General features: G+C 46.1%; 2 protein-coding genes across 2 annotated transcripts in view; both read left to right on the top strand.

The window, feature by feature from the left end:
* Positions 1 to 53602: 53602 nt before the first annotated feature.
* LOC311236989 (integrator complex subunit 5-like) lies at positions 53603 to 96161 on the top strand (the record flags this gene model as incomplete). The annotated part of the gene is made up of 5 exons (XM_084324798.1): positions 53603 to 53755; positions 55262 to 55492; positions 77211 to 78212; positions 92328 to 93104; positions 95505 to 96161. The coding sequence occupies 5 exons, from the start codon at positions 53603 to 53605 to the stop codon at positions 96159 to 96161; spliced, it is 2820 nt and encodes a 939-aa protein (XP_084180924.1).
* A 45816-nt stretch (positions 96162 to 141977) lies between these two features.
* The window catches only part of jmy (junction mediating and regulatory protein, p53 cofactor), a 74866-nt gene continuing 72664 nt past the window's right edge, over positions 141978 to 144179 (top strand). Inside the window, exon 1 of the mRNA XM_084325289.1 lies at positions 141978 to 143376. Coding sequence (XP_084181415.1) covers positions 142393 to 143376 — 984 coding nt within the window. The 5' untranslated portion in view covers positions 141978 to 142392. The remainder of the gene's footprint in view (positions 143377 to 144179) is intronic.

Genomic DNA, 144179 nt, shown 5'->3' with positions numbered 1-144179 from the left:
CAATCTCTCACTCCTCCACAACCATCAGCCGAGACACACCGACACCAGAGCGCCTAAATTTCCTCTCTTATTGCATGCAGTCAACAAGGTACGTTTGGGGCCGTAATGTGCTTGTAGGTTAAGTTCAGTGGGTTAAACAACCACCCTGGTGACCATTACATGAAGGATCCGGAAAACATCTATCGGCCCCCGATTTGACCCGCCCCCCCGCTGTCTCCATGACTGAACCCCAAACCCTCAGCTCTTAACGGTGGTTCCCAGGTCTGCTGTCCTGTTTTGTATCGGTTTATTTGACTCAGGAACAGATCATAGGGATGCCTCGATCACGTTTTTTGCCACCGATACCGATCACCGATCGTCTATGCGCCATATCGACCGATACCGATACCAATAGTTTTTGGTTTTATAAAAAATAAAAAATAAATTAAATATATACTTTATTTTTTATTTTTTATAAAATATATATATATTATATAATTATACTTGTAGTTGTATTATCTGCGAGACACCACGCAACAAGTCAAAATGCTTGCTATCTACAAACAGCTCCACTGTCTGTGTGTATACTCTGCTTTGGTCAAATCACATTCAGCATGCCCTCAGCAGGGTATATCTGCGGCTCAGCAGATATATCCTACTCCCTCAGCTAGCCCCTTTCGTGACTGCGATGCAAGCCAGGGGCTCGAATACGCATTGAATCAATGTTATAAGACATTGATATCAGGAGCTATCTGTAGCTACTGCTAGCCGGCTAGATAACGTTAAGACAACGCCTCAGTGAACTATTTAGTTTACTGGGACATTTAGTTTTGAACAGTGAGCTAACGTGAGCTAACGTGAGCTACCTAACTAACGGAGGTATCATCCACTACTAGACTATTGCTGGAGCATTTGTTGATATCAGGAGCTATCAGTAGCTCGCCAGCTAGATACCGTTAGACAATGCCTCATGTATTAAACTAAAAGTGAATAGTTGACTGGGTCATTTAGTTTAAACAGTAACGATAGCTAGGTAGATAACGTTAGCTCACAGAGGTTCCATGCACCAGACTAGAGCAGACTGCCGGAGGCAATAGGAGCCTCTGTGTTGACACGGGTGCGGGAGGGGCAGGAGGAGGAGGAGGGGCCGTGCGCTGCAGCTCTGTGTGCTTGAGAGAGAAGTCAGCGAGTGAGATCTCCGCTAAGAATTGGATCATGTTTTTCGATCGGTTTTCACGATCGGCGAAAATAAAGCATTATCGGAATTCACCGATCTCATATTTATACTGAATATCGGCCGATACTGATCGCTGGCCGATCGATCGATGCATACTACACTATGAGCTACCACACTGGTTGAGAGGCTGGGGAAGTGCGTGCCGCCCAGGGTTGTCTAACGGCAGCGTCTGTGTCCCCAGGTCCAACCCCAGCCGTCCTGCGCAGCCCAAGGAGACGCCTTCTCTAGTAAAAGATATGCAGCGCTTCTTTTCGGTTTGTACCAGATGTCTACATTTTAATTTTTCAGATTATTCCAGATTGCTAAAGTACAGAATCTAAGCTTTCAAATGATGTGTCATATGTTGAAATCTGAGAATTTTTTGAACACGATGTGCTCAATTATAACTTGTAAAACTGTCTGTGGTCTAGAATACTTAAGAGGTGAAAAGGCCTCTTAAAGGAAGGCCACTTTTACAGTATGTATGCGTGTGATTGTCTTCCACCCCGCAGCGGTCATCTGGTGACATTCTTCATAGCATTAACACATTTATTGACCCACAAAATGTATAGTTTGACACCAAAATGTATCTTCTATGTTCAACATTCTAACAACAAACCCTAACCCAACATTCACATTTTTGGCAGTTGTTAGAATGTTCGACACATTTGTACCACATGCACAAACCTGCTTGATTATTGCCCCAAATAGCATGCAAGTTGGACAAAGTGGGTATGTCTGGAAAGAAGAGGTTTGTGGGTACCTATAAAACCAATGTTCACTCTGATATATTCATGTGAACAGCCAAGGGACCTTTTGGAAGATAAGCATGGCAGTTTTTTCTAGGCGAAAATTTTACATCATTTTGAATCATTGCCTATTAAAACCCCCTTCCCAACAGTTGGGCTTAATGAAAATGGTACCAATGGAAAGCTTAGCTTCTCTAGTTTACAGGGATACCAATACTTTTGTGTTCGCTCAAATATTGAGCGCGCTATGGACCAAGATATTTATTAATGGGCAGAACCTTGATTTTACATGGCAGCCATCTTGAAATCCATCATGATGATGTGGCCCCCTACCCCAAAATGAAAGCTATGGTGATGGGGAACACGTGGAAAAAATTTTGTGCTTTTGTCCGGCGCGTCCAAATTTTTTTGCTAAGCCACCGCACTATACTGATACATCCCTATTGGCAAACTTTATATTTAAAAAAATATTACCCAGGGGAGCTCCAGTAGCTCACCACGTACCGCGAGTGCTATTTCAGCGCCGTGGACAACCGTGCTCGTCACGGATCTGGGGCTGAGCGAGTTCGAATCCCGGACTGCAGCCGTGCCTTTCCCAGAGTGTCTTCCCCCCCATCTGAACCCTTTCAGCCTGCTTCTGTCGGTCGAACTTGACCAAGTATAAATGCGATAAACGTATAAAAGAGCCAGGGAAATGGCCAAAGTTTAAAAAAATTAAAATTACCCAAAAAAAAATGAATTATTTCTATTAATCTTTTTTGGTTCATTATAAAACTGTGGCGGGACCAATTAGACTGTGGCGGCCCTGATTCTGTTGACTTCTAGTCTACTTGTACATGGTAGATATAACGTCCAGGATCAACAGCAAGCAGGACCTCATCGGCATCATGAAGCTTGCCATGCAGTGGCGGCTCGCCACTGGTGGCGCTATGGGCGCCGACCCACCTGTTAAATGAGAGAATAAGAAAAAAAAAAACTTTTTTGTTTTTTGTTTTATAGCCCTATAAATAATATAAACATGTTTAAAATGAATAATATTTACTCGTTTTAAGTATGTTTGTATTTCCAATGCACAATATAACGTTATTATCTAAATAAAAAAAACAGCGTTTTCATGGGCAGGAAGTGAAGTTTTTTTTTATTTTTTCGTATTTCTCGCCCGGGCAATAAGCGATAGCGCTCTGACTGCGCGTCACAGTTTGATCGCTGTCTCCGTCACAGCCAATCAGTGCATACGGCGTTGTGCGTTGAAATATGACTATTATGTTGGAATCCGAGCGCTATTTGAAGCGGTCTAGGCAGCAAAAGTGAACTTCCGTGAAGAATTTCCATAGCCGCATTTCGCGGAGACGCTCTCTGATTGGCCGACGCGATGCCAGTTTTTTTCCATAGCCGCATTTCTCGCGCCAGGAGGAGGTATCTTATCACAGCAAGTCAGCAAGTTCAGTCTACTCGTCAACAACAGCAACTACACTACTACAGTTCACAATAGAGAAAAAGAAAAGACGCCTTCGGTTTATTCAAGGACTGAGTATTTTCATTTCGATTTATAGTTAGCTAAAGCTACCACCATGGAATTGGATAATTCTGTTAAATCCATCAAATCAACACCGTTTGAAAGACGGACAATGCAAGAAAAAAAAGACTTGAAACTACTTGGACCACACCAACCTGAGATCCGGATGGACATCAACACAGGCTGGATGGACAATGCCATGGAGTGGATATACTTTATCAACAAGCCAACAACAAGGTAGATTAGCGATCTTAACTCTAGTTTAATACATGATACGTTGTCTACTGATGCCGCCTAACGTTACAGCTACTGCTAGCTGTTAGCTCCGTTAGCTTAGCTGGCCACTTAGAAGTGCATGGAACGGAGTAACGTTAACGTTTAAACGTTATGTCGAGGTCATACAATACTACAGTCGACATAAGGTTAATGTTACCCCGTTTCCATGAAGTGTAAGTGTTTAAATAGCAGCAATCTTGTTGAAAATGTAACTACTAAAATGCTCTCTGATGCTGCTGATGCATAATGAATGAATGGTGAGTTGTTTAAAATGACAACATACATGTGTTAATTATTTGATTTGATTGATCCGAGAGACAGAGAGATCGTCTATGTTTGAATGAATGAGAACTTTATTAACAGATTGCAGAATGGGTACAATACAGTACGGCTCAATACACACAATTGTTAAGGGGATGCAGACCAGAGAAAGACGTTTGTCTTGTTTACATCAGGGTCCCAGATTTTCGATTCATATCGATAGTTTAATAGCTAGCCTTGGCTCGTTTAACAATATGCAAAATATGTGTACAGCCCTGTACTCATACTGAAGTTATTCTTGGTATATAATAGGTCTGATTGTGTAACGAATCGATTCCACGTCGCGCTGTGTGTGAGAGAGAGAAGGAGAGAGGGAGAGATCTGCCTGTGTTTGTAGACGGGCGAGTTTTGTTTCTAACTTTTCTATTTATATATTGTGTTTCAAGTTGTGAATTAGAGTCTAGACTATACTTTATTTGACTGGTTGTGTGTTGTTGTAGTAACAGCTGAGCGACTCGTTCATAAGAGCCGATTCATTGCCGTGAGCGTGAGTCGAATCACAAGTGTTGCGTGGTACTGTACTGTACTGTACAAAATATTTGGTATAGCGCCCCTAGTGGCGAAAACCGACCGGCCGCCACTGTTGCCATGAAGTATGCAATCAAACTGAATCTCCACATTTATGGCTTTGAAATACAGCTAGATGTATTGCTACAGTATCTGATAAACAAATTTAATAAAATAAAAAGTATAAAATAACAAAGGCAAAAAAAATAAAGCATTATAAAAACCAAAATGCTGTCCTGCCCTGTTTTCACTAATTATACAGTACCACACACTTCCGATTATTTATTTATGGTATACCATGGTATTGTATGTTATTGCATTGTAACATGGTATGGGCTACTATACCAAGCTTAAGGTAGGGGTAGTAAGTCTGAATGAGGTCCCAGGATGTAGACAAGCAGTCACATATATGAAAATGTGATTTTGGCGGAAACTGTCAGAAATCCGCAAAAAATGCAATTTTTCAATCGAAAAACGGGGTAGGTAAATAAAGTCAAACCCACTTTTTTGCTTTCGATTATGCTTTATTATATCATAACACAACTTGAAACCATAGGGCCACCTCTCATTTCTCAAATTTTCATTTCTTGACACACCCTACTGTACATCATCAGTATGTATGCGTGTGATTGTCTCCCCCCGTCCTTGTCCCTTTTTGGCAGAAGGTTCACTTCCCAGTGTGACTAATGATGAAAAGCTTTTGACTGTTAACTGTGTGATGTATCGCCATAGGAAAAAGAAGAGGCGAAGAAACGGAGGCCTTTGCTGGAGATGGATGTGGGTCGCAAGGATCCCGCTATCCGGTAATTACCGGTTTTTGACCGGCAAAATCTGTTGAAGTCCGACATATTTAAATCTCTCCGGTCATAATGTCCGGTGAAAATAATTCCCTCTAAGCACAATTTGAATTGTATTAAAATAGTTACATTTGTTTCATTGTTGCTTCACCAAGCAGGTCTAATAATGACAACGATGTGTGTTCTATTATGATATGTGTGTAGTGTTCTGATAACGACTATTGGTGAAGCGATGTCGAGATTCATTTGGGTTTGGCAGCGGGAGCTAGATTTGCGAGAAGCATGCAACTGCAGAGCCGCAGAGCTGACAGTTGTGCCCGCACAGTGCAATACTCCAATTCAGCCATTGGCAATTCAGCTGTTGGGTGGGGGGCGCTGCTGAGCGGTCCCCAGACCGGACCTGAAAGCACCGCTGGCTCTGCGGCTCTGCAGCTGCACGCTCTCGCAAATCCAGCACCAAGTCGTTGGGAGGCGGAGTCACGCAAACCCATGATAATGTTGCCGTCTCTCTCTGCCAAATTTCTCAGTTCTTCGCTTGATATAATTAATACAAATGTCCAATATAACGGAATTCGTTAGCTCATAAAAATGTGATTATAACAGACTGCTGTTTATTAATGTCGGGCCGACTGCCCACCGACACCTATTTGATTTCAAGTCGGCAGCAGCACGAAGTCTCGAGGGACTTATTTTATTTGGAATATATTAATGATTGTATATACACAAAAGTAGCCTAGTTTTAAGTTAAAATATTATAAATCTACATGCCTTGAGGATGTCATTCTTTATAAAAATAGCCTGCCTATCAATTGTTTTTAAGCTCAATAAACTCTGACCGGAATTGATCCCATTTATCCGGTAGATTGAAATCTTGCAAGACACTGAGACCGGCAAAAAAGATTTCTAACGGAAACCCTGGTGCCGACTGATTGATTGATTGATTGAAAACTTTATTAACATATTGCAGAATGGGTACAATACAGTACAGCTCAATACACACAATTGTTAAGGGGATGCAGACCAGAGAAAGACTTTCGTCTTGTTTACATCAGGGTCCCCCATTTTCAATTCATCAGGACATATATGACATACATGACATACAGATAGACAGTACTGCTACATCTATACATTTATGACATACCAGATTTGCAAATACAGTACTGTTTGTGATACAAAAAGAGTCCAGAAAAGGGAGTATATACATTTGACGTAAAAACTGTACATTGGAGGAGGTTGGGTGGGGTTGTGTGGGGGGGGTTGGGTAGGGAGGGGTTGGGGGGGGAAACACTGTACAACTGTACAAGCAAAACTGTACATTGGGATATTGACAACCATACTAGGTAATTTACGTTGGGGGGGGGGGGGGGCACTGTACAAACAAGCAAAACTGTACATTGGAATATTGACAACCATACTAGGTACATTACTGTACATTGGAGGGGGTTGGGTTAGGACATTTACAGGGGCCAGTTTCGAATTGCAGTCTCCCGTAGGTGTTCCTTGAGAGTGGTTTTGAAAGTGGGTAGTGATTCACATTTCTTTACAGCTTTGGGTAGGGCGTTCCACATTGATGTGGCATAATTGCGAAACGTGTTTAGTCCCTTGTTTGAGCCGAATCTGGGTTGCACATGATTTGTGGAGCTCCCTCTGGTGTTGTGATCGTGGTATTCACTGACCTTTGGGAAGTATTTTGACATGTACATGGGTACCTTGGTCGTGTAGTGTATCTTGTAGACCAAGCCTATTGCAAGTTGCTGTACTCTGTCGTCTACTCTAAGCCATCCTAGGTTGTCAACAACGTAAGATGAAAGACCCCGTTGGACAGCAGCGCCTCGGAATCACTGGACTCCTTACGGGAATCGCCCCCCAAACCTCACCCTGTTACTCTTCCAACACTCCCACTATCTTGAGTACTGACAGCAGGGTGGGAGATTAACACCAGCCAGTTGTTGGTAAATCTAGTCTGTGGCTGGTATGTTTGTCTACTAGAGACGTTGGCAGGGAAACAACCAGACTCCCTTCTAAAATGGAATTAATGTTCTGCTCTGACTGGCAACACCGATCACTCGGTCGTTTGTGACCATCGTGCAAGCCAGCCGCCGTGTTTAAGTGGGTTGAGTGCGCCCCGGGGGACGCAGCGCGTTCTCAGCTTCCCGCATCGCCTCCTGCCATCTTTCCTTGCACGTATTGAACTTCCGTTCAATCTTTGCCGTTTGCTCATCCTTCAGTTCTTGAGCCACGGCCGTCAACTTGCGCTCTCTGGGCTTGTCTTGGCCCTCTGCCGCGGCTGTTGGCTCCTCCTCCACCATAGTCTTGGAATGGCTGCCACTATCAGACATCTTGATGTAATGCCAGGATGTTCGATGTTCTAGAATGTTCCGCTATGACTTCCTCCAGAACGTTCCAGAATGTTGTGGCAGCGGTAATGTTCTAGACTCAATGTAGTGCTGCTACTGAAGAGCCATCGGGGTGCAGCCAGTTTTACTGTCTACGCCAGTACGTGGGGGGAGGCGCCAAGAAAGCCATGTTGCGTGAGGCTGCCATGCCTCAGATCAAAGGTCTTGAAATACTTAATGATTGCCACGAGAACCAGAAAATACTCTCTAAACTCCCAGACGGAGTGACGGCAAGATGGAATAGGAAAGTCGTAGACATGGACGACGAAACTCACACGTTCCCGAGCTTCAGCCAGTTTGTCAAGTTCCTCACACGTGAAGCCAAAATAGCTTGCAACCCAGTAACATCGCTTCATGCCCTGAACCCACGGGAAGGTATGAGGGACCTGGGCGCAAGACGCAGGGACCTGGGAGCAAGGGTCTTAGCAACCAGTGCCCATGAGACAGCCGGCGCCACACACTGTGTCCTTTGTGCTACGACCGGCCATAGTCTACAAAGGTGTCGCAAGTTTATGCAGAAGACCATGTTTGAACGAAACAAGTTTGTTCGCGAAAATCAGTTGTGCTTTGGTTGTCTGAAGTCGGGCCATCGCTGTAGGGACTGTAGAGATAGAACCAACTGCGAGATCTGTGATAGAAGACATATGACTCGCCTCCATGATGATCACACCACGGAAGAAAGGATGACTCCAAGGTCAGATGCAAGGAACCGTGCTAAGTACCTACACAACGGTACAAATACTCCGCCACACGACCAGGCAACGTCGTTTAGAGTCATCCAGAATGATGGGGACACGCATACCTCCACAATAGTTCCAGTGTGGGTGTCATCTACAGGGGAGCCAAGCCGGGAAGTCCTGGTGTATGCACTCCTCGATACACAAAGTGACACCACCTTTATCCTCGAGAAGACCGCAAAGGCTCTCAAAACCAAGGGTGAAGCAGTGCAGCTACAGCTCTCGACACTGGCTTCCAGAAACACAGTCGTGCCCAGTTGGAAACTAACTGGCCTACAAGTAAGAGGATTCTATTCAACCAAGCTAATCCCGCTGCCAGTGACCTACTCAAGAGAGTTTATCCCGGCAAACAGAGACCATATTCCCACACCAGGGACAGCGAAGGCATGGCCTCATCTGGCACATACTGTATAGCAGAGGATATCGCGCCGGAGCAACGCTGTGATGTTGGCCTGTTAATTGGCTACAACTGTGCTCAAGCCCTCCGGCCACTAGTCACGGTGGCTGGTGAGCACCACCAGCCGTTTGCAGTGCAAACAAACTTAGGCTGGAGTGTGGTGGGATGTGGTAACACGGGTCGCAACCATGGAGATACAATCGGTATCAGTAACCATGTCCTTGTGAAGCAAGTGCTGCCAGATCTACCGTCCTCTTTAGACCTCACAAGTGAAGGGCACGATGTCGGTAGAACACAGATCACAGAAGTTGTGATACCTACAGATGGCATAAAGATGCTGGAGTCGGACGTGGCTGCCGCAAGAGCGGCAGAGGCCAGCCCCAGCGCTCAGGAGGAGCTAAGGTTCCAGTCGAACTTGGAACGCAGCAAACAAAGCACAGAGTCTACAAATTGGAGGTATGTGGTTCCGGAAGAGAAGCCAGCCAGCCAGTAACTGATATCCTCTAACGGGCTCACAGGCCCAGACTTGCTTTGGCAGAACGAGCTACAAAGTGGAGAAGAAGTCAAGGTGGGAGGGAGCGGGGTGTCTCTGGCTACCGTAAAGAAGGCTCTAGCTCTCATCCAGGTCAGGATCAAGGGTACCGGAGCCTCTGGCTCTTTCAAGATCACCAAGGCTGAGGTTAAAGCCAAAAGGCCCGCAAGGAAAGCCGTTCCGAAAGCCACGAAGCCAGCAGCCAAGAACCCTGTCATGGCCAACGGGCCCACGAAGGCGGCAACGAAGAAGCCTGCTGCTTTCTGGGAAGGACAAATACGCACCATCAGAAGTGTCTGGACGTGGCTTGTCTTGACCATCAGAAGTGTCTTGACAGTCATAGCGCTTGGAACCAGCAGACCTCCGACCACGGATTGTCTCAATGATTCATCTAGTCCAGAGCCCCTGACACCAAACCACATCCTGACCATGAAGTCCACAATCCTCGCTCCACCGCCCGGAAGGCTCGTCAAGGAAGATCTGTACCTCCGCAAAAGATGGCGGCGAGTGCAACTCTTAGCCAACCACTTCTGGACAAGATGGAAGAAGGAGTACCTCACGACACTCCAACCGAGACAGAAGTGGACCAAGGATCGTAGGAACGCAAGGGTCGACAACATTGTACTTCTACAGCATGAGTCCACACCACGTAACCAGTGGAGGATGGCGAAGGTTATCGAGGTGTACCCAGGGAGAGATGGGAGAGTGCGAAGACTTAAGTTGCTTATCAGCGACCCCAACCTGGATAAGAAAGGAAAGCGCATCTCCACACCAGTCCACCTGGAGAGGCCCATCCATAAGACGGTGACGCTGGTGGAAGCAGAATGAAGTCTCTTGCGCCCTCTATCTTTCTCTATATCTCTATCCGTCTATCTTTCTATCTTTCCCTCTCCCTCCAGGCGCAGGCTGAAGTGATTCGTCCTGTGGAGGCCAAGGACCATAGTTATTGTAGTTATTGCTTTACGTTTTAGGCAGTATGTGGGCAGTTATTGTCTCTAAGTTATAGTAAGAATCATATACAATGCTTATATATGTTTGGTGGGAGTGTAACTGCAGCTGTGTCATAGTGTAATTCAAGTTAAACTTCAGTGTGATGTCATAGTAAAACCGGTTAGAACAGGCTAGAACGTTCTGGAACGGTGTGATGTCATAGCAGAACCTTCCAGAACTGCGCCCTACACTGTATAAATAGAGAGAAGTTACAAGGGTCAATCTCTCACTCCTCCACAACCATCAGCCGAGACACACCGACACCAGAGCGCCTAAATTTCCTCTCTTATTGCATGCAGTCAACAAGGTACGTTTGGGGCCGTAATGTGCTTGTAGGTTAAGTTCAGTGGGTTAAACAACCACCCTGGTGACCATTACATGAAGGATCCGGAAAACATCTATCGGCCCCCGATTTGACCCGCCCCCCCGCTGTCTCCATGACTGAACCCCAAACCCTCAGCTCTTAACGGTGGTTCCCAGGTCTGCTGTCCTGTTTTGTATCGGTTTATTTGACTCAGGAACAGATCATAGGGATGCCTCGATCACGTTTTTTGCCACCGATACCGATCACCGATCGTCTATGCGCCATATCGACCGATACCGATACCAATAGTTTTTGGTTTTATAAAAAATAAAAAATAAATTAAATATATACTTTATTTTTTATTTTTTATAAAATATATATATATTATATAATTATACTTGTAGTTGTATTATCTGCGAGACACCACGCAACAAGTCAAAATGCTTGCTATCTACAAACAGCTCCACTGTCTGTGTGTATACTCTGCTTTGGTCAAATCACATTCAGCATGCCCTCAGCAGGGTATATCTGCGGCTCAGCAGATATATCCTACTCCCTCAGCTAGCCCCTTTCGTGACTGCGATGCAAGCCAGGGGCTCGAATACGCATTGAATCAATGTTATAAGACATTGATATCAGGAGCTATCTGTAGCTACTGCTAGCCGGCTAGATAACGTTAAGACAACGCCTCAGTGAACTATTTAGTTTACTGGGACATTTAGTTTTGAACAGTGAGCTAACGTGAGCTAACGTGAGCTACCTAACTAACGGAGGTATCATCCACTACTAGACTATTGCTGGAGCATTTGTTGATATCAGGAGCTATCAGTAGCTCGCCAGCTAGATACCGTTAGACAATGCCTCATGTATTAAACTAAAAGTGAATAGTTGACTGGGTCATTTAGTTTAAACAGTAACGATAGCTAGGTAGATAACGTTAGCTCACAGAGGTTCCATGCACCAGACTAGAGCAGACTGCCGGAGGCAATAGGAGCCTCTGTGTTGACACGGGTGCGGGAGGGGCAGGAGGAGGAGGAGGGGCCGTGCGCTGCAGCTCTGTGTGCTTGAGAGAGAAGTCAGCGAGTGAGATCTCCGCTAAGAATTGGATCATGTTTTTCGATCGGTTTTCACGATCGGCGAAAATAAAGCATTATCGGAATTCACCGATCTCATATTTATACTGAATATCGGCCGATACTGATCGCTGGCCGATCGATCGATGCATACTACACTATGAGCTACCACACTGGTTGAGAGGCTGGGGAAGTGCGTGCCGCCCAGGGTTGTCTAACGGCAGCGTCTGTGTCCCCAGGTCCAACCCCAGCCGTCCTGCGCAGCCCAAGGAGACGCCTTCTCTAGTAAAAGATATGCAGCGCTTCTTTTCGGTTTGTACCAGATGTCTACATTTTAATTTTTCAGATTATTCCAGATTGCTAAAGTACAGAATCTAAGCTTTCAAATGATGTGTCATATGTTGAAATCTGAGAATTTTTTGAACACGATGTGCTCAATTATAACTTGTAAAACTGTCTGTGGTCTAGAATACTTAAGAGGTGAAAAGGCCTCTTAAAGGAAGGCCACTTTTACAGTATGTATGCGTGTGATTGTCTTCCACCCCGCAGCGGTCATCTGGTGACATTCTTCATAGCATTAACACATTTATTGACCCACAAAATGTATAGTTTGACACCAAAATGTATCTTCTATGTTCAACATTCTAACAACAAACCCTAACCCAACATTCACATTTTTGGCAGTTGTTAGAATGTTCGACACATTTGTACCACATGCACAAACCTGCTTGATTATTGCCCCAAATAGCATGCAAGTTGGACAAAGTGGGTATGTCTGGAAAGAAGAGGTTTGTGGGTACCTATAAAACCAATGTTCACTCTGATATATTCATGTGAACAGCCAAGGGACCTTTTGGAAGATAAGCATGGCAGTTTTTTCTAGGCGAAAATTTTACATCATTTTGAATCATTGCCTATTAAAACCCCCTTCCCAACAGTTGGGCTTAATGAAAATGGTACCAATGGAAAGCTTAGCTTCTCTAGTTTACAGGGATACCAATACTTTTGTGTTCGCTCAAATATTGAGCGCGCTATGGACCAAGATATTTATTAATGGGCAGAACCTTGATTTTACATGGCAGCCATCTTGAAATCCATCATGATGATGTGGCCCCCTACCCCAAAATGAAAGCTATGGTGATGGGGAACACGTGGAAAAAATTTTGTGCTTTTGTCCGGCGCGTCCAAATTTTTTTGCTAAGCCACCGCACTATACTGATACATCCCTATTGGCAAACTTTATATTTAAAAAAATATTACCCAGGGGAGCTCCAGTAGCTCACCACGTACCGCGAGTGCTATTTCAGCGCCGTGGACAACCGTGCTCGTCACGGATCTGGGGCTGAGCGAGTTCGAATCCCGGACTGCAGCCGTGCCTTTCCCAGAGTGTCTTCCCCCCCATCTGAACCCTTTCAGCCTGCTTCTGTCGGTCGAACTTGACCAAGTATAAATGCGATAAACGTATAAAAGAGCCAGGGAAATGGCCAAAGTTTAAAAAAATTAAAATTACCCAAAAAAAAATGAATTATTTCTATTAATCTTTTTTGGTTCATTATAAAACTGTGGCGGGACCAATTAGACTGTGGCGGCCCTGATTCTGTTGACTTCTAGTCTACTTGTACATGGTAGATATAACGTCCAGGATCAACAGCAAGCAGGACCTCATCGGCATCATGAAGCTTGCCATGCAGTGGCGGCTCGCCACTGGTGGCGCTATGGGCGCCGACCCACCTGTTAAATGAGAGAATAAGAAAAAAAAAAACTTTTTTGTTTTTTGTTTTATAGCCCTATAAATAATATAAACATGTTTAAAATGAATAATATTTACTCGTTTTAAGTATGTTTGTATTTCCAATGCACAATATAACGTTATTATCTAAATAAAAAAAACAGCGTTTTCATGGGCAGGAAGTGAAGTTTTTTTTTATTTTTTCGTATTTCTCGCCCGGGCAATAAGCGATAGCGCTCTGACTGCGCGTCACAGTTTGATCGCTGTCTCCGTCACAGCCAATCAGTGCATACGGCGTTGTGCGTTGAAATATGACTATTATGTTGGAATCCGAGCGCTATTTGAAGCGGTCTAGGCAGCAAAAGTGAACTTCCGTGAAGAATTTCCATAGCCGCATTTCGCGGAGACGCTCTCTGATTGGCCGACGCGATGCCAGTTTTTTTCCATAGCCGCATTTCTCGCGCCAGGAGGAGGTATCTTATCACAGCAAGTCAGCAAGTTCAGTCTACTCGTCAACAACAGCAACTACACTACTACAGTTCACAATAGAGAAAAAGAAAAGACGCCTTCGGTTTATTCAAGGACTGAGTATTTTCATTTCGATTTATAGTTAGCTAAAGCTACCACCATGGAATTGGATAATTCTGTTAAATCCATCAAATCAACACCGTTTGAAAGACGGACAATGCAAGAAAAAAAAGACTTGAAACTACTTGGACCACACCAACCTGAGATCCGGATGGACATCAACACAGGCTGGATGGACAATGCCATGGAGTGGATATACTTTATCAACAAGCCAACAACAAGGTAGATTAGCGATCTTAACTCTAGTTTAATACATGATACGTTGTCTACTGATGCCGCCTAACGTTACAGCTACTGCTAGCTGTTAGCTCCGTTAGCTTAGCTGGCCACTTAGAAGTGCATGGAACGGAGTAACGTTAACGTTTAAACGTTATGTCGAGGTCATACAATACTACAGTCGACATAAGGTTAATGTTACCCCGTTTCCATGAAGTGTAAGTGTTTAAATAGCAGCAATCTTGTTGAAAATGTAACTACTAAAATGCTCTCTGATGCTGCTGATGCATAATGAATGAATGGTGAGTTGTTTAAAATGACAACATACATGTGTTAATTATTTGATTTGATTGATCCGAGAGACAGAGAGATCGTCTATGTTTGAATGAATGAGAACTTTATTAACAGATTGCAGAATGGGTACAATACAGTACGGCTCAATACACACAATTGTTAAGGGGATGCAGACCAGAGAAAGACGTTTGTCTTGTTTACATCAGGGTCCCAGATTTTCGATTCATATCGATAGTTTAATAGCTAGCCTTGGCTCGTTTAACAATATGCAAAATATGTGTACAGCCCTGTACTCATACTGAAGTTATTCTTGGTATATAATAGGTCTGATTGTGTAACGAATCGATTCCACGTCGCGCTGTGTGTGAGAGAGAGAAGGAGAGAGGGAGAGATCTGCCTGTGTTTGTAGACGGGCGAGTTTTGTTTCTAACTTTTCTATTTATATATTGTGTTTCAAGTTGTGAATTAGAGTCTAGACTATACTTTATTTGACTGGTTGTGTGTTGTTGTAGTAACAGCTGAGCGACTCGTTCATAAGAGCCGATTCATTGCCGTGAGCGTGAGTCGAATCACAAGTGTTGCGTGGTACTGTACTGTACTGTACAAAATATTTGGTATAGCGCCCCTAGTGGCGAAAACCGACCGGCCGCCACTGTTGCCATGAAGTATGCAATCAAACTGAATCTCCACATTTATGGCTTTGAAATACAGCTAGATGTATTGCTACAGTATCTGATAAACAAATTTAATAAAATAAAAAGTATAAAATAACAAAGGCAAAAAAAATAAAGCATTATAAAAACCAAAATGCTGTCCTGCCCTGTTTTCACTAATTATACAGTACCACACACTTCCGATTATTTATTTATGGTATACCATGGTATTGTATGTTATTGCATTGTAACATGGTATGGGCTACTATACCAAGCTTAAGGTAGGGGTAGTAAGTCTGAATGAGGTCCCAGGATGTAGACAAGCAGTCACATATATGAAAATGTGATTTTGGCGGAAACGGTCAGAAATCCGCAAAAAATGCAATTTTTCAATCGAAAAACGGGGTAGGTAAATAAAGTCAAACCCACTTTTTTGCTTTCGATTATGCTTTATTATATCATAACACAACTTGAAACCATAGGGCCACCTCTCATTTCTCAAATTTTCATTTCTTGACACACCCTACTGTACATCATCAGTATGTATGCGTGTGATTGTCTCCCCCCGTCCTTGTCCCTTTTTGGCAGAAGGTTCACTTCCCAGTGTGACTAATGATGAAAAGCTTTTGACTGTTAACTGTGTGATGTATCGCCATAGGAAAAAGAAGAGGCGAAGAAACGGAGGCCTTTGCTGGAGATGGATGTGGGTCGCAAGGATCCCGCTATCCGGTAATTACCGGTTTTTGACCGGCAAAATCTGTTGAAGTCCGACATATTTAAATCTCTCCGGTCATAATGTCCGGTGAAAATAATTCCCTCTAAGCACAATTTGAATTGTATTAAAATAGTTACATTTGTTTCATTGTTGCTTCACCAAGCAGGTCTAATAATGACAACGATGTGTGTTCTATTATGATATGTGTGTAGTGTTCTGATAACGACTATTGGTGAAGCGATGTCGAGATTCATTTGGGTTTGGCAGCGGGAGCTAGATTTGCGAGAAGCATGCAACTGCAGAGCCGCAGAGCTGACAGTTGTGCCCGCACAGTGCAATACTCCAATTCAGCCATTGGCAATTCAGCTGTTGGGTGGGGGGCGCTGCTGAGCGGTCCCCAGACCGGACCTGAAAGCACCGCTGGCTCTGCGGCTCTGCAGCTGCACGCTCTCGCAAATCCAGCACCAAGTCGTTGGGAGGCGGAGTCACGCAAACCCATGATAATGTTGCCGTCTCTCTCTGCCAAATTTCTCAGTTCTTCGCTTGATATAATTAATACAAATGTCCAATATAACGGAATTCGTTAGCTCATAAAAATGTGATTATAACAGACTGCTGTTTATTAATGTCGGGCCGACTGCCCACCGACACCTATTTGATTTCAAGTCGGCAGCAGCACGAAGTCTCGAGGGACTTATTTTATTTGGAATATATTAATGATTGTATATACACAAAAGTAGCCTAGTTTTAAGTTAAAATATTATAAATCTACATGCCTTGAGGATGTCATTCTTTATAAAAATAGCCTGCCTATCAATTGTTTTTAAGCTCAATAAACTCTGACCGGAATTGATCCCATTTATCCGGTAGATTGAAATCTTGCAAGACACTGAGACCGGCAAAAAAGATTTCTAACGGAAACCCTGGTGCCGACTGATTGATTGATTGATTGAAAACTTTATTAACATATTGCAGAATGGGTACAATACAGTACAGCTCAATACACACAATTGTTAAGGGGATGCAGACCAGAGAAAGACTTTCGTCTTGTTTACATCAGGGTCCCCCATTTTCAATTCATCAGGACATATATGACATACATGACATACAGATAGACAGTACTGCTACATCTATACATTTATGACATACCAGATTTGCAAATACAGTACTGTTTGTGATACAAAAAGAGTCCAGAAAAGGGAGTATATACATTTGACGTAAAAACTGTACATTGGAGGAGGTTGGGTGGGGTTGTGTGGGGGGGGTTGGGTAGGGAGGGGTTGGGGGGGGAAACACTGTACAACTGTACAAGCAAAACTGTACATTGGGATATTGACAACCATACTAGGTAATTTACGTTGGGGGGGGGGGGGGCACTGTACAAACAAGCAAAACTGTACATTGGAATATTGACAACCATACTAGGTACATTACTGTACATTGGAGGGGGTTGGGTTAGGACATTTACAGGGGCCAGTTTCGAATTGCAGTCTCCCGTAGGTGTTCCTTGAGAGTGGTTTTGAAAGTGGGTAGTGATTCACATTTCTTTACAGCTTTGGGTAGGGCGTTCCACATTGATGTGGCATAATTGCGAAACGTGTTTAGTCCCTTGTTTGAGCCGAATCTGGGTTGCACATGATTTGTGGAGCTCCCTCTGGTGTTGTGATCGTGGTATTCACTGACCTTTGGGAAGTATTTTGACATGTACATGGGTACCTTGGTCGTGTAGTGTATCTTGTAGACCAAGCCTATTGCAAGTTGCTGTACTCTGTCGTCTACTCTAAGCCATCCTAGGTTGTCAACAACGTAAGATGAAAGACCCCGTTGGACAGCAGCGCCTCGGAATCACTGGACTCCTTACGGGAATCGCCCCCCAAACCTCACCCTGTTACTCTTCCAACACTCCCACTATCTTGAGTACTGACAGCAGGGTGGGAGATTAACACCAGCCAGTTGTTGGTAAATCTAGTCTGTGGCTGGTATGTTTGTCTACTAGAGACGTTGGCAGGGAAACAACCAGACTCCCTTCTAAAATGGAATTAATGTTCTGCTCTGACTGGCAACACCGATCACTCGGTCGTTTGTGACCATCGTGCAAGCCAGCCGCCGTGTTTAAGTGGGTTGAGTGCGCCCCGGGGGACGCAGCGCGTTCTCAGCTTCCCGCATCGCCTCCTGCCATCTTTCCTTGCACGTATTGAACTTCCGTTCAATCTTTGCCGTTTGCTCATCCTTCAGTTCTTGAGCCACGGCCGTCAACTTGCGCTCTCTGGGCTTGTCTTGGCCCTCTGCCGCGGCTGTTGGCTCCTCCTCCACCATAGTCTTGGAATGGCTGCCACTATCAGACATCTTGATGTAATGCCAGGATGTTCGATGTTCTAGAATGTTCCGCTATGACTTCCTCCAGAACGTTCCAGAATGTTGTGGCAGCGGTAATGTTCTAGACTCAATGTAGTGCTGCTACTGAAGAGCCATCGGGGTGCAGCCAGTTTTACTGTCTACGCCAGTACGTGGGGGGAGGCGCCAAGAAAGCCATGTTGCGTGAGGCTGCCATGCCTCAGATCAAAGGTCTTGAAATACTTAATGATTGCCACGAGAACCAGAAAATACTCTCTAAACTCCCAGACGGAGTGACGGCAAGATGGAATAGGAAAGTCGTAGACATGGACGACGAAACTCACACGTTCCCGAGCTTCAGCCAGTTTGTCAAGTTCCTCACACGTGAAGCCAAAATAGCTTGCAACCCAGTAACATCGCTTCATGCCCTGAACCCACGGGAAGGTATGAGGGACCTGGGCGCAAGACGCAGGGACCTGGGAGCAAGGGTCTTAGCAACCAGTGCCCATGAGACAGCCGGCGCCACACACTGTGTCCTTTGTGCTACGACCGGCCATAGTCTACAAAGGTGTCGCAAGTTTATGCAGAAGACCATGTTTGAACGAAACAAGTTTGTTCGCGAAAATCAGTTGTGCTTTGGTTGTCTGAAGTCGGGCCATCGCTGTAGGGACTGTAGAGATAGAACCAACTGCGAGATCTGTGATAGAAGACATATGACTCGCCTCCATGATGATCACACCACGGAAGAAAGGATGACTCCAAGGTCAGATGCAAGGAACCGTGCTAAGTACCTACACAACGGTACAAATACTCCGCCACACGACCAGGCAACGTCGTTTAGAGTCATCCAGAATGATGGGGACACGCATACCTCCACAATAGTTCCAGTGTGGGTGTCATCTACAGGGGAGCCAAGCCGGGAAGTCCTGGTGTATGCACTCCTCGATACACAAAGTGACACCACCTTTATCCTCGAGAAGACCGCAAAGGCTCTCAAAACCAAGGGTGAAGCAGTGCAGCTACAGCTCTCGACACTGGCTTCCAGAAACACAGTCGTGCCCAGTTGGAAACTAACTGGCCTACAAGTAAGAGGATTCTATTCAACCAAGCTAATCCCGCTGCCAGTGACCTACTCAAGAGAGTTTATCCCGGCAAACAGAGACCATATTCCCACACCAGGGACAGCGAAGGCATGGCCTCATCTGGCACATACTGTATAGCAGAGGATATCGCGCCGGAGCAACGCTGTGATGTTGGCCTGTTAATTGGCTACAACTGTGCTCAAGCCCTCCGGCCACTAGTCACGGTGGCTGGTGAGCACCACCAGCCGTTTGCAGTGCAAACAAACTTAGGCTGGAGTGTGGTGGGATGTGGTAACACGGGTCGCAACCATGGAGATACAATCGGTATCAGTAACCATGTCCTTGTGAAGCAAGTGCTGCCAGATCTACCGTCCTCTTTAGACCTCACAAGTGAAGGGCACGATGTCGGTAGAACACAGATCACAGAAGTTGTGATACCTACAGATGGCATAAAGATGCTGGAGTCGGACGTGGCTGCCGCAAGAGCGGCAGAGGCCAGCCCCAGCGCTCAGGAGGAGCTAAGGTTCCAGTCGAACTTGGAACGCAGCAAACAAAGCACAGAGTCTACAAATTGGAGGTATGTGGTTCCGGAAGAGAAGCCAGCCAGCCAGTAACTGATATCCTCTAACGGGCTCACAGGCCCAGACTTGCTTTGGCAGAACGAGCTACAAAGTGGAGAAGAAGTCAAGGTGGGAGGGAGCGGGGTGTCTCTGGCTACCGTAAAGAAGGCTCTAGCTCTCATCCAGGTCAGGATCAAGGGTACCGGAGCCTCTGGCTCTTTCAAGATCACCAAGGCTGAGGTTAAAGCCAAAAGGCCCGCAAGGAAAGCCGTTCCGAAAGCCACGAAGCCAGCAGCCAAGAACCCTGTCATGGCCAACGGGCCCACGAAGGCGGCAACGAAGAAGCCTGCTGCTTTCTGGGAAGGACAAATACGCACCATCAGAAGTGTCTGGACGTGGCTTGTCTTGACCATCAGAAGTGTCTTGACAGTCATAGCGCTTGGAACCAGCAGACCTCCGACCACGGATTGTCTCAATGATTCATCTAGTCCAGAGCCCCTGACACCAAACCACATCCTGACCATGAAGTCCACAATCCTCGCTCCACCGCCCGGAAGGCTCGTCAAGGAAGATCTGTACCTCCGCAAAAGATGGCGGCGAGTGCAACTCTTAGCCAACCACTTCTGGACAAGATGGAAGAAGGAGTACCTCACGACACTCCAACCGAGACAGAAGTGGACCAAGGATCGTAGGAACGCAAGGGTCGACAACATTGTACTTCTACAGCATGAGTCCACACCACGTAACCAGTGGAGGATGGCGAAGGTTATCGAGGTGTACCCAGGGAGAGATGGGAGAGTGCGAAGACTTAAGTTGCTTATCAGCGACCCCAACCTGGATAAGAAAGGAAAGCGCATCTCCACACCAGTCCACCTGGAGAGGCCCATCCATAAGACGGTGACGCTGGTGGAAGCAGAATGAAGTCTCTTGCGCCCTCTATCTTTCTCTATATCTCTATCCGTCTATCTTTCTATCTTTCCCTCTCCCTCCAGGCGCAGGCTGAAGTGATTCGTCCTGTGGAGGCCAAGGACCATAGTTATTGTAGTTATTGCTTTACGTTTTAGGCAGTATGTGGGCAGTTATTGTCTCTAAGTTATAGTAAGAATCATATACAATGCTTATATATGTTTGGTGGGAGTGTAACTGCAGCTGTGTCATAGTGTAATTCAAGTTAAACTTCAGTGTGATGTCATAGTAAAACCGGTTAGAACAGGCTAGAACGTTCTGGAACGGTGTGATGTCATAGCAGAACCTTCCAGAACTGCGCCCTACACTGTATAAATAGAGAGAAGTTACAAGGGTCAATCTCTCACTCCTCCACAACCATCAGCCGAGACACACCGACACCAGAGCGCCTAAATTTCCTCTCTTATTGCATGCAGTCAACAAGGTACGTTTGGGGCCGTAATGTGCTTGTAGGTTAAGTTCAGTGGGTTAAACAACCACCCTGGTGACCATTACATGAAGGATCCGGAAAACATCTATCGGCCCCCGATTTGACCCGCCCCCCCGCTGTCTCCATGACTGAACCCCAAACCCTCAGCTCTTAACGGTGGTTCCCAGGTCTGCTGTCCTGTTTTGTATCGGTTTATTTGACTCAGGAACAGATCATAGGGATGCCTCGATCACGTTTTTTGCCACCGATACCGATCACCGATCGTCTATGCGCCATATCGACCGATACCGATACCAATAGTTTTTGGTTTTATAAAAAATAAAAAATAAATTAAATATATACTTTATTTTTTATTTTTTATAAAATATATATATATTATATAATTATACTTGTAGTTGTATTATCTGCGAGACACCACGCAACAAGTCAAAATGCTTGCTATCTACAAACAGCTCCACTGTCTGTGTGTATACTCTGCTTTGGTCAAATCACATTCAGCATGCCCTCAGCAGGGTATATCTGCGGCTCAGCAGATATATCCTACTCCCTCAGCTAGCCCCTTTCGTGACTGCGATGCAAGCCAGGGGCTCGAATACGCATTGAATCAATGTTATAAGACATTGATATCAGGAGCTATCTGTAGCTACTGCTAGCCGGCTAGATAACGTTAAGACAACGCCTCAGTGAACTATTTAGTTTACTGGGACATTTAGTTTTGAACAGTGAGCTAACGTGAGCTAACGTGAGCTACCTAACTAACGGAGGTATCATCCACTACTAGACTATTGCTGGAGCATTTGTTGATATCAGGAGCTATCAGTAGCTCGCCAGCTAGATACCGTTAGACAATGCCTCATGTATTAAACTAAAAGTGAATAGTTGACTGGGTCATTTAGTTTAAACAGTAACGATAGCTAGGTAGATAACGTTAGCTCACAGAGGTTCCATGCACCAGACTAGAGCAGACTGCCGGAGGCAATAGGAGCCTCTGTGTTGACACGGGTGCGGGAGGGGCAGGAGGAGGAGGAGGGGCTGTGCGCTGCAGCTCTGTGTGCTTGAGAGAGAAGTCAGCGAGTGAGATCTCCGCTAAGAATTGGATCATGTTTTTCGATCGGTTTTCACGATCGGCGAAAATAAAGCATTATCGGAATTCACCGATCTCATATTTATACTGAATATCGGCCGATACTGATCGCTGGCCGATCGATCGATGCATACTACACTATGAGCTACCACACTGGTTGAGAGGCTGGGGAAGTGCGTGCCGCCCAGGGTTGTCTAACGGCAGCGTCTGTGTCCCCAGGTCCAACCCCAGCCGTCCTGCGCAGCCCAAGGAGACGCCTTCTCTAGTAAAAGATATGCAGCGCTTCTTTTCGGTTTGTACCAGATGTCTACATTTTAATTTTTCAGATTATTCCAGATTGCTAAAGTACAGAATCTAAGCTTTCAAATGATGTGTCATATGTTGAAATCTGAGAATTTTTTGAACACGATGTGCTCAATTATAACTTGTAAAACTGTCTGTGGTCTAGAATACTTAAGAGGTGAAAAGGCCTCTTAAAGGAAGGCCACTTTTACAGTATGTATGCGTGTGATTGTCTTCCACCCCGCAGCGGTCATCTGGTGACATTCTTCATAGCATTAACACATTTATTGACCCACAAAATGTATAGTTTGACACCAAAATGTATCTTCTATGTTCAACATTCTAACAACAAACCCTAACCCAACATTCACATTTTTGGCAGTTGTTAGAATGTTCGACACATTTGTACCACATGCACAAACCTGCTTGATTATTGCCCCAAATAGCATGCAAGTTGGACAAAGTGGGTATGTCTGGAAAGAAGAGGTTTGTGGGTACCTATAAAACCAATGTTCACTCTGATATATTCATGTGAACAGCCAAGGGACCTTTTGGAAGATAAGCATGGCAGTTTTTTCTAGGCGAAAATTTTACATCATTTTGAATCATTGCCTATTAAAACCCCCTTCCCAACAGTTGGGCTTAATGAAAATGGTACCAATGGAAAGCTTAGCTTCTCTAGTTTACAGGGATACCAATACTTTTGTGTTCGCTCAAATATTGAGCGCGCTATGGACCAAGATATTTATTAATGGGCAGAACCTTGATTTTACATGGCAGCCATCTTGAAATCCATCATGATGATGTGGCCCCCTACCCCAAAATGAAAGCTATGGTGATGGGGAACACGTGGAAAAAATTTTGTGCTTTTGTCCGGCGCGTCCAAATTTTTTTGCTAAGCCACCGCACTATACTGATACATCCCTATTGGCAAACTTTATATTTAAAAAAATATTACCCAGGGGAGCTCCAGTAGCTCACCACGTACCGCGAGTGCTATTTCAGCGCCGTGGACAACCGTGCTCGTCACGGATCTGGGGCTGAGCGAGTTCGAATCCCGGACTGCAGCCGTGCCTTTCCCAGAGTGTCTTCCCCCCCATCTGAACCCTTTCAGCCTGCTTCTGTCGGTCGAACTTGACCAAGTATAAATGCGATAAACGTATAAAAGAGCCAGGGAAATGGCCAAAGTTTAAAAAAATTAAAATTACCCAAAAAAAAATGAATTATTTCTATTAATCTTTTTTGGTTCATTATAAAACTGTGGCGGGACCAATTAGACTGTGGCGGCCCTGATTCTGTTGACTTCTAGTCTACTTGTACATGGTAGATATAACGTCCAGGATCAACAGCAAGCAGGACCTCATCGGCATCATGAAGCTTGCCATGCAGTGGCGGCTCGCCACTGGTGGCGCTATGGGCGCCGACCCACCTGTTAAATGAGAGAATAAGAAAAAAAAAAACTTTTTTGTTTTTTGTTTTATAGCCCTATAAATAATATAAACATGTTTAAAATGAATAATATTTACTCGTTTTAAGTATGTTTGTATTTCCAATGCACAATATAACGTTATTATCTAAATAAAAAAAACAGCGTTTTCATGGGCAGGAAGTGACGTTTTTTTTTATTTTTTCGTATTTCTCGCCCGGGCAATAAGCGATAGCGCTCTGACTGCGCGTCACAGTTTGATCGCTGTCTCCGTCACAGCCAATCAGTGCATACGGCGTTGTGCGTTGAAATATGACTATTATGTTGGAATCCGAGCGCTATTTGAAGCGGTCTAGGCAGCAAAAGTGAACTTCCGTGAAGAATTTCCATAGCCGCATTTCGCGGAGACGCTCTCTGATTGGCCGACGCGATGCCAGTTTTTTTCCATAGCCGCATTTCTCGCGCCAGGAGGAGGTATCTTATCACAGCAAGTCAGCAAGTTCAGTCTACTCGTCAACAACAGCAACTACACTACTACAGTTCACAATAGAGAAAAAGAAAAGACGCCTTCGGTTTATTCAAGGACTGAGTATTTTCATTTCGATTTATAGTTAGCTAAAGCTACCACCATGGAATTGGATAATTCTGTTAAATCCATCAAATCAACACCGTTTGAAAGACGGACAATGCAAGAAAAAAAAGACTTGAAACTACTTGGACCACACCAACCTGAGATCCGGATGGACATCAACACAGGCTGGATGGACAATGCCATGGAGTGGATATACTTTATCAACAAGCCAACAACAAGGTAGATTAGCGATCTTAACTCTAGTTTAATACATGATACGTTGTCTACTGATGCCGCCTAACGTTACAGCTACTGCTAGCTGTTAGCTCCGTTAGCTTAGCTGGCCACTTAGAAGTGCATGGAACGGAGTAACGTTAACGTTTAAACGTTATGTCGAGGTCATACAATACTACAGTCGACATAAGGTTAATGTTACCCCGTTTCCATGAAGTGTAAGTGTTTAAATAGCAGCAATCTTGTTGAAAATGTAACTACTAAAATGCTCTCTGATGCTGCTGATGCATAATGAATGAATGGTGAGTTGTTTAAAATGACAACATACATGTGTTAATTATTTGATTTGATTGATCCGAGAGACAGAGAGATCGTCTATGTTTGAATGAATGAGAACTTTATTAACAGATTGCAGAATGGGTACAATACAGTACGGCTCAATACACACAATTGTTAAGGGGATGCAGACCAGAGAAAGACGTTTGTCTTGTTTACATCAGGGTCCCAGATTTTCGATTCATATCGATAGTTTAATAGCTAGCCTTGGCTCGTTTAACAATATGCAAAATATGTGTACAGCCCTGTACTCATACTGAAGTTATTCTTGGTATATAATAGGTCTGATTGTGTAACGAATCGATTCCACGTCGCGCTGTGTGTGAGAGAGAGAAGGAGAGAGGGAGAGATCTGCCTGTGTTTGTAGACGGGCGAGTTTTGTTTCTAACTTTTCTATTTATATATTGTGTTTCAAGTTGTGAATTAGAGTCTAGACTATACTTTATTTGACTGGTTGTGTGTTGTTGTAGTAACAGCTGAGCGACTCGTTCATAAGAGCCGATTCATTGCCGTGAGCGTGAGTCGAATCACAAGTGTTGCGTGGTACTGTACTGTACTGTACAAAATATTTGGTATAGCGCCCCTAGTGGCGAAAACCGACCGGCCGCCACTGTTGCCATGAAGTATGCAATCAAACTGAATCTCCACATTTATGGCTTTGAAATACAGCTAGATGTATTGCTACAGTATCTGATAAACAAATTTAATAAAATAAAAAGTATAAAATAACAAAGGCAAAAAAAATAAAGCATTATAAAAACCAAAATGCTGTCCTGCCCTGTTTTCACTAATTATACAGTACCACACACTTCCGATTATTTATTTATGGTATACCATGGTATTGTATGTTATTGCATTGTAACATGGTATGGGCTACTATACCAAGCTTAAGGTAGGGGTAGTAAGTCTGAATGAGGTCCCAGGATGTAGACAAGCAGTCACATATATGAAAATGTGATTTTGGCGGAAACTGTCAGAAATCCGCAAAAAATGCAATTTTTCAATCGAAAAACGGGGTAGGTAAATAAAGTCAAACCCACTTTTTTGCTTTCGATTATGCTTTATTATATCATAACACAACTTGAAACCATAGGGCCACCTCTCATTTCTCAAATTTTCATTTCTTGACACACCCTACTGTACATCATCAGTATGTATGCGTGTGATTGTCTCCCCCCGTCCTTGTCCCTTTTTGGCAGAAGGTTCACTTCCCAGTGTGACTAATGATGAAAAGCTTTTGACTGTTAACTGTGTGATGTATCGCCATAGGAAAAAGAAGAGGCGAAGAAACGGAGGCCTTTGCTGGAGATGGATGTGCGTCCCGAGGATCCCGCTATCCGGTAATTACCGGTTTTTGACCGGCAAAATCTGTTGAAGTCCGACATATTTAAATCTCTCCGGTCATAATGTCCGGTGAAAATAATTCCCTCTAAGCACAATTTGAATTGTATTAAAATAGTTACATTTGTTTCATTGTTGCTTCACCAAGCAGGTCTAATAATGACAACGATGTGTGTTCTATTATGATATGTGTGTAGTGTTCTGATAACGACTATTGGTGAAGCGATGTCGAGATTCATTTGGGTTTGGCAGCGGGAGCTAGATTTGCGAGAAGCATGCAACTGCAGAGCCGCAGGGCTGACAGTTGTGCCCGCACAGTGCAATACTCCAATTCAGCCATTGGCAATTCAGCTGTTGGGTGGGGGGCGCTGCTGAGCGGTCCCCAGACCGGACCTGAAAGCACCGCTGGCTCTGCGGCTCTGCAGCTGCACGCTCTCGCAAATCCAGCACCAAGTCGTTGGGAGGCGGAGATAGTCATCACGCAAACCCACGATAATGTTGCCGTCTCTCTCTGCCAAATTTCTCAGTTCTTCGCTTGATATAATTAATACAAATGTCCAATATAACGGAATTCGTTAGCTCATAAAAATGTGATTATAACAGACTGCTGTTTATTAATGTCGGGCCGACTGCCCACCGACACCTATTTGATTTCAAGTCGGCAGCAGCACGAAGTCTCGAGGGACTTATTTTATTTGGAATATATTAATGATTGTATATACACAAAAGTAGCCAAATCTACATGCCTTGAGGATGTCATTCTTTATAAAAATAGCCTGCCTATCAATTGTTTTTAAGCTCAATAAACTCTGACCGGAATTGATCCCATTTGTCCGGTAGATTGAAATCTTGCAAGACACTGAGACCGGCAAAAAAGATTTCTAACGGAAACCCTGGTGCCGACTGATTGATTGATTGATTGAAAACTTTATTAACAGATTGCAGAATGGGTACAATACAGTACAGCTCAATACACACAATTGTTAAGGGGATGCAGACCAGAGAAAGACTTTCGTCTTGTTTACATCAGGGTCCCCCATTTTCAATTCATCAGGACATATATGACATACATGACATACAGATAGACAGTACTGCTACATCTATACATTTATGACATACCAGATTTGCAAATACAGTACTGTTTGTGATACAAAAAGAGTCCAGAAAAGGGAGTATATACATTTGACGTAAAAACTGTACATTGGAGGAGGTTGGGTGGGGTTGTGTGGGGGGGGGGGGGTTGGGTAGGGAGGGGTTGGGGGGGGAAACACTGTACAACTGTACAAGCAAAACTGTACATTGGGATATTGACAACCATACTAGGTAATTTACGTTGGGGGGGGGACACTGTACAAACAAGCAAAACTGTACATTGGAATATTGACAACCATACTAGGTACATTACTGTACATTGGAGGGGGTTGGGTTAGGACATTTACAGGGGCCAGTTTCGAATTGCAGTCTCCCGTAGGTGTTCCTTGAGAGTGGTTTTGAAAGTGGGTAGTGATTCACATTCCTTTACAGCTTTGGGTAGGGCGTTCCACATTGATGTGGCATAATTGCGAAACGTGTTTAGTCCCTTGTTTGAGCCGAATCTGGGTTGCACATGATTTGTGGAGCTCCCTCTGGTGTTGTGATCGTGGTATTCACTGACCTTTGGGAAGTATTTTGACATGTACATGGGTACCTTGGTCGTGTAGTGTATCTTGTAGACCAGGCCCATTGCAAGTTGCTGTACTCTGTCGTCTACTCTAAGCCATCCTAGGTTGTCAACAACGTAAGATGAAAGACCCCGTTGGACAGCAGCGCCTCGGAATCACTGGACTCCTTACGGGAATCGCCCCCCAAACCTCACCCTGTTACTCTTCCAACACTCCCACTATCTTGAGTACTGACAGCAGGGTGGGAGATTAACACCAGCCAGTTGTTGGTAAATCTAGTCTGTGGCTGGTATGTTTGTCTACTAGAGACGTTGGCAGGGAAACAACCAGACTCCCTTCTAAAATGGAATTAATGTTCTGCTCTGACTGGCAACACCGATCACTCGGTCGTTTGTGACCATCGTGCAAGCCAGCCGCCGTGTTTAAGTGGGTTGAGTGCGCCCCGGGGGACGCAGCGCGTTCTCAGCTTCCCGCATCGCCTCCTGCCATCTTTCCTTGCACGTATTGAACTTCCGTTCAATCTTTGCCGTTTGCTCATCCTTCAGTTCTTGAGCCACGGCCGTCAACTTGCGCTCTCTGGGCTTGTCTTGGCCCTCTGCCGCGGCTGTTGGCTCCTCCTCCACCATAGTCTTGGAATGGCTGCCACTATCAGACATCTTGATGTAATGCCAGGATGTTCGATGTTCTAGAATGGTCCGCTATGACTTCCTCCAGAACGTTCCAGAATGTTGTGGCAGCGGTAATGTTCTAGACTCAATGTAGTGCTGCTACTGAAGAGCCATCGGGGTGCAGCCAGTTTTACTGTCTACGCCAGTACGTGGGGGGAGGCGCCAAGAAGGCCATGTTGCGTGAGGCTGCCATGCCTCAGATCAAAGGTCTTGAAATACTTAATGATTGCCACGAGAACCAGAAAATACTCTCTAAACTCCCAGACGGAGTGACGGCAAGATGGAATAGGAAAGTCGTAGACATGGACGACGAAACTCACACGTTCCCGAGCTTCAGCCAGTTTGTCAAGTTCCTCACACGTGAAGCCAAAATAGCTTGCAACCCAGTAACATCGCTTCATGCCCTGAACCCACGGGAAGGTATGAGGGACCTGGGCGCAAGACGCAGGGACCTGGGAGCAAGGGTCTTAGCAACCAGTGCCCATGAGACAGCCGGCGCCACACACTGTGTCCTTTGTGCTACGACCGGCCATAGTCTACAAAGGTGTCGCAAGTTTATGCAGAAGACCATGTTTGAACGAAACAAGTTTGTTCGCGAAAATCAGTTGTGCTTTGGTTGTCTGAAGTCGGGCCATCGCTGTAGGGACTGTAGAGATAGAACCAACTGCGAGATCTGTGATAGAAGACATATGACTCGCCTCCATGATGATCACACCACGGAAGAAAGGATGACTCCAAGGTCAGATGCAAGGAACCGTGCTAAGTACCTACACAACGGTACAAATACTCCGCCACACGACCAGGCAACGTCGTTTAGAGTCATCCAGAATGATGGGGACACGCATACCTCCACAATAGTTCCAGACAGTATTTGAGTTTGCAAGCTAACATTAAAGACAAAATAAAATACCCATCCATTTAGCATTTTTATATTATATATTAGATTTAGATTATTGGATTATTAGATTATATATTGCATATATTTAGCAATGAGATATTATATGATTTAGATATGAAATATGATGAATTGAAAATGGGGGACCCTGATGTAAACAAGACGAAAGTCTTTCTCTGGTCTGCATCCTCCAGTCCACTGTTGTTGTATTGAGCTGTACTGTATTGTACCCATGCTGCAATCTGTTAATAACGTTTTCATTCATTCAGACGGCAAACAGAATCATTTTGATTGACAGTCGAGTCTGCCAATTACGTCACACCGCTTGCACCCGCCCTGCTGTTCTTAGCACCAATCGGCAAGCGCGTATAAATTTTTTACTTCCGCCATTGGAGAGCTCAATGACAACAACAATGGTAGCGGTAGCTCCCCGCGGCCGACGTTTAGCTTTTAGCTCCGCAGGATGACTAAACGACTGGAGGCATAATGATTTTACTGCAACGGATGTTATAATAAAAGCCTTTCCATACATCTGTCTGATTGAAAACTTTATTAACAGACCGCAGAATGGGCACAACTGAGTCAGCACGGGCTGAGATATGAACGACTAATGCTTGCTATATCTAGGTCGACCTCGGACGTTGCTATGTAAATACGCTGATGTTATTGAACGTGTAACTATATAATGTTAATGCCACAAAACGAATGCCTTTGTTATCATAAGTAGTAACTTTGATGCAGTAGTGTGTGTGTGGGGTGGCGCTGTTCAAAAGTTTCAACGTGTGGACCAGATTGACGCGACACAATCCTCTTGGGCAAAACATCACGATATCCACGATACGTTTAAAAAGTGTATCGTTAATGAACTGTACCCGATATTTATATAATATCGTCATATCGCCCAGCCCTAATTCTAACAACATATTTACATAATTTTTTACTTGTTTAACAGTCAGACATGCATGAATCGAATAGACATTTTATTAGGATCACTCGTTACATTTATTATTATTATCATAACTCTTTAGCCTGTATAGGCGTATTTAACTGTTATGGAGATATTTTCGCGGGTCTTGTGCAGTGGTCTCGTGCCCGCGAAAATATCAGAATGTTTCATAAAAGGTCTCAGTGCGCGTCTCGTGACAGCTGTCGTGGACAGCGTGATAAGGGACATGTTTAAAAAGGCAAAATAAGTCAAGTGTCATTACTTTAGTTATCAAAGCTGGAATCTCTGGACATAAGCAATAGGGATGGGTACCGTTCACATTTGAACCGACACGGTACCGGTACCTGTGAATCGATACCGGTACCCAACGGTACCCTTTTTCTGTACTTTAGTCTCTAAAAATGTAATCTACCTACCTCAGTCGGAAAAAAAATATCCAAACTTCAACTAACTACACTTTCGACCGTTTTCGGCTTGCCATTGCCCCGACTGCTTTGTTGTTGAATCAAGTCAAATCCTAGGTAAGTGTATTGTAGAGGAGCCAAAGCTATATATTTAGGTTATTGTATTATATGAATGTTTATATGTTTATTTTTATAACCTTACATTGAAACGGCATTAGGAATATTGATTGGATTTAGATAAAGTCATTGAACCGTATTATTTGTCATAATAGAACCTTCTAGAACATTCGTGATGTCACAGTATGATGTCATAGTCAACCATTCTAGAACATTTGTGATGTCACAGTATGCTGTCATAATGGAACATTCTAGAGCATTTGTGATGTCACAGTATGCTGTCATAATCAAACATTCTAGAACATTTGTGTATCTATACATATTCAACAATTCTATGTAAGGGGGGGAAAGCATACAAGAGGGTGAGACGGTATCCAGGGTTGTGCCAGTCAGTAGAATATAAGAGGTTAAGGGGAGTAGCACGAAGAGTTATTAAAGATGCTAAAAAGAGTAGTTGGAGGAAGTTCTGTGAAACACTAGGCCCTGAGACTTCTGTGAGGCAGATGTGGGCAGTCGTACACAGAATGGCTGGAATATATAAAAAAAAGCTCGATTCCAGTGATTCAGAAGGGGGGGGTAGAAGCAGTAACCAATAAAGAGAAGGCAGACATGCTGGTGGAGGCATTTCAGGCAGTGCATAACTCTGGGAGTCTGGGGGAGGAGAGAGGGAGAAAGAGGACTGAACTGCTATCGCAGAATGAGTGGAAGTTGAGAAGAAGCTCAGAAAATACTAATCCGATTAATTTGTACTTTACAATGAAAGAGTTAGGGGATGCTATCCAGGCTGGTGCAAATACGACGCCTGGCAGAGATGGATTACCCTATGAATTATTTAAGAATTTGGACGAATTTGTAATGATTGAAATACTGGGTTTGTTTAATAATGTGTGGCTAGAAGGCTGCTTGCCAAAGGAGTGGAAGCATGCCGTCATCATTCCTATTTTGAAGCCAGGTAAAGTAGCGGCTGACCCAGGGTCTTACCGACCCATAGCCTTGACGTCTGTATTGTGTAAAATTATGGAAAGGATGATTACTAATAGATTAGTTTACTTTTTAGAAAGTAAGGATCTTTATGTTGGGTATCAGAATGGGTTTAGAAATGGCAGGTCTACAATGGAATCAGTAGCTGTGCTAGACCAGGACATTAGACAGGCTTTTGACAATAAGGAAGTAGTGATAAGTGTATTTTTGGATATTGAGAAGGCGTATGACTCTTTGTGGAAAGAGGGGCTGCTTTTGAAATTGTATGACCTAGGAGTTAGAGGGAGATTGTTTAATTGGATAAAGGATTTTCTATTAGACAGGACGATCCAAGTACGTGTGGGGGGGCAAACCTCAAAAACTGTAAAAATAGAAAATGGCACCCCGCAAGGAAGCGTGATTAGTCCGGTCCTCTTCGATGTGATGATTAATGACATTTTTGGGCAAATTGGAAAAGGATATGGGTTGTCTTTATTTGCGGACGATGGGGCCATATGGAAAAGAGGGAAGAATGTTGAGTATTGTTTAAAGCAGGTACAAAGAGCTCTGGGGGATGTAGAGGAATGGGGAGACAAGTGGGGTTTTAAAATATCCGCCTCTAAGTCTAATTATATGATTTTTGGTTTTAGAAAGAGGGTGCCTAGGGGAAGGCTGGTTATGTATGGATCTCCCTTAGAGAGAGTAAAGGTGTTTAAATTTTTGGGAGTTTGGTTTGACGAAAGATTGAATTGGGCTGTTCATATAGAGAAAATCCTGGCAAAGTGTGAAAGAATAGTGAATGTGCTGAGAAGTTTGGCTGGGAGTGGGTGGGGAGCGGATAGAGAGACCACGTGCATGATATACCAGGCGATGATCAGGTCAACAATTGATTATGGTTGTTATGTGTACGGCTCTGCGGCCAAGTCTAATTTGCGAAAGCTGGATGTGCTTCAGTGCAAGGCTCTGAGAATCTGCTGTGGAGCTTTTAAGACCACCCCTGCTTCAGCACTATTGGTGGAAATGGGGGAGTTGCCCCTAAACCTGAGGAGAGTAAAGTTAGGGCTACAGTACTGGGCAAAATTGAGTGGGACAAGTCTGTCCTTCCCAGCTAGGTGTTTACTTTCAGGAGATGGGGATAAGTATAAACCTTTTTTGGCCAGTATTGATCAGTGGGCCAGGAAGTTGAGATTGCATCAGGGGGGAGTGGCGGAGCACACTCGGTGGCTATCAGTGCCATTTTGGCTAGTGCCTGATCGAGTCATTGAACTTAGGTTCTTGAAGGAGGAGGATAAGGGCGAGATTGTGGAGGAAATAGAGAGGTTCCTTCTGGAATCAGGGGCTCTGGAGGTGTACACTGATGGCTCTGTGGATCCTGAAAGTGGGAGGGCAGGATTTGGGTGGTGGGTGCCTCGGTTAGGGATCGGTAAGGGACAAAGAATATCCGATGGCAGCTCAGTATTTGTGACAGAGTTGCTTGCCATCCTCTGGGCATTGTGGTGGGTGGAGGAAGTGGGACCAAGCCAGGTGATTATATGCTCTGACTCGGCTGCTGCACTGATGGCTCTGAGTGCAGGTGGGTCTAAAGCTCGCCCTGATCTCATTCAGGAAATAATGTTGGTTTTATATAGGATTGCGAAGGCAGGCTGGTCAGTGGAGTTTTGTTGGGTCCCGGGGCACGCTGGGATTGCGGGGAATGAGATGGCTGACTCCCTTGCCAAACAGAGCCTGGGAAGGGAGGAAGAGATAGGTATTTCAATGGGAAGAGTAGAACTCAGAGATAAGATAAAGAAAGGAGTTGAGGCTGAGTGGCAGGATGAGTGGGAAAGAGGGACCAAGGGAAGGCACTATTTCTCTCTGCAGCCTCGGGTCAAGATCAAGGTGGAGGGATATGGGTCAAGGAGTGATAGGGTGAAGATGTGTAGACTGAGGCTGGGACACTGTGGGTTGAACAGTAGCTTGTGCATTGTGGGCAAACATCCAGATGGGGTGTGTGAATGTGGAGAGACTGAAACTGTCGGGCATGTCTTCCTAAAATGTGAAAGGTATAGGAAAGAGAGGGAAATCTTTTATAAAAGTCTGGTAGAGCTGGGAGTCTCTTCCTTCTCTCTTAAATCATTCTTTGGCATGGATAATGAGAACCACCAGTTGATCACAGAGGCAGTGCTGACATTTCTGCATGCTTCAGAGTTGTACCAGAGGATATAGCGTTAGTGTATGTATTAGTATTGGACAGGCAAGAGGAGCAGAGAAGAAGGAGAAAGTGTGAGTTGAAGAGGCCTAAAGATGGAACACCACTAGTGTAGTATAAGAAATGAGGAGGGAAGAAATACGCCAAGAAAGAAGAAGAAGAAGAAGAAGAAGAAGAGATCATCAAAAGAAGTGCGGAGGGCAGTAATACGCCACGATGCGTCTACTCTGCCGGAAATTCAAAAAGAAGAAGAAGAAGAAGAAGAAGAAGAAGGGGGTGATAGCTGGGGTACCGGTCGAGGTTACAGTAGAGCAGCTGGTGGAAGAGCTAATGGAGAACGGGCGTAATGGCATAGTTAAGAGGGGAGCAGAGAGGGCAGTGACGGGGACGGTAGTGATTACGTTTGAGGGTGGGGTTGTTCCTAGGGAGGTGTTTGTAGGGCGTAGGATGTATAGGGTTAGGGAATTTGTTCATAATCCTCTTAGGTGCTATAGGTGCCAGGAGTTTGGCCATATAGCTACCACGTGTAGGAAGGGGCTGAGGTGCGCTATGTGTTCCGGGGAACATGAATATGGGAATTGTGGAGAGGGAGTGAAGCCGAAGTGCTGTAGTTGTGGTGGGGAGCATAGTGTAGCGTTTAGGGGGTGCGAGGTGATGATGAAGGAGGTCGCGGATCGGAGAGAGAGAAGGGAGGGTAAGTTGACGTATGCTGGGGCGGTTAGCAGGGCAGGACAGGGTAGCCAAGAAAGGGTGCAGGGGGTTGAAGGAGGGCATTTGGCAGTGAGGGTAGAGCAGGTGGAAAGAGAGAGGGGAAGGGAGGAGAAATTAGGTATTGTGGCCTTCGTGGCAGGGGTAGTTACTGGTATGGCAGAGGCTAAGGGTAGAACAGAGATGGTGAAGATGATTGTTAGGATAGCGGTTCAACATCTGGGATTGGAAGGTCTGGACTGGAAGGAGGTGTATAGTGAATTGGCTGAGGGGGCTGCGAGGGACAAGGCTGCGAGGGACAAAGCAGCCCAGGATAAGATAGCAGGGGGCAAGGAGGGTCCCGCGGAGGGGGGCTCAGGCAGGAAGTAGCAGCAGTAGCTGCACTCCAATGGACAATGTAGTTGATGACGGGGTCCAGTAGAAGAAGAAAAAGAAGGTGAAGAAGGAGAAGAAGGAGAAGAAGAAGAGCCCATAAAAAGAATTGCGGAGGGCAGTAATACGCCACGATGCGTCTACTCTGCCGGAAATTCAAATAAGAAGAAGAAGAAGAAGAGCTCATTGTGCATCTTGAAACAGTGCTGAGCAGTACTGAACAGATAGACTAAACAACATAGATTGAAGCCTGCATCTCTCAACCAAGGTGCCTTGCCGACCGTTTTGCTGTGGAAAGAGCCGGCAAGTTGATTTACGGCTTTCAGGTGAGGAGGAATTTTCATGTGTCGAGTCTGCGGTGATTTTGGAGACGGGGAAAATACAGTTTTCTAACCTTGTAGTGACGTGAATATTTAGGAAAATAGCTTTAGGATCACGTCTGTAAAGAAAGACTTCGCTGTGGAAGAGAAATAAACCATTTGGATATCTTTGTTTTACACTGGAGCGGCTGTGGACCTTATTTTTCTTTATCAACGAATGTACTACTCACGAGTAAGCAACTTTAACCAATAGAGTGGAACGTCGGCCCTGATACGTATATTGTGCGTGTGAACGTTGACATGAAAAGAAAAAAGGTTAAAAAATTTAAAAAAAAAGTGCAATTATTATTTTTTTTTTCTTTTACGGTATCACGTGAATCGATACTCGGTAGTACCGATGTGTTTCGGTAAGTACCTTTAAAAGTATCGAATTCGGTACCCATCCCTAATAAGCAATGACGTTATAGTTTAAAGCTATATGTTTTTCTCTCTTGTTAGAAGAGGGATAACTTCTTCAGTTAGATTTGATTTGATCTTTATTTATCGTTCACATTTGAACCGATACGGTACCGGTACCTGTGAATCGATACCGGTACCCAACGGTACCCTTTTTCGGTACTTTAGTCTCTAAAAATGTAATCTACCTACCTCAGTCGGAAAAAAAATATCCAAACTTCAACTAACTACACTTTCGACCGTTTTCGGCTTGCCATTGCCCCGACTGCTTTGTTGTTGAATCAAGTCAAATCCTAGGTAAGTGTATTGTAGAGGAGCCAAAGCTATATATTTAGGTTATTGTATTATATGAATGTTTATATGTTTATTTTTATAACCTTACATTGAAACGGCATTAGGAATATTGATTGGATTTAGATAAAGTCATTGAACCGTATTATTTGTCATAATAGAACCTTCTAGAACATTCGTGATGTCACAGTATGATGTCATAGTCAACCATTCTAGAACATTTGTGATGTCACAGTATGCTGTCATAATGGAACATTCTAGAGCATTCGTGATGTCCAGTATGCTGTTTCGACCGTTTTCGGCTTGCCATTGCCCCGACTGCTTTGTTGTTGAATCAAGTCAAATCCTAGGTAAGTGTATTGTAGAGGAGCCAAAGCTATATATTTAGGTTATTGTATTATATGAATGTTTATATGTTTATTTTTATAACCTTACATTGAAACGGCATTAGGAATATTGATTGGATTTAGATAAAGTCATTGAACCGTATTATTTGTCATAATAGAACCTTCTAGAACATTCGTGATGTCACAGTATGATGTCATAGTCAACCATTCTAGAACATTTGTGATGTCACAGTATGCTGTCATAATGGAACATTCTAGAGCATTCGTGATGTCCAGTATGCTGTCATAATCAAACATTCTAGAACATTTGTGTATCTATATATATTCAACAATTCTCTCTGAAGAGCTCATTGTGCATCTTGAAACAGTGCTGAGCAGTACTGAACAGATAGACTAAACAACATAGATTGAAGCCTGCATCTCTCAACCAAGGTGCCTTGCCGACCGTTTTGCTGTGGAAAGAGCCGGCAAGTTTATTTACGGCTTTCAGGTGAGGAGGAATTTTCATGTGTCGAGTCTGCGGTGATTTAGGAGACGGGGAAAATACAGTTTTCTTACCTTGTAGTGACATGAATATTTAGGAAAATAGCTTTAGGATCACTTCTGTAAAGAAAGACTTCGCTGTGGAAGAGAAATAAACCATTTGGATATCTTTGTTTTACACTGGAGCGGCTGTGGACCTTATTTTTCTTTATCAACGAACGTACTACTCACGAGTAAGCAACTTTAACCAATAGAGTGGAACGTCGGCCCTGATACGTATATTGTGCGTGTGAACGTTGACATGAAAAGAAAAAAGGTTAAAAAATATATAAAAAAAGTGCAAAAAAATATATTTTTTTTTCTTTCTTTTACGGTATCACGTGAATCGATACTCGGTAGTACCGATGTGTTTCGGTAAGTACCTTTAAAAGTATCGAATTCGGTACCCATCCCTAATAAGCAATGACGTTATAGTTTAAAGCTAAACTATATGTTTTTCTCTCTTGTTAGAAGAGGGATAACTTCTTCAGTTAGATTTGATTTGATCTTTATTTATCGTTCACATTTGAACCGATACGGTACCGGTACCTGTGAATCGATACCGGTACCCAACGGTACCCTTTTTCGGTACTTTAGTCTCTAAAAATGTAATCTACCTACCTCAGTCGGAAAAAAAATATCCAAACTTCAACTAACTACACTTTCGACCGTTTTCGGCTTGCCATTGCCCCGACTGCTTTGTTGTTGAATCAAGTCAAATCCTAGGTAAGTGTATTGTAGAGGAGCCAAAGCTATATATTTAGGTTATTGTATTATATGAATGTTTATATGTTTATTTTTATAACCTTACATTGAAACGGCATTAGGAATATTGATTGGATTTAGATAAAGTCATTGAACCGTATTATTTGTCATAATAGAACCTTCTAGAACATTCGTGATGTCACAGTATGATGTCATAGTCAACCATTCTAGAACATTTGTGATGTCACAGTATGCTGTCATAATGGAACATTCTAGAGCATTCGTGATGTCCAGTATGCTGTCATAATCAAACATTCTAGAACATTTGTGTATCTATATATATTCAACAATTCTCTCTGAAGAGCTCAGTGTGCATCTTGAAACAGTGCTGAGCAGTACTGAACAGATAGACTAAACAACATAGATTGAAGCCTGCATCTCTCAACCAAGGTGCCTTGCCGACCGTTTTGCTGTGGAAAGAGCCGGCAAGTTTATTTACGGCTTTCAGGTGAGGAGGAATTTTCATGTGTCGAGTCTGCGGTGATTTAGGAGACGGGGAAAATACAGTTTTCTTACCTTGTAGTGACATGAATATTTAGGAAAATAGCTTTAGGATCACTTCTGTAAAGAAAGACTTCGCTGTGGAAGAGAAATAAACCATTTGGATATCTTTGTTTTACACTGGAGCGGCTGTGGACCTTATTTTTCTTTATCAACGAACGTACTACTCACGAGTAAGCAACTTTAACCAATAGAGTGGAACGTCGGCCCTGATACGTATATTGTGCGTGTGAACGACATGAAAAGAAAAAAGGTTAAAAAATATATAAAAAAAGTGCAAAAAAAAAGATTTTTTTTTCTTTCTTTTACGGTATCACGTGAATCGATACTCGGTAGTACCGATGTGTTTCGGTAAGTACCTTTAAAAGTACCGAATTCGGTACCCATCCCTAATAAGCAATGACGTTATAGTTTAAAGCTAAACTATACGTTTTTCTCTCTTGTTAGAAGAGGGATAACTTCTTCAGTTAGATTTGATTTGATCTTTATTTATCGTTCACATTTGAACCGATACGGTACCGGTACCTGTGAATCGATACCGGTACCCAATGGTACCATTTTTCGGTACTTTAGTCTCTAAAAATGTAATCTACCTACCTCAGTCGGAAAAAAAAATCCAAACTTCAAATAACTACACTTTCGACCGTTTTCGACTTGCCATTGCCCCGACTGCTTTGTTGTTGAAACAAGTCAAATCCTAGGTGTTGTGAAGGATCAGATTAAACCGAATATATATATTTATTTATGGATATATATTGAATAGTATTTGTATATCGTTTGATATCCCTTGTATATTCCTTGTACATATACACAGAATATCCCTTTAGTCTACTAATAGCCCATAATAGTTCATTCTCTTATTGGACAAGGACCTGGCGCCAGGGACAAGCCCCTTGGAGCCAAGTTCAATGGTACCGACGAAACATGTCCCTACTAGCCCCGGCTCTGCGCAGGAATACGGCTACCGAAAAGAGAGTGGCACTATTTGTTCACGTGCATATAAATATGGCGCAAGAAATGTAGAAGTCCTCTTATCCCTTAGTCCTTTACCCTTCTACCCAACTAAGTAACAGAACGTGAAGCCTCACCCCACGATACCGCGTGCGGTGTAGTATGGCCTGTTTGGCCTTAGAATAGCATTGAGACCTCGTGCGAATTAATAGCTGAATTGCCAGAGTTTGGCACCGTATTTCTATTAAGTAATAATAGTCTATTATGTATGGTGCATCGTGCGGTTAGAGTTCTAAAGTGAGCAGCACCCCCATCGCTTCCTCGTGTTATCTAGAGTCTTAACCAGGTTGGGCAGACCACACGTGGTGCTTTCATCCGAGGAGTTCTAGGCGAGGACCGAGTGGACCTGTACATTGGATTACCTACCCGACGACTGCTGAGCCCTATGCGGCATGGAATATATATTTGCTTTGGTACTTTGATTTGTGGAGCGGATAATCGCCAACACCGGTGAGTGTTGGATTTACCCCGAAAGGAGTCAAGGTGAGACGGCGCTCAGACCAGACTGAGGTCGCCTCGCTTCTTCTTCACTGTGGAGCTACAGCTACAGCTACAGCCTACAAGAGAGCCAAGGTGTATTCATCTGTGGATCAAGATTCTACTGCACTGTCTTCTGTACGTGAAGTCTCCCTAGACATCGTTGACCAGACGGGATACAGCCGACGGCTCTCCTACCCCCCCTACTGGCTTACAACCGGGAGGACCCCTACAGTATATCCAGCTATAATCATTAAGTGTGCCATCGTTATAATTCCCTAAGAGCCAGGTTGTATACTTGCTTCCTGCGTAACCAGAGATTGGACATTCAGTGTTGATTTGCCTACGAGTACTCATTTGCCTTACAAGAGCATTCAAATCATAAATGTAATGGTGAATATTATATGTACCCTTTGCTATATATTAAATATTTGATTATTACCTTTGTGTGGACCTGGTTTCATGGTGGGAAAGTGTTCATCATATTTAGATATCGTGTACTGTATGGCCAGTAGTTAAAGTACATAAAGCGGTAGTGGTTTAATGATACCATACTTATCAATACAGTCAGGGAATTGTACCCCTCAGTTACAATTGGTCCTTCGAGCCGGAGGGTAATTAGTGTAATATTAATATAGTGGTATTAATATTGAAATGGCCTATGATGAACACTCCACGAAACGGTCCTCCTAAAGTAGAACGCCCGCAGCGTAGACGACAGCCACCTCAGTACTTAGAGGATTACGCTGCCAGTATACTACCTAGCCTTCTACAAACGGTAAACGCGGTAAAAGTAGAAAGTAAAATTATGTCCGACCCTATCAACCAGGATACCCCGACCACAGAGGCCCTAGTGGGTTCTAATGTAACTGACCAAGCTCACGGTGGGGACCAGGAGGGAACTGACACGACTTTACCCCCCGCCAAGACCGAAGAAGTAGTCCCCCAAGAGCTCCGGGAGGAAGACAACCCTTCAGAGATGGAACTCTGCACGGAACAAGATGAGGAGAGCGCCGAGGAGATAGAGCTCCAGGACTCCCCGCAGGGGAACGCATCCCCGACCGGTACTGCCAGGAGCGGATCACCTCAACAAGCGTTTTCCCCCAGCGAGGCGGAGAGGATGCTGTCACAGGCGTTCCTCGCCACCCTGACAGCCTCTACCGAACGCGATCGACTTCAGGGTGAACACGATCGACTTCAGGGTGAACGCGATCGACTCCAAACACAGCAACGCAGCGAAGAAGAGCACATACGTCTGGAGCTGAGACGCCTTCAGACGGAAGAGAATATGGCAAGAGACCGGGCCGACACCCAGCGCGCCACTGACGGTGCCCAAAGAGAAGCAGAGCGCGACATCGCTCTCATCCAGCGCGAAGCCGAGCGCGACAGACTACAAGCCGAGCGCGACAGACTACAAGCGCAGCTAATGGAGCAGCTGATCACCAGGGCAACACCCCCTCCCTCCACAAGGGGTTCCAGGGCCTCGTCAAGACACGGGTCAAGGGCACCCTCCCCTAACCGATTAAGCGACCCTGAGCCCGACCGCCAGAGAGAGCCCACACCCCCCTCCGAACTCCTTCCCCGACCGGTCCAAGTGAGACCCAGCTACAAGGAAGGAACAGCGGACACCGCGGAGAGGCTAAATAGACGACTACAGGATCTAGAAGACCTGGCAGAGGAAGAAGAGGGAGAAGAGGAGAGTCAAGCCCTACAGCAGCACATTACTCCACAGGACCAGGAGGTCCAGTACAGCCCAGGCTATACCCCCGCGGCTCTGCGCTACAGACCCCTGACTCGATTCACGGGTGAGCATGACGCACGACCAGTCCCGAGGAATAGCACCTGGACCAGCGGGCCATGGTACCCTGCCAGTACCAGCCCACCGAGAGGCGTAAGAGGAGACTCGCCCAGGAGGCCTCTCTTCCAACGCTCACCGATGTGCCAGCCATCCACGGCGTCATACATTGGCACACCGACGTTTCCAGACTTCACCCATGAGAACCGAGCACAGTACACGGAGCTACGGATGTGCTTAGAGACAATGATGGTGGATGTCGCTGATGAACGCCACAAGTATGCAATCCTATTGAAGCACCTGAAAGTGCCCAGAGCGCACAACATAGCGCTGGCCTATGCCACCTCTACTACCCCATACACAGCGGCTCTAGCAGCACTAGACCAAAGATATGGACGTATATGGGATTACGTAATACAAGAGATAAGGCATATTGACCGCCTACCCCCAGCAACAGACAATCGCTCACTAGACGACCTGTCTATCAAAGTACAATCCCTGGTAGGGATGCTGGGGGCGCAACGAGAAAAGGGTATGCACGAACTATACGCAAACTCGAACGTCGAGAGGATTTTAGAGAAGCTGCCGCCCGCCCGACAAGAGCGCTTCAGGCGGCAAAGAGACCACCGTGATCCTAACGGTCCCGAGCCATCCCTCCTAGACCTAGCCGACTTCCTGGCGAGAGAAGTCAGCAGCCTACGGCTGGATACGTTCGTGCGGAGCACACCCAGCTCCAGAGAGGGACCTAGGAGAGCAAACGATGGCCGAAGATCGGTGACTGTCATGCACCAATCAGAATCAGTACCGAGCAGCAAGAACCACAGTACCCCCTCGATGAAAGAGAAGTGGAAGATGGTGTGCCCGTACTGCGAGAAGGAACACTGGTTGTCACTATGTGACCAGTTCAAGAAGATGACCGCTGAAGAAGTGAGTCACTGGATAAAGTCCAACAGGCGCTGTTACCGATGTGCGCGCAGTCACATGGCAGCCGAGTGCCGCCTCAAGAAGAGGTGTAGTAGGTGTGACGGAGCCCACCTAGATGTCCTACACGACAGTAACAAAAGAAAGCCTGCACCATCCAGCAGCACAAAGGCAAGTGTTATGTATATTGACCCCGCTAGCAGCAGCGGCGCCCAGGTGCTCTTAAAGGTGGTCCGCGTAACACTGAGTTACCAAGATAAGGTCATGGACACTTACGCCGTCCTTGATGACGGGTCAGAGAAGACCCTTCTCCTCGCGTCCGCTGCGGCCCAGCTGGGGCTGCGGGGGAGCGAGAACCAGATGACGATTCGGACAATAAGAAGAGATCTAAAGACGATAAAGGGCGAGAATGTCTCCTTCACTATCGCAGCAAGCGGGCAGCCCGAGAGACGGTATAGGATTACTAATGCTTTCACCAGCCAAGAAATAGGACTATCGCAGTACACCTACCCCATCGCCAAGCTGATGGATAAATATGTGCACCTGCGTCAACTCCCTATCCCGCTCATAGACGGCGCCACCCCGACCCTGCTGATAGGCTCCGACCATGCAGACCTCATAGTCCCGATAGACCGGGTCCATACAGGACCCAGAGGTTGTCCTGCAGCAGTCGAGACCCGCCTAGGATGGACATTACAAGGCCCCCTCGCCAAGTCTCTTACCGAACAGCAGCCACTAGCTGCCTCCACTCCAGAGCGACAGAAGGAGACACCACACTCCTGCAGCATGTCGAGAGGCTATGGACACTAGAGACAATGCCCTTTAAGAGCGAAAAGAAAGACATTCGTTCTAAGGAAGATATCTACGCTATAGCCCTCCTCGAGCACGGGACAAAGAGAGTCAACGTCAACGGAGTGATGAGATACGCAACTCCACTCCTGAGGCGAGAGGGACTGCCCACCTTTCACGCCACAAAAGAGGCGACGGAGCGGTATCTATTGAACACAGAGCGGCGCCTAGCCAAAGACCCCGCTCAAGAAGCTGTGTACCGCGCTGAGATTAACAAGCTAATCACAGCGGGACACATAAAGAAAATTGACTGGCGACGTCGTGCGCTGCTCCGCGCCTCCCTGATCAAAGACGGCTTTGATCTCCGGCAGCGGGCCAGCAGCGACCCCCCAGTATTGCGCAGCCTCTCCCCCGAGGACAAGGCAGCGAGCAGCGACACCTGGATGGCGACCATCCCAGGAGAAGCCCAAGAAATGACACTAGGACTAGTCTGGCGCTTCAAAACAGACTCGCTCCATTATAGACACAAACCCCTGACCAAGGAGCAGGGAAGGTCGACGGCAATACCGACCACCAGACGGAGTGTATACAGAACACTCGCCAGACAATATGACCCGTTGGGATGTATTCTACCTTACACCACCAGGGCAAAGATGATTGTAAGAGCGCTATGGGACAAGGACCAGGGCTGGGACGATCCCATACCCGAACACCTTGCATCCACATGGAGAGAGTGGGAGACGGAACTCCGCTCACTCCCAGGTGTTAATATACGCCGCAGCTACTTCCCACCCACAGTGAGGCCAGAGACATGCAAGATCGACCTGCACGTATTCAGCGACGCCTCCGAAGTAGCCTACGGTTCGGTGGCCTACTTGCGTGCCCGAGAGGAGGGAGGAGAAATACATACTGCCTTCATCCTGGCTCGCTCAAGAATAGCCCCACGAAAGCAACAATCTATCCCGCGTCTAGAGCTCTGCGCAGCCCTAGCAGGAGCGCAGCTCGCCACGTTAATCCAACGTGAACTCACCATCCCGGTGCAAAGAACAATCTTGTGGTCAGACTCCACGACCGTACTCACATGGATCCGGTCTGATTCGTGCAGATACAAGGTCTTCGTGGGAGTCAGAGTCACCGAGATTCAAGAGTTAACAGAAGTAACCAGCTGGAGGTATGTGGACACCAAACACAACCCAGCTGACGTCATCACCCGGGGAATGTCCCTGGATGACCTCACCCGTCACAACCTCTACAGTGACGGGCCAGAGTTCCTCAAGCTCCCGGAAGAAGAGTGGCCTACACCCACCCCACGGGAGGCGAGTAAAGAGGAGGCAGAGAACAAGAAACCTATGTTCTGTGGGTTGACACACACACTCGTCCCCACAGACCCCGATATAGACGATTGCATCACCCTACAGAGTGCGCAGCTAAAGACATTTCTGTGGCACCACCCAGAGGTTCAGCCCACAACTGACATTTCAGCAGCTGACTACGAAGAAGCAGAACTTCTTCTACTACAACGAGCCCAGAGAGACTCGTTCCCCGATGAGCTAGCCTGTCTACAGGGAGCAAAGCCCGTCCCATCAGACAGCAGACTGCTCCACCTAGCCCCCGAGAGCGACGCCCATAATCTCATCAGAGTGGGTGGTCGTCTGCGGAGAGCCCCAGACTTACCGGATGACGTCAAGTACCCGATAGTCTTGAACAGCCGACACAAGGTCACAGAGCTGATCATAAAGAAATACGACGAGGATGTGCACCACGCAGGGGCAGAGAGAGTATTCGCGGAGATCAGACGTCGTTATTGGATACTGCAAGGGAGAGAAGCAGTGCGGCGCTTCCAGCGAACCTGCATAGACTGTCGTAAGTGGCGAGCCCAGCCCAGTATACCCCGGATGGCTGACCTACCTCCCTGTCGCCTCCGACTCGGCGACAAGCCCTTTCACTCCACCGGTATGGACTGTTTTGGCCCGCTGTATATAAAGAAAGGAAGAGGAACCGAGAAGCGGTGGGGTATTGTATTCAAATGCATGACCACCAGAGCGATACATATCGAACTCCTTCCAACCATGAGCACAGACTCATTCCTTATGGCCTTCCGAAGATTCACATCACGGAAAGGAAAACCGTCTACATTATTGTCTGATCACGGGACAAACTTCAAAGGCGGAGAAAGAGAGCTGAGAGAGAGCTTCCAAGCTATGGGCCCAGAACTTAAGACCCACCTCGCTCCATCCCAGATTGACTTCCAGTTTAATCCCCCGAACGCACCTCACTTCGGTGGAACCTGGGAACGAGAAGTACGTTCCATAAAGACAGCCCTGTACGCCGTGCTTGGGGCCCAGACTGTGGCGGAAGAAGTCCTAATGACAGTCCTCACGGAGATCGAGGGAGTATTGAACTCAAAGCCCCTCGGTTACGTCTCAAGTGATGTAGCAGATGTCGACCCAGTCACCCCCAACACACTCTTGATGGGGCGGCTGGACCCCGCGCTACCCCAGACAATGTACAGGCCTGAAGAAGCGAACGGCCGAAGAATGTGGAGGTACAGTCAAGTACTGGTTGACAAGTTTTGGAACAGCTTCCTACTCCACTACCTGCCGTCTCTACAGACCCGCCAGAAGTGGGTAAAAGAGAGAGACAATTTGACAGAAGGAACAGTCGTCATGATTATCGACCAGTCACTACCCCGAGCTATGTGGCCGGCTGGCCGCGTAAGCAAAGTGATCACCGGTGCCGATGGAAAGGTCCGAGCAGCTGAAGTGCTCGTCCAAGGGCGGACCTACACCCGACCCGTGGCGAGGCTAATAGAACTGCCAAGGCTCCCCGATACTATCGATGACGACCATGACCCTATGACTTTGTGAGTTGACTGACCTTACAGCGGACATTGAGTAGTGGACAGTGCGGTTAATCTGTCTCTGCTTAGCTAATTAGGTGGGACTAATTAGGGGGCGGCTGTTGTGAAGGATCAGATTAAACCGAATATATATATTTATTTATGGATATATATTGAATAGTATTTGTATATCGTTTGATATCCCTTGTATATTCCTTGTACATATACACGGAATATCCCTTTAGTCTACTAATAGCCCATAATAGTTCATTCTCTTATTGGACAAGGACCTGGCGCCAGGGACAAGCCCCTTGGAGCCAAGTTCAATGGTACCGACGAAACATGTCCCTACTAGCCCCGGCTCTGCGCAGGAATACGGCTACCGAAAAGAGAGTGGCACTATTTGTTCACCGTGCATATAAATATGGCGCAAGAAATGTAGAAGTCCTCTTATCCCTTAGTCCTTTACCCTTCTACCCAACTAAGTAACAGAACGTGAAGCCTCACCCCACGATACCGCGTGCGGTGTAGTATGGCCTGTTTGGCCTTAGAATAGCATTGAGACCTCGTGCGAATTAATAGCTGAATTGCCAGAGTTTGGCACCGTATTTCTATTAAGTAATAATAGTCTATTATGTATGGTGCATCGTGCGGTTAGAGTTCTAAAGTGAGCAGCACCCCCATCGCTTCCTCGTGTTATCTAGAGTCTTAACCAGGTTGGGCAGACCACACGTGGTGCTTTCATCCGAGGAGTTCTAGGCGAGGACCGAGTGGACCTGTACATTGGATTACCTACCCGACGACTGCTGAGCCCTATGCGGCATGGAATATATATTTGCTTTGGTACTTTGATTTGTGGAGCGGATAATCGCCAACACCGGTGAGTGTTGGATTTACCCCGAAAGGAGTCAAGGTGAGACGGCGCTCAGACCAGACTGAGGTCGCCTCGCTTCTTCTTCACTGTGGAGCTACAGCTACAGCCTACAAGAGAGCCAAGGTGTATTCATCTGTGGATCAAGATTCTACTGCACTGTCTTCTGTACGTGAAGTCTCCCTAGACATCGTTGACCAGACGGGATACAGCCGACGGCTCTCCTACCCCCCCTACTGGCTTACAACCGGGAGGACCCCTACAGTATATCCAGCTATAATCATTAAGTGTGCCATCGTTATAATTCCCTAAGAGCCAGGTTGTATACTTGCTTCCTGCGTAACCAGAGATTGGACATTCAGTGTTGATTTGCCTACGAGTACTCATTTGCCTTACAAGAGCATTCAAATCATAAATGTAATGGTGAATATTATATGTACCCTTTGCTATATATTAAATATTTGATTATTACCTTTGTGTGGACCTGGTTTCATGGTGGGAAAGTGTTCATCATATTTAGATATCGTGTACTATATGGTCAGTAGTTAAAGTACATAAAGCGGTAGTGGTTTAATGATACCATACTTATCAATACAGTCAGGGAATTGTACCCCTCAGTTACACTAGGTAAGTGTATTGTAGAGGAGCCAAAGCTATATATTTAGGTTATTGTATTATATGAATGTTTATATGTTTATTTTTATAACCTTACATTGAAACGGCATTAGGAATATTGATTGGATTTAGATAAAGTCATTGAACCGGATTATTTGTCATAATAGAACCTTCTAGAACATTCGTGATGTCACAGTATGATGTCATAGTCAACCATTCTAGAACATTTGTGATGTCACAGTATGCTGTCATAATGGAACATTCTAGAGCATTCGTGATGTCACAGTATGCTGTCATAATCAAACATTCTAGAACATTTGTGTACCTATATATATTCAACAAGTCTCAGGGCAAAGGGAAGGAGTCGGGTTGTGACAGAATGGAGTATAGTGGGGAGGAGAGTGAGAAAGAAGGGTGGGAAAGGGTGTGGAAGAAGAGGAGGGTAAGTGAGGGAAAGGGGAGGAACGACAGCGATGGGGGCGAGAATAGCCAGGGCAAGGGTAAGGGGTCGGGTGGTGACGATATGGAGAAGGAGGAGAAGAAGAGGGAGGTAAGAGAGGGGAAGGAGAGCAAGAGGAAGAAAGTGAGGGACGATAGCTCAAGTGGGTCAGAAGGCGAGGGTGGAGGAAATGATGTTGCAGAAGTGATTCATATAGTGGTTAGGCTTGAGGGGGAGAGGGGAGTGAGGAAAGTAGGTAGGCTCGAGTTGCCCAAACTCATTGTCGAGCAATTAGGTGAGGTAAAGTATGCGAGAGTTTTGTGGGATGGTAATCTGGCCGTAGGGTGTGGTAGTGAGGAGCAGGTGGAGAGGGCTAGGAAGATGAGGAGCATTGGTGGGGTGGGTATAAGTAAGGTAGCGAGAGTAGGGGAGAAGAGGGAGGGGGGATGTAAGGGGGTGATAGCTGTGTAGTTTGACATAGGGGTGGACGGTATAAACGGTATGAATTTGCGCTATGGTATGGATTTTGACTATACCTTATAACCGGTAGAGCAGCTCTAAAATAGCAATGACGTCATGTAACCACAGCCAGGGCGCGACTATTTCACTCGTATTTGCCCCTAAAAATAGATAGAATTAGTCATAATAGATGTGCGAACTGGAAAAGGTTATTTAGGAGCACAGAGGCTTCACGCAGTGTCATACGCCAGTACGTGGGGGGAGGCGCCAAGAAAGCCATGTTGCGTGAGGCTGCCATGCCTCAGATCAAAGGTCTTGAAATACTTAATGATTGCCACGAGAACCAGAAAATACTCTCTAAACTCCCAGACGGAGTGACGGCAAGATGGAATAGGAAAGTCGTAGACATGAACGACGAAACTCACACGTTCCCGAGCTTCAGCCAGTTTGTCAAGTTGCTCACACGTGAAGCCAAAATAGCTTGCAACCCAGTAACATCGATTCATGCCCTGAACCCACGGGAAGGTATGAGGGACCTGGGCGCAAGACGCAGGGACCTGGGAGCAAGGGTCTTAGCAACCAGTGTCCATGAGACAGCCGGCGCCACACGCTGTGTCCTTTGTGCTACGACCGGCCATAATCTACAAAGGTGTCGCAAGTTTATGCAGAAGACCATGTTTGAACGAAACAAGTTTGTTCGCGAAAATCAGTTGTGCTTTGGTTGTCTGAAGTCGGGCCATCGCTGTAGGGACTGTAGAGATAGAACCAACTGCGAGATCTGTGATAGAAGACATATGACTCGCCTCCATGATGATCACACCACGGAAGAAAGGATGACTCCAAGGTACAAATACTCCACCACACGACCAGGCAACGTCGTTTAGAGTCATCCAGAATGATGGGGACACGCATACCTCCACAATAGTTCCAGTGTGGGTGTCATCTACAGGGGAGCCAAGCCGGGAAGTCCTGGTGTATGCACTCCTCGATACACAAAGTGACACCACCTTTATCCTCGAGAAGACCGCAAAGGCTCTCAAAACCAAGGGTGAAGCAGTGCAGCTACAGCTCTCGACACTGGCTTCCAGAAACACAGTCGTGCCCAGTTGGAAACTAACTGGCCTACAAGTAAGAGGATTCTATTCAACCAAGCTAATCCCGCTGCCAGTGACCTACTCAAGAGAGTTTATCCCGGCAAACAGACCATATTCCCACACCAGGGACAGCGAAGGCATGGCCTCATCTGGCACATATAGCAGAGGATATCGCGCCGGAGCAACGCTGTGATGTTGGCCTGTTAATTGGCTACAACTGTGCTCAAGCCCTCCGGCCACTAGTCATGGTGGCTGGTGAGCACCACCAGCCGTTTGCAGTGCAAACAAACTTAGGCTGGAGTGTGGTGGGATGTGGTAACCCGGGTCGCAACCATGGAGATACAATCGGTATCAGTAACCATGTCCGTGTGAAGCAAGTGCTGCCAGATCTACCGTCCTCTTTAGACCTCACAAGTGAAGGGCACGATGTCGGTAGAACACAGATCACAGAAGTTGTGATACCTACAGATGGCATAAAGATGCTGGAGTCGGACGTGGCTCTTGCGGCAGAGGCCAGCCCCAGCGCTCAGGAGGAGCTAAGGTTCCAGTCGAACTTGGAACGCAGCAAACAAAGCACAGAGTCTACAAATTGGAGGTATGTGGTTCCGGAAGAGAAGCCAGCCGACCATGCCTCCAGAGGTCTCACCGCAGAGCAACTGATATCCTCTAACGGGCTCACAGGCCCAGACTTGCTTTGGCAGAACGAGCTACAAAGTGGAGAAGAAGTCAAGGTGGGAGTGAGCGGGGTGTCTCTGGCTACCGTAAAGAAGGCTCTAGCTCTCATCCAGGTCAGGATCAAGGGTACTGGAGCCTCTGGCTCTTTCAAGATCACCAAGGCTGAGGTTAAAGCCAAAAGGCCCGCAAGGAAAGCCGTTCCGAAAGTCACGAAGTCAGCAGCCAAGAACCCTGTCATGGCCAACGGGCCCACGAAGGCGGCAACGAAGAAGCCTGCTGCTTTCTGGGAAGGACAAATACGCACCATCAGAAGTGTCTGGACGTGGCTTGTCTTGACCATCAGAAGTGTCTTGACAGTCATAGCGCTTGGAACCAGCAGACCTCCGACCACGGATTGTCTCAATGATTCATCTAGTCCAGAGCCCCTGACACCAAACCACATCCTGACCATGAAGTCCACAATCCTCGCTCCGCCGCCCGGAAGGCTCGTCAAGGAAGATCTGTACCTCCGCAAAAGATGGCGGCGAGTGCAACTCTTAGCCAACCACTTCTGGACAAGATGGAAGAAGGAGTACCTCACGACACTCCAACCGAGACAGAAGTGGACCAAGGATCGTAGGAACGCAAGGGTCGACAACATTGTACTTCTACAGCATGAGTCCACACCACGTAACCAGTGGAGGATGGCAAAGGTTATCGAGGTGTACCCAGGGAGAGATGGGAGAGTGCGAAGACTTAAGTTGCTTATCAGCGACCCCAACCTGGATAAGAAAGGAAAGCGCATCTCCACACCAGTCCACCTGGAGAGGCCCATCCATAAGACGGTGACGCTGGTGGAAGCAGAATGAAGTCTCTTGCGCCCTCTATCTTTCTCTATATCTCTATCCGTCTATCTTTCTATCTTTCCCTCTCCCTCCAGGCGCAGGCTGAGGTGATTCGTCCTGTGGAGGCCAAGGACCATAGTTATTGTAGTTATTGCTTTACGTTTTAGGCAGTATGTGGGCAGTTATTGTCTCTAAGTTATAGTAAGAATCATATACAATGCTTATATATGTTTGGTGGGAGTGTAACTGCAGCCGTGTCATAGTGTAATTCAAGTTAAGCTTCAGTGTGATGTCATAGTAAAACCGGTTAGAACAGGCTAGAACGTTCTGGAACGGTGTGATGTCATAGCAGTGATGTCATAGCAGAACCTTCCAGAACTGCGCCCTACACTGTATAAATAGAGAGAAGTTACAAGGGTCAATCTCTCACTCCTCCACAACCATCAGCCGAGACACACCGACACCAGAGCGCCTAAATTTCCTCTCTTATTGCATGCAGTCAACAAGGTACGTTTGGGGCCGTAATGTGCTTGTAGGTTAAGTTCAGTGGGTTAAACAACCACCCTGGTGACCATTACATGAAGGATCCGGAAAACATCTATCGGCCCCCGATTTGACCCGCCCCCCCGCTGTCTCCATGACTGAACCCCAAACCCTCAGCTCTTAACGGTGGTTCCCAGGTCTGCTGTCCCGTTTTGTATCGGTTTATTTGACTCAGGAACAGATCATAGGGATGCCTCGATCACGTTTTTTGCCACCGATCACCGATCGTCTATGCGCCATATCGACCGATACCGATACCAATCGTTTTTGGTTTTATAAAAAATAGAAAATAAATTAAATATATACTTTATTTTTTATTTTTTATAAAATATATATATATTATATAATTATACTTGTAGTTGTATTATCTGCGAGACACCACGCAACAAGTCAAAATGCTTGCTATCTACAAACAGCTCCACTGTCTGTGTGTATACTCTGCTTTGGTCAAATCACATTCAGCATGCCCTCAGCAGGGTATATCTGCGGCTCAGCAGATATATCCTACTCCCTCAGCTAGCCCCTTTCGTGACTGCGATGCAAGCCAGGGGCTCGAATACGCATCGAATCAATGTTATAAGACATTGATATCAGGAGCTATCTGTAGCTACTGCTAGCCGGCTAGATAACGTTAAGACAACGCCTCAGTGAACTATTTAGTTTACTGGGACATTTCGTTTTGAACAGTGAGCTAACGTGAGCTACCTAACTAACGGAGGTATCATCCACTACTAGACTATTGCTGGAGCATTTGTTGATATCAGGAGCTATCAGTAGCCCGCCAGCTAGATACCGTTAGACAATGCCTCATGTATTAAACTAAAAGTGAATAGTTGACTGGGTCATTTAGTTTAAACAGTAACGATAGCTAGGTAGATAACGTTAGCTCACAAAGGTCCCATGCACCAGACTAGAGCAGACTGCCGGAGGCAATAGGAGCCTCTGTGTACCACACGCATGCTAACGTTACCACACCGTTCTGATGCCGTGTCGTATCGGATGGTGGAATTGTAACACTGTTAACGTTAGCATGCTAACTACACTCAAATCTGGTCTATTTCATTAGCATGCTAGTGGCTAGGTAGATAGCTTGGCTTTAATCGTACGCTTGTAGTCCTGACCTGCTGATAATGCAGGGGGTTCCCCCGGTACCTGGAAAACATGGAATTTATTTTTTTCATTTTCCAGGTATGGAAAAGTCATGGAAACTGAGAAAAAGTGAACACTTACATGGAAATTGAAACAGTTTTCCTGGAAAATTGTATTGGATGACGTGTGATGCAATGATCAAGGCCACAGGCATCAACTTTAACCTTAACCTAAGAGACTTGTTATAGCAATTGTACGCATCCACTTACAATGGTATTTTATAATACATAAAAGTACATGCAATACAATACAAATACATGCATACAATATACATACAATATATGTATATATATATGAGAGAGATATGATATCTTGTAAATACAGGAGGTGGAATATTGGAAATTGTCTAATGACGTCGGTCTTTCTCCAGGATGCCTCTGATGCCTCCGCTCAGCAGCCTCCCAACAGCCTGCAGGCGTCCACCTTCACCTCCAACATCACCACCAACATCACCACCACCATCTCCTCCACCTCCAACACCTCTACCTCAGCCCTTACCAACGTAAATATTTAATTTACCACAGCCGCATAAGATGCTGGAAAAGCTTGAAAATGCACCTTGAAAATTCTTGAAAAGTGCTTGAATTTTGCTTTGGAAAAGGTGTAAGAACCCTGTGTCTCAGTCTAGTGGTGAGAGCTGTGATCGGTTCGACTTGTGATCGTAGTGTTTGTTTTGGAGTTTTGCCACTACAAAACGTAAATATATTATATTTATAACTAGGGGTGTTCAATATTGGCTTTTTTACCGATATCCGATATACCGATATTGTCCAACTCTTAATCTCCGATACCGATATCAACCGATACCGATATATGCAGGGTTTCCCGCCCCCCAAAAAACAGAATAATTCCAGGTAATTAACATTACATATCTCTTTTTGATCCACTTTTTTTCTCCCATTTTTTTCTATATTTTTCTCCCATCCCAATTTCGTATCATCCAATTCAACCCTCCCCTGTCACGAACGCTGTTTCTTGCCTCCCACAAGCCGGCTGCAATGTGGACTAAGTCATACATAGCACAAGTCCCCTCCGGTACTTGAGGTAACAGCAGTCGCATCTTTTCACCTGCGCAGCTCGATCTCTCAGTGTCGAGGAGTAACGCGTGGGAGGCTCACGCTGCCCCCGACACTTCCTGATTCTACTGCGCAGGCGCACCAACCGACTTGTAGGAGTCGCTTGTTCACAACGTTCGATCCCCACCCTTCAGTTTTCCCTCCCCGTAATACGGCCAATGTGTATTACTGCGGACGACCAGCTAAACTGAAAACAATGTGGAGAGCTGGATTCGAACACGCGAATCCTAGCGTCTCCACACTGGTGGCGAGTGCCTTGCCCACTACACCACCTAGCCGCCCCCTAACATTACATATCTCTTGTCGTGGAATTAACACAACATTATCCATACTTTTGACAATAAATAAAAATAATAATTTGTTCTTACTTGCTTGCCTGGCTAAATAAAGGTTAAATAAATGTAAAAAAAAAAAAAAAAAAAAGTTTAAAAAAAAAATTGAAAACCGATACCGATATCTTCCGATATTACATTTTAATGCCAATATCGGCCGATAATATCGGACATCCCTATTTATAACATACATTAGCCTATGTGCCTTTTTTCCTGTGGTCGATTAGAACTTTATTTACATTTTCTGCTTGATATTCTGTTGCGTGGGCACACACACACTCGACCCTCTTCCTCATCTCTACCGATTCTACCTTCTCCATTTTGCCAACCTCTCTCTCTCTCACTCCCCCCCTCTCTCTCTCTTTCTCTCACTCCCCCCCTCTCTCTCTCTTTCTCTCCCCCCCTCTCTCTCCCTCTCCCTCTCCCTCTCCCTCTCCCTCTCCCTCTCCTCTCTCTCTCTCTCTCTCTCTCTCTCTCTCTCTCTCTCTCTCTCTCTCTCTCTCTCTCTCTCTCTCTCTCTCTCTCTCTCTCTCTCTCTCTCTCTCTCTCTCTCTCTCCTCCCTCTCTCCCCCCCCCTCCCTCCCTCTCTCCAGCGCCCAGGACGACATCAAGTCGTTCAACAGTGGCGTGGACGCCCAGGGCCGTAAGCTCAGCGTGCGGGAGCATGCCCGCTGTGCCGTGCGCCTCCTGCGCTCCGTGCCGGTCTACCGCACCGCTGTGCTGGAGCACCTGGCCGGCGTCTACGACGAGCACGTCAACGCCTTCCTGCACCACCTGGAGATGGAGGGGGACGCCAGCGCCGCGGTCTCCAACCTGGAGAACATCATCCAGGTGGGACGGGCTGGGCCATATGGCCAAAAAAAATTATCACGATGTATATCACAATTAGGGATGTCCCGATCGCCTTTTTTTGCTTCCGATCCGATCCCGATCATGTGATTTTAAATATCTATCGATCCGATCGTTTCCGATCCGATCTTTCACATTAGTAATACATTTTGACGCATTTTTGTCAGAAACTGGCGGAGCGAGACAAGCCCCTCTGTTGCCTATAGTCCGGGGCGCGAGCTCGGAGGCTTTTGTTATTACATTCACCCTGAGAAATGTGCTTCTGCTTCATATGAGAAATAAAAGTTTCAATATATGTTTGCACATTAGTATACATTCAGTGTTCGACTTACGTAATGGTCAATTCTGGTCTGAAACGCCGACGATAATCCTCAGTCACGTTATCCTCCAGGTGAAAAGTTAGTCTGAAAACTTCGCCTCCAGCCTGTCCTCCTTGCAAACATTGCAACTGGCTTGACTTTCTATTTTAAAATGCTTAGTTCCAAACCTCTGACATTAAGTCTAGCTGCTCAAGTCAGTGGATATTAACCGTGTTAGCTCGCGGCATGCTTCACTGAGTCTCCACAACATAGCAGAGAGTAGCGTTAGCGTTAGTGTTAGTGTTAGCTCGCGGCATGCTTCACTGAGTCTCCACAACATAGCAGAGAGTAGCGTTAGCGTTAGCTCGTGGCATGCTTCCCTGAGTCTCCACAACATAGCAGAGAGTAGCGTTAGCGTTAGTGTTAGCGTTAGCGTTAGCTCGTGGCATGCTTCCTTGAGTGTTGTTGTGATGTGGAGCGTGTAGCCAGTCTAAATTAAAGGGATGTGTTTGTTGCAGCGGTGTAAATTAAAGGGGAATGTGTTTGTTGTGGACAATTATTCTGCTCTGTGTGACAATAAATACATTAATGATGATATATTATATGTAATTTAAAACCAAAACTAAGGCCTCCGTATGAGTTTAAGACGTGGACATGGTCATGTTTGTTGAATAAAATTTTTCTTTTTTTGACTGCCGATTTTTATTATTATTTTTTCCCGATCCCCGATGCTCTGAAAAGCACGTGATCGACGCCGATCCCGATCACGTGATCGGATCGGGACATCCCTAATCACAATAACATTTTTCATATTCAGGGCTCTACAGTGCGACCATATTACTCGCATTTGCCCCTAATAATATGTGTGTGCGAACCGGAAAAATCAATTACTCGCACAGTGTGCGAGTGAAGATTACAACCTCAGTCGTGCTTTTTTCTCTCCGCTGCTAATCGTTCAAAAACTACAAGTCCCACATTGCACTCAAGCCAACGGTCCAATCACAGTAGAGTGACGTGACTGGTTTCAAGGGAAATAAAGGAAATGACCAATCGGAAGCTCATTTGCTTTTTTTACTGCCGGAAAGTCCGCCATTGCCCTAAGCGAGACTTTTCCGAGACAGTAACATTAAAGGTGACATGCATTATAAATGTCATTTTTCAGTCTCTAGCATTGTATTATAGTAATAGGAGTTAGTATCAATGTGTTTTTGTGTCTAAATACCATGTTGGCGGATTGCTCTGATTCAGCTCAGACCATTTCCTGCTAGATTTAATTAGGTCATCCTGATTTGAGCCATGTCGTGACGTCACCCGGGTGCTGGGTAGCGGACAGTGATGCGATTTGGCTCTGTGGTTTGAGCTAATGCCCGCCCACAATCTACCTCTACACAGCGAGTGGAAACCACTTCCTCATACTGCGGAGGCAGAGTGAAACCCGACACCTCTGCATGCACTCTGAGGGAGAGAGAGAGGGAGAGAGAGAGAGCGACCACTGTGCAAACACTCCGCGTGCAGGTCCCCCCCCCCCGCCCCGTGGAGAGCAGAATGAGGCAGGGGTTAGACTAGTGTTTTTGTGGCTCGTTTTTATACGTTTTTGAATACGTTTCATGTCCCTATTACACAGAAATGCGTTTTTTGGCGTTTTTTTGTGGATACGGCTGAAACGCTAAATTGTGTTTGCGTTTTGGAGAACCCCTAAAAAACGCGCCGACAACAGCCGTGTAGTCTGCACGGAGCCGTTGTTGCGAAAACGCCCATGCGCAGTAGATACCATCTGCGTGCCCTTCCGGTGACAACAGTGTGTGTGTGTGTGGGTGTGTGTGTGTTTGGGTGTGTGTTAGCTCCGTGTCCCAAATAGCTTCAGCTACCATGTGTTGTCAAGTTATTGTTATAAGTACCCCAGTCCAAGCTACAACAGTCTGCATTCCCTTAACAATTGTTTGTATTGAGCCGTATTGTATTGTACCCATATGCAATATGTTAAATAAAGTTTACATCCATTCATTCTGCTAGCATTACCGATTGCATGAGCAGCTGGCTAACGTGAGCTATCAGGATTCAGACCCTGTTAGCTCAGAGCTCCTCTTTCAACTTAACAAGCATTAAACAAAATGGCCCAGTCATCTATTCACCTTTGTTTAATACACACAGCGTTGTCTCTAATGTTATCTAACTACTGATAGCTCGCGATATCGTCAGTTTGGTGCTGGCTAAGTAGCGTGAGCTAACGTTAGCTTCTAGCCACAATGCTATACTGTTATAATGGCATACTCCATTGACGTTAGCATGCAGCTAACAATGCTACCGATCTTTTTTTAGACTAAACTATCCGCTCTTGGTGGTCACTTGTGTTGATGTTAGTTTTGTTTCATCAACAAATGACAGGCAGAACACACAGTGAATGTATCCGTTTTGTTTATTGCACTTTTATTAGGCTTTGCTGAAAAATAATTGCTGCATTGGGTAACTAGGCAAAAGATGGTGGCCGCCTTGTTGACATTTGCTTTGCAGGCACATTCAAGTTCTGATTGGTTGAAATTGCCTTCATGTTTGCCACCTACTGCCACCTACTGCTTTGGCAGTGTACTACATCAGTGTGCTCAGGTGACAAAAACGAAAGTGTGACTAGGCTGCGACGTCGCGGCGAAACGTATATGACAATTCAGTTCAGTTCAGAGTTTTTATTTGCCACATGGAATAATACAATCATAGTTTCTTCATTAAAAAATCATAAATAGCCATTCCATGGACAAAAGGAGCAGGAAGAAGAATAAATCTTATAATTATCTGCCCCTTATTCCTAAACTAACATGTATTTTCTTAATGGTCGGCGTATAACCTTATTTACACAAATAATAATTTATACCATTATAAAAGAAACACAATCCACAGTTAAACAAGAAAAATTTAAATAATAATAATAATGATAAAGAATAAAGAAGAAAAGAAAGAGAAGAGAAAAAAAAATATCTCACTATTCAGATCACATTTTGATTTTCATACTGACTAAATATTTTTTTTTTATAAATTTTTTTGAATTGATAAACACTGTTACATCCCTTAAGCTCGCTATGGAGAGAATTCCATAACTTTACACCAATAACTGAAGGACACATCTGTTTAAGTGTGGTACGTGCAAACTGATGTTTAAAATTGTATTTTCTCCTACTAAACTCACTTTCTAAATGAAAAAGATTTTGTAGTTTTTCTGGCAGTGTATTATTTCTTGCCCTAAACATAATTAACATTGTTTGAAACTTAACCATGTCTTCAAGTTTAATTATTCTAGATTTAATAAATAATATATTTGTGTGTTCTCGATAACTCACTTTATGTGTGATTCGTACAGCCCTCTTCTGTAGTATATATAATGGTTTTATATTTGTCCCATAAGTATTCCCCCATACTTCAACACAATAACTGATATAAGGTGAGATGAGTGAGCAGTAGAGTGTTCTCATTGCCTCATACTCTAACACATCCTTTACTTTATTCATAACAAAAATACTCTTGGACATCTTTTTTTTAACGTGTGCTATGTGCGATTTCCATGTTAATTTATCATCCATAATCACACCAAGAAAACGAAATTCATTAACTCTCTCTATATCAGCTCCATCTATGGTCAGTACTATATTTTCATCTAGTTTTCGATTGCCAAAAATCATAAATTTAGTTTTTTTCAGATTCAGTGATAGCTTATTTACATCAAACCATTTCTTTAGCTTTGTCATTTCATACACAATATATTCAGCTAGTTCCTTTAAATTATTTCCAGAACAAAAAAAAATTGTATCATCAGCAAACAAGACAAACTGTAATAGTTTTGAAACATCACAAATATCATTAATATATAAAAGAAAGAGTTTGGGCCCCAAAACCGAACCTTGCGGTACCCCACATTCAATCTTCATGAGCTCAGATTTGACATCTGCCAACTGCACATATTGTTGCCTATTGTGGAGATAGCTACTCAACCATTCAAGAACCATTCCTCTCACACCATATGAACGTAATTTAGAAATTAGAATAGTATGATCTAAGGTATCAAATGCCTTTTTTAAATCAATAAACACCCCTATTGTTAATTTCCTTTTATCTGTTGCTGTTGTTATTTCTTCAATAATATTCATTAAGGCAGTCGCTGTTGATCTGTTTTGCCTAAAGCCATACTGGCTTTCGCTCAGCAGTTTGTTCTTTTCCACAAAACCATCTAACTTATGCGAAAACAGTTTTTCAAGCACTTTCGAGAACTGTGAGAGCAATGACACTGGTCTATAGTTAGTGAAGCTGTGCTTATCTCCTACTTTGTAAAGTGGGATCACTTTTGCTACCTTCATCCTGTCTGGAAAAATACCTGTCTGAAAAGAAAGATTACAAATATAACAGAGAGGTTTTATTATACAATCAATTGTCTTCTTCACTATAATCATATCTATCCCATCACTGTCAATGGATGTCTTATTCTTTGACTTTAATACAATGGACATGATTTCTGCTTCACTGACATTTCCTAAAAACATAGACTGCAGTACTTTACTATCTCCTCTCCATCCTTCCTGTAATGGTTCATCGTGTTTTTGAATGGCATCTGCCAAATTTGGCCCCACATTCACAAAAAAAGAGTTAAATTCATTAACCACCTCATTCATGTTTTTTATAGTCTTACTATTACTAATGAAATGGCTAGGCATTTTTATGGACGCTGATTTATTTCCCATTACCTTATTTAGAATGTCCCATGTGTAAGTAAGTAAGTAAGTAAGTATTTATAAAGCACCTTTCATACATGTCATGTAGCTCAAAGTGCTGTACACAAATATAGGCATATATAACGATAAAAGCAATAAAGTCACAGTGATCAGTTAAGAGTGGTATGTTAATCAGCCGGTCAATGGTGGAAAAAAGTACCCTGGAGTTACCCATATTTTCTGAGATCATTTTGGAAAAATATTCCTTTCTCGCAAGTTGTATTGCCTTATTGTATGCGCCCATGGCGTCTTTGTATAAATTAAAGTGAGCTGTGAGTTTGAATTTCCTCCATTTTCGCTTGGCTATCCTACATTTTCTCTTGTTATCTTTAACATTGGTTTTATTTAACCATGGAGAGATTCTATCAGTTTTTACCTTTTTAACCTTCAGAGGGGCAACAGTATCTAACACTGTTGATAAGGTGCTGTGGAAGTTTTGCACTTTCTGATTTAAGGAGGATTCACTGCATTGGTCATATGATTTCATCATACTAGAGAATTTTGCTTCAGCTCTAGCGTCCAGAAGCCTTCTGTGAACTAGGAATTCGCTTCTGGTCTTATGTAATATTAGGCTTGTACCATAGAACATATATACGATATACGATGAATTGAAAATGGGGGACCCTGATGTAAACAAGACGAAAGTCTTTCTCTGGTCTGCATCCCCTTAACAATTGTATGTATTGAGCTGTACTGCACTGTACCCATTCTGCAATCTGTTAATAAAGTTTTCATTCATTCATTCATTCATTCATTCATTCATTCATTCATTCAACACACAATAATGGTCAGAAATTGGAATTTGTTTTACTGATACATTCTCAATGTTTAGCCCTGTTGTTATTAGTAGGTCCAGAGTGTTGCCATGTTGGTGGGTGGCCTCGTGAACATGTTGCATTAGTCCAAAACTGTCCAGTAGGTTCAGAAACTTTATATTTTTTTTATTTTCGCCTAACAATCTATTGTAATAATCTTTCTTGGCCCGTCTCATAATGAATACTAACTTATTCTTATACACTTTGTATTTAGTTTCAGCAGCCTTTTTTCTACATTTGATAAAATCTCTATACAGTTTGTTTTTCTTTTTACATGCATTCTCTAACCCCTTTGTTATCCATGGTTTTCTATTGTCATTACTTCTTTGTTTATGTTGAACCATTTGGCAGTGCCTATCGTAAAGTGTCCGATAGATATCCAAAAAAGTATTGTAAGCAGCATTGACGTCTTCTACATAGACCCCCTTCCATTCCTCATTCAAAAGATCATTCCTGAACATGTTTACAGCATCATCCCTTCTTAACCTTTTATATCTGTACCCATTCTCCTCCTTTGTTCTCTTCAATTGACAATCAAAAGTAACAAAAACAGGTTAGTGGTCACTTATATCATTTATGACTAATCCACTTATGATGTTATCCTTAAAGCTATTAATAAAAATATTATCTATTAATGTAGCAGAGGTTTCTGTTATTCTACTTGGCTTGCTGATCAGTGGATATAACCCTCTTCCATACAATAATTCAAGAAAATCTGCTGAAGCCTTGTGCTTAGAAACCTTTAGTAGGTCAATATTATAATCTCCACAAATAATAAATGTCTTATTTCCGTTTACCCTACTCAACAAATCATCCAATGTATCTGTAAATGTTTCTATCTTTGACCCAGGTCTCCTGTATATACAAGTAACAATTATATTGCTTATTTTTTCCATTTCGATTTCCACCGTTAAACATTCCATTATGTCATCAATAGCCATTGTCATATATCCAACTGGTTTACATTTAAAATCTCCATCCACAAAAAGTGCCACACCTCCTGCTTTCTTACTTGTTCTGTTTATATGATATAGTTCATACCCGTCAATGTGGAAATCAACACCCCTTTCATCATCCAACCATGTCTCCGATAAGGCTATCAGCTTAAACTTGCCTTTAAGAGTATTCAAATAGTCATTCATCTTATCAAAGTTTTTGTAGAGGCTTCTACAGTTGAAATGTATTAACGAAAATGTGTTATCTAATACTATACATTCACTAAATTGTTCCTCAGTATAATAATTACAATTGGCTTCAATGGAATTAAACACATGTCTTTCTGGGTCGATATCATATTCAAAGTCTTGTATTTTATCGTCACATAAATATTCGTCTGTTGATTCTGTCATATTTCATGGAATATATATATATATTCAACTGCTTTGCATTTCAAGTCACCGTCGACAAACACAGCTGCATTGTTGTTAAATTGTTCCTCTGTGTAGTATTCCCAGATTGGATTGATTGCATTACATAGATGATTTTCTGGGTCAACATCATATTCAAAATCATGTAATTTGTGTTCTGTGTATTCAGCTTTTGAGAGCGATTGGTACTCATCTCTATCGGTGTGCAGTCCCACTCGGTCATGTCCTTGTTCTTCCGTCATGATGGGTTTAGTCATCTGAATGGCTCCAGATCCTTCACCTCTCGAATTGTGACAACCCTGGCTTCTTCACGTGTCTTCCCGTTTAGCCGGATCATGATTTTACAATTCCTCGTCCATGTCGATTGGATCTTTTTCTCTTTTCGGAGGATGCGAGCCTGCCTTGCAATGTCCGCGTTCCTCCTGGTGAGATGCTCGTTAAGGTACACACCTGTCCCCTCCAGATTCCGCCACTCTCTCAGTAATGCCGTCTTGTCCTTTCGGGACACGAAGCGGATCACGATGGCCGGCTTAGAATGCTGGTGGTCCTTTCTGGGGAATGTGTAGCATGCTGATATGCTTTCGCTCTTGAGATCCATTTTCTTGCTTTTAAAGAATGTTATGATTTGTTGTTCCAACGTGTCGATTTCCCCTTGCGGGGCGTCGGCACCTCTGCTCTCTCCGGTCGTCACACCTGCATATGTTCGATGAGTGGTCTCCAGTCCACTTATGATCACGTCGTCCATTCTAGTGTACTGTTCCAACTCATCGATTCTTTTTTCCAGACAGTCGATTTTCTCGTATTTTTCTTTTAAGAGGTTTTTCAGTTGTTTCATTTCGCTCATTAACTCTGTAAATAGTTCCTGCTTGGACACCTTTTTGATTTCCTCAGACAGGGAGTGTAGAGACATCTTAATCTCCTCCATGTCATCCTCGAGTTTCCTTTGTTTGGCCGCCATTATTGTTATTTTGCCTTCTTATCTTCTCTGTTTCAGTAGTTTTCTAGCACTTTTGCTCAGTTATTTTTGTTAGTTTAAACAAACAAATTCACAGAGAATCCTTGCTGGTGCATGCGCCGCCATCTTGAAACGAAAGGTGTAACCGCAGCTTGATACAGAGGGAGAGAGTGAAAGAAAGAATAAAGGAAGAGAGAGGGAGGGAGACCACTGTGCAAACACTCCACGCGCAGGTCCCCCCCCCCCGCCCCGCGGAGAGCAGAATGATACAGTGAATCCTCCCTCTCTCACTCTCTCTCTCTCCCACCCCCCCTCTCTCTCTCTCTGTCTACCAGTCGCAGACTTTGTGGGCTGACTGTCACTCAAAGTGCTTATGGGCGGAGCCAGGCCATAACAGCCTGAAATCCTGAGGCTGAAAAATGATGGTTTTGAGTACTTGATTAGAAATATAAAACAATGCATCTTTTTTTGAAAAAAACCTTACAGATGTCTTCAATAGACTCACAGGAATTGTGTAAAGTTGCCCAAATAGTGCTAGGAATAGCAATGCATGTCCCCTTTAAGTTAACTTATTCTAGTCTTACCAATAGCAATAGATTTTAGAACACCTAGATTTATCGATAGTAATATAACGTTAATGCAACAAAACGAATGCCTTGCTTTGTTAATCATAACGTTGATGCAGTAGCGTATGTCGTTGTGTTGACTGTAACGGACATGAGAATAGCAACACTGTGTGTACACATTAAAATTGCGATTATAATCGATTCTAACATTTTGAAATCGATGCAGTTGAATTTTCCCCTTAGGATCGATGCATTGCGATGCATCGTTACACCCCTACACAAAAGTCACTGGCCCACTGTGTGTGTGTGTATGTGTGTGTGCCAACTTGGCTAGCGTTATCAACAGCAGAGGTGGGTGAAAGCGGTGTGACGTAATTGGCAGAATCGACTGTCAATCAATGGTCTACCTGACACGCAAACTCATAAACAATGTTTCTGTACTGGAGGTGTACAGTATTTCAATAGGCAACCCTGAAAGGATACTTTTTCTAGAAGAGCAACACTAGCCAAAACATAGGCATTGTATGCATAAAAGGGGCAAAAGCGAAGTGACTGTTACTTTTGTAGCAGTAGTTCAATGTTTGATTGATTGATTGAAAACTTTATTAACAGATTGCAGAATGGGTACAATACAGTACAGCTCAATACACACAATTGTTAAGGGCATGCAGACCAGAGAAAGACTTTCGTCTTGTTTACATCAGGGTCCCCCATTTTCAATTCATCAGGACATATATGACATACATGACATACAGATAGTCAGTACTGCTACATCTATACATTTATGACATACCAGATTTGCAAATACAGTACTGTTTGTGATACAGAAGGAGTCAAAAAAAGGGAGTATATACATTTGACGTAGAAACTGTACATTGGAGGAGGTTGGGTGGGGGGGGGGTTGGGTACATTGGGATATTGACAACCATACTGGGTAATTTACATTGGAGGTGGTTGGGGGGGGGGGGAGACACACTGTATAAACAAGCAAAACTGTACATTGAGGGGGGGGGAGGAGACACTGTACAAACAAACAAAATTGTACATTGGACTATTGACAAAACCATACTAGGTAAATTACTGTACATTGGAGGGGGTTGGGTTAGGATATTTACAGGGACCAGTTTTGAATTGCAGTCTCCCGTAGGTGTCCCTTGAGAGAGGTTTTGAAAGTGGGTAGTGATCCACATTCCTTTACAGCTTTGGGTAGGGCGTTCCACATTGATGTGGCATAATTGCGAAACGTGTTTAGTCCCTTATTTGAGCCGAATCTGGGTTTAACATGATTTGTGGAGCTCCCTCTGGTGTTGTGATCGTGGTATTCACTGACCTTTGGGAAGTATTTTGACATGTACATGGGTACCTTGGTCGTGTAGTGTATCTTGTAGACCAGGCCCATTGCAAGTTGCTGTACTCTGTCGTCTACTCCAGTGCTTCCCAATCCTCTCCTCGAAGCACCCCAGCCGTTCCATGTATTTGTTAAATTCCACCACCAGCACACCTGATTCAACTTAACTAGCCCTTTATTAGTTGAATCAGGTGTGCTGGTGGTGGAATTTAACAAATACATGGAACGGCTGGGGTGCTTCGAGGAGAGGATTGGGAACCACTGGTCTACTCTAAGCCATCCTAGGTTGTCAAAGTGGGCAGGGGTGAGGTGGGTTCTAGGAGTAAGGTCAAGCAGTAGTCTGACCAGTTTGTTTTGAGATGTTTGTAATTTTGTTTTTAGCGCCTTTGAGGTGCTTTGGTACCATGAGGTGCAAGCATAGTCGTAGTACCCCTGAATGAGTGCTCCTGCCAGAGTCTTCAGGGTATTCTTGTTTACCAGAGAGGAGATCCGGTACAAGAATCGAGTTCGTTGGTTGACTTTTTTTATTACATTGGATGCCATTTTGTCACAGGAGAGATTAGCCTCTAGGATGGAACCCAGGTAGGTAATTTCATCTTTCCTTGTGACAATATTGTCACCCACTGTAACTGAGAAGCCGTCGGTCTTGCTGAGTTTGTTATTTGAACCGAAGAGAATGGACTCTGTTTTGCCCATGTGTAATGATAGTTTGTTATCAGCGAGCCATATGCAGATTCTGCCTAGTTCCGAGCTGAGGGTTTTTTCAACCTGTAACTTGTTCTTGTCAGAGACCAGCAGGGCTGAGTCGTCCGCAAACAGGAACAAGTTGCAGTCACAAGTTGACGACATGTCATTTGCATAAATTAGGAACAGTAGCGGTCCTAGTATGCTTCCTTGTGGAACACCACAGCTCACTGTGAGGGGGGGGGATAGGGTACCGTTTACCTCCACCATCTGTTCCCTCCCCTTAAGGTAGGATTGCATCCAGCTCACTGATAGACTATCAAAACCAATTGCTTTTAGCTTGTCAATCAGAATGGAGTGATTGACCGTGTCAAAGGCCTTTTGTAGGTCCAGCATGACCATGCCGCAGTATTTGCCTGCGTCCACCTCTTGTTTGATGTGGTCATTCAAATAGAGAAGGCATGTGTCAGTGGAGTGGGATGTTCTGAAGCCAGATTGGAATTCGTAGATTCGATTTTTTTCCGCTAGGTACTTTTCGACCTGTTCATAGACTATTTTTTCCATGACTTTCGAGATGGAGGTGAGAATAGAAACAGGGCGGTAGTTGCCTGGGTCTAATTTGCTGCCCTTTTTGTGCAGAGGGGTCACCCTCGCAATTTTGAAGTCCTTGGGGACGTGTCCCTGTTTTATGGAGAGGTTTATTATGTGTGTGATGATTGGGGTGATGGCGGCTGCTGAGTCTCTGAGGAATTTGGAGGGGATGTTGTCATGGCCTTGTTAGGTTGGAGGGCGCTCAGTTTATTGAGTACCTCATCTGTTGTTACCATTTCCAGCTTGAAGTCGTCCTTGCGGACCCCTAGGTTTTTGTAGTAAGCTACTATGTGTTCTACCCCATAACGCCCTGAGTGGGAGGGTAGTTTGTTTACCAGTGTTGTGGCTATGTTTGTGAAGAAAATGTTTAAGTAATTGGCTACATCCAGCTTGTCTGTGATGAGCGTGTTGTCCGTTTTTATGTTTATGTTTGAGAATCTCGTTTTGAGTTTTTTACTGCATCCTAGTTGATTATTGAGTAATTTCCAAAGTTCACGTGGTTTGTTTTTGTTTTCCTCAGTTTTGTCATTGATGAAATTCTTTTTTGCAGTTTTGATCATGGAGTTTACGTCGTTTCTTAGTCTGTTTCTTTCTAGTTTGAGTTCAGTCACGTGGGCTTGGAGTTCACTGCTCGTGCTTTTAGTAAGCTTTGACTGACTTTTACGAAACTCAGAGCATTTTTTGTCTCTGGTTTTCATAGTGGCCAGTATTTCGGAGTGCATCCACGGCTCAGCGCGATTTTTTACCCTGGTGGTTCTTAGGGGGGCCATGTCGTTTAGTATTGTTGAGAATTTGGTTTTGAAGCCAAGCCATGTTTCTTCAACCAGTGTCCCATTGAATTCATTTGACCAGTCCAGACTCTCCAGTTCAAGGTTGAAGGCCTCGCTAGAGTAGGTTTTGAGGTCTCTAGATGTGACTGTTTTGTGGCAGCCAGCCTTTGGTTTTGTTTTTTGCGGGTACAGAATATCATATAATGATCATGCCTTTTTTATTAGGCCTAGTTGTTGGCTACAACTTTTCCACAGTAGGCATTAATCACTTAATAGTTCAAATGTCTGTGTCCCATTCCCGTTTGCACACGCAGATACACACACACAGTGGGCCAGTGACTTTGGTGGTATGTGCTATTGCACAGATGTGTGTCCCGTTTGTACACAGTACAAATATACATTTATAAAAAACTCTGTTACTTGAAATATTTTCACTGTGCTCCTAAATATTTTTGTGTGCTCCTAAATTTCTGCACCTGAGGAAGCGATAGCGAAACGCGTTGTGCAACAATAAAAAAGCAAAAACCAGTCCTGTGGAGTGTGCGGTCCCTTCTTTCCCTTGAAGGTATTCTCCTTTTAGTTTATATATATATATATATATATATATATATATATATATATATATATATATATATATATATATATATGTATGCACTGGTATCGGATCAGTATCGGTATCGGCCGATACCCAAAGCTTAGGTATCGGAATCGGATCGGGAAGGAAAAAATGGTATCGGAACATCTCTAGCATTAATCTAAATAAATCTACCAGAGGATATAGGTGCATTAATCTAAATAAATCCACCAGAGGATATAGGTGCATTAATCTAAATAAATCCACCAGAGGATATAGGTGCATTAATCTAAATAAATCTACCAGAGGATATAGGTGCATTAATCTAAATAAATCTACCAGAGGATATAGGTGCATTAATCTAAATAAATCTACCAGAGGATATAGGCGCATTAATCTAAATAAATCTACCAGAGGATATAGGTGCATTAATCTAAATAAATTTACCAGAGGATATAGGTGCATTAATCTAAATCTACCAGAGGATATAGGTGCATTAATCTAAATAAATCTACCAGAGGATATAGGTGCATTAATCTAAATAAATCTACCAGAGGATATAGGTGCATTAATCTAAAGCGTGAGTTGAAGCGGCTCATTCCAAGGAGCAGATTATAATAAAAGACTGACTTTTCCAGTCTGGTCTGTCTGCAGGGAACCTCTAGTGTAGCCAGTCATTTGAGCGTCAAATAGGGTTCATATTTCCATATGTCCATATTTGTCATATGTGGATGCTTTCAAGAAGGGCCTCAAAACTCATCTTTTTAATAGAGCCTTCTTTTGATTTTTATCAAATTTTTTGCTCCACACATTTTATGTTCTTTTACCAATTTTATTTATTCTATGTTTCTCTTACTCTGCTACTAGTTTTAGTGTTCTTTTGACTCCTTGCTAGCTTTAGTCCTGCCTATTCTTTTTTTATTCTTTCTTCCTTTACTCTTGCTAGTTTTTATGTTCTTTTAAAATGTAGCGCTTTGAGATTTGCTCCACAATTATAAAGCGCATTACAAATCTAATATATTATTATTATTATTATCCGTCATTCCCAGAGAGCGCTCCCCCCACTGGGGGGCGCTACGATGGAACCACGGTGTAGAACAGGAGGATGCGGTCCCAATCCAAACTCTCATTCTGCTGTACGTTGCTACAACTAAACAGTGTAAACAATTATACTTAACTCTGAATATAAAAATGTGAGAAAAATAAATAGTGTAAACAAAAGTGCAGATGAGGGTCTGTATATGATACATTACAATAAATATAGGCAATAAAGAATTTGAGTCTGAATATATATAAATACTATGAGTAAACGGCATACACAAGGTACCCGAACTGGCACGATAGTAGGGATGTGCATGACTGACCAAAATCATTTTCGAATAGACTACTGTTCTTAAGACAGAAAATGTTTCTCTGAAATGTAATTGAGTAAAAGTACAAGTATACAAACCTAATAATACTCGACTAAAGTACAAATCCCCAAAAACAGTACTTAAGTATTGTAACAAAGTACAATTACTCAAGTACTTATGTTTCTGGCAATAGAAAATGAATTACCATCAGGGTTTCCCATTAATTAATTACCCGGGCCGCCACAGTCTAATTAGTCCCGCCACAGTTGTATAATGAACTAAAAATAATTTTTATTAATTTTTTTTTCTTTTTTTTTACTTTTTTTTTTTAAATATAAAATTTGCCAATAGGGATGTATCAGTAGTATTGGCAGTGGTAGTAGTCGTAATAGTAATCCACTATATTTTTTTATTTTCTAAAAAATAAACCAGTTCAACACAGGTAACCACTTTTGCTTAATTTCTTTGATGGCTCAAATGTATGCTCTAGTCCAGTGGTTCCCAAAGTCGGGGTCGCGACCCAAAGGTGGGCCGTGAGCAGCCACGGGAGGGCTGCGAGATGATAAAAAAAAAATAAAAAATCTTTTTTTTTGTGTCAGGCCACTGAACTTAGAAGCAGGCCAGGACAGTGTTTCTAGTTGTATTCTAAAATTCTATTCTATTGTATTCTAAAATGTGACTATATGGTTTTATATTAACTTAATAAATAAACAAAAACGAAAAATCGACTTATTTCAACAAACATTTCAAACTAAATAACAGATTATGCACATAAAACGCTGAAAACAACCGAAGCAACAATAGTATTTTAATGAGGCTATTATTATTATCATTATTATTTTGCAACAAGTTAGCCCTCTCATAAATAGCACATATAAATGAATAACTAACTTGAACTAACTTAATAGGATTGAAGTGATATTTGGCTTAAAAAATCGGTCGCCTGAAAAAAGAAAAAAAAAGCCTGACGATGTGCATTGGGCCGCGGCTCTCTGACGCCTTATTTTCTGGGTCCCGGCCTGAAAAGTTTGGGAACCCCTAGTCTAGGGGTTCCCAATCCTCTCCTTGAGACACCCCAGCCGTTCCATGTATTTGTTAAATTCCACCACCAGCACACCTTGATTCAACTAATAAAGGGCTAGTTAAGTTGAATCATGTGTGCTGTTGGTGGAATTTAACAAATACATTGAACGGCTGGGGTGCTTCGACGAGAGGATTGGGAAGCTCTAGTCGAGTTTGTGGTTTGAGCACAAAGATCATCATAGATCTAGCCTCTTTATTTTGCTCTCAACGTGCACCAGATTGATGCATTTAACTTTAAAATGTACAACAACAAAAAAGTTCTCTGAAAATCCTGTGGGAAACACTGTTACCCAGGCGTGCGTTCCTGAAATCAACTGGGGTTGCACGCACCTAATGGCGCCACGTGCACGCGTGCTCCCGCGAATGCGCATAAATGTCCCCTCGCTTGAGCACAGACTACAGACAGTGCCTACTTGCCTCTACGAATGGAATGTAACACTTATCATTCACAACAAGTTAGGTGTGAATGTATCTGAGAACGTATTTAACACACCTGACGACCGGCGCTATTGATATGCAAAGTAGCCCAGGTGGGTAGGCTACTTATAGCGAGTACTTATCTTACCCTGGGCCTGCACGGAGTGCAACCCCGTCCCATGACGAACGCATGCCTGCTGTTACCATGCAACATTCAAAAAAAATCATGGCTAGACAGAGTGTTTATAATTTTAGAGGGACATTAGCTTTAAAGCAACCTACGGTACATACAACTCTTAAAAGTATGTGCATTGCAGTTTGTGGGGTATCACTGGAATGGTCTGGAGGTGAGTATAAAATTAAGCAAAAATATCAATAAATTTAAAGGCAGCTATAAACAAGCACTTATGGACACATATAAGCGAGAGGAGCTTGAGCAGTAATGTGGATAATTGGATATATAAAAAAACTGTACTTTTATTTTATTTTTCATTGTTATATTATTTTTATTAAATTATAATGTCAAATATTGTAAGGAAGGGGCAGGGCTTGATACGTATTTTTTTTTTTACCTCCCCCAGTTCCTTCTCGAAAACTTATTGTATGGAAATAGTCTTTGACTATTTACCTTTTTTGTTTTTTAAACTTGTTTTATGTTTCTATGTTCGAGACAAATAAAAATCAAATCAAATCAAATACTTTTCTTTTTTGATCAAATAATTTTTTTCAAATTCTTTTTTTATGACCGAACACAAATAACATCGACATTGACATCATCAACAATAATAACAATAATAATAATAATAATAATAATAATAATAATAATAATAATAATAATAATAATAATAATAATAATAATAATAATAATAATAATAATAATAATAATAATAATAATAATAATAATAATAATAATAATGACAAGATATAACTTTTAAAGAAGTATTAAAAAAAATCCCAACAGACTTAAAATGAGTGATAATTATAAAAGCAAAACAGAAAGTTATTAAGTTGTTCATCTATTACAGGGCTATTCAACTGGCGGCCCGCGGGCCAGATCCGGCCGGCGGGATGATTCTGACCGGCCCGCCAAAGATTACATGATAATAATTTTTCTTTTTTTTAACTTTTTAACTTTTCATGTCAACGTTAACACGCACAATTGAGCCAAAAGTCACTCAATTAATGACAGATTTCATTGATAAATTGAGGGAAAACTTTGCAAGTCGATTTGATGAATTTGACATGTCCAGAGAATTGATGCATTTTGTGAGCAACCCATTTGCCAATGTAGCTGCTATTTCCACAAAAGGACAAGAGTTCCTTGCATCACTTCACATTGATGAAGGTCTCCTGCAACTTGAAATAATTGACATGCAAGCATCATCTGCTCTGAAGCAGGCACTTGAGAATGAATCCACCACAACATTTTGGATAAAGTGTATTCATGTCAAGACATTCCCCAAAATAAAAACGCTGGCAATATCTGTGCTAACAATGTTTGGCTCAACATACACCTGTGAATCCAGTTTCTCTCACATAAATGCCATTAAAACAAGCAACCGTGCCTCCTTGACAAATGAGCATTTGCATCACTGTTTGCGGGTAGCCCTCACTTCCTATGAACCCTCTTTCTCTGCCATTGCCCAGTCAAAGAAGTGCAATCGCTCTCATTAGATGTGTGTATGTAGGCTAGGCCTGTCTGCCCCCCACCCCCCTGATGTTTGAGAGTTAAGAGTGGACAATAAGTGCTAATAAGATGCTGTGATTTGCTGTTGTTGCACAGACATGAAGCACTTTTTCATAAGCTCAGCTGCACTATAAATGTGTTTTTTTGTTCAAGTGTTGATGTTAGAATGTTCAGATGCACATCATGCACTTGTTTGTTTTTTATTTTATTTTTATATTGAAATGTTGAAGAGGAGATGTTGCAGTTGTTGCAGTCATAAATGAAGCACTTTTTGCAGGAGATGTTGCAGATGTGGCACATAAATGAAGCACTTTTTTTGAAAAGTATACTACTTTTGCAATGTAGTTAAATTAAATAAAAGTTGTGAAAATGTGGTTGCGTGTTGTGTCAAGTGTACATATATTCATAGCACGGGGAGGCGCCGTGGCAGTCCGGCCCCTGGCCCCTTGGGTTTCTGACAATGTGGCCCCCTGAACAATTTAGTTGAATAGCCCTGATCTATTAGTTCAGTCTATAGGTAGAAGTTCTGTAACATAGTGGCTCCGCTCGGCGTCACTCATGCACTATCCTCGCATATGTGCACGCGCACTGAATAAAATTCCACAATGTACCTTTATCCCAGTATTCGTCTGACCACACCCCCTCGTTAGCTTACCTTCATAAGCAGGTGTGTGGTCACCTGCTCTCCTCCTTCTCGCTTTCACCACAAGGAAGTGCCTTCGGTAGATCCCACTTGACGTGATGTGATAGTAGGAGAAGAGTTGGAAAACAAGAGATACGTTGACATCATATCTTTATTTTCTCTCTCACTATTTTCGAGAAAATACGGCGATATTGTCTTCGTCACTGGAGTGTCTGGAAGATGGTGATCATTCTAAAAATTCTCCACCGGTTTTCGTATTGGGAGCACGCCGCTACATGCCTCCCAACTGCAGTCTTCCTTGCTGTGGCTGGTTGCGGTAAAACCTTTCAGCGACACAGCTGGACTGTAGGACGCACCGCTGTTGTGAGAAGCGGTGGGTTCCAGGTTGGTGAGTAGTGTTTTGCTTGCGAGCTCCACTTGTCTGTTAGTGCTATGGGGGCTAGTTGACAATGTTTGCGGAAACCGGCCCCAGATTAGGGTCCCTTGTTCAGCCTCTAGGCGACGACGGAGGACCTTGGTTTGAAGCCCATTATAGCAACTAGTGGGCCACGGCCAGTAAAACTGGTGATCCCAGGATCTCTGGACGCGTGGGTACTTCTCTGTCACCGTATAGGCCCTGTCTCATATGCAAATGAGAGTTTACCCTAAATGAGGAAATGTGAGCATGGTTGTTCGTTATCGGAAAATCCATGTTCAAGTCAGCTACAGCCCAGATGGGAATTGTGCTGGCTCCGCCGGATGTTGGTAAAATCACTGTTGTAAAACTGTGTTAAACATCTCGTTTCTCTTTTCTCTTAAAAGGTGAGGAGGGTTTCAGAACGGCGGCCTGTCTGAGTGTGACTTGTTGTATCGTTGTGTACGAGTTCAGGTGGTGGCTGCTTAGCTTGCGTGCTAGTTGTGGCCTACTGTGTTAGCCAGTCAGCTGTTAGCTGCGGCACTAGCTCGCTGTGTTTGCCAAGCCTGTTGTGTCACTAGGCTAGGTAACGTTAGCTTGCTGCTATCGGCCGAGAGCGGCCGTTAGCTTAATGCTACACTGTTGAACGTGCTGTGACGATAACATGTTTTTAACACTCTTGACTACGACGTCATCTTTGACAGAGGATGTTCGTCGAACCTGCCCTGAGCCAGGCCGGCGAGGACTGCGTCAACAAGGAGCACCGTAGCGGCGGGTTGGAGCAGCGAGCTGCCCGTGTCGTCAAACACAGGAGGCTGTGTTTACTTCGGTGCCATGTTAGAGACTGCAAATCGCTTGATCTGCGCTCCTGGTAGGCAAGGTCCTGACCAGACCTTGAACACTTCTTCTTGCTTTCCCTTCTAAATGTTTTGTACTGTAAATAACGATCGACTGGGATACATACTGTTGGTGCTTCCTTCTTTTCTATTGAGAAGAGTTGGAGTTAGGGAGCATCACACCCCTCTTGTCGTTCCCCTGGGCGCCTTGGGGATTCAATGACAGGTCTAAATAGCCTGTTCATTGATATGGTTGTGTCCCGACGCACGTATAGTGCTAGCTCGGGGTGTTCTGTAATCAGGCGACTGACTGGCACGCCTTGGTTGCTTGAGGTTAAAACGGCGTTTTTATAAAGCAACTGGGATGGAGGTTTTCCTCTTCCGACGACCTGTTTTGGTTGTCGACGGATTCTCGTTCATATCTGGGGGATGATGACGGAATGGATCTGAACATATGTAGAGGGGTCTCACGCCCTGGGGGTGGGCCACCGGGCGCGGTTCGCACCGAACGTCTGGGTGGCGCCTTCTTTTCATGTTTAAGATCAACACGTATATCTGCCCCTTCTCCTGGAGTAGGCATGTCGGCGTGGTTAGGGCACGGGACTGGTTCTGGTCACGCTGGTCCGGATCAGTTAAACCCGTTGTCCGCCGGGGATGCAGATCTGCTGTTCTGGTACCCTGAGGGACTTGGGCTTTTTCAGGGGGAAAAATGCCAGGTCGGTCCGGGTGTCACAGGGTTAAGCGCTATGGAGACCCTGGTTGGGTACATTTTGTACTCTGCACTGTCGTAATGGCTTACGGCCATGCCAACCTGTACACGCTCGATCTCGTCAGATCTCGGCCGCTACGCAGGTTGGTCCTGGTTAGTACTTGGTTGGGAGACCGCCTGGGAATACCAAGTACGGTGTGCTTGGGGCTGGTTCTCCATTCTTTTCGCTCCTCTCTCACACATGGCGAAGAGGGGCCTGTTGGGGTGGTCTTTGACCTCCTCTGGTGACCCTGTGCTTCCCGTATCGCCGGGCCCGGTCCGAAGTAATGTTTCGTCGACCCGTAGGCCTGGGTTAACCCTTTTTTGAAAACTGAAACACTTGTACTGCGGTATAGCCGGTGTGTACCCGCAGGTGTGTTTTGGAGTTTTTTCTTGAGGGGTTATAGGAACAGCCACCGCATTGGGTAACACCAAGGTGGTTGATTCCCTGGTGTGTTGGAGCAGTCAACTCCCGGGTTACCCGGTTGAGGGTGCCCCTGCACGTTCATGACGTCTGCCAATCGTGTCAGCCTTCTCTGCCTCAACCCCTCTGGGTGGGTTTTTTTTAAATGGAGGCTTGGTCATGCAACAACGCCAGCATACGCCCCTTCCGCCGGGGCGGCTGTTTTCAGCTGACTCCTTTGGCGCCTGTCTCGTCCGCAGTGCTCCAGGCTCAGGTTACAGCCTGTTGCCTGGTTTTTCCCCGGTGCGCTGCCTGCTTCCGTTGGTTAACCTTTTTTGTGTGCTTACGGCCATGCCGACTGCCTGTTCTGCAGGGTCAGTGTGCCAGGCGGTGTACTATTGGGGGGACAGGGCCCGCTCGGCTGAGGGGCCTTTGTCCGAATACGCTGGCGATGTGGGGGGCGGGGTCACTAAGTGCCCACCTGGTGGGGTCTTGATGCTGGCATCATGGACTTCTCCGGGCCCCCGTTCCAGGGGGTCCAGTCCCTTTGGTGGGTCTGGGCCTTCCTTCGCGCTCCGCTGCTACGGCCTTGCCACGGGGTTGGGTTTGCCCTTGACCCCGTGATTCTGGGGGCAGTAACGAGGTTGTTCCCTCCGTTCGTTCCCGGGTGGCATGCGGGTTGTGCGTGTGTGTAGTCGTGGGGTCAGGCCACGGTCTGCTCACCCTGTGCGTTGAGTTGCTTGAGTGCCTCTTCGCACGGTCGAGTCCGTCGCCCTCCCGGGAAACCTCCAATAGGGGGGGTGCCCTCCATTAGGGGGGGTCGGGGGGGCTCGGCCCTCCCTGTTCTGATGGTTGTGGGGGGCCTTCAGCGGGGTGTATTTGTCGGCCGGTGGCTCCCGCTCGGCCTCCCTTGTGCATGAGTGACGCCGAGCGGAGCCACTATGTTACAGAACGTTAGGTTATAACTATAACCAAGTTCTGTTAATAGTGGTGACGCTCGGCGTCCGACGCCGCTGCAACCCTTGATCTCACCTTGTGGTGAAAGCTTGGGAAGGAGGAGAGCAGGTGACCACACACCTGCTTATGAAGGTAAGCTAACGAGGGGTGTGGTCAGACGAATACTGGGATAAAGGTACATTGTGGAATTTTATTCAGTGCGCGTGCACATATGCGAGGATAGTGCATGAGTGACGCCGAGCGTCACCACTATTAACAGAACTTGGTTATAGTTATAACCTAACGTTCTCACTACCTTGTAGGTAGCGTCGGAGCTTGTTATCAATAGCTTGCTATTGATCATTTGAGGTCAATTATTGTGAAAAAAGGGGATAAACAAAGTTGTGTGACATTTTGTTTAAAGCGATTGTTTAAACTTTAAAGTGATTGCTGCGTGTGTGTGTGTGTGTGTGTTCCGCAGGAGGTGCACAGGGTGCTCTTGGAGTTCATCGCCTTCAAGCCACGCCCCTGGGCCCCCCTGTTGTCCGCCTGGGCCGTGGACCTGCTGGGCCAGCTGAGCAGCAAGCACGCCAGCCGCCGCATCGCGCCCCACTCCTCCAGCCTCAACGAGCTGCTGGACCTGTGGATGTCCTGCGCCGCCACGCGCTCCCTCATGGAGGTCTACTCCCAGTGCCTAGCGGCCATGCTGGCCTCATGCCCCGACGCCTGCGTGGACGACCTGCTGGACACCTCCGTGCGCCACGCGCCCCACTTCGACTGGGTGGTGGCGCACATCGGCTCCGCCTTCCCGGACACCATCATCAGCCTCGTGCTGGCGTGCGGCCTGAAGGACTTCCACACGCACGGCTCCAAGGAGGGCGGGGGGGGCACGGACGCGGGCAGCCGCATGCCGAAGATCGGCTCGGTGGTCGGCATCCTGGGCCACCTGTTGGCGCACCACTCGGACAGCATCCGCCGGGAGCTGCTGTGCATGTTCCAGAAGAGCCTGAGCCCCCCCGCCGGGCCGCTGTCCCCCTCCCTCTCCTCCTCCTCCTCGTCCTCCTGGGAGAACTCCCCCCAGCTGCGTCAGGCCGCCGTGCCCTTCCTCCTCCAGCTGGCGGCGCTGTCCCCCGCCCTGCTGGGCGACGTGTCGGCGAAGCTGGTGGAGCTCCTGCAGCCGCCCGCGCTCCTCCTGCTGCAGGCATCGCTGCAGGGCCTGTCCCAGGACGAGCTGGACAACATGCTGGGCCTGGCCGTGCACCTCATCAGCCAGAGCCCGGCGGGCGGTGCCCGGGTCCTCTGCTTCCTGGCCGACACGGCCACGCCTGCGTCCGTCATCACCTCGGGCCCCGCGCCCTCCTCCCCCCACGAGGGCGTGCGCCAGGCCTGCGACCGCCTGCTGCAGACGCTGCTGCTGCACCTCCACCAGCTGGTGTACAGCCGCTCGGACGGGGAGAGCACCCCCCACCACACCTCCTCCCAGGTAGGGATGCCCCCCCGAAACAACCCGGTACTAAACCGGTTATCGGTTACGGCTATCGGTAGTCTAGGAGCGGATTAGCTACGGAGCTAACGGAGTACCGTCCGTCTGCGACGCAACGGTGGCAGCAACACTGGACACGGAGTAACGTTAGCGTTATGTAGTACCGTCCGTCTGCGACGCAACGGTGGCAGCAACACTGGACACGGAGTAACGTTAGCGTTATGTCGAGTTCATACTACACTACGCGTATGAACTCGACATAACGTTAACATTACTCCGTTTCCATGAAGTGTTTAATTAGCAGCAATCTGTTGTTGATAATGTAACGTGAAACCGGAAACGCGAGGACAGGAAGCCATCATGAAATCGTTGTAGTCATATTGTAGTCTTTTAGTCTTTAGGGGGGAAAAATGTTAACTTAAGTTTTTATTTTCATTTTTTCAACAACATACATAGACAATACATTTCCACATACAAAATTATAAAGACTTATCAACAAGAAAAAAAAAAAAAACAGTGTGGCATGGGTCCTTCGGTCCATTCTATATTTGCATCCTTTATTTACATTTTTCATCATTTCCTTGTATCCTTTTCAATCCCCTGTGATGTCGTTCCTTCCCCTCCTATATTCTTCCCACTTTTCCCATTTCAATTCAAACTTCTCTTCTTGCAGCCTCAGCAGATGTGTGATTCTCTCAATTTCCTGTATCCCCTCTACTATCTCTATCCATTGGTCCTTCGTCAGCGCTTCTACCCTGTACCACAGTTTAGTTAAAGCTTTTTTGGCTGCCACTATTCCTTCCTGTGATAGGCTCCTCAGATACAACACTTGGCCTGCCTGGGGTATTTCGTATCCTATTATTTCATTTATTATCTCTCCTATCTCTTCCCAGTAGTGCCTTATTTTCTGACATCTCCAGAATATGTGTGGTTCGCTATTTCTTGTCCACACTCCCTCCAACATAGTCTCTTTGCTGGTGTGTAATTGCCCTGTATTTCTGGTGTTATAAAGAATCTAATTATGTTTTTCCACCCAAACTCCCTCCATATCCTTGATCCTGTGGTTGATTGTTGTGTCTTACATGTGTTATACCATTCCTCCTCTGTTATCTCTATTTCTAACTCTTTCTCCCACTTTTCTTTTATATACAATGTTGTATTTCCCTTACTGTCCATTATTGCCTGATATAGTGCTGATATAACCCTTCCCTTCCTTCGTATGATTTTACCATTATCTTAATTACCCCATTCTGTTCTTTGTCTCTGTCTTGCTTTATTTCCTTGTTATAGTAGTCTCTAATCTGTAAATATCTAAAGTGGTCTCTATTCTCTAGTCCGAATCTTTCTTTAAATTTTTGTAGAGTCTGCATCTCCCCTCCTTCTATCATTGTACATATTGCTGTTATCCCCCCCCCCCCGTTCCCATCTTTTGAACCCATGGTCGTCTATCCCTGGTTTGAATTTGTTGTTGTGTGTTATCCATCTCAGTATCTTGGATTATTTTTCTAGCTTGTATTTCTTTACTATTGTATATAATATTTTTATTTTTTTATATGAAACTACTGTATATTTGTATGTCTCTAAATGTTTTGATGAATTGAAAATGGAGGACCCTTATGTAAAAAAGCCAAAAGTCTTTTTCTGGTCTTCATCCTCCAGTCCACTGAGCTGTACTGTATTGTACCCATTCTGCAATCTGTTAATAAAGTTTTCAATCAATCAGACATATGTATAGAAAAGCTTTTATTATAACCATATAACAAAAAATTATATTATTGTTTATGAAAATGTTTTAGCCCTATGCTTGACTATTATTTTAGGCATGACAACAAATAAAATAATAATAATAAAATGAATAAATAAAATATTAAATAAATAAATAGGCTACACGTCTCTCTTTTTGTGTTACAAATTTAACCTAACAGACTAACTTGTCTTGCTCAAGACTTGTTTATGAGTTTTAATAAGAGAGCACTATCTCTCTCTCAACCAAAGCACCATTTTGATTGACAGTCGATTCTGCCAATTACGTCACACCGCTTACACCCGCCTCTGCTGTTCTTACCACCAATCTGCAAGCGCTTATTCGTTTTTTACTTCCGGGAAGTCCGCCATTGATTTACATGAGATCAACAACAAACCTAGCGGAGCTAATAACTTTAGCTCCTCGCCGGCCACGAGTAGGCTACCAGCGCTCCGCAGGATGACCAAACGAGGCATAATGATTTTACTGCAACGAATGTTATAATAAAAGCTTTTCTATACATTTGTCTGATTGAAAACTTTATTAACAGATTGCAGAATGGGTACAATTCAGTACGGGCTCTCTGAGCAAAGGAAGGAACTGAAATATGAATGACCAACAATGCTATCTGGTCGGGTAAATAATATGCTGATGTTGTTGAACATGTAACTATATAACGTTAATGCCACAAAACGAATGCCTTTGTTAATCATAAGTAACTTTGATGCAGTAGCGTGTGTGTGTGGGGGCGGCGTTGTGCAGGTTGCTTGACTAAAACTTTTTTCAAAGTTTTTAACGTGTGGACCAGATTCACGTGACACAAATTGAGGGATATTTATCGGCCACTGCCATCGGCAAATTTGAGCTTATCGGCCAACAGGCCGATGGCAGTCAACAAGGCACTTATCGGCCGATACCCAACCGATATATCGGTGCACCCCTAGTAGAGACTGAAATAGGTATAGTAACCTTGGTAATATGTTCATCTTAATGATTTCGATCCTTGAGCTGAAATCTAGGGGCATTACTGTCCATCTTTCTAGGTCTCTCTTAATTTTCTGATTGATCTCTGTATAGTTTACATCGTATAACCCCTCCATCCCTCTTGTAATGTTCACCCCTAGGTACTTGATCCTGTCCATGTCCCATTTAATTTTGTATTTTTCTTTGATCTCTATCGTTGGCGTGTAGTTCAGTGCTAAAGTCTGTATCTTCGTCACGTTGAGTCTATATCCTGAGTAGTATCCATATTCTGTCAGTAAATCCATCAGTGTCGGAAAGCTTGTGTCTGGTTGCCTCATACACTATCACGTCATCTGCGAACAGTCCCAATTTATGTTCTGTTCCCCTTATCTCCACCCCTTTGATGTCTTTGGTCTGTCTAATTAGTTGAGCCAGTGGTTCGATGAATACATCGAAGAGCGTCGGCGAAAGACAACAACCCTGTCTGGTAGCTCTCTCTAGTTTAATCCGGTCCGTCAAACTACCATTTACCTTAATCCTAGCCGTCGGTTCTTGATATAATGCCCTAATTGTTTTCATAGAGTTTTTGTCTAATCCAAATTTTTCCAATACTTTATCAGGGCTGTACGCTAAGCTTTTTCACTAGGGGCACACTTGCCCCTAAATGAGAAATTTATGGGCAAAAAATATTTTTTAGGGGCACATTTTTAAATAACAATTTTACCATTATTTATATCAATTGTTTTTGATTAAAAAAAATAAAAAATTTATTTTATATAATTTTTTTTTTTTATAAAATATATATATTATATAATCATACTTGTAGTTGTATTATCTGCGAGACATCGCCACCACGCAACAAGTCTAAATGCTCGCTATATGCAACCAGCTCCACTGTCTGTGTGTACTGAGTAGCCTCCAGCTACGGCCAGGATTCTCCGGAGCTGCAGCTGGGCCCTATACTGTAGCCTCCAGCTACGGCCAGGATTCTCCGGCGCTGCAGCTGGTCCCTATTGACTATATTCAGCGTGCCCTCAGCTCGAATACGCATCGACTCAGTGTTATAAGACATTGATATCAGGACGGAGCTATCTGAACTATTTAGTTTAATGGGACGTTTCGTTTTGAACAGTAAGCTAACGCAAGCTATCATGCACTACTAGACTTACTGGAGCATTTGTTGATAGCTATCAGTAGCTAGCCGGCTGGCAGGCTCACCGAGGTCCCAGTGTTTACAACAGCCACGGGTGCGAGAGGGCTGGAGGAGGAGCAGACGCCGCAGCTCGCTGATCATACCTGCTGAGTGCTCACTGCTCAGCTCGCGTGAGTGACGTCATCGCGTCATCACACGCCTTGGATAATTTAGGAGTGAAATGCGAATCCAAGGCTTGAAAGCACTACTCGCAAGCCCGCCCCCAGATAATATTTACCAATCGCAACGGCCAATTAAAGGGGCAATTCGCGACGATATCATCGCACTGTACAGCCCTGTTTATATAGAAATATCCAGCTTACACTGTCGAAAGCTTTTTCTGCATCTCTAGGTTAACTAATAATACTGCACTTCCTGTTTCCTTTTGTATCTCATCTACCACCTGCACTGTCTTCCTTATGTTATCCTGTGTCTGTCTTCCTTTAATGAATCCGGTCTGGTCTTTGTCTATTATATCTGTCATAAATGTCTCAAATCTTTTGGATATTATTAATGTATATGGATTGGACACAGGTCTGAAACTGCTACACAGTTCTCTATCTTTCACTTCTTTTGGAATTGTAGTAATTATGGCCTTTTTCCATGAAGGTGGCATTGTGCCTTTTTCCATTGTGTGTCTGAATGCTGCTTCTAATATGGGGCTCAGTTCCTGTCTAAATGTTTTGTAGAATTCCGAGGGGAACCCGTCGCTACCCGGTGACTTACTACTCTTTGCTTTACTGATCGCATTCCATACTTCCTGTTCTGTGATCTCTGCATTTAATATTTTGTTCTGTTCCTTCCCTATCGATGGTAGATCAAATTTTTCAAAATAATTCTCTCTCCTCTTCTCCTGCCGCTATCGGTTGTGTGTATAGTTTCTTATAATATTCTTCAAATGTCTTCTCTATTTCAACTGGTTCTCTCAGTATTTTGTTTGTGTTCGTGTCCCTTATTTTGTGTATTGTGTTCAGTTTTTGTTGTGTCCTGATTCGTCTAGCTAAAGGTCTGGTCGCTCTCGGTCCCCCTTCATAGTATGTCTGCTTCATGTATCTAGCTTTCTTCTCTATTTCTGTCAGCAGCTCTTTGTTTATCTTTCCTCTAACTTCCTTTACCTCCCTAAGTGTCTTTTGGTTCTTTGAGCTTTGGTGTTCTTTCTCTAATTCTTTCAGTTTCTTTATCAAGTTCTGGTATGTCTCTATTCTAGCCCTCTTGAGTAATGCCGTCTTTGCTATCAATTTTACCCGTATTACTACCTTTAGTGCATCCCATAAAATGTTTGAGTCTACCTCTCCGTTATCATTTTCTTCTGTGTCTAATTATGTCTTCCTTTACTTTATTAACCAAACCTTTGTTATTTAATAATCCTACATTCAGTCTCCAAACTGTATTTCTCCATCTACTTTTAAGATTCACTATTGAAGATATAATGTTTGTTTGCAAGGTTTGCTGGAGCCACTTCATCCAGAACGGCACACCCCGGTCAGAGAGCGGACGCAGACACAGAGAACAGTCCTTTCATATTTTATTAAGGATTCTGTTGAGTGATATCTCAAGAGTGCTTCCATCCAGGTCGTAGGGCTGGATGGAGCAATCAAAGATTGAGTGAGTGGTATTCTGCAACATATAAGCAGAACACAATAATTAACAGAGGTACATACTTATTAATCATAACCTGAACACACACAGCAAAAGATGCTATCTAGCATATTAGCATTGGCCGCATGGGCCAAACATAATGCACACAACTGAAAAGATGCTATCTAGCATATTAGCATCGGCCGCATGGACCAAACATAACAAGTAATCGGCAGAATGCACACAACTGAAAAGATGCCATCTAGCATATTAGCATTGGCCGCATGGACCAAACATAATGCACACAACTGAAAAGATGCTATCTAGCATATTAGCATCGGCCGCATGGACCAAACATAACAAGTAAATGGCAGAATGCAATGGCATCCAGACACAACTGAAGAGATGCTATAGCATTATTGGCATTAGCATAGCTCAATTAGCAGCATGAATTAACACAACGTAGCAAACCAAATCATAGTCACACATGCATGTCACAGCATCTCAACACATAAGGCAGGCTACATATGACATGTATCTATCATTACCATAGGCACTATATTTGTAGGCTATTGTTGACTTACTTAGTTCATGAACGCACTCTCTCACTGGGAAAGCAGACAGCAATGGAACACATGGGCGGCAAGATGGCCGCTGTATTTAAACCCATTAGGACCCCTGGGCTGTCCAGAGAGATGCCAGACTATAAATAATAGGACCCCTGGGCCATCAAAGAAGTGCCTGACTGGAAATAACAATACACAGCATAACAAATAATGGGGAATTTACAACATTCACTGTCAGATATATTGCGCTGTGGTCTGATATGTCACCCCTATCCTGCATTCTTCTACCCTGTATCTGTCCCCTGTTGTCATGAGAAAATAGTCTATCCTTGAATATGTTGTGTGTGGATGTGAATAATGTGTGTACTCTATCTAGTGTGTGCATTGCTCTCCATATGTCCATGATTCCTAATTCTGCCATTTGTATATTCATATATTTGCTAATGTTTGTCCTCCATTTCTTTGTGCTTGTCGTGTCTATGTCATAGTTCAGTAAGCGTCTTTGAGCACCTGGAAAAGCGCTATATAAAATAGATGTATTATTATTATTATTATTACATTGAAATCACCTGTACAGATCAGGACCCCCTCCCCTTCCAACGCTATGATATCAAAGATCGTTTCAAATAGATATTTCTCACTGTCTGGTGGAGGAGCATATACATTCACTAGTGTTACCATTTGACCTTCTATTTTCCCCTTGACCATTACATACCTCCCCTCTTTATACCTTATTTCCCTGATCATTTCAAACTTCACTGTGTTCTTAATTAGTATAGCTACTCTTTTTTTTTTGTACTTTTTTTTTTGTACTCTTTTTTTAAACAAACACATAAACAAACATGACAACATAAAATTAGATATACAAGCATTAATTAACAGTGCACATCCAATGAAATCACCATTTAGATAAATGTCTTATACAAGATATACACCTAACACCTGCTATCTAATACCCTACATACATATGCTCCTGCTCGCTACCCCCCCCCCCCCCCCCCCCCCCCCCCCGGACCTCCCATTGGAAATTCCACCCATTATCATTCGCTCCTAACCAGGCATTACCATTATATGCTAGTTTTTATTCTCTCCACCACTTCTAACCACATTGTCATTTTGGATTCATTGAGACCCAAAATTCTTGCTGTAGATATTTCTAGATAAATCACATCGAGATATGTAAGAATCCAGACCTTCCGGCACATTTTTTCCGGTTGAAACCATCGTGATGCTATCAGCTTTTTAGCCACTGTGATACCAGATAAAGCCAATCTCTTTAGCTGTATGGGTACTGCACACTCAAAAACATCATTCAGCAGTAATACAGAGGGGTGTACAGGTATATTCAGAGTTAAGAGATTTGATAATTGCTGGGTCACTTCTTTCCAGAATATCTTAACTGGTGGGCAGTCCCAGTACATGTCCCAGTCCCAGTACAATAAATGTCCCCATTTGTACATAAGGAGCATTTGGAGTCTTGTTTAAGACCCATTCTGTTCAGTCTTATAGGGGTCAAGTATGTCCTATGAATATAGTTAAGATTGATTTGTTGATGGTCCGGGTTCCTTGATGCAAGTCAAACATTTGCCCAGGCTTCTTGCCAATCAAAATCTATCTCCAGGTCTGGTATATCCCTCCTCCAGACTGATTCTAGGTGGAGGATTTCATACGAGGACGTTAGTAATTGAGAATTTGTGGTATCTGTGGTGTACAATTGGTATCCTTAATGGAACACCGTGAGCCTTCAAACATAACAATAACTGTGCGTAAAAATAATATGTAGAACCGGTGAGCTACTCCTCTTCTAAGGTTCTGTTTAAAAGAACTATAGAACAGATTTTCATACCCGAATCTCTTCAGCTTTTCATGTTCTTGTGATATTAGATGTGTTTCTTGTAAGAAGATGACCTGCGCCTCCTCTTTCTTAAGTTTCGTCATCACCTTAGTCCTCTTGATCGGATTATTCATACCATTCACATTTAACGACATCATTTTTATACCCTTAACTTGTGTAATTTCTTTTCCAATTGTTTTCCCGTTCTACCCATGTCACATAAAATAATACTTGTGGTTGTAGCCTCTGCTATCTCCGTCTGATTTACATACATATAACCATAATAAACATTAACATCCACATTTACACTTGGAACTTCCATGGCAGTTGAGGGTCTCATTCGTACCCCTCCTTCCCCCGCTGGTGGGTGGGGAGTAGTGGCTCTCCTAGTGAGAGGGCTCCCCCTAGTGGCTAAAAAAAGCGCACTATATATGTCTAACTCTTTCTGTGTGCGACCTCCGAGCTCCTGGTCATAAGCTCTGTATTAGTCACTTTCATGTTCCTGTTTAATTGTGTTATGCGACATGTGTACTCCTGTGTTCCTTTAATGTCTGTCTCAATATATCTCTTGAATCCACATGTCCTTTTTTATCACTTTCGGTATAATTATCTCGCATGTGCTTTATCATCTTCCTCCTGCATAAGTATTTTTCATGTTTTCACTTTCTTGTATTGTGTGCGTCATATGTATATCAGTCTAATGTGTCTTGAATCTCCATGCCCTTCTTTCTAATTTTTGGTTTAATTATCTCGTATGTACTTTACCATCTTCTCATTGCATCAGTCCTTCTCATGTATACATTAACCTGTATTGTGCGTGTATTGTACTTATCCTCCCTTGGATCACCGTGTCCCCTCTCGTCTCCTCTCTGCCCCCCTTCTCCGTGTCTTTGCGTCCTCCTTCTCAGTTGATCTGCTTTGAATCGATTCAGATCCCCTTCACCTTCCCATTCTCCTCGCCTCCTCCTCGTCCCCCGCCGACCCTGTTCCATCTCCTCGCCCTCTCCAGCCTCTGTAACAGCGTCGGCCCCTTCTCTTCTCCTCCCGGCACCTTCCATCCTCTCCGGTTCATGTCCCTCGCCGCCTCCCGCACGTCGTTGTACACCTTTGCGCCTTCATTCCAATGGACCTTCAGCGTGGTCATTGGCGATTGAAATCTGATTCCTCCTTCCTTCAGAGTTTTTTCTATCTGAACGTAGCTCTGTTGCATAATCATGGTCGAAGGTTACTCTTTCCCTCCACCTCCATCCTCTTCTGCCAGGCTGCTCTAAGAATGTTCTCCTTGACCTCGAATTCCAAGAAGTTGACTATAACTGCTCTCGGTGGCTTGTCCAACCGCGGCTTCGGCGCCAGTGTCCTGTGTGCTCTTTGAATCCCTGTCTTGTCGAGGGCTGTCATCTTCAATTCTCTTCGAATTAGGCTGTCCACAAATTTGATCATCGAGTCTCCTTCCATCCCCTCTTTCTGTCCCCATATTCGTATGTTGTTTCTCCTCGACCTCCCCTCCAAGTCCATTAACTTTTCTCTCAACATGTTCTGTTGTTCGAGCGTCGCCTTTAGAATATCATGCATTTCTGTATTCTATTCTTCCGTTTCAGCCGTCCTTTCTTCCAACATCTTTATGTCTTTCTCTTGTTCCTGTATTTTTCCATCCATTGCCTCGAGTCCTTTATCCATTTCCCCTCTGAGCTCGTCCTGTCCCCTCTTCAACTCTTCCCTTAATCCATCGATGTTGCTTTGGATATTCTGCGTGCTCGCCTGGTTAGCCATTGCGTTAGCTTCAGTGTTAATTTTGTTGACTAAATTGATGACGAAAGATGTTCGTCAACGAAGGTTTTTTTCATGACGACAACGTGACGTCACTTTATTGAAGACCATGTCACGCTAACGAGACTAAATAGTTTATTAAATATCGTTGACCACAACTGACGACACAAAAATGTAATTTTATAAAAACCAGGATGAAAATTTCTCTTCATGTATATTGATATTATTGACTAAAACAAGACGAGACAAAATAATTATAACTTTTCTTAATGCCATCGTCCCGAGTAGAGCAGTGTGACGGGGAGCTATGTTATTAGCATTAGCTGGAGCTATTTGAAAAGCTAGTTTTAGCTTAACCTTACCTTGGCTAAAGTTGGGACTATTCATAATCCAGCTGCAGACCTGCAAGCAAAGTACAGCAAGTTGGCAAAGGAGTATTCCAAGGTAAATCACTTTTTCACCACTAACATTACATTGTTTGTATTTCCATCTAGCTCGCGTTAGCTAGTGGCTAAGCTAGCTCACGCTAACATAACGATCGACCTCTCGCACACAATTAATGACATAATGCAGACAGCCATACCCGTGACAATGTTTAGCTTTTAGTGCCAAATGATAAGAGTCTGAGGCGGAGTCTCAAAAGAGAATGTTGAATATTTATTTTGCATTAAAAATCACAACAGAGCCTCTGCTACTAGCCAACCTAAACGGAGCCTTCTGGATAGGAAGTGCGCAACAACGTGTAACGTCCGTGCGGAACCAATGTACCAACAACCATTCCGTGGGTGAACTCATTGAGCTTAGTTGTGAATTAATTATTAGTGCTGTCAGGCGATTAAAAAAATTAATCTAATAAATTACAGGATTTGTAATTAATTAATCTAATTAATCGCATTTTAATTGCATAACCATTTTATGCCTGATATTCTATATTCTATAATCATATTTCAAATTGCATGTGTCCGGATGGCAGAATTCAGTACTGTATCTACAAAACCTTCTGTTTAATCATCTTCCATCTATTAATTTGCTTAGATTTTTCAGGTCTGGTCAATTTGAGCATGGTGTTATTCACAGTCAAAGATAAAAAAAAATGTATTGATATTCTCATTTGGTTCATTACAATTTACTCAAAATAAAAATGTCATTCAATCAATCACCGCGCAGATTGACACCAAGAACATGAAATTGGACCATATTAAAAAAAAAATCTGTAAATGTGTATTCTACATTATTATGGAATGAATGAGATAAAAAAAACTTTTCTTTTTTTTTCTTTTTTTTTGTAATAAATTTTCATAACGCAATAATTTGCTGTGTAATTAATTAATCAAATTAACGAGATAAACTGACAGCCCTATTAATTATACTAATACTAATCTATACAATCACCTGTTGTTGAATAAATACCATTACTTTCTAGTTATTACTAAAAAAACAGTATATATAAAACAGTAGCTGTAAAAAAAGAAAAGAAAGAAAAGTTTTATAATTTACATAATATAATTTTTTTTTATGTATGCACTGGTATCGGATCAGTATAACCAGACCTAGACCACCTCTAACTCTAACCCCTAACCAGACCTAGACCACCTCTAACTTGAACCCCTAAGTTAGGGTTGTGACTTAGAGGTGGTCTAGGTCCGGATAGGGGTTAAGAGTTGGTCTAGCCCTTTACATCCATCTATCTAAATAATAATAATAAATTATAATGAATGCTTAACTACCCCTAAGTTACCCTAACCAGACCTAGACCACCTCTAACCACTAACCAGACCTATTCCATGTGGCACTTTAACACTGACCTCAGAATGTGATTTTATATAATGTTTTTATGCAAGCAGATTGCAATCAGTGTGTACTACTACTAGTACTACTGTGTGTTCTGTTTACTTAGTTTACAGTATCCTGTTATAGAATAAACCGCTGCCAGACACAGCAGAGAGAGAGAGGACAGACATGACAGAGAGGAAGGACACAGCAGAGAGAGGACAGACATGGCAGAGAGAAAGGAAAGACACAGCAAACAGAAGACAGACAGAGTTCAACGTTGTCTTTCTGGTCAGAAACAACGTCACCACATCCGTAATGCTCTCTTTGATGCATACATTGGACCATGTCTACACCAACATATACTGTAGGAGCAACAATATATTGGACCATGTCTACACCAACATATAATGTAGGAGCAACAATACATTGGACCATGTCTACACCAACATATAATGTAGGAGCAACAATACATTGGACCATGTCTACACCAACATATACTGTAGGAGCAACAATACATTGGACCATGTCTACACCAATATATACTGTAGGAGCAACAATACATTGGACCATGTCTACACCAACATATACTGTAGGAGCAACAATACATTGGACCATGTCTACACCAACATATACTGTAGGAGCAACAATACATTGGACCATGTCTACACCATCATATACTGTAGGAGCAACAATACATTGGACCATGTCTACACCAACATATATACTTCCTGTGTATCACTTGTGCCGCCGACTCAGATTCCCCTAGGTTAAAAAAAAAATACGCAATTTAAATCAGAAAATGTTCCATGTTGACTATTTCTGACAAGTTTTTTTCCATTAACTAAAATAGACAAAAATGTCATCTGTTTTCGTCGACTAAAAATCTAGACTAAAACAAAAAAGCCAAAATTGAGACAAAAACTGACTAAGACTAAAATGCTCAGACCTTTAGTTGACTAAAACTGACTAAACGAAAAATAAATGAAGATGACTAAATATTAGGGATGCACCGAAATTTCGGTGGCCGAAAACTTTCGGCCGAAAATGGCCAAAGATGGCCTTTCGGCTTTCGGCCGAAAGAGTTTTTTCACCGAAAATATGTCACAGAAACAGAAACAACCTGTAACCTAACGCGTGTTGTTGTGATGATGTCGCGCTGTCGGGAGTCGCGCTGTTTCTATGTAAACTCTGCGCGCAACGCGTCCAATAAATACGTCTTTAACATGCTTTTATATCCTTATTTACTATATGCCCGTCGCGGTTAATCACTGAGTGATCTAATATGCATATTATTCAGAGCGAGAGGGGGGGGGGGATTGTGTTTCTCACATTGACGCTGTCTGTCTGTCGCGCGTCTACTGTGCCAAGTCAAGCGAGCACATTCAGCTGGGGACTAGAAAGGTGCGCTCAGTAGAGCACAGATGTCCGCTGCGGCAGCCAGAGAAAAGATGGAATTAATGTACTGTATGCATTCAGAAGTGCTGAATAAATGTTTTATGGACCCATAATAGTGATTATTTATTATTTAAGTTAAGTTTTGCCATAATCATATATTTTTCCATAATCATAATGTTCCACAACATTGGTAAAAAAAATCTATTCTATGAATCATTTTCGGCCTTTCGGCTTTCGGTTTTCGGCCAACTGTTTTCTATTTTCAGTATCGGTTTCGGCCAAGAATTTCCCATTCGGTGCATCCCTACTAAATATGATAAAAACGAAAAAGGAGCACTTGACACGTGACTAAGACTAAAACTAAAATGAAAATAGCTGCCAAAATTAACACTGGTTAGCTTGTATGCTATTTTTTAGCTCTTGATTAGCTGTCGCGTTAGCCTGTTGGTTAGTCAACGTGCCAGCTTGTATGTTCTGCGTGTTGGTTTGTATGCTATTTTGTATAGCTTGGATAGCTTTTGCGTTAGCCTGTATGTCAGCCCGTAGTTCTTGTACGCTGGCTATCATGGTCGCTTGTATCTTCGCTACCCAGGCGGGCTCCACGTTCTCCACGCCTCTTGTCTACCTGAGTCACACTCGCCTGAGTTATCTCTGCCGCCATTTCCTCGTGTCGAGATATTTCCTCCGTGTTTGTACGTCCTCCGGGGTCCTCTTTCTCTCGCTCTTTCTCGTGGTCATCCTTCCTTTTCTCTTATATCTTTGAGTTATCACTTTTTATTTTGTTTTAGACAGTTTTAGACTGTTTTACTTGATTCTTTCGATGTTGTTTGACCGGGAGCTCTTTCAATGGTCGACTACCCACACATCTCCAAACCGGAAGTCTCCGTCTTTTAGTCTTATTAACTAAAAGATTTTAACAAAATAAAAAGCAGCAGCACTATTGGATAACGTGAGTCATGTTTGCTATGTATTTCTTTCTTTAGGGGAGTAGGACATTTTGTTTCACATGATGTCGCATGATGTTTTATAGATGGCTAGGTTAAACACAGGTCTTTGTTTTTAAGAGAGGGGGATTTGATTTGATTTGATTGAAGTTTATTTCAAATATGCAACACAACAAACAAACATCAAGTACAGATATAGCCTTAAGCCGTTCAAATAATAAATGTATACATATTTTTTTTAAATAATAATAATCTAAAAGAACCGATAAGAGTATCGATAAAGTACCGAACCGTTAAGCAGTATTGATAAAGAGTAGTAGTGTCGATAAGATCCTAACGATGCCCACCCCTCCTCCCAGGCGCAGCACGTGGTGCCCTTCCTGGGGGAGCTGCAGGGCCACGTGGGGGAGCTGTGCGCCGAGACGCTGCGGCTGGAGAGGAAGAGCCACCTCTGGTTCCACCAGCTGCTCTGCCTGCTGTCGGTGTACGGGGGCCCCAGCGTGGCCACGGAGGCCCTCTGCCAGCTGCTGACGCAGGCCCGCAACCCGGAGGAGCTGGCGCTGGCCTGGCAGCTCCACACCCCGTTGTCCGCCAGCCTGCCGGACCTGGTGCCGGACGCCATAATGCGCATCGTGGCCCAGATCAAAGCGTACAACACGGCGCCACGCACGCTGCTGCTCAACCTGGCGGCAACCGTGCAGAGCCGCGACGAGGAGCAGGGGGCCGGCGGCGCCCAGTCCTCCATGGCGCTGCAGGTGGGCGCGGCCGTATCGGTGCACCTCCACGACTTCTGCCCGCTCCTGATGCACGGCGACGCGGCCGTGTCGCACGCCGCCGCCCGCCTCCTCTCCTGCAGCCCGCTGCCGCGCAACCTCTCCGCCCCGCACCTCCTGCTGCTCGCCCACACGGCCGTCGCCCACTTCTTCCTGTCGCTGCGGCGGCGGGGGAAGGGGGGGGGCAGCCAGCAGGCGAGCGAGGCGGTGAGCTGCTCGGTGCTGCTGCTGTCGCACCTGGCCGCCTGCTCCTCAATCGGCCTGAACATGGTGCTGGAGCAGCTGGTGGAGTGCGCGCTGCACCAGGGCAACGCCCACCTGTTCGGGGGCCAGCTGGCCGACATGGAGGAGGAGATTACCCAGGTGAGGATTATTACACCCAGCAGGGGAGGATTATTACACCCAGCAGGGGAGGATTATTACACCCAGCAGGAGTTATCCAGGGGAGGATTATTACACCCAGCAGGGGAGGATTATTACACCCAGCAGGAGTTATCCAGGGGAGGATTATTACACCCAGCAGGGGAGGATTATTACACCCAGCAGGAGTTATCCAGGGGAGGATTATTACACCCAGCAGGGGAGGATTATTACACCCAGCAGGGGTTATCCAGGGGAGGATTATTACACCCAGCAGGGTAGGATTATTACACCCAGCAGGAGTTATCCAGGGGAGGATTATTACACCCAGCAGGGTAGGATTATTACACCCAGCAGGAGTTATCCAGGGGAGGATTATTACACCCAGCAGGAGTTATCCAGGGGAGGATTATTACACCCAGCAGGAGTTATCCAGGTGAGGATTATTACACCCAGCAGGAGTTATCCAGGGGAGGATTATTACACCCAGCAGGAGTTATCCAGGGGAGGATTATTACACCCAGCAGGAGTTATCCAGGTGAGGATTATTACACCCAGCAGGAGTTATCCAGGGGAGCATTATTACACCCAGCAGGAGTTATCCAGGGGAGGATTATTACACCCAGCAGGAGTTATCCAGGGGAGCATTATTACACCCAGCAGGAGTTATCCAGGTGAGGATTATTACACCCAGCAGGAGTTATCCAGGGGAGGATTATTACACCCAGCAGGAGTTATCCAGGTGAGGATTATTACACCCAGCAGGAGTTATCCAGGGGAGCATTATTACACCCAGCAGGAGTTATCCAGGTGAGGATTATTACACCCAGCAGGAGTTATCCAGGGGAGGATTATTACACCCAGCAGGAGTTATCCAGGTGAGGATTATTACACCCAGCAGGAGTTATCCAGGGGAGCATTATTACACCCAGCAGGAGTTATCCAGGGGAGCATTATTACACCCAGCAGGAGTTATCCAGGTGAGGATTATTACACCCAGCAGGAGTTATCCAGGGGAGCATTATTACACCCAGCAGGAGTTATCCAGGGGAGGATTAAGGATCTGCACATCGCTGTCCGAGGTGCTGAAACGGAACTTGGGGATTCACCACTGACAGTCACCTTGCTCACAACCCCCGGCTGGTTCCAAATTAGACCCATCCAGTGTTTCCCCTAATTAGGACCGCCGCTGCTATGAACTAGACTATTAAAAAAATATATAAAAAAAAAAATACAAATAATTTTTATTTTTTATTTTTTATCATTTTCATTTTGGCTGTGGGGGTGCTTAATGTAAAATACTGACCTGAGGAAAAGGCTGCAGGGAGAAAGCACTGCAGTCTAGTCGATTTTGTGTTTTGAGCACAAAGTTCATCATAGCCTCTTTATTTTGCTCTCAAAGTGCACCAGATTGATGCATTTAACTTTAAAATGTAAAAATAAAAAAAAATAAAAAGTTAAATGTAGACGTGTGTTCTGTAGGTGATAGACTGAGCTCCTTACAGACTAACTCTAGACACAGCAGGTGTTCTGTAGGTGATAAAGACTGAGCTCCTTACAGACTAACTCTAGACACAGCAGGCCAGGTATGCAAGTTCTTAATTATATTTGCTGCATTTCTTGTCTGTAAAACATCTTTGGAGTAAAAACGATTCACGATGAGTTGAGAAAGTTCCAATGAGTTTATTTTTCATTTAGAAATCACTCTTTTAAAAAGTCTTACATTCATAATTCTCAATTGAAGGCCTTAAAAGGTATTAAAAAGGCATAGAATTTTATTTGCATAAGGTATAAAGTTTTGTCGGGATATTAAATAATATTGAATATATGAAATGTTTGCGGGGCTACCGCGTCTGCCGAGCGGCGAGCGCTTGTCTGGAACGCCTGATCATTTAAACTGCCAACGTGCAGCCGCCAGGTCAGTGTTTTTGTTGTTGCTACTTGCTACTAGTATGGTCGTGAAATTGGTATTAAACTTTGCTCTTAGTGGTATTAAAAAAAGGTCTTAAAAAGTCAATAATTGAACTTGTTGAAACCGGCAAAAAGGTTTTTGAGTAAACCAGACCAGTAGACCTATTATTTCAATATAGTAAACCTATATTCAGATTCATGATTTCTCTTCAGGAATGTGTGTAAATAAATACACCTAATAACTAATATGGTCTTCATCATGTCTCTCTGTTTCCCCCCCCCCCCCACCTCTCTCTCTCCCTCTGTCTGTCTATCTCTCTACCTCCCCCCTTTCTCTACTTCTCTCTACCCCCCTCTTTCTCTCTCTCTCTCTCTTTTTCTCTCCTCTCGCTCTCTCTGTCTCTTCTCTCTCCCCCCTCTCATCTCTCTCGTTCTCTCCTCTCCTTTCTCTCTGTTTCTCTCCCCCCCCCCCCCCCCCCCCCCCCCTCTCAGAACGTCCAGACTCTCATGGCCGTGATGGTCCAGTGCTGCAGCACCACCTCTGAGGCGGCCCAGGTGGTGGCGATGGCGCTGCTGGAGAACATCTGCCCCGAGGTGGCCAACAGGGAGCTGCCGTGGCCGCCGGTGAGCCATGCACGCACCACGGTGGAGCGCGACCTCTGCGTCCGCCGCTGCTTCGAGGACCACCCGAAGCTGATCTTCCCGCTGCTGCAGGTGGTGGCCGCCGGGCGCCCGGCCCTCTGCTGCTGCTCCGCGCTGCTGCGGGCGCTGCTGGCCACGCTGCTGGCCCACTGGGAGGCCTCGCGGGAGGCCTCGGCCCTGGACTCGCCCTGGGACCTGCAGGCCTCCTGCCTCCTGGTGTCCTGCATGGGCGAGGGCCAGCTGCTGCCGCCGGTGCTGGCCAACGTGCACGAGATCTTCCCCCACATCGAGCCCTACGAGGTGCGCCTGCTGCTGCTGGCCGTCTGGGAGTACGTGCAAGACAACGGCCCCATGCCCGAGAAGTTCGTGTTGTGCGCCGAGACGGGCGTGTTCTGCCGGGACTTCTCGCGGGAAGGGGACGTGGCGCGCTACGTGGATCTCATCCACCGCATCCTAACCAATCACATAGGCGAACTGTGGCACATGTTCGAGCGCTTCAAGCGCTGAGGGGGGGGGGACGGGGGGGGGGACGCGTTGCTTTTCATTGTGTGGACGTCAGAGGTGTTTTCACTGTTGTTCACTTCTATATCCCAAGTACGGCTCTGTCTACGTTTTGTACCATATTTTTATACTTGATTATTTTCTAACTAGTTGTTTCAAGTGACTTTGAGTACAAAAATAAACGAGACAGGAGTATTAAAATGTTTGATTACACCATGTGGCCTCTGCTTCCTGTTTCCCTTCCTCTGCTTCCTGTTTCCCTTCCTCTGATACATTTGTGACTTAAACGGTATTCAAATATACTCTTGTCAGGATCTAGGGGTAACAGTACTGTATATTTGAATACCGTTTAAGTCACAAATGTATCAGAGGAAGGGAAACAGGAAGCAGAGGAAGGGAAACGCGTTGCTTTTCATTGTGTGGACGTCAGAGGTGTTTTCACTGTTGTTCACTTCTATATCCCAAGTACGGCTCTGTCTACGTTTTGTACCATATTTTTAGACTTGATTATTTTCTAACTAGTTGTTTCAAGTGACTTTGAGTACAAAAATAAACGAGACAGGAGTATTAAAATGTTTGATTACACCATGTGGCCTCTGCTTCCTGTTTCCCTTCCTCTGCTTCCTGTTTCCCTTCCTCTGATACATTTGTGACTTAAACGGTATTCAAATATACTCTTGTCAGGATCTAGGGGTAACAGTACTGTATATTTGAATACCGTTTAAGTCACAAATGTATCAGAGGAAGGGAAACAGGAAGCAGAGGAAGGGAAACGCGTTGCTTTTCATTGTGTGGACGTCAGAGGTGTTTTCACTGTTGTTCACTTCTATATCCCAAGTACGGCTCTGTCTACGTTTTGTACCATATTTTTAGACTTGATTATTTTCTAACTAGTTGTTTCAAGTGACTTTGAGTACAAAAATAAACGAGACAGGAGTATTAAAATGTTTGATTACACCATGTGGCCTCTGCTTCCTGTTTCCCTTCCTCTGCTTCCTGTTTCCCTTCCTCTGATACATTTGTGACTTAAACGGTATTCAAATATACAGTACTGTTACCCCTAGATCCTGACAAGAGTATATACATATGATGGGGAGGGGACTGTACATTAGGAGGGGGTGGGTGGGTGGGAGAGAAATATACATACGGCGGGGAGGGAATATATACATGCGGTGGGGAGGAGACTGTCTATTAGGAGGTGGTGGGGGTTTTGGGCATTTACGGTGGCCAGTTTCGAATTGCAGCCTCCCGTAGGTGCTCTTTAAGAGCGGTTTTGAATGTGGGTAGGGATTCACATTCCTTTACAGCTTTGGGTAGGGTGTTCCACATTGATGTGGCATAATTGCTAAACGTGTTTAGTCCCTTGTTTGAGCCAATTCTGGGTTTAACATGATTTGTTGAGCTTCCTCTGGTGTAGTGGTTGTGGTATTCACTGACCTTTGGGAAGTATTTTGACATGTACATGGATACCTTAGTCGTATAGTGTATCTTGTAGACCAGGCCCATTGCAAGTTGCTGTACTCTGTCGTCTACTCTAAGCCATCCTAGGTTGTCAAAGTGGGCAGGGGTGAGGTGGGTTCTGGGGGTAAGGTCAAGTAGTAGTCTGACCAATTTGTTTTGTGATGTTTGTAATTTTGTTTTTAGTGCCTTTGAGGTGCTTTGGTACCATGAGGTGCAACCGTGCAAGCATAGTCGTAGTACCCTTGAATGAGTGCTCCTGCCAGAGTCTTCAGGGTATTCTTGTTTACCAGTGAGGAGATCCGGTACAAGAATCGAGTTCGTTGGTTGACTTTTTTTATTACATTGGATGCCATTTTGTCACAGGAAAGATTTGCCTCTAGGATGGAACCCAGGTAGGTAATATATTCTTTCCTTGTGACAATATTGTCACCCACTGTAACTGAGAAGCCGTCGGTCTTGCTGAGTTTGTTATTTGAACCGAAGAGAATGGACTCTGTTTTGCCCATGTGTAATGATAGTTTGTTATCAGCGAGCCATATGCAGATTTTGCCTAGTTCTGAGCTGAGGGTTTTTTCAACCTGTAACTTGTTCTTGTCAGAGACCAGCAGGGCTGAGTCGTCCGCAAACAGGAACAAGTTGCAGTCACAAGCTGACGACATGTCATTTGCATAAATTAGGAACAGTAGCGGACCTAGTATGCTTCCTTGTGGAACACCTCACAGCTTACTGTGAGGGGGGGAAGATAGGGTACCGTTTACCTCCACCATCTGCTTGCTCCCCTCCAGGTAGGATTGCATCCAGCTCACTGATAGACCAATAGATCAAAACCAATTGCTTTTAGCTTGTCAATCAGAATGGTGTGATTGACAGTGTCGAAGGCCTTTTGTAGGTCCAGCATGACCATGCCGCAGTATTTGCCCGCGTCCACCTCTTGTTTGATGTGGTCGTTTAAATAGAGAAGGCATGTGTCAGTGGAGTGGGATGTTCTGAAGCCAGATTGGAATTCGTAGATTAGATTTTTTTTCCACGAGGTATTTTTCGACCTGTTCGTATACAATTTTTTCCATGACTTTCGAGATGGAGGTAAGGATAGAAACAGGGCGGTAGTTGCCTGGGTCTAATTTACTGCCTTTTTTGTGCAGAGGGGTCACTCTCGCAATTTTGAAGTCCTTGGGGACGTGTCCCTGTTTTATGGAGAGGTTTATTATGTGTGTGATGACTGGGGTGATGGCGGCTGCTGAGTCTCTGAGGAATTTGGAGGGGATGTTGTCATGGCCAGTGGCCTTGTTAGGTTGGAGGGCGCTCAGTTTTTTGAGTACCTCATCTGTTGTTACCATTTCCAGTTTGAAGTCGTCTTTGTGGACCCCTAGGTTCTTGTAGTATGCTACTATGTGTTCTACCCCATAATGCCCTGAGTGGGAGGGTAGTTTGTTTACCAGTGTTGTGGCTATGTTTGTGAAGAAACTATTTAAGTAATTGGCTACATCCAGCTTTTCTGTGATGAGCGTGTTGTCCGTCTTTATGTTTATGTTTGAGAATCTGGTTTTAAGTTTTTTACTGCAGCCTAGTTGGTTATTGAGTAATTTCCAAAGTTCACGTGTTTTTTTTTTGTTTTCCTCGGTTTTGTCATTGATGATTTTTTTTTTGCTGTTTTGATCATGGAGTTTACATCATTTCTTAGTCTGTTTCTTTCCAGTTTGAGTTCAGTCACGTGGGCTTGGAGTTCACTGCTCGTGCTTATGGTAAGCTTTGACTGACTTTTATGAAACTCAGAGCATTTTTTGTCTCTGGTTTTCATAGCGGTCAGTATTTCAGCGTGCATCCACGGCTCCGCGCGATTTTTTACCCTGGTGGTTCTTAGGGGGGCCATGTTGTTTAGTATCGTTGAAAATTTGGTTTTGAAGCCAAGCCATGTTTCTTCCACCAGTGTACCATTGAGCTCATCTGACCAGTCCAGACCCTCCAGTTCAAGGTTAAAGGCCTCGCTAGAGTAGGTTTTGAGGTCTCTAGATGTGACTGTTTTGTGACAGCCAGCCTTTTGTTTTAGCTTTTTGCGGGTACAGAATATCATATAATGATCACTTAACCCGCATGCTATAACCCCTTTATTGGCGATCTTGGACTTGTCAGAGGTCAGGATGAGGTCAATGGTAGTCTGTGTTGTCTCACATACACGTGTGGGTTGTGTGATTAGCTGGCTGAGGCCGTGCAGATCACAAAACCTATTGTAGGATTTGAAGACGGGTGCATCTTTTTGTTGCATATCCGTGTTCCAATCCCCAATAAGAATAATTTCTGCATCCTCAGTTCCAGCTAAGCACGCATCCAACACATCATAAAAGCCATTTTGGTCTGGCGGTCTGTAAATTGTGCCGACTAGAACAGATTTAGCCCTTTCAAATAGAATTTCTACAAAAACAGTTTCAATAGCCTCATGATCTAGGTCTGTACGGTTAATAAAGTTGGTGTCTTTATGGATGTACATACAGACACCTCCTCCATGCCTGTTCCTGTCATTGCGGACTAAAGAGTAAAGTAAAGTAAAGTAAAGAAGTAGCTCTGACTGTAGGGTTTTACAGTTCAAACATACACTGCAGATACACCCTACTCGATTTTACGAGGGCCGCCGACCGAACGATAGAGTAGGGTAAAACTGCAGTGTCGCAGCCCCATACACAGGAGGGGCCTGTACTGTGCGTTGGGGGCCTGTACTGTGCGTTGGGGGCCTGTTGTACTGTGCGGTGGTGCACTACTGCGCATGCGAGAAACAAAGTAACATATAATATAGGACACTAGAAACATAAAGTAACATACGGAACATAAAGTAACATACGGAAAATAGGACCTAATGTCCAAAATATGTTTGTCTTAAACTGAATATCAATTGGATTAGGAGTAACGAAATAAAGCATTCAATGCAACCAATTGTCTATAGACTAGAATTTGTATCTTAAACTGAATATCAATTGGATTACCAGCCCTGACTGTTACTCCTCGAAGCTTAACCTCTTCTGGATGAGGGCCTAAATTTAACCCTTAGACTAGATTAGAATTAGTTTCTCGCATGCGCAGTAGTGCACCGCACAGTACAGGCAGTGGCGGACTGGGACACAAATTCAGCCCGGGACATTCAGACGCACCAGCCCACACACCGGCCCACGCACCGGCCCCGAAACCGGCCCACACAACGGGCGTTATGAAACACTTTAAACAACCCAAGGCTGTGGCTAAGGAGTCAACATCAGGGAGACCAAATCTACACACCGCCCCTAGATGTGCACTCATGCACAGTGCACAGTGCACACACACAGACACACACATACATATACCGTTACTTCCCGTCATTGGCATATGTTTTTTTTTTACTAACATCTTAGTGCCTCATTAGCCTAGGGATTAAGGATACATGAAGTATTAACTACACCATAATAATATTGAGGTTTTGATCCATAGAAAGTAGGGATGTCCGATATTATCGGCCTACCGATATTATCGGCCGATATCGGCATTAAAATGTGATATCGAAAAATATCGGTATCGGTTTTAAAGAAATAATATTTTATTTACATTTCTATAACCTTTATTTACCCAGGCAAGCAAGTAAGAACCAATTCTGCTTTTATTTATTGTCAAAAGTATGCATAATGTTGTGTTAATTCCACAACAAGAGATATGTAATGTTAATTACCTGAAATTATTCCATTTCTTGGGGCGGGAAACCCTGCATATATCGGTATCGGTTGATATCGGTTGATATCGGTATCGGAAATTAAGAGTTGGACAATATCGGTATATCGGTATCGGTAAAAAAAGCCAATATCGAGCATCCCTAATAGAAAGGTCTGTGCTACACAATTTCAGTTAGATTGGATTTATTGTCCTTTAATTTGGCACTCATGACATTAGTTGCTTGCCGTTTAATCAACATTGAAAGACCCCCCACTTCCTCCCAGACACCCATTCCAAGAGCCTGTTTTCTCTCTCTCTTTCCTCAGAGTCAACTGCATAAGAAGAACATCAGCAATCAATAATGAATTCATACAGCGTTTTTCAGCCTTTTGAAAACACCCAAAGTAGTAGTAGTAGTAGTTTATTCAGTCATCATCTCACACAATACAATATACCCCATCATTTAACAATATTTGATTTTACAGTGACTGAAAAGGTACAGACTGAAGCATAATGCTTATATATGCCTGTCCTATATTCTTAACAAAAATTTAAAAAATTGGCGGCTACGTGGCGTAGTGGGCAAGGCGCTCGCCACAAATACTGGAGACGCTGGGCTCGCCTGTTCGAGCCCAGCGCTCCACATTGCTTTCAGTTTAGCTGGTCGTTCATACTAATACACATTGGCCGTATTAGGGGGTGGGAAACTGATGGGTGGGGATTGGGCGTTGTGGACAGCGACTCCTACAGGTCGGTTGGTGTGCCTGCGCAGTAGAATCAGGAAGTGTCGGGGGCAGCATGAGCCTCCCACGCGTTACTCCTCGCCACTGAGAGATCGAGCTGCGCAGGTGAAAAGATGCGACTGCTGTTACCTCAAGTACCGGAGGGGACTTGTTCTATGTATGACTTAGTCCACATTGCAGCCGGCTTGTGGGAGGCAAGAAACAGCGTTCGTGACAGGGGAGGGTTGAATTGGATGATACGAAATTGGGATGGGAGAAAATGTAGAAAATGGGAGAAAAAGTGGATAAAAAAAACTACTGGCCCACACACTGGCCAAAAAAAAAAGGAAAAAAGTAAAAAAAAAAAAAAAGGATAATTTTTTTTTTTTTTTTTGGACCAGCCCACTTTGGTCCCGGCCCATCGGGATTCGTCCCGAACGTCCCGATGGCCAGTCCGCTACTGAGTACAGGCCCCTCCTATGTATGGGGCTCCGGCACTGCAGTTTTATGCTATTGGAACGAACGCACAAATCCAGGAATTTCCATCTGGCAGACTGACGCCTTCTGAGGACAGTTGCTGTCTTCTCTCGCTGCTGAAAGTAACCACCAGAGGGCAACATGATGCCATGCCATCCTTATTCAAACAGTTTGACCAAAGAGGGTCTAATCTTGTGTAAATGTAACCACACAGTAAACCCCCTAACACACAGACTCTCTCTTATGTGTCTCTTCTTCTTCTTCTTCTTCTTCTTCTTCTTCTTCTTCTTCTTCTTCTTCTTCTTCTTCTTCTTCTTCTTCTTCTTCTTCTTCTTCTTCTTCTTCTTCTTCTTCTTCTTCTTCTTCCATTATTATTATTATTGTTGTGAAGGGCCAGATTAAACCGAATATATATATTTATTTATATATATATATTTAATTGTATTTGTATATTCTCTAATATTCCCTGATATCCCTTGTATATTCCTTGTACAATATGCATTGAATATCCATTCTAGCCTACTGAACATCCCATAATAGTCTCCATTCTACTATTGGTCGAGACCTTGGTGCCAGGCTGCCATACCCCCCAGACCCAGTTCAAACGTACCGCTCAACATGTACGAACAAGTCCTAGTTCCGCGTAGGAATCTGGCTACCGCACCACTAATGGTACTATTTGTTCATAGTGCGTATATATACTGCGCTACTAAAGTAGGACTTCCTTTTTAGTCCAGTTTCTTACCCTCCAATAGAGTGACAGACGTAAAGCCTCCCCGCGACGCCACGTGTGGGAGTAAGGCCAAGTTCGGCCTACCATCGGTATTGAGACATCGTGTATATTAATATTTGAATAGTCATATTTGGCACTATATCGTCGAGTTGGACGTAGTCTATTAAGCTAATAATAGTCTATTCATATGTAGTGCTTCGTGCGGTGAGAATACTATCGTAGTCAGTACCCCCATCGTTTCGGGTAGAACTGGCTGCTTATCCAGGGTGGCCGACCCCATGTGAGGCTGCACCCGAGGAGCCCCAGAGCCGACGAGCGAGTGGACCTGCATACCGGATTATTCTACCGACGACAGCCCGCCTTCCCAGGCACGGATTATGCTTTGTATACAGTGATTATTCTATGGATAAAGACCAACACTGCCGTGTGTTGGAAACCCCCCCCCCGGAGAGGACGACAGGTGAGGAGACGCTCTACACGACGAGGTCGCTTCACGTCTCTCCATCGTGGACCGGAGGAAGCCGGCCCACAGAGAGTCCAACTGCTTTCATCTGTGGATCGAGGATCGCTGAGGCACCGAGCCGCACAACCGTGGGTTCTCCCAGGATACCCTCGGCCAGACGGATACAGCCAGACTCTACCCCCCCCCCCTTCTCCAGTTGTCTTACAAGCGACCGGAATTCCCCCCTAGTGTATCCAGTTCTATAATCATTAAAGTATCATTGCTATTATTCCTTAAATATTCCAGGTTGTATATTTACCGCCTGCGCCACCAGAGATTGGACGTTCTCTATTGATATACCAACGAATACTCATTTGCCATAAAAGTGCATCCTATTTCAAATCATAAATGTAATTAAGTGATTGCTCTACATACCTTTTGCTATGTATTAATTATTATTAAACGCAGACTTTCGACTTGGTACATTTGTGTTGGATCGTTTCATCTACGTGGGAGTGTTTACCATAATTATTTATGCCTAGTACTGGGTGGCCAGAGTCTAAAGTACAAGAGGTAGTGGTAGTAAGTATCATATCTAACAATACAGTCAGGGAATTGTACCCCTCAGTTACAATTGGTCCTTCGAGCCGGAGGGTAATTAGTGTAATATTAATATAGTGTTATTAATATTGAAATGGCCTATGATGAACACTCCACGAAACGATCCTCCTAACCAACACCCGCAGCGCGAACGACGGCTCCCTCAGTACTTAGAGGCTTACGCTGTCAGTCAACAACCTAGTCTTCTACTAACAGTAAACGCGGTAAAACTAGAAAGTAAAAGTATGTCTAACCCCAACGCCCAGACTACCCCGACCATAGAGGCCCCTACGGGTTCTAATGTAACTGACCAAGCTCACGGTGGGGACCAGTGGGAACCAGACATGACTTCACACCCCGCCAGTACTGAAGAAGTAGTCCCCGATGAGTCCCGGGAGGAATACAACGCTACCGAGAGAGAACTCGGCACGGAAGAAGACGGGAAGAGCACCGTGGAGATAGAGCTCCAAGGCTCCGCAAGGAGTACCCCGAGGGAAGGCTCCCCTATACAACCGCCTTCTCCCAGCGAGGCAGAGAGGACCCTACAGCAGGCCTTCCTCATCAGCCTGAACGCCGCTGCTGAACGCGACCGACTGCAGATCCAGCAGCGGAGCGAAGAAGAGCATATACGTCTAGAAATAAGACGCATTCAGATGGAAGAGAATGTGGCCCGAGACCGAGCAGACAGCCAGCGAGCAGCTGCTGGTGCTCTACGGGACGCAGAGCGCGACAGACAGCAAGCGCAACTAATAGAACAGCTGATCAGACGGACAACACCCTCTCCCTCCGCCAGAGGCTCCAGGAACTCGTCTAGACACACCTCCAGGGCGGCATCCCCTAGCCGAGTAAACAACCCTGAACTTGACCAACAGACGAGGTCTATACCCCCCACAGACCACCTCCCCCCACCGGTCCAAGCGAGACCTAGCAACCGGGAAGGAGCAGCATATCCTGTGGAGAGGCTAAACCAGAGACTACAAGCACTGGATGACCTAACTGAAGACGAAGAGGAAGAGGAGGAGAACCGCGCCCGACGACAGCACAGTACTCTACCGGACCAGGAGGTCCGGTACAGCCCAGGCTATACTCCCGCGGAGCTGCGCTACAGACCCCCGACTCTATACACGGGTGAGCACGACGCACGACCCGCACCGAGGAACAGCACCTGGACAAGCGGGCCATGGTACACTGCCGGTACCAGCCCATACCAAGGAGGGGGAGGAGACTCGCCTAGGAGGCCTCTCCCCCAACGCTCGCCGATGTATCCACAGTCAGCGTCATACATTGGCACGCCTATGGTACCCGACTTCACCCAAGAGAACCGGGCCCAGTATACAGAACTCCGCATGTGTCTGGAGACCATGTTGGTGGATGTATTGGATGAACGCCATAAATACGCCATCCTACTGAAGCACTTAAAGGTACCCCGCGCACATAATATAGCGCTCGCCTACGCAACTTCCACCACCCCATACACAGCAGCGCTGGTAGCATTGGACCAGAGGTATGGGCGCATATGGGATTACGTGATCCAGGAGATCCGACACATCGACCGCTTACCCCCAGCAATAGACAATCGAGCACTGGACGACCTGTCCATCAGAGTGCAGTCCCTGGTAGGGATGTTGGGAGCGCAGGGAGAGAAGGGGAGGCATGAACTTTACGCCAACTCAAATGTGGAAAGGATCTTGGAGAAGCTGCCGCCAGCTCGACAGGAGCGTTTTAGGCGGCAGAGAGACCACCGAGACCCGAATGGCCCCGAACCGAACCTCCTCGATCTAGCAGACTTCCTGGCGAGAGAAGTCAGCAGCCTACGGCTAGATACATTCGGACGGAGCACCCCTGGCTCCAGAGAAGGAACCAGACGACTAAATGATGGAAGAAGATCGGTGACTGTGATGCACCAATCGGAGTCAGTACCGAGCAGCAGGAGCCACAGTACCCCCTCCAGAACGGAGAAGTGGAAGATAGTGTGCCCCTACTGTGAGAAAGAACACTGGCTAGCGCAATGTGACTCCTTCCCCAAGCTGAACGCGGAGGAAGCAAGTCAATGGATAAAGTCCAACAAGCGCTGTTTTCGCTGTGCGCGCTCACACATGGCAGCCGAATGCCGCTTAAAGAAAAGGTGCACCAAGTGCGATGGAGCCCATCTGGACATACTTCACGACAGTAACAGACGGCGCCCTTCACCCGCACCATCCAGCAGCAAAGCGAGCGTCATGTACATCGATCCCGCCAGCAGCAGTGGAGCCCGAGTACTCCTAAAAGTAGTGCGTGTGACACTAAGCTACCAGAATAAAGTCCTGGACACTTACGCCGTCCTCGATGACGGGTCAGAGAAGACCCTTCTGCTCGCCTCCGCTGCGGCCCAGCTAGGGCTGCGGGGAAGCGAAACCCAAATGACAATTCGGACAATAAGACGAGATTTGAAGACGATAAAGGGCGAGAATGTCTCATTCTCTATCGCAGCAAGCGGCCAGCCTGAGCGACGGTACCAGATTACAGACGCTTTCACCAGCCAAGAAATAGGACTGTCGCGGTACACATACCCCGTCGCCAAGCTGATGGAGAAATATGCACATCTGCGCAAGTTACCGATCCCGCTCATAGACAATGCTATGCCGACCCTGTTGATAGGCTCCGACCATGCAGACCTCATTGTCCCGATAGACCGGGTTCATACCGGACCCCGAGGCTGTCCTGCAGCAGTCGAGACCCGTTTGGGATGGACTCTCCAAGGCCCGCTCGCCAAATCTCTCAACCGAAGTACAGCCACTAGATGTCTCCACTCCCGAGTCACAGAGGGAGAAACCGCACTCCTGCAACACGTAGAGCGGCTATGGACCTTGGAACAAATGCCCTTTAAGAACGGAAAGAAAGACATTCGCTCTAAAGATGACATTTACGCCATTCACCTCCTCGAGACAGGGACCAAGAGAGTCCCGGTCAACGGCGTGTTGAGATACGCCACGCCACTCCTGCGGCGAGAAGGAATGCCTACTTTCCACGCCAAGACAGACGCCACAGAACGGTACCTGCTGAACACGGAGCGGCGCTTAGCCAAGAACCCCGCCCAAGAGAGTGTATACCGCGCCGAGATTGAGAAGCTCATCACAGCGGGACACGTCACAAAGATGGACATTAAAGAGGCTGACCAGACCACTGAATCGTGGTACGTGCCTCACCACAAGGTCCATCACAACGGTAAAGACCGCATAGTATTTAACTGCAGCTACCAGATCGGATCCCAAAATCTGAATAAAGAGTTACTGCCCGGTCCCACACTCGGCCCCTCCCTACTCGGCGTTCTACTCCGCTTCCGCCAGGAAAAGGTGGCCATCAGCGGGGACATTAAAGGAATGTTCCTGCAGGTGAGATTAGTAGAGGAGGACAAGCCCCTGTTACGGTTCCTGTTGTGAAGGGCCAGATTAAACCGAATATATATATTTATTTATATATATATATTTAATTGTATTTGTATATTCTCTAATATTCCCTGATATCCCTTGTATATTCCTTGTACAATATGCATTGAATATCCATTCTAGCCTACTGAACATCCCATAATAGTCTCCATTCTACTATTGGTCGAGACCTTGGTGCCAGGCTGCCATACCCCTCAGACCCAGTTCAAACGTACCGCTCCACATGTACGAACAAGTCCTAGTTCCGCGTAGGAATCTGGCTACCGCACCACTAATGGGACTATTTGTTCATAGTGCGTATATATACTGCGCTACTAAAGTAGGACTTTCTTTTCAGTCCAGTTTCTTACCCTCCAATAGAGTCACAGACGTAAAGCCTCCCCGCGACGCCACGTGTGGGAGTAAGGCCAAGTTCGCCTACCATCGGTATTGAGACATCGTGTATATTAATATTTGAATAGTCATATTTGGCACTATATCGTCGAGTTGGACGTAGTCTATTAAGCTAATAATAGTCTGTTAATATAGTGCTTCGTGCGGTGAGAATACTACCGTAGTCAGTACCCCATCGTTTCGGGCAGAGAACTGGCTGCTTATCCAGGGTGGTTGACCCCATGTGAAGCTGCACCCGAGGAGCCCCAGAGCCGACGAGCGAGTGGACCTGTATACCGGATTATTCTACCGACGACAGCCCGCCTTCCCAGGCACGGATTATGCTTTGTATACTTTGATTATTCCATGGATAAAGACCCCCGACACTGCCGTGTGTTGGAACCCCCCCCCCTGGAGAGGACGCAAGGTGAGGAGACGCTCTGCAAGACGAGGTCGCTTCACGTCTCTCCTCCGTGGACCGGACGACGCCGGCCCACAAAGAGTCCACCTGCTTTCATCTGTGGTCCAAGGATCGCCGGCGCATTGAACGGCACTACAGTGGGTTCACCTGGGATACCCTTGGCCGGATGAGGCAGCCGGATTCTACCCCCCCCCCCTCCTACTCCTGTCGGCTTACAAGCGACCGGATTAACCCCCCCTAGTGTATCCAGTATATAATCATTAAAGTATCATTGCTGTTATTCCTTAAACTATTCCAAGTCGTATATGTACCACCTGCGCCTTCAGAGATTGGACATTCTCTATTGATATACCGACGAATACTCTTGCCATAAAAGTGCATACTAATTCCCATTCATAAATGTGATTGATTTGATTAAGTGCTTGCTCTACACACCATCGCTGTGTAGAAATAAAGACCTATTTCTAATTCGTACATTTGTGTTGGATCCGTTTCATCTACGTGACAGTGTTCATCATAATATATTTATGCCGTGTACTGGGTGGCCGAATATTAAGTACAAAGGTAGTGGTAGTAAGTATCATATCTAGTAATACAGTCAGGGAATTGTACCCCTCAGTTACAATTGGTCCTTCGAGCCGGAGGGTAATTAGTGTAATATTAATATAGTGTTATTAATATTGAAATGGCCTATGATGAACACTCCACGAAACGATCCTCCTAACCAACGCCCGCAGCGCGAACGACGGCTCCCTCAGTACTTAGAGGCTTACGCTGTCAGTCAACAACCTAGTCTTCTACTAACAGTAAACGCGGTAAAACTAGAAAGTAAAAGTATGTCTAACCCCAACGCCCAGACTACCCCGACCATAGAGGCCCCTACGGGCTCTAATGTAACTGACCAAGTTCACGGTGGGGACCAGTGGGAACCAGACATGACTTCACACCCCGCCAGTACTGAAGAAGTAGTCCCCGATGAGTCCCGGGAGGAATACAACGCTACCGAGAGAGAACTCGGCACGGAAGAAGACGGGGAGAGCACCGTGGAGATAGAGCTCCAAGGCTCCGCAAGGAGTACCCCGAGGGAAGGCTCCCCTATACAACCGCCTTCTCCCAGCGAGGCAGAGAGGACCCTACAGCAGGCCTTCCTCATCAGCCTGAACGCCGCTGCTGAACGCGACCGACTGCAGATCCAGCAGCGGAGCGAAGAAGAGCATATACGTCTAGAACTAAGACGCATTCAGAGAGAAGAGAATGTGGCCCGAGACCGAGCAGACAGCCAGCGAGCAGCTGCTGGTGCTCTACGGGACGCAGAGCGCGACAGACAGCAAGCGCAACTAATAGAACAGCTGATCAGACGGACAACACCCTCTCCCTCCGCCAGAGGCTCCAGGAACTCGTCTAGACACACCTCCAGGGCGGCATCCCCTAGCCGAGTAAACAACCCTGAACTTGACCAACAGACGAGGTCTATACCCCCCACAGACCACCTCCCCCCACCGGTCCAAGCGAGACCTAGCAACCGGGAAGGAGCAGCATATCCTGTGGAGAGGCTAAACCAGAGACTACAAGCACTGGATGACCTAACTGAAGACGAAGAGGAAGAGGAGGAGAACCACGCCCGACGACAGCACAGTACTCTACCGGACCAGGAGGTCCGGTACAGCCCAGGCTATACTCCCGCGGAGCTGCGCTACAGACCCCCGACTCTATACACGGGTGAGCACGACGCACGACCCGCACCGAGGAACAGCACCTGGACAAGCGGGCCATGGTACACTGCCGGTACCAGCCCATACCAAGGAGCGGGAGGAGACTCGCCTAGGAGGCCTCTCCCCCAACGCTCGCCGATGTATCCACAGTCAGCGTCATACATTGGCCCGCCTATGGTACCCGACTTCACCCAAGAGAACCGGGCCCAGTATACGGAACTCCGCATGTGTCTGGAGACCATGTTGGTGGATGTATTGGATGAACGCCACAAATACGCCATCCTACTGAAGCACTTAAAGGTACCCCGCGCACATAATATAGCGCTCGCCTACGCGACTTCCACCACCCCATACACAGCAGCGCTGGTAGCATTGGACCAGAGGTATGGGCGCATATGGGATTACGTGATCCAGGAGATCCGACACATCGACCGCTTACCCCCAGCAATAGACAATCGAGCACTGGACGACCTGTCCATCAGAGTGCAGTCCCTGGTAGGGATGTTGGGAGCGCAGAGAGAGAAGGGGAGGCATGAACTTTACGCCAACTCAAATGTGGAAAGGATCTTGGAGAAGCTGCCGCCCGCTCGACAGGAGCGTTTTAGGCGACAGAGGGACCACCGAGACCCGAATGGCCCCGAACCGAACCTCCTCGATCTAGCAGACTTCCTGGCGAGAGAAGTCAGCAGCCTACGGCTAGATACATTCGGACGGAGCACCCCTGGCTCCAGAGAAGGAACCAGACGACTAAATAATGGAAGAAGATCGGTGACTGTGATGCACCAATCGGAGTCAGTACCGAGCAGCAGGAGCCACAGTACCCCCTCCAGAACGGAGAAGTGGAAGATAGTGTGCCCCTACTGTGAGAAAGAACACTGGCTAGCGCAATGTGACTCCTTCCCCAAGCTGAACGCGGAGGAAGCAAGTCAATGGATAAAGTCCAACAAGCGCTGTTTTCGCTGTGCGCGCTCACACATGGCAGCCGAATGCCGCTTAAAGAAAAGGTGCACCAAGTGCGATGGAGCCCATCTGGACATACTTCACGACAGTAACAGACGGCGCCCTTCACCCGCACCATCCAGCAGCAAAGCGAGCGTCATGTACATCGATCCCGCCAGCAGCAGTGGAGCCCGAGTACTCCTAAAAGTAGTGCGTGTGACACTAAGCTACCAGAATAAAGTCCTGGACACTTACGCCGTCCTCGATGACGGGTCAGAGAAGACCCTTCTGCTCGCCTCCGCTGCGGCCCAGCTAGGGCTGCGGGGAAGCGAAACCCAAATGACAATTCGGACAATAAGACGAGATTTGAAGACGATAAAGGGCGAGAATGTCTCATTCTCTATCGCAGCAAGCGGCCAGCCTGAGCGACGGTACCAGATTACAGACGCTTTCACCAGCCAAGAAATAGGACTGTCGCGGTACACATACCCCGTCGCCAAGCTGATGGAGAAATATGCACATCTGCGCAAGTTACCGATCCCGCTCATAGACAATGCTATGCCGACCCTGTTGATAGGCTCCGACCATGCAGACCTCATTGTCCCGATAGACCGGGTTCATACCGGACCCCGAGGCTGTCCTGCAGCAGTCGAGACCCGTTTGGGATGGACTCTCCAAGGCCCGCTCGCCAAATCTCTCAACCGAAGTACAGCCACTAGATGTCTCCACTCCCGAGTCACAGAGGGAGAAACCGCACTCCTGCAACACGTAGAGCGGCTATGGACCTTGGAACAAATGCCCTTTAAGAACGGAAAGAAAGACATTCGCTCTAAAGATGACATTTACGCCATTCACCTCCTCGAGACAGGGACCAAGAGAGTCCCGGTCAACGGCGTGTTGAGATACGCCACGCCACTCCTGCGGCGAGAAGGAATGCCTACCTTCCACGCCAAGACAGACGCCACAGAACGGTACCTGCTGAACACGGAGCGGCGCTTAGCCAAGAACCCCGCCCAAGAGAGTGTATACCGCGCTGAGATTGAGAAGCTCATCACAGCGGGACACGTCACAAAGATGGACATTAAAGAGGCTGACCAGACCACTGAATCGTGGTACGTGCCTCACCACAAGGTCCATCACAACGGTAAAGACCGCATAGTATTTAACTGCAGCTACCAGATCGGATCCCAAAATCTGAATAAAGAGTTACTGCCCGGTCCCACACTCGGCCCCTCCCTACTCGGCGTTCTACTCCGCTTCCGCCAGGAAAAGGTGGCCATCAGCGGGGACATTAAAGGAATGTTCCTGCAGGTGAGATTAGTAGAGGCGGACAAGCCCCTGTTACGGTTCCTATGGAGAGAGAAGCCAGGAGATGAGCACCCAGCCATCTACCAATGGGAAGTCCTCCCCTTCGGAACGACGTGCAGCCCCTGCTGTGCTACATTTGCACTACAGAAACATGTAGCAGAGGACCCAGCAGCGGACGAAGAGGTCCGACACAGCGTAAAGAACAGCTTCTACGTAGACAACTGTCTACAAAGCCTTTCAACCCAGGAAGAAGCCGAGGCTCTCCTGATTAAACTCCGCGCCTCATTGATCAAAGGCGGCTTTGATCTCAGGCAGTGGGCCAGCAGCGATCCGCAAGTACTGCGCAGCCTCTCCTCCGAGGACAAGGCAGCCAGCAGCGAGACCTGGATGGCTACAATCCCGGGAGAAGCCCAGGAGATGACCCTGGGATTGGTGTGGCGATTCAAAACAGATTCGCTTCACTACAGACACAAGCCCCTGACTACGGAGCAGGGAAGGCCGGCGGCGGCGCCGACCACCAGACGGAGTGTGTACACAACACTCGCCCGACAATATGACCCGCTAGGATGTATTCTACCGTACACCACCAGGGCAAAAATGATTGTACGAGCATTGTGGGACAAGGACCAGGGCTGGGACGACCCCATTCCCGCACACCTTGCATCCACCTGGAGAGAGTGGGAGATGGAGCTCCACTCACTCCCAGGCGTTAATATGCGCCGAAGCTACTTCCCACCCACGGTGAGGCCAGAGACATGTAAAATGGACTTACACGTCTTCAGTGACGCCTCAGAGGTCGCATACGGATCAGTAGCCTACTTGCGGGCCCAAGAGAAGGGGGGAGAGATCTACACAGCATTTGTCCTCGCCCGCTCGAGAATAGCCCCACGCAAGCAACAATCTATCCCACGTCTAGAGCTCTGCGCAGCCCTAGCCGGAGCGCACCTAGCCACGCTCATCCAACGTGAGCTCACCATACCGGTGTCTAGAACAATCCTGTGGTCAGATTCCACGACAGTACTCGCCTGGATCAAATCGGACTCATGCAAGTACAAAGTCTTCGTGGGAGTCAGAGTCACCGAGATTTAAGACTTAACCGAAGAGTTAACCGGAGAAACAGAGTGGCGCTACGTTGATACAAAACAGAACCCAGCTGACGTCATCACCCGGGGGATGCCCCTGGATGACCTCACCCGTCGCAATGTCTACAGTGACGGCCCCGCATTCCTAAGACTCCCGGAAGGACAGTGGCCCATGCCTATCCCGAGGGAAGCAAGTCCAGAGGAGGTGGAAAATAAGAAGTCTGTGTTCTGTGGATTGAGCACCGTAGCCTCCACCGACCCTAACATAGACGATTGCACGTCCATAGAGAGTGCACAACAAAGAACATTCCTGCGGTACCACCCGGAGTGCAAGTCCCCCGCTGATATGTCAGCAGCTAACTACGAGGAAGCAGAATTGCTTCTACTGCAGCGAGCCCAGAGAGACTCGTTCCCCGATGAATTGGCCTGTCTACAGGGAGGAAAGCCCGTCCCATCCGACAGCAGATTAATTCATCTGGCCCCCGAGAGCGACGCTCATACCCTCATCAGAGTGGGTGGTCGCCTACGCAGAGCCCCCAATCTACCGGATGACATTAAATACCCGATCGTATTGAACAGCCGACACAAGGTCACAGAGCTGATTATAAAGAAATACGATGAGGATGTACATCACGCAGGAGCAGAAAGAGTCTTCGCGGAAATCAGACGTCGTTACTGGATCCTACAAGGAAGAGAGGCGGTACGACGCTTCCAGCGAACATGTCTAGACTGCCGCAAGTGGCGCGCGCAGCCCAGCATACCAAGGATGGCTGACCTTCCTCCATGTCGCCTCCGAATCGGTGACAAGCCATTCCACTCAACGGGTATGGACTGCTTTGGCCCGCTGCACATAAAGAAAGGAAGAGGAACCGAGAAGCGGTGGGGTATTGTATTCAAATGCATGACCACCAGAGCGATACACATCGAGCTTCTCCCGACCATGAGCACAGACTCATTCCTTATGGCCTTCCGTAGATTCACATCACGGAAAGGAAGACCGTCTACCCTATTGTCCGATCATGGGACAAACTTCAAAGGCGGCGAAAGAGAGCTGAGAGAGAGCTTCCAAGCTATGGGCCCAGAACTTAAGACCCACCTCGCTCCAGCACAGGTTGATTTCCAATTCAACCCCCCAAACGCACCCCACTTCGGTGGCACTTGGGAACGAGAAGTGCGCTCCATAAAGACAGCCCTGTACGCAGTACTTGGGGCCCAGACTGTGGCGGAAGAAGTCCTAATGACAGTCCTCACGGAGATTGAGGGAGTACTTAACTCGAAGCCCCTCGGATATGTCTCCAGTGATGTGGCGGATATCGACCCAGTTACCCCCAACACACTCCTGATGGGGCGGCTAGATCCTGCATTACCCCAGACAATGTACCGGCCTGAAGAAGCGAACGGCCGACGAATGTGGAGGTACAGCCAAGTATTAGCAGACAAGTTTTGGAGCAGTTTCCTACTGCACTACCTACCGTCTCTACAGACCCGCCAGAAGTGGGTAAAGGAGAGAGACAATTTGACAGAAGGAACAGTCGTCATGATTATTGATCAATCACTGCCCAGAGCTATGTGGCCGGCCGGCCGCGTAAGCAAAGTGATCACCGGTGCCGACGGCAAGGTCCGAGCAGCTGAAGTGCTTGTCCAGGGTCGCACTTACACCCGTCCCGTGGCGAGGCTCATAGAACTGCCCCGACTCCCAGACACAATCGATGATGACCATGACCCTATAACCCTATGACTTTGTGAAGTTGACTGACCCCTACAGCAAACCCTTATGTGTAAATAGACAACGCGATTAATCTGTCTCTGTTTAACTGATTAGGTCTGGGACCAATCAGGGGGTGGCTGTTGTGAAGGGCCAGATTAAACCGAATATATATATTTATTTATATATATATATTTAATTGTATTTGTATATTCTCTAATATTCCCTGATATCCCTTGTATATTCCTTGTACAATATGCATTGAATATCCATTCTAGCCTACTGAACATCCCATAATAGTCTCCATTCTACTATTGGTCGAGACCTTGGTGCCAGGCTGCCATACCCCTCAGACCCAGTTCAAACGTACCGCTCCACATGTACGAACAAGTCCTAGTTCCGCGTAGGAATCTGGCTACCGCACCACTAATGGGACTATTTGTTCATAGTGCGTATATATACTGCGCTACTAAAGTAGGACTTTCTTTTCAGTCCAGTTTCTTACCCTCCAATAGAGTCACAGACGTAAAGCCTCCCCACGACGCCACGTGTGGGAGTAAGGCCAAGTTCGCCTACCATCGGTATTGAGACATCGTGTATATTAATATTTGAATAGTCATATTTGGCACTATATCGTCGAGTTGGACGTAGTCTATTAAGCTAATAATAGTCTGTTAATATAGTGCTTCGTGCGGTGAGAATACTACCGTAGTCAGTACCCCATCGTTTCGGGCAGAGAACTGGCTGCTTATCCAGGGTGGTTGACCCCACGTGAAGCTGCACCCGAGGAGCCCCAGAGCCGACGAGCGAGTGGACCTGTATACCGGATTATTCTACCGACGACAGCCCGCCTTCCCAGGCACGGATTATGCTTTGTATACTTTGATTATTCCATGGATAAAGACCCCCGACACTGCCGTGTGTTGGAACCCCCCCCCCCCTGGAGAGGACGCAAGGTGAGGAGACGCTCTGCAAGACGAGGTCGCTTCACGTCTCTCCTCCGTGGACCGGACGACGCCGGCCCACAAAGAGTCCACCTGCTTTCATCTGTGGTCCAAGGATCGCCGGCGCATTGAACGGCACTACAGTGGGTTCACCTGGGATACCCTTGGCCGGATGAGGCAGCCGGATTCTACCCCCCCCCCCCCTCCTACTCCTGTCGGCTTACAAGCGACCGGATTAACCCCCCCTAGTGTATCCAGTATATAATCATTAAAGTATCATTGCTGTTATTCCTTAAACTATTCCAGGTCGTATATGTACCACCTGCGCCTTCAGAGATTGGACATTCTCTATTGATATACCGACGAATACTCTTGCCATAAAAGTGCATACTAATTCCCATTCATAAATGTGATTGATTTGATTAAGTGCTTGCTCTACACACCATCGCTGTGTAGAAATAAAGACCTATTTCTAATTCGTACATTTGTGTTGGATCCGTTTCATCTACGTGACAGTGTTCATCATAATATATTTATGCCGTGTACTGGGTGGCCGAATATTAAGTACAAAGGTAGTGGTAGTAAGTATCATATCTAGTAATACAGTCAGGGAATTGTACCCCTCAGTTACAGTTCCTATGGAGAGAGAAGCCAGGAGATGAGCACCCAGCCATCTACCAATGGGAAGTCCTCCCCTTCGGAACGACGTGCAGCCCCTGCTGTGCTACATTTGCACTACAGAAACATGTAGCAGAGGACCCAGCAGCGGACGAAGAGGTCCGACACAGCGTAAAGAACAGCTTCTACGTAGACAACTGTCTACAAAGCCTTTCAACCCAGGAAGAAGCCGAGGCTCTCCTGATTAAACTCCGCGCCTCATTGATCAAAGGCGGCTTTGATCTCAGGCAGTGGGCCAGCAGCGATCCGCAAGTACTGCGCAGCCTCTCCTCCGAGGACAAGGCAGCCAGCAGCGAGACCTGGATGGCTACAATCCCGGGAGAAGCCCAGGAGATGACCCTGGGATTGGTGTGGCGATTCAAAACAGATTCGCTTCACTACAGACACAAGCCCCTGACTACGGAGCAGGGAAGGCCGGCGGCGGCGCCGACCACCAGACGGAGTGTGTACACAACACTCGCCCGACAATATGACCCGCTAGGATGTATTCTACCGTACACCACCAGGGCAAAAATGATTGTACGAGCATTGTGGGACAAGGACCAGGGCTGGGACGACCCCATTCCCGCACACCTTGCATCCACCTGGAGAGAGTGGGAGATGGAGCTCCACTCACTCCCAGGCGTTAACATGCGCCGAAGCTACTTCCCACCCACGGTGAGGCCAGAGACATGTAAAATGGACTTACACGTCTTCAGTGACGCCTCAGAGGTCGCATACGGATCAGTAGCCTACTTGCGGGCCCAAGAAGAGGGGGGAGAGATCTACACAGCATTTGTCCTCGCCCGCTCGAGAATAGCCCCACGCAAGCAACAATCTATCCCACGTCTAGAGCTCTGCGCAGCCCTAGTCGGAGCGCACCTAGCCACGCTCATCCAACGTGAGCTCACCATACCGGTGTCTAGAACAATCCTGTGGTCAGATTCCACGACAGTACTCGCCTGGATCAAATCGGACTCATGCAAGTACAAAGTCTTCGTGGGAGTCAGAGTCACCGAGATTCAAGACTTAACCGAAGAGTTAACCGGAGAAACAGAGTGGCGCTACGTTGATACAAAACAGAACCCAGCTGACGTCATCACCCGGGGAATGCCCCTAGATGACCTAACCCGTCGCAATGTCTACAGTGACGGCCCAGCATTCCTAAAGCTCCCGGAAGGAGAGTGGCCCACGCCTATCCCGAGGGAAGCCAGTCAAGAGGAGGCTGGGAATAAGAAACCTATGTTCTGTGGATTGAGCACTGTTATCTCCGCAGACCCCAACATAGATGATTGCACTACCATAGAGAGTGCACAACAAAGGACATTCCTACTGCACTACCTACCGTCTCTACAGACCCGCCAGAAGTGGGTAAAGGAGAGAGACAATTTGACAGAAGGAACAGTCGTCATGATTATTGATCAATCACTGCCCAGAGCTATGTGGCCGGCCGGCCGCGTAAGCAAAGTGATCACCGGTGCCGACGGCAAGGTCCGAGCAGCTGAAGTGCTTGTCCAGGGTCGCACTTACACCCGTCCCGTGGTGAGGCTCATAGAACTGCCCCGACTCCCAGACACAATCGATGATGACCATGACCCTATAACCCTATGACTTTGTGAAGTTGACTGACCCCTACAGCAAACCCTTATGTGTAAATAGACAACGCGATTAATCTGTCTCTGCTTAACTGATTAGGTCTGGGACCAATCAGGGGGTGGCTGTTGTGAAGGGCCAGATTAAACCGAATATATATATTTATTTATATATATATATTTAATTGTATTTGTATATTCTCTAATATTCCCTGATATCCCTTGTATATTCCTTGTACAATATGCATTGAATATCCATTCTAGCCTACTGAACATCCCATAATAGTCTCCATTCTACTATTGGTCGAGACCTTGGTGCCAGGCTGCCATACCCCCCAGACCCAGTTCAAACGTACCGCTCAACATGTACGAACAAGTCCTAGTTCCGCGTAGGAATCTGGCTACCGCACCACTAATGGTACTATTTGTTCATAGTGCGTATATATACTGCGCTACTAAAGTAGGACTTCCTTTTTAGTCCAGTTTCTTACCCTCCAATAGAGTGACAGACGTAAAGCCTCCCCGCGACGCCACGTGTGGGAGTAAGGCCAAGTTCGGCCTACCATCGGTATTGAGACATCGTGTATATTAATATTTGAATAGTCATATTTGGCACTATATCGTCGAGTTGGACGTAGTCTATTAAGCTAATAATAGTCTATTCATATGTAGTGCTTCGTGCGGTGAGAATACTATCGTAGTCAGTACCCCCATCGTTTCGGGTAGAACTGGCTGCTTATCCAGGGTGGCCGACCCCATGTGAGGCTGCACCCGAGGAGCCCCAGAGCCGACGAGCGAGTGGACCTGCATACCGGATTATTCTACCGACGACAGCCCGCCTTCCCAGGCACGGATTATGCTTTGTATACAGTGATTATTCTATGGATAAAGACCAACACTGCCGTGTGTTGGAAACCCCCCCCCCGGAGAGGACGACAGGTGAGGAGACGCTCTACACGACGAGGTCGCTTCACGTCTCTCCATCGTGGACCGGAGGAAGCCGGCCCACAGAGAGTCCAACTGCTTTCATCTGTGGATCGAGGATCGCTGAGGCACCGAGCCGCACAACCGTGGGTTCTCCCAGGATACCCTCGGCCAGACGGATACAGCCAGACTCTACCCCCCCCCCCTTCTCCAGTTGTCTTACAAGCGACCGGAATTCCCCCCTAGTGTATCCAGTTCTATAATCATTAAAGTATCATTGCTATTATTCCTTAAATATTCCAGGTTGTATATTTACCGCCTGCGCCACCAGAGATTGGACGTTCTCTATTGATATACCAACGAATACTCATTTGCCATAAAAGTGCATCCTATTTCAAATCATAAATGTAATTAAGTGATTGCTCTACATACCTTTTGCTATGTATTAATTATTATTAAACGCAGACTTTCGACTTGGTACATTTGTGTTGGATCGTTTCATCTACGTGGGAGTGTTTACCATAATTATTTATGCCTAGTACTGGGTGGCCAGAGTCTAAAGTACAAGAGGTAGTGGTAGTAAGTATCATATCTAACAATACAGTCAGGGAATTGTACCCCTCAGTTACAATTGGTCCTTCGAGCCGGAGGGTAATTAGTGTAATATTAATATAGTGTTATTAATATTGAAATGGCCTATGATGAACACTCCACGAAACGATCCTCCTAACCAACACCCGCAGCGCGAACGACGGCTCCCTCAGTACTTAGAGGCTTACGCTGTCAGTCAACAACCTAGTCTTCTACTAACAGTAAACGCGGTAAAACTAGAAAGTAAAAGTATGTCTAACCCCAACGCCCAGACTACCCCGACCATAGAGGCCCCTACGGGTTCTAATGTAACTGACCAAGCTCACGGTGGGGACCAGTGGGAACCAGACATGACTTCACACCCCGCCAGTACTGAAGAAGTAGTCCCCGATGAGTCCCGGGAGGAATACAACGCTACCGAGAGAGAACTCGGCACGGAAGAAGACGGGAAGAGCACCGTGGAGATAGAGCTCCAAGGCTCCGCAAGGAGTACCCCGAGGGAAGGCTCCCCTATACAACCGCCTTCTCCCAGCGAGGCAGAGAGGACCCTACAGCAGGCCTTCCTCATCAGCCTGAACGCCGCTGCTGAACGCGACCGACTGCAGATCCAGCAGCGGAGCGAAGAAGAGCATATACGTCTAGAAATAAGACGCATTCAGATGGAAGAGAATGTGGCCCGAGACCGAGCAGACAGCCAGCGAGCAGCTGCTGGTGCTCTACGGGACGCAGAGCGCGACAGACAGCAAGCGCAACTAATAGAACAGCTGATCAGACGGACAACACCCTCTCCCTCCGCCAGAGGCTCCAGGAACTCGTCTAGACACACCTCCAGGGCGGCATCCCCTAGCCGAGTAAACAACCCTGAACTTGACCAACAGACGAGGTCTATACCCCCCACAGACCACCTCCCCCCACCGGTCCAAGCGAGACCTAGCAACCGGGAAGGAGCAGCATATCCTGTGGAGAGGCTAAACCAGAGACTACAAGCACTGGATGACCTAACTGAAGACGAAGAGGAAGAGGAGGAGAACCGCGCCCGACGACAGCACAGTACTCTACCGGACCAGGAGGTCCGGTACAGCCCAGGCTATACTCCCGCGGAGCTGCGCTACAGACCCCCGACTCTATACACGGGTGAGCACGACGCACGACCCGCACCGAGGAACAGCACCTGGACAAGCGGGCCATGGTACACTGCCGGTACCAGCCCATACCAAGGAGGGGGAGGAGACTCGCCTAGGAGGCCTCTCCCCCAACGCTCGCCGATGTATCCACAGTCAGCGTCATACATTGGCACGCCTATGGTACCCGACTTCACCCAAGAGAACCGGGCCCAGTATACAGAACTCCGCATGTGTCTGGAGACCATGTTGGTGGATGTATTGGATGAACGCCATAAATACGCCATCCTACTGAAGCACTTAAAGGTACCCCGCGCACATAATATAGCGCTCGCCTACGCAACTTCCACCACCCCATACACAGCAGCGCTGGTAGCATTGGACCAGAGGTATGGGCGCATATGGGATTACGTGATCCAGGAGATCCGACACATCGACCGCTTACCCCCAGCAATAGACAATCGAGCACTGGACGACCTGTCCATCAGAGTGCAGTCCCTGGTAGGGATGTTGGGAGCGCAGGGAGAGAAGGGGAGGCATGAACTTTACGCCAACTCAAATGTGGAAAGGATCTTGGAGAAGCTGCCGCCAGCTCGACAGGAGCGTTTTAGGCGGCAGAGAGACCACCGAGACCCGAATGGCCCCGAACCGAACCTCCTCGATCTAGCAGACTTCCTGGCGAGAGAAGTCAGCAGCCTACGGCTAGATACATTCGGACGGAGCACCCCTGGCTCCAGAGAAGGAACCAGACGACTAAATGATGGAAGAAGATCGGTGACTGTGATGCACCAATCGGAGTCAGTACCGAGCAGCAGGAGCCACAGTACCCCCTCCAGAACGGAGAAGTGGAAGATAGTGTGCCCCTACTGTGAGAAAGAACACTGGCTAGCGCAATGTGACTCCTTCCCCAAGCTGAACGCGGAGGAAGCAAGTCAATGGATAAAGTCCAACAAGCGCTGTTTTCGCTGTGCGCGCTCACACATGGCAGCCGAATGCCGCTTAAAGAAAAGGTGCACCAAGTGCGATGGAGCCCATCTGGACATACTTCACGACAGTAACAGACGGCGCCCTTCACCCGCACCATCCAGCAGCAAAGCGAGCGTCATGTACATCGATCCCGCCAGCAGCAGTGGAGCCCGAGTACTCCTAAAAGTAGTGCGTGTGACACTAAGCTACCAGAATAAAGTCCTGGACACTTACGCCGTCCTCGATGACGGGTCAGAGAAGACCCTTCTGCTCGCCTCCGCTGCGGCCCAGCTAGGGCTGCGGGGAAGCGAAACCCAAATGACAATTCGGACAATAAGACGAGATTTGAAGACGATAAAGGGCGAGAATGTCTCATTCTCTATCGCAGCAAGCGGCCAGCCTGAGCGACGGTACCAGATTACAGACGCTTTCACCAGCCAAGAAATAGGACTGTCGCGGTACACATACCCCGTCGCCAAGCTGATGGAGAAATATGCACATCTGCGCAAGTTACCGATCCCGCTCATAGACAATGCTATGCCGACCCTGTTGATAGGCTCCGACCATGCAGACCTCATTGTCCCGATAGACCGGGTTCATACCGGACCCCGAGGCTGTCCTGCAGCAGTCGAGACCCGTTTGGGATGGACTCTCCAAGGCCCGCTCGCCAAATCTCTCAACCGAAGTACAGCCACTAGATGTCTCCACTCCCGAGTCACAGAGGGAGAAACCGCACTCCTGCAACACGTAGAGCGGCTATGGACCTTGGAACAAATGCCCTTTAAGAACGGAAAGAAAGACATTCGCTCTAAAGATGACATTTACGCCATTCACCTCCTCGAGACAGGGACCAAGAGAGTCCCGGTCAACGGCGTGTTGAGATACGCCACGCCACTCCTGCGGCGAGAAGGAATGCCTACTTTCCACGCCAAGACAGACGCCACAGAACGGTACCTGCTGAACACGGAGCGGCGCTTAGCCAAGAACCCCGCCCAAGAGAGTGTATACCGCGCCGAGATTGAGAAGCTCATCACAGCGGGACACGTCACAAAGATGGACATTAAAGAGGCTGACCAGACCACTGAATCGTGGTACGTGCCTCACCACAAGGTCCATCACAACGGTAAAGACCGCATAGTATTTAACTGCAGCTACCAGATCGGATCCCAAAATCTGAATAAAGAGTTACTGCCCGGTCCCACACTCGGCCCCTCCCTACTCGGCGTTCTACTCCGCTTCCGCCAGGAAAAGGTGGCCATCAGCGGGGACATTAAAGGAATGTTCCTGCAGGTGAGATTAGTAGAGGAGGACAAGCCCCTGTTACGGTTCCTGTTGTGAAGGGCCAGATTAAACCGAATATATATATTTATTTATATATATATATTTAATTGTATTTGTATATTCTCTAATATTCCCTGATATCCCTTGTATATTCCTTGTACAATATGCATTGAATATCCATTCTAGCCTACTGAACATCCCATAATAGTCTCCATTCTACTATTGGTCGAGACCTTGGTGCCAGGCTGCCATACCCCTCAGACCCAGTTCAAACGTACCGCTCCACATGTACGAACAAGTCCTAGTTCCGCGTAGGAATCTGGCTACCGCACCACTAATGGGACTATTTGTTCATAGTGCGTATATATACTGCGCTACTAAAGTAGGACTTTCTTTTCAGTCCAGTTTCTTACCCTCCAATAGAGTCACAGACGTAAAGCCTCCCCGCGACGCCACGTGTGGGAGTAAGGCCAAGTTCGCCTACCATCGGTATTGAGACATCGTGTATATTAATATTTGAATAGTCATATTTGGCACTATATCGTCGAGTTGGACGTAGTCTATTAAGCTAATAATAGTCTGTTAATATAGTGCTTCGTGCGGTGAGAATACTACCGTAGTCAGTACCCCATCGTTTCGGGCAGAGAACTGGCTGCTTATCCAGGGTGGTTGACCCCATGTGAAGCTGCACCCGAGGAGCCCCAGAGCCGACGAGCGAGTGGACCTGTATACCGGATTATTCTACCGACGACAGCCCGCCTTCCCAGGCACGGATTATGCTTTGTATACTTTGATTATTCCATGGATAAAGACCCCCGACACTGCCGTGTGTTGGAACCCCCCCCCCTGGAGAGGACGCAAGGTGAGGAGACGCTCTGCAAGACGAGGTCGCTTCACGTCTCTCCTCCGTGGACCGGACGACGCCGGCCCACAAAGAGTCCACCTGCTTTCATCTGTGGTCCAAGGATCGCCGGCGCATTGAACGGCACTACAGTGGGTTCACCTGGGATACCCTTGGCCGGATGAGGCAGCCGGATTCTACCCCCCCCCCCCTCCTACTCCTGTCGGCTTACAAGCGACCGGATTAACCCCCCCTAGTGTATCCAGTATATAATCATTAAAGTATCATTGCTGTTATTCCTTAAACTATTCCAAGTCGTATATGTACCACCTGCGCCTTCAGAGATTGGACATTCTCTATTGATATACCGACGAATACTCTTGCCATAAAAGTGCATACTAATTCCCATTCATAAATGTGATTGATTTGATTAAGTGCTTGCTCTACACACCATCGCTGTGTAGAAATAAAGACCTATTTCTAATTCGTACATTTGTGTTGGATCCGTTTCATCTACGTGACAGTGTTCATCATAATATATTTATGCCGTGTACTGGGTGGCCGAATATTAAGTACAAAGGTAGTGGTAGTAAGTATCATATCTAGTAATACAGTCAGGGAATTGTACCCCTCAGTTACAATTGGTCCTTCGAGCCGGAGGGTAATTAGTGTAATATTAATATAGTGTTATTAATATTGAAATGGCCTATGATGAACACTCCACGAAACGATCCTCCTAACCAACGCCCGCAGCGCGAACGACGGCTCCCTCAGTACTTAGAGGCTTACGCTGTCAGTCAACAACCTAGTCTTCTACTAACAGTAAACGCGGTAAAACTAGAAAGTAAAAGTATGTCTAACCCCAACGCCCAGACTACCCCGACCATAGAGGCCCCTACGGGCTCTAATGTAACTGACCAAGTTCACGGTGGGGACCAGTGGGAACCAGACATGACTTCACACCCCGCCAGTACTGAAGAAGTAGTCCCCGATGAGTCCCGGGAGGAATACAACGCTACCGAGAGAGAACTCGGCACGGAAGAAGACGGGGAGAGCACCGTGGAGATAGAGCTCCAAGGCTCCGCAAGGAGTACCCCGAGGGAAGGCTCCCCTATACAACCGCCTTCTCCCAGCGAGGCAGAGAGGACCCTACAGCAGGCCTTCCTCATCAGCCTGAACGCCGCTGCTGAACGCGACCGACTGCAGATCCAGCAGCGGAGCGAAGAAGAGCATATACGTCTAGAACTAAGACGCATTCAGAGAGAAGAGAATGTGGCCCGAGACCGAGCAGACAGCCAGCGAGCAGCTGCTGGTGCTCTACGGGACGCAGAGCGCGACAGACAGCAAGCGCAACTAATAGAACAGCTGATCAGACGGACAACACCCTCTCCCTCCGCCAGAGGCTCCAGGAACTCGTCTAGACACACCTCCAGGGCGGCATCCCCTAGCCGAGTAAACAACCCTGAACTTGACCAACAGACGAGGTCTATACCCCCCACAGACCACCTCCCCCCACCGGTCCAAGCGAGACCTAGCAACCGGGAAGGAGCAGCATATCCTGTGGAGAGGCTAAACCAGAGACTACAAGCACTGGATGACCTAACTGAAGACGAAGAGGAAGAGGAGGAGAACCACGCCCGACGACAGCACAGTACTCTACCGGACCAGGAGGTCCGGTACAGCCCAGGCTATACTCCCGCGGAGCTGCGCTACAGACCCCCGACTCTATACACGGGTGAGCACGACGCACGACCCGCACCGAGGAACAGCACCTGGACAAGCGGGCCATGGTACACTGCCGGTACCAGCCCATACCAAGGAGCGGGAGGAGACTCGCCTAGGAGGCCTCTCCCCCAACGCTCGCCGATGTATCCACAGTCAGCGTCATACATTGGCCCGCCTATGGTACCCGACTTCACCCAAGAGAACCGGGCCCAGTATACGGAACTCCGCATGTGTCTGGAGACCATGTTGGTGGATGTATTGGATGAACGCCACAAATACGCCATCCTACTGAAGCACTTAAAGGTACCCCGCGCACATAATATAGCGCTCGCCTACGCGACTTCCACCACCCCATACACAGCAGCGCTGGTAGCATTGGACCAGAGGTATGGGCGCATATGGGATTACGTGATCCAGGAGATCCGACACATCGACCGCTTACCCCCAGCAATAGACAATCGAGCACTGGACGACCTGTCCATCAGAGTGCAGTCCCTGGTAGGGATGTTGGGAGCGCAGAGAGAGAAGGGGAGGCATGAACTTTACGCCAACTCAAATGTGGAAAGGATCTTGGAGAAGCTGCCGCCCGCTCGACAGGAGCGTTTTAGGCGACAGAGGGACCACCGAGACCCGAATGGCCCCGAACCGAACCTCCTCGATCTAGCAGACTTCCTGGCGAGAGAAGTCAGCAGCCTACGGCTAGATACATTCGGACGGAGCACCCCTGGCTCCAGAGAAGGAACCAGACGACTAAATAATGGAAGAAGATCGGTGACTGTGATGCACCAATCGGAGTCAGTACCGAGCAGCAGGAGCCACAGTACCCCCTCCAGAACGGAGAAGTGGAAGATAGTGTGCCCCTACTGTGAGAAAGAACACTGGCTAGCGCAATGTGACTCCTTCCCCAAGCTGAACGCGGAGGAAGCAAGTCAATGGATAAAGTCCAACAAGCGCTGTTTTCGCTGTGCGCGCTCACACATGGCAGCCGAATGCCGCTTAAAGAAAAGGTGCACCAAGTGCGATGGAGCCCATCTGGACATACTTCACGACAGTAACAGACGGCGCCCTTCACCCGCACCATCCAGCAGCAAAGCGAGCGTCATGTACATCGATCCCGCCAGCAGCAGTGGAGCCCGAGTACTCCTAAAAGTAGTGCGTGTGACACTAAGCTACCAGAATAAAGTCCTGGACACTTACGCCGTCCTCGATGACGGGTCAGAGAAGACCCTTCTGCTCGCCTCCGCTGCGGCCCAGCTAGGGCTGCGGGGAAGCGAAACCCAAATGACAATTCGGACAATAAGACGAGATTTGAAGACGATAAAGGGCGAGAATGTCTCATTCTCTATCGCAGCAAGCGGCCAGCCTGAGCGACGGTACCAGATTACAGACGCTTTCACCAGCCAAGAAATAGGACTGTCGCGGTACACATACCCCGTCGCCAAGCTGATGGAGAAATATGCACATCTGCGCAAGTTACCGATCCCGCTCATAGACAATGCTATGCCGACCCTGTTGATAGGCTCCGACCATGCAGACCTCATTGTCCCGATAGACCGGGTTCATACCGGACCCCGAGGCTGTCCTGCAGCAGTCGAGACCCGTTTGGGATGGACTCTCCAAGGCCCGCTCGCCAAATCTCTCAACCGAAGTACAGCCACTAGATGTCTCCACTCCCGAGTCACAGAGGGAGAAACCGCACTCCTGCAACACGTAGAGCGGCTATGGACCTTGGAACAAATGCCCTTTAAGAACGGAAAGAAAGACATTCGCTCTAAAGATGACATTTACGCCATTCACCTCCTCGAGACAGGGACCAAGAGAGTCCCGGTCAACGGCGTGTTGAGATACGCCACGCCACTCCTGCGGCGAGAAGGAATGCCTACCTTCCACGCCAAGACAGACGCCACAGAACGGTACCTGCTGAACACGGAGCGGCGCTTAGCCAAGAACCCCGCCCAAGAGAGTGTATACCGCGCTGAGATTGAGAAGCTCATCACAGCGGGACACGTCACAAAGATGGACATTAAAGAGGCTGACCAGACCACTGAATCGTGGTACGTGCCTCACCACAAGGTCCATCACAACGGTAAAGACCGCATAGTATTTAACTGCAGCTACCAGATCGGATCCCAAAATCTGAATAAAGAGTTACTGCCCGGTCCCACACTCGGCCCCTCCCTACTCGGCGTTCTACTCCGCTTCCGCCAGGAAAAGGTGGCCATCAGCGGGGACATTAAAGGAATGTTCCTGCAGGTGAGATTAGTAGAGGCGGACAAGCCCCTGTTACGGTTCCTATGGAGAGAGAAGCCAGGAGATGAGCACCCAGCCATCTACCAATGGGAAGTCCTCCCCTTCGGAACGACGTGCAGCCCCTGCTGTGCTACATTTGCACTACAGAAACATGTAGCAGAGGACCCAGCAGCGGACGAAGAGGTCCGACACAGCGTAAAGAACAGCTTCTACGTAGACAACTGTCTACAAAGCCTTTCAACCCAGGAAGAAGCCGAGGCTCTCCTGATTAAACTCCGCGCCTCATTGATCAAAGGCGGCTTTGATCTCAGGCAGTGGGCCAGCAGCGATCCGCAAGTACTGCGCAGCCTCTCCTCCGAGGACAAGGCAGCCAGCAGCGAGACCTGGATGGCTACAATCCCGGGAGAAGCCCAGGAGATGACCCTGGGATTGGTGTGGCGATTCAAAACAGATTCGCTTCACTACAGACACAAGCCCCTGACTACGGAGCAGGGAAGGCCGGCGGCGGCGCCGACCACCAGACGGAGTGTGTACACAACACTCGCCCGACAATATGACCCGCTAGGATGTATTCTACCGTACACCACCAGGGCAAAAATGATTGTACGAGCATTGTGGGACAAGGACCAGGGCTGGGACGACCCCATTCCCGCACACCTTGCATCCACCTGGAGAGAGTGGGAGATGGAGCTCCACTCACTCCCAGGCGTTAATATGCGCCGAAGCTACTTCCCACCCACGGTGAGGCCAGAGACATGTAAAATGGACTTACACGTCTTCAGTGACGCCTCAGAGGTCGCATACGGATCAGTAGCCTACTTGCGGGCCCAAGAGAAGGGGGGAGAGATCTACACAGCATTTGTCCTCGCCCGCTCGAGAATAGCCCCACGCAAGCAACAATCTATCCCACGTCTAGAGCTCTGCGCAGCCCTAGCCGGAGCGCACCTAGCCACGCTCATCCAACGTGAGCTCACCATACCGGTGTCTAGAACAATCCTGTGGTCAGATTCCACGACAGTACTCGCCTGGATCAAATCGGACTCATGCAAGTACAAAGTCTTCGTGGGAGTCAGAGTCACCGAGATTCAAGACTTAACCGAAGAGTTAACCGGAGAAACAGAGTGGCGCTACGTTGATACAAAACAGAACCCAGCTGACGTCATCACCCGGGGGATGCCCCTGGATGACCTCACCCGTCGCAATGTCTACAGTGACGGCCCCGCATTCCTAAGACTCCCGGAAGGACAGTGGCCCATGCCTATCCCGAGGGAAGCAAGTCCAGAGGAGGTGGAAAATAAGAAGTCTGTGTTCTGTGGATTGAGCACCGTAGCCTCCACCGACCCTAACATAGACGATTGCACGTCCATAGAGAGTGCACAACAAAGAACATTCCTGCGGTACCACCCGGAGTGCAAGTCCCCCGCTGATATGTCAGCAGCTAACTACGAGGAAGCAGAATTGCTTCTACTGCAGCGAGCCCAGAGAGACTCGTTCCCCGATGAATTGGCCTGTCTACAGGGAGGAAAGCCCGTCCCATCCGACAGCAGATTAATTCATCTGGCCCCCGAGAGCGACGCTCATACCCTCATCAGAGTGGGTGGTCGCCTACGCAGAGCCCCCAATCTACCGGATGACATTAAATACCCGATCGTATTGAACAGCCGACACAAGGTCACAGAGCTGATTATAAAGAAATACGATGAGGATGTACATCACGCAGGAGCAGAAAGAGTCTTCGCGGAAATCAGACGTCGTTACTGGATCCTACAAGGAAGAGAGGCGGTACGACGCTTCCAGCGAACATGTCTAGACTGCCGCAAGTGGCGCGCGCAGCCCAGCATACCAAGGATGGCTGACCTTCCTCCATGTCGCCTCCGAATCGGTGACAAGCCATTCCACTCAACGGGTATGGACTGCTTTGGCCCGCTGCACATAAAGAAAGGAAGAGGAACCGAGAAGCGGTGGGGTATTGTATTCAAATGCATGACCACCAGAGCGATACACATCGAGCTTCTCCCGACCATGAGCACAGACTCATTCCTTATGGCCTTCCGTAGATTCACATCACGGAAAGGAAGACCGTCTACCCTATTGTCCGATCATGGGACAAACTTCAAAGGCGGCGAAAGAGAGCTGAGAGAGAGCTTCCAAGCTATGGGCCCAGAACTTAAGACCCACCTCGCTCCAGCACAGGTTGATTTCCAATTCAACCCCCCAAACGCACCCCACTTCGGTGGCACTTGGGAACGAGAAGTGCGCTCCATAAAGACAGCCCTGTACGCAGTACTTGGGGCCCAGACTGTGGCGGAAGAAGTCCTAATGACAGTCCTCACGGAGATTGAGGGAGTACTTAACTCGAAGCCCCTCGGATATGTCTCCAGTGATGTGGCGGATATCGACCCAGTTACCCCCAACACACTCCTGATGGGGCGGCTAGATCCTGCATTACCCCAGACAATGTACCGGCCTGAAGAAGCGAACGGCCGACGAATGTGGAGGTACAGCCAAGTATTAGCAGACAAGTTTTGGAGCAGTTTCCTACTGCACTACCTACCGTCTCTACAGACCCGCCAGAAGTGGGTAAAGGAGAGAGACAATTTGACAGAAGGAACAGTCGTCATGATTATTGATCAATCACTGCCCAGAGCTATGTGGCCGGCCGGCCGCGTAAGCAAAGTGATCACCGGTGCCGACGGCAAGGTCCGAGCAGCTGAAGTGCTTGTCCAGGGTCGCACTTACACCCGTCCCGTGGCGAGGCTCATAGAACTGCCCCGACTCCCAGACACAATCGATGATGACCATGACCCTATAACCCTATGACTTTGTGAAGTTGACTGACCCCTACAGCAAACCCTTATGTGTAAATAGACAACGCGATTAATCTGTCTCTGTTTAACTGATTAGGTCTGGGACCAATCAGGGGGTGGCTGTTGTGAAGGGCCAGATTAAACCGAATATATATATTTATTTATATATATATATTTAATTGTATTTGTATATTCTCTAATATTCCCTGATATCCCTTGTATATTCCTTGTACAATATGCATTGAATATCCATTCTAGCCTACTGAACATCCCATAATAGTCTCCATTCTACTATTGGTCGAGACCTTGGTGCCAGGCTGCCATACCCCTCAGACCCAGTTCAAACGTACCGCTCCACATGTACGAACAAGTCCTAGTTCCGCGTAGGAATCTGGCTACCGCACCACTAATGGGACTATTTGTTCATAGTGCGTATATATACTGCGCTACTAAAGTAGGACTTTCTTTTCAGTCCAGTTTCTTACCCTCCAATAGAGTCACAGACGTAAAGCCTCCCCACGACGCCACGTGTGGGAGTAAGGCCAAGTTCGCCTACCATCGGTATTGAGACATCGTGTATATTAATATTTGAATAGTCATATTTGGCACTATATCGTCGAGTTGGACGTAGTCTATTAAGCTAATAATAGTCTGTTAATATAGTGCTTCGTGCGGTGAGAATACTACCGTAGTCAGTACCCCATCGTTTCGGGCAGAGAACTGGCTGCTTATCCAGGGTGGTTGACCCCACGTGAAGCTGCACCCGAGGAGCCCCAGAGCCGACGAGCGAGTGGACCTGTATACCGGATTATTCTACCGACGACAGCCCGCCTTCCCAGGCACGGATTATGCTTTGTATACTTTGATTATTCCATGGATAAAGACCCCCGACACTGCCGTGTGTTGGAACCCCCCCCCCCCTGGAGAGGACGCAAGGTGAGGAGACGCTCTGCAAGACGAGGTCGCTTCACGTCTCTCCTCCGTGGACCGGACGACGCCGGCCCACAAAGAGTCCACCTGCTTTCATCTGTGGTCCAAGGATCGCCGGCGCATTGAACGGCACTACAGTGGGTTCACCTGGGATACCCTTGGCCGGATGAGGCAGCCGGATTCTACCCCCCCCCCCCCCTCCTACTCCTGTCGGCTTACAAGCGACCGGATTAACCCCCCCTAGTGTATCCAGTATATAATCATTAAAGTATCATTGCTGTTATTCCTTAAACTATTCCAGGTCGTATATGTACCACCTGCGCCTTCAGAGATTGGACATTCTCTATTGATATACCGACGAATACTCTTGCCATAAAAGTGCATACTAATTCCCATTCATAAATGTGATTGATTTGATTAAGTGCTTGCTCTACACACCATCGCTGTGTAGAAATAAAGACCTATTTCTAATTCGTACATTTGTGTTGGATCCGTTTCATCTACGTGACAGTGTTCATCATAATATATTTATGCCGTGTACTGGGTGGCCGAATATTAAGTACAAAGGTAGTGGTAGTAAGTATCATATCTAGTAATACAGTCAGGGAATTGTACCCCTCAGTTACAGTTCCTATGGAGAGAGAAGCCAGGAGATGAGCACCCAGCCATCTACCAATGGGAAGTCCTCCCCTTCGGAACGACGTGCAGCCCCTGCTGTGCTACATTTGCACTACAGAAACATGTAGCAGAGGACCCAGCAGCGGACGAAGAGGTCCGACACAGCGTAAAGAACAGCTTCTACGTAGACAACTGTCTACAAAGCCTTTCAACCCAGGAAGAAGCCGAGGCTCTCCTGATTAAACTCCGCGCCTCATTGATCAAAGGCGGCTTTGATCTCAGGCAGTGGGCCAGCAGCGATCCGCAAGTACTGCGCAGCCTCTCCTCCGAGGACAAGGCAGCCAGCAGCGAGACCTGGATGGCTACAATCCCGGGAGAAGCCCAGGAGATGACCCTGGGATTGGTGTGGCGATTCAAAACAGATTCGCTTCACTACAGACACAAGCCCCTGACTACGGAGCAGGGAAGGCCGGCGGCGGCGCCGACCACCAGACGGAGTGTGTACACAACACTCGCCCGACAATATGACCCGCTAGGATGTATTCTACCGTACACCACCAGGGCAAAAATGATTGTACGAGCATTGTGGGACAAGGACCAGGGCTGGGACGACCCCATTCCCGCACACCTTGCATCCACCTGGAGAGAGTGGGAGATGGAGCTCCACTCACTCCCAGGCGTTAACATGCGCCGAAGCTACTTCCCACCCACGGTGAGGCCAGAGACATGTAAAATGGACTTACACGTCTTCAGTGACGCCTCAGAGGTTGCATACGGATCAGTAGCCTACTTGCGGGCCCAAGAAGAGGGGGGAGAGATCTACACAGCATTTGTCCTCGCCCGCTCGAGAATAGCCCCACGCAAGCAACAATCTATCCCACGTCTAGAGCTCTGCGCAGCCCTAGTCGGAGCGCACCTAGCCACGCTCATCCAACGTGAGCTCACCATACCGGTGTCTAGAACAATCCTGTGGTCAGATTCCACGACAGTACTCGCCTGGATCAAATCGGACTCATGCAAGTACAAAGTCTTCGTGGGAGTCAGAGTCACCGAGATTCAAGACTTAACCGAAGAGTTAACCGGAGAAACAGAGTGGCGCTACGTTGATACAAAACAGAACCCAGCTGACGTCATCACCCGGGGAATGCCCCTAGATGACCTAACCCGTCGCAATGTCTACAGTGACGGCCCAGCATTCCTAAAGCTCCCGGAAGGAGAGTGGCCCACGCCTATCCCGAGGGAAGCCAGTCAAGAGGAGGCTGGGAATAAGAAACCTATGTTCTGTGGATTGAGCACTGTTATCTCCGCAGACCCCAACATAGATGATTGCACTACCATAGAGAGTGCACAACAAAGGACATTCCTACTGCACTACCTACCGTCTCTACAGACCCGCCAGAAGTGGGTAAAGGAGAGAGACAATTTGACAGAAGGAACAGTCGTCATGATTATTGATCAATCACTGCCCAGAGCTATGTGGCCGGCCGGCCGCGTAAGCAAAGTGATCACCGGTGCCGACGGCAAGGTCCGAGCAGCTGAAGTGCTTGTCCAGGGTCGCACTTACACCCGTCCCGTGGTGAGGCTCATAGAACTGCCCCGACTCCCAGACACAATCGATGATGACCATGACCCTATAACCCTATGACTTTGTGAAGTTGACTGACCCCTACAGCAAACCCTTATGTGTAAATAGACAACGCGATTAATCTGTCTCTGCTTAACTGATTAGGTCTGGGACCAATCAGGGGGTGGCTGTTGTGAAGGGCCAGATTAAACCGAATATATATATTTATTTATATATATATATTTAATTGTATTTGTATATTCTCTAATATTCCCTGATATCCCTTGTATATTCCTTGTACAATATGCATTGAATATCCATTCTAGCCTACTGAACATCCCATAATAGTCTCCATTCTACTATTGGTCGAGACCTTGGTGCCAGGCTGCCATACCCCCCAGACCCAGTTCAAACGTACCGCTCAACATGTACGAACAAGTCCTAGTTCCGCGTAGGAATCTGGCTACCGCACCACTAATGGTACTATTTGTTCATAGTGCGTATATATACTGCGCTACTAAAGTAGGACTTCCTTTTTAGTCCAGTTTCTTACCCTCCAATAGAGTGACAGACGTAAAGCCTCCCCGCGACGCCACGTGTGGGAGTAAGGCCAAGTTCGGCCTACCATCGGTATTGAGACATCGTGTATATTAATATTTGAATAGTCATATTTGGCACTATATCGTCGAGTTGGACGTAGTCTATTAAGCTAATAATAGTCTATTCATATGTAGTGCTTCGTGCGGTGAGAATACTATCGTAGTCAGTACCCCCATCGTTTCGGGTAGAACTGGCTGCTTATCCAGGGTGGCCGACCCCATGTGAGGCTGCACCCGAGGAGCCCCAGAGCCGACGAGCGAGTGGACCTGCATACCGGATTATTCTACCGACGACAGCCCGCCTTCCCAGGCACGGATTATGCTTTGTATACAGTGATTATTCTATGGATAAAGACCAACACTGCCGTGTGTTGGAAACCCCCCCCCCGGAGAGGACGACAGGTGAGGAGACGCTCTACACGACGAGGTCGCTTCACGTCTCTCCATCGTGGACCGGAGGAAGCCGGCCCACAGAGAGTCCAACTGCTTTCATCTGTGGATCGAGGATCGCTGAGGCACCGAGCCGCACAACCGTGGGTTCTCCCAGGATACCCTCGGCCAGACGGATACAGCCAGACTCTACCCCCCCCCCCCTTCTCCAGTTGTCTTACAAGCGACCGGAATTCCCCCCTAGTGTATCCAGTTCTATAATCATTAAAGTATCATTGCTATTATTCCTTAAATATTCCAGGTTGTATATTTACCGCCTGCGCCACCAGAGATTGGACGTTCTCTATTGATATACCAACGAATACTCATTTGCCATAAAAGTGCATCCTATTTCAAATCATAAATGTAATTAAGTGATTGCTCTACATACCTTTTGCTATGTATTAATTATTATTAAACGCAGACTTTCGACTTGGTACATTTGTGTTGGATCGTTTCATCTACGTGGGAGTGTTTACCATAATTATTTATGCCTAGTACTGGGTGGCCAGAGTCTAAAGTACAAGAGGTAGTGGTAGTAAGTATCATATCTAACAATACAGTCAGGGAATTGTACCCCTCAGTTACAATTATTATTATTATTATTATTATTATTATTATTATTATTATTATTATTATTATTATTATTATTATTATTATTATGAGGAAATCATATTGAGAACTGATAACATGATAATATGGAGAACTGTTAGGACTATCTGACTCTTAATAATAAACACTGTTAGGACTATCTGACTCTTAAAAATAAACACTGTTAGGACTATCTGACTCTTAAAAATAAACACTGTTAGGACTATCTGACTCTTAATAATAAACACTGTTAGGACTATCTGACTCTTAATAATAAACACTGTTAGGACTGTCTGACTCTTAATAATAAACACTATTAGGACTATCTGACTCAATAATAAACACTGTTTGTTAGGACTGTCTGACTCTTACTAAACACTTTTAGGACTATCTAACTCTTAATACTAAACACTGTTAGGACTATCTAACTCTTAATAAACACTGTTAGGAGGACTATTTGACTCACACTGAATCCTGCCACTCACTACAGTTCACTACTACTACTACTACTACTACTACTACTACTACTACTACTACTACTACTACTACTACTACTACTACTACTACTACTACTACTACTACTACTACTACTACTACTACTACTACTACTACTACTACTGTTGAAAGTTATCATTACTACTTGCACTTTGTTCCATGTTCTATTATTATTACTACCTATACCCTACCTGTACCCCCCCCCCCCCCATGCTGCTATGACCCACAGGGGATGAATAAAGGAACACGTAGTTGCCTTGAAGATAATTGGTAGATCCTGTTTATTGTCTAAACACAAATGCAACAAATGGCCTTTTACAGACCAAGTTGACCAACAATAACCCCAGAAGATGCTTCTTTGTCTTGTAAATGTGGTGGGAGGGGAGGACTCCACAGCCAATCAGATCAGTTCCAGCTTCACACAGTGTTACAGCTGTCCTCTTGGGACAATTTATTCAGTAGACAAAAGTATATCCCTTTCAGAGGTTAAAATGTCTATCCCAAAACTACTCAGCAAAACGTTTAAATAATGTTAGTTTATTTATAAATTTGCAGACATAAAAATCTTTACTTTTACTCACAGTATATATTCAGATACTGTTTACTCTCACTCATAGTATTCAGATACTGTTTACTTTTACTCTCACTCATAGTATTCAGATACTGTTTACTTTGACTCTCACTCATAGTATATATTCAGATTCAAATGATTTATTGCCTATATTTATTGTAACATATAATATAACTGACAGGGCATAGCATGGCCCTCATCGGCACCTTTGTTTACACTTAATTTTTCTCATCTTTTTATATTCAGAGTTAATTGTATTGTTTACACATGTTTATATTTAGATACAATTTGATTGCCTATATTTATGTCTTTCTACTATTATTACCCTGCCCATACCTGTACCCCCCGGCCCCCCCTCTCCCATGCTGCTATGGTGACCGAATTTCCCCAAGGGGATCTCATCTTATCTTATGTTAAAAGGCCATATAGGCAAACCCCCTTGTTTAGATTAGTGGGGTTTTAATACATTCTCTGGGTCACAGCTGAAGCACATTTGGGTAAAACACTAAAACATTCTGTGGGGTCCACAGATTAATTGTAAATTAATTATTATTATTATTATTATTATTATTATAGAGAGACTATACTGTATGACAATGTTGAATGGAGGACTCAGGACCAGATTAGCTGAGTAAAGAAATACAATATAATGGCAGGACAGAGAAGAGAAGGCATACTATATCAAGTTTCTTTTGTAAGAAAATGTATTTTGCTATGCAACTTGGCAGGTAACATACCATGTATGATCATTGATCCCCTCACTACTTTGAAGGACTCTATTGCAGAGTTGTTTACACACACCTGCAACTGTCACCCAACCTGTTCTGCTTCGTGTATTACACACCTTGTCATTTTATTTGGTTATTTGTTTGATGTGTGTTTTAATTAGTTCCCTTGCCTCTGTGATGTGTGTATCGTCTCGTCTGTCTCTTTTCTATTATATATTATTCATTTTTGTTGTCCCTTTTCCCTGTTACCATTCGAGAGACCCTTTTGTTCTCTCGCCATGCCGTCATTTTTAACCTGTCTGGTTAAATAAATGTTAAATAATACAATACACAACATTTCACATTTCCCAAAAAGAAAAAAAGACATTTAAATAGTTGAAAAGCGCGCCCCCGAGGCATGTTCAGGGTTGCATCATCACGTCCTCTACGTAGCCCACGTGCAGATGTTTACGCTCCTCGTGCAAATGACGTCGGCAAACGGTGCAAGAGGAGGGGGGTGAAATGAAATATGCGATCAGTTTTTATAAAAGAAGATAACTGACAAAACTCTACAAATTGCACCAGAAAAGCGTCGCTCAATCAGTAACAAATTGTTCCTCACCGTGGTTTGGTTTGAAAAAGGAAGAAAAAACAACAACGTATATCCAGAAGTCTGGCGTTGCTTTTTTTTTTTTTTTAGGGGGCGAGCGGGTCCAGCTGCAGCGCTGGAGAATCCTCTCAAGGGGCAAGCCTGTGGCAGCCACGAACCTGCGCTGTTTTAAGAAGGACCTGTGTTCTTGGATTGATTGATTGATTGAAAACTTTATTAACAGATTGCAGAATGGGTACAGTACAGTACAGCTCAATACATACAATTGTTAAGGGGTTGCAGACCAGAGAAAGACTTCCGTCTTGTTTACATCAGGGTCCCACATTTTCAATTCATCATAACATATGACATACATGACATACAGATAGACAGTACTGCTACATCTATACATTTATGACATACCAGATTTGCAAATACAGTACTGTTTGTGATACGAAAAGAGTCCAGAAACCAATTGATTGATTGATTGATTGTGTAGGAGCCAAAGCACTCATGAGTTATACCTTATTTCTATTGGCTTAGTTGCCTACACTGTTAAAGTCTACATTTCAGAATACATAGTCCCCTCCAAACTCATAGCCAAGCTCAGGGACCTGGGCTTGAACTATGACTTCTGCCAGTGGGTCTTGGACTTCCTGACGGGTAGACCCAGGTGGTGAGAGCAGGCAACTGCACCTCCTCATCCATCACGCTCAACATAGGGGCCCCCCAGGGCTGTGTTCTGAGTCCCCTCCTCTACTCCCTGTACACACATGACTGTGTGGCACAGCGGAACAACAACACAATCATCAAATTTGCTGATGACACAGTGGTGGGCCTGATCTCTGCCAACGACGAGAGGGCCTACCTGGAAGAGGTAGAGAATCTGTCGCAGTGGTGTCAGGAGAACTGCCTCTCCCTGAACGTCAGCAAAACAAAAGAGATGATTGTGGACTTCAGGAGATCGGGGGTCAGGGACTACAGCCCCCTCAGCATCGACGGGGCACCGGTTGAGAGAGTGAACAGTTTCAAGTGCCTCGGAGTCCACATATCCGAGGACTTGACATCAGTGTGCGAACCATAGCATGGTCTTTGGGTGAGCCAAATAATATTTTTTTGCGCGGGGGGGGGGGGGGGGGGGTGATACTGTGATCGCAGACGTTAATGTAGCCTGTGTAGCCTGTAGGCCTTGTGTATGTATGTATGTGACAAATAAACCTCTTGAATCCTGTCATATATTCAATCAGTTTCAGTAACTACAGAACACATAATACTAGACAACTCACTTGTTGAGGTCCGGCCGTCTGGACGGTCTGGGCTTCCACAGCACATTCCATGATAAAAAAAAAGTATCCATTTAGTTAGATAGATGATAGATCATCATCCAACACTGTCTACAGTATCCTATCCTGTGTTCTGATACGACCGCAGGCGCCGGCACGGTCACCGGGCGTTGTAATACTAATAATAGTCTCCACCGGAGCAGCACCAGCAGCAGGTGTAATTGTAACGGCGTCGCCTGTGATCCCGCCTCCTGCTGCTCTGTCAGCTTCACTGTCTTCGTGAAACCAAAATTGGTTAGGCTTACTTGTTTTCGTTTAGACATTATGCATTCCTGAGTGACCTTATTTACTGGCTGTCAAAACGATCACTGTGTCAACAAGTCACAGCACAGGTTACAAAGTGGGTCAAGTTTGATTTGTGCCGTGCGTGTGTGCAGGCTGCAGCGCCGCCGCGCTCCGAATGGTAATTGCAAGAATAGCATGCATGTTGCCATATTACGTGTGAATTAGTGCGCAAATCATTAATCATACATCCAAAATAGCATACGTTTATCATTATACACGATGATGATACAGAAAATTACAGAAAAATGAGAAATGCATGGCAAAAGTAGCATTTATTTTCAGTAATTTAGAGACCCCCAGGGGAGCTTTAGAGACCCCCAAGGGAGCTGATGTCTGATCTAGGGGAGCTATAGCGGACCCAGCTCCCCCCGTGGATCGCACCCTGCTTGACATGGACCACACACATTGACAGTGTTGTGAAGAAGGCACGGCAACGCCTCTATCCTCAGGCGCCTAAGGAAGTTCCAAGTCAGTCAGAAGATCCTTAAGAACTTCTACTCATGCACAATAGAGAGCATCCTGACTGGCAATATCACCTCCTGGTTTGGGAATAGCACTGCACAAGACCGTAGCAGACTACAGAGAGTGGCCCGTTCAGCCGAATGCACAATTGGAGGGGGGCTTCCCACTCTCCAGGACATTTACAACAAGCGGTGCATGGGTAAGGCTAAGAGAATTATCAAAGACTCCAGCCACCCAAACAACTGCCTCTTTGAACTGCTGCGGTCAGGCAAGCGATACCGGAGTCTCATGGCAAGCACAGAGAGAATCAGAAGAAGCTTCTATCCTCAGGCCATCAGAATGCTAAATGACAATAACACTATGTAACAACCATCAAATGCACGCACAGCACACACATCCACACGCACACACTCACTTTAAACAAACAACTCACTGCAGCACCCACTTTACCCACTTTAGAACACCTAAACACACTTTATATTTATTGGTAAAGAATTTGCACTACAACCCATACCTCATTCCACCTTACTGTAAATTGTACCTAAATTGTACCTGATCCCATTTCTGCTTTGCACTGTATAGTATATTGTATTGTAACTCAGTTACTTCTACTCTGCATTGTACATTGTATATATGTATATACTGAACACTTTTGTCCACGTACATGACTTCTATTTTATACTTGCTATACTTATTTTATACTTATCTATTTTTGTCTAGCACAGTCTCTGGAGCGTAACAGAAAGAAGCATTTTGTATAAAAGTATTCTGTACTTCTGTATGACAACTAATAAAGAAACTTGAACTTGAACAATGGGGCTTAGCTGTATATTTAGGTTATTGTATTATATGAATGTTTATATGTTTATTTTTATAACCTTACATTGAAACGGCATTAGGAATATTGATTGGATTTAGATAAAGTCATTGAACCGTCTTATTAGTCATAATAGAACATTCTAGAACATTTGTGATGTCACAGTATGATGTCATAATCAAACATTCTAGAACATTTGTGATGTCACAGTATGATGTCATAATCAATAAAGAAGAAGAAGGAGAAGATCTCATTGTGCATCTTTAAACAGTGCTGAGCAGTACTGAACAGTGAACAGATAGACTAAACAACATAGATTAGACCCGGGTGCCTTGCCTACCGTTTTGCTGTGGAAAGAGCTGGCAAGTTGATTTACGGCCAGGTGTGGAGGAATTTTGTCATGTGTCGAGTCGGCGGTGATTTTGGAGACTGGGAAAAAACAGTTTTCTTACCTTGTAGTAGTGACATATATTTTGTGGCAGTAAACAGCCAAACAAGTTTTAGTTCAGGAAAATAGCTTTAGGGTCACTTCTGTAAAGAAAGACTTCGCTGTGGAAGAGAAATAAACCATTTGGATATCTTTGTTTTACACTGGAGTGGCTGTGGACATTATTTTTCTTTATCAACGAAAATTCGAAAGAGGGCGACTTCGAAAGAGGGCCTAAGCATAACCAGTTCGAAACAAGGCGGACATTAATACAATTTTCAATCAATCAATCAATCAATCAATCAATCAATCCAATAACACACGCTCACTTAAAACAGCGCTGGGTCGTGGCTGCCACAGGCTTGCCCAGTGAGAGGATTCTCCGGCGCTGCAGCTCGACCCTATTGGAGGCTACTCCTAAACCCCGCCCCCGGATGGATTTGACAGCATGCAGTGAAGCCTCCTCTGCTCAACAACCGACTGCTTGTAAACAGAACCCCGTCACTCACACGTGACGCAGCAGAGCAGCCGCGAGCCCGCATTGTGTCTCCAGCCGCACAAAGAAGTAGCAGCAGCAGCAGCAGCAGCAGCACGCGCAGGTGAGGAGCGTCGCGAGGCAGGTGGCATGCCGACCGTTACCACCGACGTCAGCAGCGGGACTCAACAAGAAGGCGACGGGTTATATTCGAGAATATTCGACTACTTTGGGGGAAAAACTAGACTGTTAATTTAACGTTAACGTCGCTAATAACAAACCAGCAGCTCTCGCCTCTCGCACTACAGCTGTCAACGGTGTAAACAAGCCTTTGTTTCCCCCCCACCACCACATTAGCCACAACTAGCTTTGCTTTTTTTTTGTCTCACCAAAATCCGTCATTTTTATTATCTGGCTTGCTAACTAGCTAACGTGTACATTATCCGTTTGAATCTCAACGAACGTCGTCGGGAGGATATTATTATATTCTTTCAAGCTAAACTCGTCGTGGACTTGGTTTATTATTATAATTTTTTTTACTGGCTGGTGGTGGTTGGATGACAACGAGATGTCATTCACGATGATGATGGAGGATTCCCTGGAGTCCGGCTGGGTGTCCGTGCGGCCCAACGCGTTCGACGAGAAGGAACAAAAACGGCACAAGTTCGCCTTCATCGTGGCGTGGAACGAGGTCGAGGGCAAGTTCGCCATCACGTGCCACGACAGGACGGTGCAGAGGCGCAGCACGTTCAGGGACTCGCTGCTGGAGGCGGGGGACTTCCTCGACCTCCTCCTCCCGTCCCCCGGCCCCGTGGTGGTGGCGGCGGCCCCCGAGACGGACACACAGCAACAACATCTCAGAAGAAGTCCCACGAAAAGGAAAGAGGACGTGGTTAATAAAGTTAGATCGAACTCTGGCCCCAAGGCAGGAAAGTGTGTCACAACAACAAACACTAGTAGTAGTAGTCCCGTTGTTGGGGTGGAGAAACAGCCATTCGTATGTGTCAGTAAAACGCAGGGTTCGTGGGATATCGTGTCGGCCAGCAACAAGGCCACCATGGAGGACAACAACATCGAGATCCTGGAGCCTGCAGTGGGGGTGGGACTCTCAGAGGCCCCTGAGGATGGAGGAGGAGATCCGGCCGCCGGGGGGGACAGTAGCAGTGAGAGCCGTGAAGACTACAGCTGGGCCGCCCTGTTCTCGTTCCAGGACATGAGGGCGGTCCACCTCCAGCTGTGCGCCGTCAACTCCGACCTGGAGCCGTGTCTGCCTCCCTTCCCCCCGGAGGAGCAGTCTGGCGGCGGCGTGTGGTCTGTGCTCTTCGGGGGCCCGCCCGAGGCGGGGCCCCCGCGGGGGGAGACGGACCCCCTGTGCCTCCAGCTGCAGGTGTACCTGGGCCATGCCCTCGACACCTGCGGCTGGAAGATCCTCTCCCAGGTGCTGTTCTCCGAGAGCGACGACGACACGGACGAGTACTACGAGAGCCTGAGCGAGCTGAGGCAGAAGGGCTACGAGGATGCTCTCCAGAGGGCCAAGAGGCGGCTCCAAGAGGTGAACGATGAATCGATTGTCTGCATGAGTACTAATAACACCTATTTTAAATGGAGTGAAATGCTTACAGAATTAAATGGCAAGCGTTCCTGCTGGTGCTCTAATGATGAGGTCTAAAGAAAACATTCAGCTGATTCACATTTACATTTGGGGTTTAGCACATGCAATCAGAGCCTCTCAGCCGTTCATTAGGGCACACACACACACACACACGCACACACACACACACACACACACAAAAGGTAGCAGAGGGATGAACTGTGAACTGAGGTCCAAAGTGCATGTGATGTTGGGTAGTCGACCACATGGTCTATTTTTTTTCTTCTCTTCCTCTCTTTGTTCCCATAAGCCTGTGAGCAGCCATCTGTTGCTGCTGCACATTCACAAGCCTGTGTAACATGATCTGGTGGTCTCTGGGCTGGCCACGACACTCCGGTTGGCTGAGCGGTGTGGAGGGGAGTCATTGGTTACAGTAGTACTGTGGACCAGGCATGGGAGGAGCTAACACGCCAGGAGCTACGTCACAGAACCTATTGCGAGTTCACTTTGATCATGTTCAGATGTTTCTAAAGATCTCACAAAGACGCTGCATGAGGATCAGTGTTGTTGTCATGGATGTCTGGCTCTGGGTCCTCTGGGAGTTTTATGCCTCCATTGAGTTTCTTTGTAAAGGCAACCTTTTAAAAATGCACACCGACAACTGTGGCTAAACCATGATGATACAACATCAGTCCCTATCAGCTTTGGCCAGGTTGGGAAAGGTTTCTGTTTTCAACCAGGGTCCAGCCAGGTTTGGCCAGGTT

This window comes from Notolepis coatsorum (assembly GCF_963971535.1).
Source record: "Notolepis coatsorum genome assembly, chromosome: 11".
In the NCBI taxonomy this organism is placed as follows: domain Eukaryota; kingdom Metazoa; phylum Chordata; class Actinopteri; order Aulopiformes; family Paralepididae; genus Notolepis; species Notolepis coatsorum.
The sequence above is the reverse complement of the archived record's forward strand: the minus strand, read 5'-3'. Positions and strand labels throughout refer to the sequence as shown.